The following is a 139468-nucleotide window of genomic DNA, read 5'->3' on the forward strand; positions in this document are numbered from 1 at the left end:
ATGTTACACACTTTGGAGAGAAAGTAAGAAATAAAAGGAGGAAGAAAGAATGACACGAACAAACTGAGGAGAGATATAAATAATAGTCAACAATTCCTAGAGTGATTTCTAAAGTGGGCTTCCCTCAATAGTAGATGCGTATTTAATATGGTAAATATTTTGACTAGGAGGAATCGTTCGTCAGGGCGGAGTTTCTAACTTAGACTATTTAAAGCTACGCGATTTGACATTTTTATAAAAATATATACATATTTACTTTGCTGCAAAAGATTAGAAATCTCGATTCGTAATGTTTAGATTAGATTTTTGGAAAACATCCGTAATTTTCCTGTCGTAAAATCAAACACCTTGATGTCAATACATACAATTCAGCGCCATTCTTTTCCTTCAAAAATTAATACCAGATCACCAATTTCGATTCAGAAACAAACACTTCACGATAGAGCAAATGCATAGGCTCATTAACGAAATAATACTAGTATTAGAAAACAACCAATACTGTGCAGCCTTTTTTATGGGCATAGAGAAAGCATTTGACAAAATAAACCACTACAAAAAATCCTACTACAAAAAATTAGGAAACAATTCCCGCAGCAAATATACCAATTAATAAAATCTTACTTAAGCAGCAGAACCTCCGTAATAAAAATCAAGGACACATACTCTGAAGTTAAAGACATCAAGGCAGAGGTTCCACAAGGAAGCGTCTTAGGACCAACACTATACACACTATACACGACTAACATACCAACAACTACCAATAGCAAAATACTGACATTCGCGGACGACACAGCTGTACTAGTCAGGCACACTAACCCTGTAACAGCAGTCACATTACTACAAGAACATATCACAAAAATAGAAAAGTGGCTACAAGTTAAACAAATAAAAGCAAACCCCGATAAATGCAACCACATTACATTCACACTGCGAAAACAGATACCACCAAGCATCCCACTGAACGGCACGCACATAACACAAACAAGGCAAGTCAAATACCCAGGACTAGACCACCTAGGAACACAACTCACATGGAAACAGCATACTAAATCAATAATAGACAAAATACAGACAACAAGGAGACAAATGCATTGGCTAACAAGTCGAAAATCCAAATTAAGCATAGAAAATAAATTAAAAATATACAAAACGATCATAAAACCAATCTGGACGTACGGAATACCACTATGGGGGGTAGCGGCAATGAGCCATATAAACAAAATAGAGACAATACAAGCAAAAATTCTTACAACAATAGTAAACGTCCCATGGTACGTTAGAAACGAGGACATACGGAAGGATCTGGGAATACCAACGGTCAAAGAGGATATTAGCAGATATGCAGAAAAATACAAAGAAAGATTAGGAACACACCCAAACCGGCTAGCTGCGGAAACGATCAACACCTCAAGCATGGAAAGAAGACTGAAAAGGAGACACCCAGCAGACCTCACAAAGGACACAACCTAACAAACACGAAGATGGTATCCTACTGGGGGTAGTCACCCACATGATAATCAAACAGTTAAAAAATTCTACCAAATGTCCAAATTGGACAAGTTGTGAATGAAAAGAATTAATTAAAAAAAAAAAAAAGAAAATTCTTTTCCTTCAAGACATCATGTGTGAAATTTCATCCTATCATATAGGATGCTTTTCAAATAGCTGACCAAAGTTTAGTGTCGTGTTCTATCATTTCTGAGGATGAAAAAGTGTCAAATAGGCCGGAAAACTTCTTCTTACGGAAATAAAAATATTTTTTTTTGTGACAGGCTGTTACGTCGGGCGACCGTCTATCTAGACCAGGTCATACACCGCGGGCCAGCCGGACACCAGATGTCCGCTCATCCTTACGACGTACCCTCAATAGCCTTAAGGACCCGTCATAAATCCCAGTAATTTGCTAGCTAAGGTCCTTCAGACCCAACAAACACCTGTTTTCCGAATCATTTCTAAAGACTATTGTCTACTACGGCTTGATAAAGGGAAAGTTAGTGTTTCTCACGTACGATGCATCCTAATAGCAACTTTCTATCGAGAGCGACTACGACCCTTCCTAGTCCACCAACCTTCGTTTATCCAATCCGAAGCAATGTATACTGCCCTCACTTTCCTGACCAAAACTGTCATGAACAAATCCGATGGTCCAGTGCGCTAGACACACCCATCACTAGCTTTCCTACGACACAGCATCGTCACTGTACCTTATTTCTCCTACGATATCAGGAGGGCCAAGTCAACTACTAAGTTTAAATCTAACGCCTAACGGTTAAGTCTAAGCACAACGCTAGAGGAGCGTAATTCACGTAAACTATCTAAGTCGGTTCTCGGTATTGTCGAACATCCATCTCCTCTACTAAGTATACTATAGTGCTACGTCCACTAATACACTAAATTCAATTATAAGAGCCTTGCTCTACTGTGCATCTCTATCTTATCTTCGTGCGACAAGTTGTTATCTACGATTTATACCTACTCAACAGTGTAACTTAAGTGTTGGAAATATATAATTTATAATTCTGTGGATCACAGTGTTATACTAACTGAATCACCCCTATTATCTCAACGGAAATCAGGGGATCCATCAATTCGTGGTGCCGATTGCTATAATCGCAACGGGAATTTACGATTCCCGTTGACGTCTCTCCTCGCGATTGCGTCTCCCCGCGATTGGTCGAAACTACACAGGCTATTTTAAGAATGCTTAAAACTTATTTAAAGAAATTGTTAAAAGTGAATTCCTTTTGCAACATACAGGCACTTGTTCATACACGAAGTGAAATCTGTCCATACGAAATTACAATACGCTATCTTGCTATCTATATTAATTATCAAACGTTTCATTCTTATCAAAAGAATCTTTACGGGTTGCCAATCAGTCACGGGCGACCACTAGATTGAAGAAAGCATAAAAAGATTTCTTTATTTCAGAGATGACAAAATCAAATGTAATTTCTATATTCAATAAATGACATTGCAATAGTTACTGCAATTATTTGTTATTTTATTTTATTTCTTATTCTCTACTCTCGGAGAAAATTAGCATTTACACTATCCTGATGTCGATGTAGATGATAATGGTGTGGTGTATTCAGCATTTGCAACAATCACTTATAAAATTGTTTGTTATAATTTATATCACACAGCTGACTCCAACTACTCACTATGGAAGGCCTCCAGGAAACTCACGCGCTCCCCACAAATAATCCCTCCAATCCGCTTAAATACTTGTCTAAAGTATTCAAACTCCATTCCCCCAAAGTTGCCGCGGACGTTACTGAATACTTGCACACCCCCTTCCAAATGTCCCCTCCTATCGAACCCTTCATTTCTGCAGAGACTATAGAAACAATCAGTCGCCTAAACCCCAAGAAAGCAGCAGGGCACGACCTAATAGGCAATAAAGCAATCAAGGAACTTCCCATAAAAGGGATCGCACTCATCACATCGATTTTTAATGCTATCCTTCGCCTTGAACACTATCCTAAGGCCTGGAAAATCTCATTGATTACCCTCATCCCTAAACCCGGAAAACCGATATATGAAACCTATTGCCCAATCAGTATTTACCTACCCTGTCTAAAGTATTCGAGAAGGTGCTCACGAATCGACTCCTTCCACTCCTAGAGAATTTGAAAACACTCCCAGATCACCAATTCGGCTTCCGAAAACAACATTCAACAGTAGAGCAAATCCACCGCATAACCCATACGATCAGCCAAACACTCGAAAAGAAAAAATATTGCTCAGCGGTTTTCCTAGACATCCAACAGGCATTCGACAAAGTATGGCATGAAGGGCTACTATACAAGCTTAAAAAGATCCTACCTGACCTCTACTACTCCATCCTAAAATCCTACCTAACCAATAGACAATTCATGGTTAAATGCCTAGACGCCACTTCCGCAACATTCCCAATAGAATCCGGCATACCTCAAGGTAGTGTCCTCGGACCCCTACTGTACTCCATCTACACTGCCGACTTACCTATATCAAACGAGATAACAATAGCGACATCTGCAGACGACACAGTGCTATTAGCTACCCACGCAGACCCGGTAATTGCCTCATCCACTCTCCAGCGATGTCTCAACTCCATGGAAAAGTGGTTTCATAAATGGGGCTTCAAAATCAACGAAAAAAATCCACACGTGTAACCTTCACGCTGCGAAAACAAACCTGCCCCGAGGTCACCATTAACAACACAATAATTCCTAGCAAGGACTCAGTCAAATACCTGGGCATGACCCTCACATCGCAGACAAAACAAAGCAACTCAAGGACAAACTCTAGAAATTCTATTGGCTCAGTAGCCGACGCTCCAACCTAAGCACACAGAACAAAATTAGCCTCTACAAGACCATAATAAAACCTGTCTGGACCTACGGAATCCAACTATGGGGAACAGCAAGTAACTCCAACATTGAAATACTTCAACGCTTCCAATCGAAAATGCTAAGATCCCTAATTGATGCAGCTTGGTATGTAACCAATGAAACAATACACCGCAACCTCAAGATATCCACAGTCAAAGAGGAAATAGCAAAATATAGCGACAGATATAGCAAAAGAGTCAACAAACACCGAAACCCCCTAATCACTGGACTGGAATCAAGCGACGGACCAGATTCGCAGGCTGAAAAGGCACTACCTACTAGACCTAAACGCTAGATTCAATTAGTTATCTAAATTAACTAATTTTTACTTATTTATAATACTTACTTATAAATTATACTTATCTATAATAAGTATTAACTTATCATAAACAATCAGCCATGTCACTGCGCCACGCCAGAAAAATTTTAATAAATAAATAAAAAAAAATAATTTATATCACAAATTTGCTTTTTATAATCGTTCTTCTAAAAACGGTTTTATTAAGGAAAATTCTAATATATCTTCTTGATCGTCATTTGCACTATATTCATCGTCACTTCGTTCATTCCTAACATCATATTTTTTCTATATTTTCTCTATTTAGATTCTCCATATTGCCAAAGCATTTCTGATAAGCAAAAGGAGTAAACAAAAGCAGTGGATAAAAGTAACAAAAATAATAAATGTATTTTCTTATCTCCTAAATGTACTTCTACGGTACTTCAACTCTAAGTTTCAAAAATGTATTAAAACTTTGTTATGCCTAAGCTTCAGAAAAGTTTACACATAAAGCATTATAAATCAAATATCATGACAAGCTAAATGGTTATGTAATCATTACATTATATAGATGGTTGCGTATACAAGGTGAATCTACTAACTTGGCCAAACATAACTCTGTTTCTATAGCAGGTAAGAACCAATTGTATAGGGAAATTTTGTACTGTTTATCAATCTCTATTACTGTTCAGTACAATTTTTTTCAGAAAAATCGATGCAATTGCAGAGTACAATTACACCTCCCTTTTAAACGGGATCCTAAAACTTTTTTGCGTCGATTGACTCCTTGTGTTATTCTAAACGAAAAAAATATTAACATGCAATTTCAAAAATATTAATATTTATATATATATATTAATATTTCGAGATATTTGAGAAATTAAAGTTCTTCTGGCTATAAACATAACCCAAGTCGTATATGGCAACGATATATATAAAAACATAAACTCAAGAATGGCTGCGAAATCGTGCCCATATCAGAAACCTTGCTTAAACTAATTGCTAACGATTTAACAATGATGATAAAGATTGATAAGTAATGAAAAATTTTTCTCTATTGCTTCAGTCATTTCGATATTGACTTTAGGAACTCCATGATAAAAAAGAAATTATTTTGTAGCTAAAATTTCAAAGGATATGATCGCATATTGTTAAAAAAACATCTATCTAAAAAATTGATAAAATAATAATTTGTTTATATTTTCAGCTCAAAATTAATTTTTCAATTTTAAAGAAAAATTATTGAAACATGTAAAACTCTAATTAAAATCTATAGAAAAAGTGAACTCAATTCGATAAGTTTTTGGAATAACAATTCATACGTAGTTGCAGTTATGACTCGTTTTCGAGAAACTCGCAGAATAATATGTAACAAGATTCTGTTTTCGCAGTGTGTATAGTTATCTACTGTTCGAGTCTGTCTGTTTAAATAAAACAGTTCGTAGACCGTATAGGCATTCAGTGTATTGTTAGAGTAAAGGTTTTATGGATGAAATAACTGAAGTGACTTAGGATTCGAACCCGAGATAACGTTGAACCTTATACGTCGTGCCCATCAATAAGATGCTCATGCGATCTGATTAATCTTCTATCCGATTAATTCCGCAAAGTATTGTTCATTTATTTTCCTATTAGTAATACCTTGTCTATGAAACATGATTTTTAACGAAAACTGTTTTAGGAAAATAGATGAAATCAGCTCCATGCATTCAGATTATATACAAAAGAGCTACTATAAAAAAAAGAAAGTAAATAGGAAGTATTCGGCTCGTCCAATTAATAGTATCCAAGAAAAAAGGGATAATCATTCCAAATACTATCTGAACAATGCGATTTTAGTAAATTCTTTATTGTCAAATTATTACTCTACATACTGAATAATTTTGTGCGGTACTGTGATGAGTAGATTGCGGAAATTTGATGATACAAACATTCGCAAAATTCATAGAATATGCAAAAGTACAGAAAATAACCAAAGTAAAGTATTTATTCCAATATTTGTTAGATGAAACCAATTTTTACTTAAATTCCATTTCTTTAATCATGTTCAAAAAATATAAAAATGCATAAAAATCCGCCATCGAACGAACTAAACGACACTGCAGTTGCCGCGTGAATACTAATATGGGTGTAAAAATATCATCGACAGCTGACCAACCGAGAATGCCGAAGACCAATATCGCGATACTGTATTTTATAACAATCGTAGTCTGAACGTTTCCATAGATGAAAATGATCAATCGATGTCTATGATACTCTTATTGCGATATATATCGCCACATGAAGCAAAACATGTATGAATTACAAGAAATAAAACAGACAACAAGGACGTATTATCGTAGCTACTATACAATAATTCTGCATAGTTACAGAATTATGGTGAAAATATTTTCAATAATTAGCTATATTACGTCTTTCATGCTTAATTTAAAAAAGAGGAAGTTGACATCTGCAAGCTTCAAAAGAAACGATTTACTAATGAAGACTTATATCAATTAATATTTATCCTGTTACAGGTGGAAAAATTGCAACATGGGGTGTAATAATAGATAATTATAATATATTTTTGGTGATTCAGAACAGCAATGTTACAGATTAAGTCAATAACAATGGTCTTGATCTAAATAATTTATTACGACTAGAATTAACCGAAGCACTAAGACCGATATTCTGTACTACTAGAACCGATAAACTGAGCGAGTAGATGTCTACTTTCGCAATTGATACAAATAGTGGGGTACTGACGTATTTATTGTTAATGTATTACGTTAATCAGTATACGCGACTTTGTCTCCGGATACGGTGACCTTATTTCTTTTCTAGTGAGCACGCATATAGATCTCCATGTATAGGTTGCACATAATATTTCATTTATTACAACGAAAACCATGCTATGTATGGTCTTATATTAGGAAAGAGTTTCTTGAAACACGTCACAGCCTCGAAACGCTGCAAAGCTTAAAGTTTTGAGTTTCGAGAATTCAAAATTCTCAAACCCTAAGTAAGAAAAAGTACAAAATAAATAAAAAATCGTTCGCAGCGTGAACAGATGATTTACTCCTTCTGCTCGCTACTAACATCTTTAAGTTCTGGGATGATAATGCATAGTATCCAAATTTTTAAAACGTATCAAAAAAATGTCTTTTTTCAAACACTTTTCAAATGTTAATGTTCTTGAACTAAAATATGTATTAGATATTTTAGTATACTGTTATGTTTTTGTCTGTGTTTTGTTTAATAAAGATTTATGCAAAAAGATTGACCTCAGTTCTTAAAGCAAAATAATCTCCTTACAAAACAAAATCATTTCGAATTTTAAATTTCGTAAGTTTCGTAAGTTTCGAGAATTGAAAACTTAGGTTCTAATCCACCTCTAGTTTATATCATAATTCCATTGGATGATTAACATTTCCTTCATATTTACATACATATATCATTGAAATATTAACATACATTAGCATTATTCATGCAGAAGTGCCTTTCAAAGTACGACATCAAGCGACATTGATACCATTGATGTTATGTAACATAAGAAACGCTTTCTTCTGACCTGTAATATTCATTACGCGATTCTCATAGTGTCTCGTCCCAAACACTATTCGGAACACTATTTCGGAAAAGAATTGTAATATCATATTAAATTTTTGAAACACCCGTTTTTCAGATTTCGTGATAAATGTATTAAGTTAGCTAACAATCAATTTATCATTTTAGTTCAGATTAATAGAATTTTCTGAGCAACTTTCAAGCAACTTGATATCATATTACTTCTGTAAATTTACTACATATTTACGTAATTCAACCACTTATTTGCCAAATCGGTTATCTCTACGAAAGAAGAAGCAGAGAAAATTGATGAAACTATATAACATAAAAAGTATATCCACTTCAATATGCACTACGATTAACAGATGTCATAATAATCAAAGTTCAAGAATCAATTGCATAAGTAATCTAGATATAGCGAACATGTATTTACATGGACACGGCAACGCCGATTGATACCGCTACCTCACTGTCCTAAAGATAAGTAAAGTAGCCGTCCTGTCGAAACATTTGTAGTTTTCTGCCCAACTGTTATGACTTCGCTATATCGTGATCCATACTATTCTTTGGTCTGGCATGTAGAACTGTTTAATACTTTTTGTGTTAAGAATGAATATGCAATAGCGACGACTTTGCGTATAAAGTCGAAATATAATTATTTATTTACGTGATACACTTTTCCCGACAAGAAATTCATCTGTTTCTTTATCACTTTGATTTAGAATTTACCGATATTTATCATATACGAAAAAGTATTCAGTCAATAATCATATCGCGCTGATAACGCAAATAATTAGGATATCGTTATAGTAGACGCAAATTTACGCAATGGCGCTAACAATGTGCGAAATTATCTTCAGAAAAAAGTGTCCATCCTTGTAAGCAAATATTAAGGTAGCTGCTATGAAACGTTATTTTTTTTTTATTTATTTTACAATTTTACAATTTGTCCAGTAGGACATTTGGTAAAATATTATAGCGGTGTGCTAATATAACATGTGGGTGGCTACCCCCAGCGGGTACCATCATCGTGTTTGTTAGGTTATGTCCTTTGTGAGATCTGTTGGGTGTTTCCTTTTTAGTCTTCTTTTTATGCTTGATGTGTCGACCGTTTCCGCTGCCAGCCGGTTTGGGTGCGTTGCTATTCTTTCTCCGTGCCTTCTTGCACTTTTGTTAATCTCCTCCTTGACCGTTTGTATTCCCAGGTCTTTCCGAACGTCCTCGTTCCTAACGTACCATGGCGCGTTTACTATTGTTCTGAGTATTTTCGATTGCGTTGCCTCTATTTTGATTATATGGCTCATTGCTGCTGTTCCCCATAGTGCTATTCCGTACGTCCAGATTGGTTTTATGACCATTTTATATATTTTTAGTTTGTTTTCTATGCTTAGTTTGGATTTTCGACTTGTTAGCCAGTACGATTTGTCTCCTTGCCATCTGTATTTTGTCTATTGTTGCTTTAATATGCTGTTTCTATGTGAGTCGTGTATCTAAGTGGAGTCCTAGGTATTTGACTTGCCTTGTTTGTATTATGTCTGTGCCGTTAAGAAAGATGTTTGGTGGTATCTGTTTTCGCAGTGTGAATGTAATGTGTTTGCATTTTTCGGGGTTTGCTTTAATTTGTTTTGCTTGGAGCCACTTTTCTATTTTTGTGATATGTTCTTGTAGTAATGTAACTGCTGCTGCAGGGTTAGTGTGCCTGACTAGTACAACTGTGACGTCCGCGAATGTCAGTATTTTGCTGTTGTTAGTTGTTGGTATGTTGGCCGTGTATAATGTGTATAAAATTGGTCCTAGGACGCTTCCTTGCGGAACTCCTGCCTTGATTTCTTTAGCTTCCGAGTGTGTGTTTTTGTTTTTTACTATGAAGCTTCTGCTGCTTAGGTATGATTTGATTAGTTGGTATATCTGCCCCGGGAACTGTTTCCTGATTGATTGTAGTAGGCTTACGTGGTTTATTTTGTCAAATGCTTTCTCTATGTCCATAAAGAGGGCTGTACAGTATTGTTTTGTTTCCAGCGCCTGTAGGATTTCGTTGACGAGTCTGTGCGTTTGTTCTATTGTGGAGTGTTTGTTTCTGAATCCGAATTGGTGATCCGGTATTAACTGGTTCTTCTCTATTATTGGTTTTATCCGGTCGTAGATTATTTTCTCTAGTATCTTGGAGAACACCGGAAGTAGTGAGATTGGTTGGTAGGACTTGGTTTCGTGTGGGTCCTTGCCTGGTTTGGGTATCATTGTGATTTGTGCCAGTTTCCAAGCTTTTGGAAAGTATTGTATTCTTAGTATTGCGTTTACTATTATTGTGATTTGTCTTATCGCTTTTGGCGGAAGGTTTTTCAGGATTTTGCCGTTAATTAGGTCGATTCCTGGTGTTTTATTGTTTTTTGTTTTCTCAATTATGTTTCTGATTTCTTGTGCTGTTGCTTTGGGTATGGTGTAGTGTTTGTCAGTTGGTGTACTAGGAGTTAGCGCGTCCTCGTCCGTATGACTATTGTGGTTGCTGTTGTTGATGTTGTGTGGGGTGAATGTGTTACATAGGTGGTTGGAAAATTCTTCAGCTTGCTCTTCGTTGCTTCTTGCCCATGTGTTGTCTGCTCTTCTGATTGCTGGTACCGTTTTTGTTGTCTTCTTTATTCTTTTTGTGGCTTTCCATACGGAGTAGTTGTAGTACTCGTGAGCAGATAGTGACTCGATGAACTTTGTGAACTCGTTGTAGTTGAGCTCTTTTATTTTGTTTTTTGTTTCTTTTGTGAGTTTGTTTAGGTGCTTTTTGTTTTCTTTTGTTCTGTGTTTTTGCCATTTTGCTTTCGCTTTTCTTTTTTTTCTAATTTTTTCGAGGATGTCTAGTGGAACTGTTTTTGTTTGTCTGTTGGTTGTTTCAGGTATAGTGGTTGCCCTTGCTGCTTCTTGGATAGTTTCTGTGAGTGTTGTTACTGCTTGATCGATATGTTCAGGTGTTTTCAGTGGGATGTTGCAGCTGATTTTGCTCTCTATTATTTCTTTGAATGTTTGCCATTTGGTGGCTTTATTGCATAGCTTCTCTGTGCTGCTGTAAAGTATTGATTTGTTTCTGTATGTAATTATTATGGGCGTATGGTCGGAGCTAATCTCGAGGCTGGGTGCTATGTTTAGTTTATTTACGTTTAGTCCCTTTGTAACTACAAAGTCTAGCAGGTCAAGTATTTTGCTCAGGTCTGTCGGCCAGTATGTCGGTCTTCCTGTGGATAATATGTTGAGGTTATAATTTCTGACGTATTTTTCCAAGGTTCTGCCTCGAGGTGTGGTGATTCTTGATCCCCATAGTGTGTGCTTTAAGTTATAGTCTCCCGCTGCAATATACTTGTCGGGTTTACATTCGAATTAGGGTTAGGGACGTGAAACGAATCTTCGTTTGGGTTACACGTTGTCGTTATGCAATAGAGAAGACATTGACTAGTGCAAATACGATTATTATAGAACCGGACAAGTAACCGTGGTAGTTAGGTACTCGAGAAACTAATGACAATGATCCTAGGTCCAATAACGAATCCGCGGTCGACGGGATGATAGATGAACGTACTCACAAAATCTAAGTCGGACGCGTAATATTCACTGGTCGTAAAGAGTTACTCCTTTCATCAATGAGATCGCGAGCGAGAATGCCTTTCCCGTCCCGATGATGCCACAGAGAAAAACTATAATGGGGTGTGTCTAAGGATACGAGATCATCGGATTCGTCGAGAAAAGCCTTCGTTCAGAAAGTAAGGGAAATTGACGTTGTTGCTAATTGGTCAATCTCCATATCGGTGGTTAGAAAAAGATGCTAGCCGCCCTCGAGGGAAAGTTGCTAGTGGGAGACGCCGCTCGTTGAAAAATAGGTCTCCCCTATTTTCCCGTAGTTGGGACAAAGACTGTTTGTCTGTTTGAAGGACTTTAGTTGACTAAATGTTAAGATTTATAACGGGCCCTCGAGCTAGCCGAACAGGTACTGCGGAGACGCATCGACATCTGGCAATCATTTTACTCGAAGAATAGGGTCTGCGTGTGGCGAGCCACGGGACAGAAACCGTTGGAATGTTTACTGTCGCGTGTCGCCACGAATATTTCTTTTAAGGAGAGCTATAGAATTACTCCATACCTTTGTTAGACTAAGCGTTCATCCCGTAACCGCGGCTACGTTCGGCGACTGACTGTCACCTCGAGCCCAAGCTCATTATCACAACTCTCGAACAATTACAATCGGATTGAATAACTACAATTGTTCAATTACAGCTATAGTAGACTCTAGGTTACAATGTTGCGGGATTATCCGAAATTCCAAAAACTCCGGTGTTCTTTCATCTCCGACATACTTGTCACCTAAGTGTCGGAAGTAGCCTTCCCACATTTGCGTCGTGATTTTGTGTCGCGGCGGTGCGTATACTGCTGACAACTGCAGTTTGTTGGTGTTAGTCTGTACGGTAACGGTGGTTGCTTGTATATGTTCCGTACTGACCTGGCTGTGTAGGTGATGTTTAATGTCGTTTTTTATTACTACTGCCGTCCCTCCGTGTGCTTTCCCTGAGGGATGCTTGGTGTCGTACATGGTGTAGTGTGGTATTTTTATGTAGCTTTTTATTGTGAGGTGTGTTTCTGAGACGAGTAGTATATCGATGTTATTGCTGTGCAGGAATGTTTTAGTTTCTAGGGCCCTTTGTTGTAGGCCGTTAGAGTTCCAGGCTGCTATTTTAAGCGTGTCCATTTTTATTTTTTGCTCATCATGTTAGTAACTAATTGTAACATGACTGTTATCTGCTGTGTTTGCTGTCTGAGGAGTTCGTGTTGGTCGCTTATCATTTTTGTGAGTATTTCGGTGTTTTTTATGGAATGTTTTATTAGCTCTTTGATTTCTGTAGCGTCGTTGCTGTGGTTGTTCTGTTCTTGATTATCTGAGGATGACGACCGGTTGACTACTTGCGCGTAGCTTCGGTTTCTAACGGTGTTGGTGTTGGTGTGGTTATTGTTCATTACGTACTGTGTATTTGGTGTTGGCATAGATTTCGCGTTGTCCTCTTGCGTGTGGAGATTGTTGTGTGTCCTGTTTCGAATCGGCGGGAAAAGTTTGCTTTGTAGTTGTTTTTTGACTACGCAGCCTTTCTAGCTGGCTGGGTGATTTCCATCGCAATTGTGACATTTTACGTCGTTTATTTTTCCCGAGTGTGGGCAGTTCACTGTTAGGTGCTTCCCTGCGCATTTGACGCACACCGGGTTTCTGTTGCAGTAGTTTTTTGTGTGTCCGTATTGTTGACACCGCATGCATTGTGGTATGTCTTTTTTGTGTCTAGGTGGCTCGACTGTGATTATTGTGTTTGAGATTTTTTTAATTTCAAATATCTCTTTGTTGTTGCTTTTCGGTTCTAGATCTATTATGAATAGGGGTAGTGGTTGCTTAGTGTCAAATCTGGTTATGTTGTTGTTCGTTCTTACCTGGTGTCCGATCTTGGCCAATTCCTCGCATATTTTGTTTGTATTTGTTTTAGGGTGTAGACCTCTGATTACTGCTTTGTAGCTCTTGTGCTATGAAACGTGACGATTAAGTTAAATGATGGAAAAGGCGAGTAATGAATCGGTTTTCTATATTCATGTAAAATTAATCTCATATATGTACGTGCATCCCGCTGTTTAGGGTGATCTACTTTCGTTCGTGTAAAGTGGTTCACTCGCGTTTCATCTTATTTTGGCTCCAAGAATCAGCTCTTAAATACTTTTTACATCTGCAGCCAACCTGTATAGCATTAATAAAACTGTAACACTCTGTCCTAAGAGAATGGTTGCGTTACGATCTATAGTTGCTTTAAAACTTTTGTTCCCTATGATGGGTACTATACGATGCGATAGAAAAATTTGATCTTGAATTTTAAGATGCAAACAAACTTTCCACGGACTTGTTTTTACAAATCGCCATCGGTCCAATGATGGTATTGCATTATAATGGTTTTTACACTTACTTTTTTTCTATCCTTTACATATAAGAAAAATTATTAAAACTATTCGCAAGAATTGCAGTGGTGTATCTAAAATGGCATGAACAAATCCGATGGTCCCGTGCGCTAGACACACCCATCGCTAGCTTTCCTCCGACATAGCATCGTCACCGTACCTTACTTCTCCTAAGGCCTCAGGAGGGTTAAGTCAGCTACTTCTTCTACAGACGCTGGTGTCACGTAAACTTAGGGGTTGGTTGATGAAATAAAAATAGCTGAGTCGTACCACAACTATTGTCTTTATTTCACAGCACAAGTTTACACAGATTGGAGAGATGCTCACTGTCCGATGGTTTTGTCTATTTCTCCCCTAGGTGTTCTCGTCTCATTACGGAGAAAAGCTCGGTGTGGGTGTGCCCTTTTTAATTAACAACGCGGATTCGCTGTTCGCACCTTCCGTTAGGAAAAGTGAGGGTAACGATCCACGATGCCAATTGGTTATAGGTCATGTTAATAATATTGTTTATGGGAAAAATCAGCTTTTTCGTTAGTCAAGTATTGGGGTTTTCCCATTAGGTAACTACCTGCTTTCCCCGTAATTAGTAAGGACGTATAACAACCTAAGGGCTGTCTCAAGGACCATCCATAAACAAATAACACAAAAATACTAAACTAAAAGTTTAAGTTTATGGTGGATCCCTGGGGTAATTGAGGGTACGCTGCGGCCTTTGATATAAATTGACGTTACACTCGCTACGCATCTTGCACAGATCTTGGACCCGGCCACGGTCGAGGTCGCGGCTCCAGTCAAGATGGCGGAGCTGCGTGAGGTCAGGTTTGACGTGTCCGTAGATAAGGAAGAGCTGCGGGTCGCCCTGGCGCTGGCCGCGGGATGTGGTATTGTGGAGGTCAAGTCGGGGAGATCAGCACCTGCAGAAGCGGCCTTAGCTTGGCCTGGGTGCGTTGCCTATTGGCCGGAGCGTGCAAGCTTTCCCAGGCAAGAATGATCGCCCTGGGCTGGTCCACTGGAAGAGACGAAGCCATCGGGATGAGGCCCTTGCAGTGCTTCAAATGCTTGGAGCTTGGACATGTCAGGGCGACGTGCGTGCCCACGGTGAATCGGTCACACCTGTGTTACAAGTGTGGCGAATCCTACCACCGTGCCAGAGGCTGCTCTTCCTCGACACACAAGTGCCCCTTGTGTGAATCTCTAGGTGCACCTGCTGCCCACCGTATGGGCGGGGCGGCGTGCAGACCCCCAAGACAAGGAAGAACGGCCGAGAACTCGCCGGGGCTGTAAGGCAGGGCGACAACGCGGCTAGCCAGCATCTAGTCGGAGGAAGCACTGCCAAAGCGGTAGATGGCTGGGAGGAGGCTATGGATTCAGTACAATAAGTTCTACCGCATCCTCCAGACAAATTTAGGCCGATCGAGGCGGTCCGCGAGGATTTCCCTTAAAAAAAAAAGGAAAGATAATTGCAATTAGTTGCAAAATTTTGATTTATTTTTCATTTCTCATGGCTGATTTCTATTAATGCTTAATATTCTTGTTACAATATAATAATGTATTATATTATGTTAATTATTATTTATTATTTTATCGTTAGTTCATCAACCATGAATAGTTAATGATTTAATAGTTAATTGTAACTAGTTGCAAAGTTTTAATTTATGGTTTGTTTCTCCTGGTTAATTTCTATTAATTTCTAATATTCCTGTTACCATATAATAATGATGTATTATATTGTACTAATTATTATTTATTTTTTCCTCGTTACTATCTTCCATTTGTAATATCATCTTATTAAATATTTATTTCTTCATCGAAAATATAACTTATTTTGCAACGTATAAAAGTTACTACATGCACGTGTTGATCAGCATTACTTTCAAAATGGCCGCTAGAAAATGTCCTTAGTATATAGTGACTTTTATTATTACCGAATTAATTATTTATCTGTTAATTAATTGTAACTTTATTTTAGTAGATGACGTATAATTGAAGTGGGAATAATATTATTTTGTATTTATTTTAGTGTATATAATTATTGTATGTATTTATTGTAAGTATGTATTGTATGTAAAAGTTACTTCGCGCTCGTGTCACGACCGGCATACTTCAAATCCGATGGACTGACGATAGAGATAAAGATGTGGCGGCACTCGGCGACAATGTATATCGCTGAAGTGCCTAATGAACCATCAACATCCCAACGGTCCTTCCACCGAAGGGTCTAGAAGAAAGAGCACGTGGCAACGATCGCGGACGCCTAGCAAATGCATGGACGGCGGGGATGTTGAGGGATGACAAAAGAAAGTAATCGGATCCGATCAAAAGTAAAATCATAAGAGTCAGTCTTAGAAAGTCACGCGTAGATTGAAGAACTACAATTGTTCAATTACAGCTATAGTAGACCCTAGGTTACAATGTTGCGGGATTATCCAAAATTCCAAAGGCTCCGGTGTTCTTACCGGAGTCTGTAATTGAACAATTGTAGTTATTCAATCCGATTGTAATTGTTCGAGAGTTGTGATAATGAGCTTGGGCTCGAGGTGACAGTCAGTCGCCGAACGTAGCCGCGGTTACGGGATGAACGCTTAGTCTAACAAAGGTATGGAGTAATTCTATAGCTCTCCTTAAAAGAAATATTCGTGGCGACACGCGACAGTAAACATTCCAACGGTTTCTGTCCCGTAGCTCGCCACACGCAGACCCTATTCTTCGAGTAAAATGATTGCCAGATGTCGATGCGTCTCCGCAGTACATGTTCGGCTAGCTCGAGGGCCCGTTATAAATCTTAAGATTTAGTCAACTAAAGTCCTTCAAACAGACAAACAGCCTTTGTCCCAACTACGGGAAAATAGGGGAGACCTATTTTTCAACGAGCGGCGTCTCCCACTAGCAACTTTCCCTCGAGGGCGGCTAGCATCTTTTTCTAACCACCGATATGGAGATTGACCAATTAGCAGCAACGCCAATTTCCCTTACTTTCTGGACGAAGGCTTTTCTCGACGAATCCGATGATCTCGTGTCCTTAGACACACCCCATTATAGTTTTCCTCTGTGGCATCATCGGGACGGGAAAGGCATTCTCGCTCGCGATCTCACTGATGAAAGGATTAACTCCCTACGGTCAGCGAATATTAACACAGAATCCGACTTAGATTTTTGCGAGTGCGTACGACTACCGTCCCGTTGTCCGCGAATTCGTTATTGAACCTAGGATCATTGTCATTAGTTTCTCGAGTACCTAACTACCACGGTTACTTGTCCGGTTCTATAATAATCGTATTTGCACTAGTCAATGTCTTCTCTATTGCATAACGACAACGTGTAACCCAAACGAAGATTCGTTTCACGTCCCTAACCCTAATTCGAATGTAAACCCGACATCAGAAGTGGGATCAGTGCCGGTTATAACAGTGCAAGAGCTTACGACAATCGTGCGCGAGTTAATTCCGTCGCTAGTGCAAAAATCGAGTGTGGAACTTAACAATTTTTCGACTCCGCTGCATGGCGCGCAGCTACCAGTCTGATTATGGAGGAAAATCCTTTACAAAGCAGTGCCCTGAATATAATTTCAATACCGAGTGTCGAATCGACTTCTACGTAGTGGAGGCGCCAACTGGTACATCAAGCCATCTGGGTGAGTCGTTTCCATTTTACCCCGATTTCGGAGCCGAGTGTTCGCTAATTAAAGAATCCGTAGTCTTGAGAATTGCTGGCAAAAGAACGATTGATATTGTAGTAATGCAAGGAATAAGAAATATTGGTACTAAACGTATCGCTCAAATCTTGTCCGTTGCAGGTGTCGGCGGGTAGAGATAAACTTTTCATGTTCTCGCTGATAGTTATTTAACAATACGATGTCGCGATTGCTCGTTCAATTTTAAGCCAAGATTTTGACGTAATATTACACAAAATAGCCTCGCTATGTGCAAAACAAAAATAATTAATACCTGTAATAAAACCGCTGAAAACGAGATCGATGTTAATGAAGTTGACAATGAGGTACGTGGTAGCGATAGAAGTCGATTAATCTTTCTTTTCGAAAATTCAGAGATTCATCCGTTACGGGTTCCCTACGTACTCGTACAAAAAAAAAAATACAGGCCAGTTAGAAGTACAATTAACTGATCCTAACATCGCCGTACAAGGAGTCCTAATAGACTTCGCGAGCGTAGGATAGTACGTGAGAGAACAAGCGATTTAATTACAGCCAAAAATCATAAAGCCTAGTAATTCACCGTTCGCGAGCCCTCGTTACTCGTGAAGACGAACAATGGTTCAGATAGATGATAGGTAGATTTTCGAGAACTAAATAAATATACGGTCGCGGATCGGTATCCTTTACCCCTCATTGCGGATCAAGTCGCGAGATTGCAAAAGCGAGATATTTTATTATTCTGGACATGGCCGGTGGGTTTCTCCAAACCCCTATTCATCCTAATTCTAGGAAGTATACAGCCTTGATTACCCTCGATGAACAATTTGGATAATAAGTTGTCGTTTTCTTCGAATTCTTTTGTGCCTTTGTTCGATCCATTCGATGTCCTTTATTTGCATAACATAAATGCGTGCGCGTTTAATGTTTCTTCCGGAAGTCATTTTCGGGACGGCGATACTATGCTGACTCCGTCGAAAATGATGATTCTTATATTTTCGGACAACCCTAATAATTTTTGCAACTCATACTTGTCTAAATATTCTAATATTTATGTTCTTCCTTGCTACCATTTTGTAAACCATCAAAGCGTTTACTACGGAAATCCTCAGGAGTAGTGGCATGCCAAGTCTTCTGTAGCATTTGACCCTTTTTAATTGTGGTGACATAAGAAATCATTTGGTCGAAGTGATCTGTACTACACTTTCCTTCATTGTATTCAGCAGCGGCTGCTGACTTCGATGTTGCGAACAAACAAAACGAGAGATCATTCTTGAGATTCCTTTGAAAACACGTATAACAGCCGACGTGCCATTCGTACGTTGTCGTCTATTTGGACGATGTCCTAATTATTGCCGACGCGATAGATCAAGCCCTAACAGGATTGCACACCGTACTAGATACCCTTGTAAAAGCCGGATTCTCCTTTAACTTTGCAATATGTTCTTTTCTAAAGGCATCGGTACTCTATTTGGAATATGTAATTTACGACCTAGAAGTTTGTCCCAACCCGGGTATAATGCACGCCTTGAGTTCTTTACCTGCGTCAACGGCCGTCACACAGCTCAGACAGTTCATAGGTTTAGCCTTTTATTTCCGAAAATTCGTCCCTAAATTTTCACGGGTAATGAAACCCTTGTATGCGCTTACTTCCGATAATAAAAACATGACTTGAACAGATAGGCATGAAAAAATAAGGCAAAAGGTAATTTCCTCCCTGACCGACGCGCCGGTGTTAATGGTATTTGACCCGAACCATCCGATAGAACTTCATATCGACGCTAGTTCGGATGGATATGAGGTTATTTTAATGCACAAGGTTGAAGGTAAAAATAGAGTAATAGAATATTACAGTATAAGAAGTAGCCCTGCGGAATCTAGGTATCATTCCTACGAACTAGAAACGTTAGCAGTTGTGAACGCCGTCAAGCATTTCAAGCACCTCCACGGACGAGAATTTCTTGTTGTCACTGATTGCAACTCCTTGAAAGCATCCAGTAATAAGGTACACTTGAATGACAGGGTTTACAGGTGGTAGGCTTACCTGCAAATTTTTACCTTTGACATTATGTACCGGGAAGGTAAACGAATGGCCCACGTAGATTTCTTTTCGCGAAATCCCGTAGACTTGGATCGCAGTACGTTCAGCAAAATTGTAGAGAAAGAAATTAACCTAACCGAAATCTCCGACGATTGGCTACTAGCGGAACAATGTCGCGGCCAACAAATTTCTGAGATCGTCAATAAATTACAGAACGAAGAGCTCGCGGAAGACGTCGCGAATACGTATGAGTTACGGTCCGGCACCCTCCATCGTAAAATACAAAGAAAAGGTAGAACTCTCTGCTTGCCCATCGTTCCAAGAGGGCTTTGGTGGTCCGTTATTAACCATGTGCAACAGTCAATTATGCACTTAGGTTGGGATAAAACGCTTGAGAAACTGTGCGAGTGTCACTGGTTCGAAGGAATGGCGGAGTATGTTCGCGAATTCGTAGAGAACTGTCACGCTTGTCAAGTTTCAAAGGCCAGTTCAGGTAAAATACGAGCTGAATTACATCCTATACCTAAGACCAGCATACCTTGGCATACAGTTCGCGTGGACATAACGGGCAAACTAAGCGGTAAAAGTGGTTCGAAAGAATATGTCATTGTTTTGGTCGACGTCTTCACTAAATTCGCATATCTGCATTATACTCGTAAAGTAGATTTCCTTAGTACCGTGAAAGCACTTAAGTACTATATTTTTATTCGGCAGTCCTTGCCGGATAATAGCGGACCAAGAGAGGTGTCCTAACGGGTAAAGAATTCCAAGATTTCTGGCAAGGTGAACACTAAAACTCCACTTAATCTCAACCGGTGCGAGTAGGGCCAACGGTCAGGTAGAGCGTATTACGGGTACGTTGAAAATTATGTTCACGATCATAGAAACGACCGGGCGATCGTGGCTAGACGCGGTTGGCAAAATACAGCTGGCTTCGAATTGCACGACCAACCGCGTGACTAAATCGAGCCCATTGGAACTATTAATTGGTGGAACAGCAAAGACCTTACGACTCGTTGATACCCGATAATATCGAAGAAAAAGAAGTAGATATCTCTTATGTAAGACAGCGGGCAATAGAGGATATAGAAATTAGTGCTAGGTACGATAAAGGTGGAGTTGACAAAACTAAAGCTAAGGTAGTTAGGTTTAACCTTGGTGATTTTGTATTATGCAAAAACGAGGAAAGAAACCAGACGAAGTTAGATCCGAAATTCAGGGGTCCATTCGAGATAGCAAAGATTTTGGAAGGAGATAGATATACTGTAAAAACCTTAGACGGCAAACAATCATATAAAGACGGACATGACAGACTGAGAAAAATGCTAGAAAGTTGCGCCCCTGCTGAGATGGACGTCTGCGGTGATGACAACGATGGTGATAATAACGATGCAAGTGCACTGACCTCAGAGGATCATTAACACCACGTTGTGGTCGTAGTGTATAACCACAGTGACGTTTTGCGTATCTGCAATATATCCACTGTGATGTCTCATACATCTGTAATATACCCACAGTGACGTTTGCGTATCGGCAATATATCCACTGTGATGTTTCATGTATCTGTAATATACCCACAGTGACGTTTTGCGTATCTGCAATATATCCACTGTGATGTCTCATACATCTGTAATATACCCACAGTGACGTTTGCGTATCGGCAATATATCCACTGTGATGTTTCATGTATCTGTAATATACCCACAGTGACGTTTTGCGTGTCTGCAATATATCCACTGTGATGTTTCATGCATCTGCAATATACCCACAGTGATACACCCAACGTAGCAATATGATCCAACCAACTGAGATTCATCAGTGTACGAAATCGAACCTGATCTGTCGTGTCATTACGGTCTGGCGACTCACAGAACGCAACTAGCACTTTGAATACAAATTATAACGCTACAAATTCTTGTTCTCTTTTAGTTTTGTGTTGTCAAGCCTCCAAACGAAATTTTGTTATTGCACTGGGCCCTTCACTTACTTGGACATTTAGTTAAATCGTAAATAATGTCAGTTGCATCGAATCTAATGTAAGAAAGCACGATATTTTAGTTACACACGAGGACGTGTGATAGTCAGGATGGCCGTGTCGGAGATGAAAGAACACCGGAGTCTGTAATTGAACAATTGTAGTTATTCAATCCGATTGTAATTGTTCGAGAGTTGTGATAATGAGCTTGGGCTCGAGGCGACAGTCAGTCGCCGAACGTAGCCGCCGTTACGGGATGAACGCTTTGTCTAACAAAGGTATGGAGTAATTCTATAGCTCTCCTTAAAAGAAATATTCGTGGCGACACGCGACAGTAAACATTCCAACGGTTTCTGTCCCGTGGCTCGCCACACGCAGACCCTATTCTTCGAGTAAGATGATTGCCAGATGTCGATGCGTCTCCGCAGTACATGTTCGGCTAGCCCGAGGGCCCGTTATAAATCTTAAGGTTTAGTTAACTAAAGTCCTTCAAACAGACAAACAGTCTTTGTCCCAACTACGGGAAGATAGGGGAGACCTATTTTTCAACGAGCGGCGTCTCCCACTAGCAACTTTCCCTCGAAGGCGGCTAGCATCTTTTTCTAACCACCGATATGGAGATTGACCAATTAGCAGCAACGCAAATTTCCCTTACTTTCTGAACGAAGGCTTTTCTCGACGAATCCGATGATCTCGTGTCCTTAGACACACCCCAATATAGTTTTCCTCTGTGGCATCATCGGGACGGGAAATTCATTCTCGCTCGCGATCTCATCGATGAAAAGAGTAACCCCTTACGACCGGTGAATATTACGCGTCCGACTTAGATTCTTGCGAATGCGTACGACTACTGTCCCGTTGTCCGCGGATTCGTTATTGAACCTAGAAACATTATCATTAGTTTCTCGAGTACCTAACTACCACGGTTACTTGTCCAGGCCTATAACAATCGTATTTGCACTAGTCAATGTCTTCTCTATTGCATAACGACAACGTGTAACCCAAACGAAGATTCGTTTCACGCCCCTAACCCTAATTCTAATGTAAACCCGACATATATACTATGGAACATATAAAATATACGAAATTTACAACTATGGAGTATAAAATATATGAAAATTGCATTACTAACTAACAAATTAACAAATATGGATACACCCAAGTGCATTAACACACATATGCACATGTAGATATATAGATAAACAAAATATTATTGTCAAACAAAATCAAAATCAACACATGGAACGTCAGGATACATTTCGCGAAACTTGTCCATACACCAAGAACGTACAACAGGGGAAATTCTTCCCTGACTAGAAGAATGATGACGCAAATGATCATCCAGGACTTCTCTTCAGGAAGGCGAATCTTCGCACAGTCATCTGTATCGTCTTCGTGAACCATTCACGTATCTCTTACGTAATTTTCTCTCCCTCTCCTTCTTCTTGCGCTAGAAGAGGACACAAATAAATATCTACCAAAAAGCGAGCAAAAGACAAATTCAGAATGTAAAATTACATACTTCTACAACTGGATCAGATGCCAAAGACATAGTCGCCTCAGTGTTCATAATTCAAGAAAACCGGAATGCGTATAAAACGAACGTACGCGAAACTTATCCACTTCACACCACCCTCAACAATAGTAAACGAAGCTCACACAAAAATACTCAGAGGAGGAAGACTTTATTGAAGAGCACGAACAACGCGTGCTGCACGATAAAGAAATCGGCGGATCAATGGGACAACCGCAGGCGCGCACTGCGCTGCATGCGCGATCGCCCACCACGACATTCTGCGCGACGGTCAGGGGACATTTGCTCACGTAGTGTCGGTCGGAAACTACGAGATTAAGACATGGCATCATTAAGATAGCCGGACAGACGAAACAGCGGCCAAGATAAGACGTCGCACGTGCCGCAGGTATCTTGGACGCTCCCACTAACATCAGCATGGAAGGTTCCAGAAGCATCTTCAGCAAGGACAAGTCGTTACACGTGCCGGAGGTATCTTGAACGTTCCCACCAGCATCAGCATAGAAGGTTCTAGAAGCATCGCAGACGAAACTTCAGCAAAAGATAAATAATAGCAGCAGCAACATCCTCTCACATAGGATCGGTGGGAAGCTTAGACTGTAGCGTTGCGATTCCCATAGGAGCAATCTGTCACGTGACAATTATCCCATGGTAGACTTAGATATAAATAAGCGTAGTGACATAAGGCGAGTTGGTTACTATCTTTATCGTCACCGTCACGCTGTCAGTATATCGTCGTGTTTCTTTACAATCAAATCACGTGTTTAACATTGTACAATTAAAAGTTTATCAAGTGTCTAATCTTCAAAGTTACTATCTTTACCATCACCGTCACGCTGTCAGTCTATTGCCGTGTTTCTTTACAATCAAATCAAGTTTTACATTTGTATAATTAAAGTCATTGTATAATTGAAGAAGTTCATTCAGAGTCGAGTTTAGAGTTGTCATTTTGTCAATCGAAGAGTTATACCATCAACCCGTCGATCAATTGCCAATTACTAATCAACCAGTTGGTCTTAGTCGAAATCGAGTTTGTAAAAATTTTATAAGTGTTAATCGCGGCGACCGTTGTGCCGAAATAAGTTGTCAAGATACCAGCAACCAACGAATTAAATATCCAAGAGCGATCCACCATACACCTACAGTCGTGGTAGGAGCTTTAATTTTATATCCTTCCCTCCGATAAATCTGCGGTTGTACCACACTCGCCATAGAAATAAAGTCTGTATTCAGATAATATTCGAACAAATCTTTAGCATATTATTAATATAAGTCATTCGAATCAAATAAACCTTGTATATCGAAAACGATTATTTATTTCAACAACTTTAATCCTCTCCGTGCCGGTACTCCTGCACATAGCAGGTTAGCCGAAACGTGGAACTTATTTGCCAGTTACGTCAACGCTAGTTAACGCTATCCATATGCATATAAGTTATTGAATAAAGATCAAGAGAATACAACGATTTGGAATCCTTCAGGCAGGACTGCGCTTCGAGTAGGCGAAACATGTCTGAGATTTCATTCGAATTGTTACAGATTGCGACGCTTAGATTAACTCGAGATTGCGCTGCGCTTCTGGCGAGCCAATTCCGTTAACTCCTACTAGCCGCAAGTTACATCAGCACCCTTAATAATAACAATACAAAAGAAAAGAAAAAAATATTTTGAAATAGTCCTTAGACTATTTCTGGTGGCAGCAACTACCGTATCAATCGGAAATTTCGAATCTAGATTTCAAATCATTGAGAACGTAACAATATAAAATTTTTTGGTGCCAGCGGTGGGATACGCTCCATATTTTTAAAGTTCTTACGGTTATCGACAAAATATAAATAGAAAATATGGCGACCGCACGAGACTCAGTGAATGAGAATACGCTCTTGACATTGTCAGAAAAATTGAAAACATAGGATGAAAATTTTCGCGTGTTAACCGACATAAACCTAAGACTTGCTAAATTAGAAGAAGACGTGCGTACAAGTAGGGCAACAAACGAAACCGAGATACCTGCATTATCGCCGATAACACCGCGAGAGACGAGATTGACCGATTAAGTTAAAGGCGCGATCGAGTCGGTACCAGTGTTCGACGGACACCGACCGTCTGTATTCAAATTTTTAAGGGAGTGCGAGTGAGCGCGAAATATGGTTCCAAGGCATCAAGAGCCTCAGTTGGTAGAATTATTAATGAATAAGCTTCGCGGACACGCGTTTCTCGCCGTAGAAGACAGCGAGGTAGGAAGTCTAAACGATTTCGGGAATAAATTAAAAGATATGATCGGTCCAGGAAAAACTGTTAACAAATATATAGGTAAATTAGCAACAGTGTTTCAACGACTGGGGAAAAGATATATTAGATTATATGGACCGCGTCAGAGATCTCAGGCTGGCGATAATGGATGGGGAAAGATGCGAGATATCCCAAGATGTCCAAGATACGATAGATTGGGACACAAGGTAGGATTTTGTTAAGGGGTTCCCAAATGAGATGTGTTTGCGAGTAAAAGTAGCAGGATACCAATCCCTAGACGGCGCGTACCGCCAAGCCGTGAAAGCAACACAAGAATTTAAACGAGAAAACAACAGAACGCGATACCAACGTCCGACACCCCCGAACAGTTACAACCGTAACAACGCTCGTCTCCTGAACAATAATAACAACATCGGGAACAACCACCAGGATCGAAGATTTGTACCGCCATCGCAGAATCACCCAAACGCTCCGAGACAAAATACGATAACCTATAACTATTGCAAAAAACCTGGGCATTTAGTAAAAGATTGTTACAAATTCAAAGCCCAAGTAGACGCTGGGGATAATCGTACCCTATGCATCGGGACAATCGGGAAACGTCCTTCGGGAGAACGGGGCGAGCCTCAAAGGAACCATGCTCCGAATCGCCCAAGAGTGCAGGCGGCGACAAGAAGACCAGTACCTACAGCGAGGAACAGAATGAATGCAATGCTGGCTGTAGAACCAAAGAAACAACCATCAAATACTATGGGAAACCCATCCTGCAGCCACGCGAAGAAACAAGCAGAGGATAAAAAATTTCAAGACCAAAAAGAAAAGAAAATACAAGGAGTATCGACCAAGAATCACCAAGAGTCGGACTAATATCCAGATTTTTCCAAACCCTTCAAGCTCACGACAAACGCATCAGGATACGCAATAGGCGGAGTATTGAGTCAGGAACCGATTGGGAAGGACTAGCCATTCGCGTATGCCTCTAGACTACTAAACCCCGCAAAACAAAACTATTCTACCATAGAAAAAGAATGTCTAGCAATCGTCTACTGCGCGATGCATTTCAGACCATACCTGTATGGTACGAAATTTACTATAGTAACAGACCACAAATCGTTAGTATGGATGAATTCTATTAAGGATCCCACGTCGAGAATTTGGAAATGGAAACTGAAATTATCAGACTTCGAGTTCGATATCCAATACAAAGAAGGACGAAGAAATGCAAACGCAGATGCATCGTCTAGAAACCCAGGGGTGTGCCTGCCAATCAGGAAGCGAGAAGAAGACTCGCCAGATCGATATCCACATTTAAATAGATTTTAATTGGATACCTCAACCGAGGACTCTCCCATATTTGAAGCTAAACCACGCGTCTTGCCTCAGTTCTATGATCCGAGAAAACAAGGAAAAGCCTTTACTCGAAAGCATCTCACCATAGAAGAAACATCCGTAAAATATTTTGACCAAGCATTATCGAAATCGATGTAAACACAGGCAAGGAAGTAGCCGATCAAGAAATAGAGTACATAGGAACAACAAGTGAAGAAGAGCCTTCTACGGCAGACTCTGAACCAACACGGCAACGAGGAGAAGACGCGAGATCTATGATACTTGCAGAACTAAAAATTTCGGAAACACGAGATTCAGTTACGAGAGTGAATGATCATAAAGTGATATTCGTCGATATACAGGGCGCTCCGATAGATAAAGGAGCTTTAAAAATGAAGGAAGCAGGGAAACTGCCGCATTATGAAGATCTAATGTTGGGAAGAGCAAGATTGAATCAAGAATCCGGAAAATACATCGTACCCCTACTCGTAAAGGAAGACCGAAATATTCCTATAATGCCAGAAAATTTATTAAATTCATTGAGATCCTTACTGGACGTAGTAAACGAAAAACAATTAATGTCCTTTAGCATTAGCAAAGGAAATATGGAAGAAATACCCTGGCAACACACAATCAGGAAATTGAAGGAAGTATTTATGGAAAAAAACCATAACTATCATCATCTGCACTGGGGAAGTAATCACCCCACCAGTGGAAGCGCGAAGCAACATAATACGAGAGAAACACGAATCATACGTAGCGGGACACTATTACTGGGAAAACATGAAGAAAGAGATTCAAGAATATGTAAGAACCTGTAGAGAATGCCAGTTAAAGAAACTAACAAGAATAAAGACGAAGCAACCGATGGTGCTCACAGACACACCAGGTAAAGCTTTCGACAAAATTAGTACGGATATCATCGGTTCATTGCCAAAGACACAAAAGGGAAATGAATATATATTAACTATTCAAAATTTATTGACAAAGTATTCGATCGGGATTCCGATGGAAGGGATCTCTTCAGCTGAGATAGCGGACGTTTTCGTAAAACGATTCATTTGCCAATTCGGATCACCGAGAGCCATTCTTACCGACCAGGGACCGAACTTTACATCTTCGCTAATGAAGAAAGTAGCAAAGAGATTTCGCATCAAACAATTACACCACGTCGGCATACCATTCACAAAGCAACGGTTCAATTGAAAGATCTCACCACGTGTTAACCGAATATCTCAAGTTATACATCGAAAATTCAAGAAACTGAGACAAATGGGTGGAATTAGCCATGTTTTCTTATAATACCTCTGTACACGAAGGAACGAAATTCTCCCCGCACGAATTAGTTTTTGAGCACTTGACCAGAGAACCCACTGGTGAAATGATAATCGAAGAGGATATAGAACCAACAAATGCGGAATATCTCAGAGACCTGTTCAATAAAATCAACACCGTGCCAAGGGCCAATGCCAAGAGAAAATTTGATGAAATCCAAGTTAAAATCAAAGGAATATTACGACAGACGAATCAACCCGCAAAATTTCAAAATAGGAGATCTGGTATATCTACTAAAGGAACCTAGCAAAGGAAAATTTTCTGATCAATATACAGGACCGCATAAAGTGTTAGAAATTTTGCAGAATCAAAACGTCAAGATTGAAGTGAAGGGGATTCCGCGTGCAATACACTTGAACAATTTAAAACTAGCACATAACTGAGACAATAGCCAGAACGATTTCAGGAAGCAACGTAGTATGGTAGTATATAGTATAACGCTGCTTGTCGAATAATGAAGATAGCGGAAACCTAAAAGAAAAAATGGAAATTACTATGTATTCTGGCCGCTATTTCAATATAAAATGCGTTAATTCAATAAAATAAACAAAGATATTGGAAGAGATTAAAAAGAGAAAAGTACCTTATAAATCAAAGAGGCTTGTACACAATTAATTATTGTAGAAAGAAATGTATATGCAAGAATTCCACAGGGGTTGGTTATGGGTCCATTTTTGTAGAACATAGTATACGACGCTCAGCTGAAACAAATGGATAGATTAACCTCAATTGCCTTAATATAAAAAAAAGAGAAAAAATGTTAAATATTGATAACACTTTTAAAGTTAAACTAAAAGAAGCAATGATAACAGTCAATAATTGATGTTCGACAACAGACTTACAGTTGGCCAATGAAAAAAGACTGAAACCACTTTACTTACAGGTACGAGAATACCGAAGGTAATAAATATTAAGATTGACAGTTATAACCTGAGAAAATAAATGAAAAAAAAATAAATAAAAAAGAGAATGTTATAAAATACTTTGGAATAGAAATTGATATTAGTAGGAAATTCACTACTCACATCGAAAAGGTATACACAAAAGCCGACACAGTTATGAGAAGCATACTACCAAGTTTAAGTGAATACGTACGGAGTATTGAAGTAGATACTATTGGAACAGTAAAGAAGGCAATAGGAAACTGAAAAACCAAGAAGAAATTAGTGACATTATAACAAAATAACTCAACGTCGACGCAATAGTCTTTGCAAACAAGAAAAAGGACAGACTATTTTACTATGCGGATACTTACGAAATATGGCATTTTTTTTTATACTTACAGATCTAACATAAATAAAAGTAGTCATAATAAGTGTTGACAATGTAACGAAGAACCAGATGATGCCAAACATGCACTGTGTAAATATCCTATGTGAGCGACACAGCGTATAGACTTGAAGAATAAAGTTGGAAAACCTATAAGCAGTAATAATGTAGTGAACAAAGTTTTAACTAATAAGATATGGACTAGCTTCAAACTGTATTATGTAGTAACAACCAATTAATAAGAAAACAAAATTGGCCAATAAGTATAGAAAGAGGTTAGAAATAAATCAAGATAGGTTAACCTAATATCAACAGCATAAACGACTGAAATAAGAGGATAATATATTACATTAACCTATATAATATTATTATACTAAATTTGATATATAGAATATTATAATACACAATAGTAGTCGTTGACACAATACACTGTAAACATATTAAATTAAACAAATTAAATGGCAATTTTAATACTTACAGCTGTAGGATAAATAAATGTACTTATAATAAGTGTTGAGAGTGTAACGAAGAACCAGACAATGCAAAACACGTACCGTATAGATGTTCCAAGCAAGTGACGCAGTGTTCAGAAAAAAAAATAGAATTGGAGAACCTATAAATAACAATAATTCAATTAACAAGCTCTATCTAATAATATATGGATTAGCTCCAAAAATTATACCATACAATTATGAAATAACAGCAAATCACAAGTACGAAGTAACGACAAACTAATAAGAAGGAAATAGAAACAGCCAATAAATATAGAAATAGGTTAGAAATTAATCGAGACAGGTTAACAGAATATCAACGACAACAAGATTAAAATAAGGGATTATTATATTGTATTGACCTATTATAATATAATATTAAATCTGGTGTAAAGAAATAAGGTTATACTACACAATAGTGATTGGTGACACAATACACTATGCACATATTGAATTAAACCAATTAAACAAAAGCTATATAAATATAAAACACTCATAACCAAGCAGTGAAGCAGTGCTAATAATAATTTATAGATGTCAACAGCAATACAATCCACATGCTATTACATTAAAATAACACACAGTATATACACATATTATAATGAACACAAAAACAATATTATTGTCATTTCAATTTTCAATTCCACTAAAATAGAGTTAAAAATATGTAACAGATAAATAATCATTCCTGCATTGAATGAAAAACTACAACACACTGGAAATATTCAAAGCGGCCATTTTGGAAGTAATGCTGATCGTCACGAGTGTCACGTAAAATAACAAAATAGAAAAAAGAAATTTGAGGTGAAAAATAAAAAAAGAAAACTTTATTTTTTTCTAACAACAATACACTTTACAATCAACTTCCGAACTCTAGGCGTGACTTTCTAAGACTGACTCTTATGATTTTACTTTCGATCGGATCCCTCCTCAACATCCCCGCCGTCCATGCATTTGCTAGGCGTCCGCGATCGTTGCCACGTGCTCTTTCTTCTAGACCCTTCGGTGGAAGGACCGTTGGGATGTTGATGGTTCATTAGGCACTTCAGCGATATACATTGTCGCCGAGTGCCGCCACATCTTTATCTCTATCGTCAGTCCATCGGATTTGAAGTATGCCGGTCGTGACACGAGCGCGAAGTAACTTTTACATACAATACATACATACAATAAATACATACAATGATTATATACACTAAAATAAATACAAAATAATATTATTCCCACTTCAATTATACGTCATCTACTAAAATAAAGTTACAATTAATTAACAGATAAATAATTAATTCGGTAATAATAAAAGTCACTATATACTAAGGACATTTTCTAGCGGCCATTTTGAAAGTAATGCTGATCAACACGTGCATGTAGTAACTTTTATACGTTGCAAAATAAGTTATATTTTCGATGAAGAAATAAATATTTAATAAGATGATATTACAAATGGAAGATAGTAACGAGGAAAAAATAAATAATAATTAGTACAATATAATACATCATTATTATATGGTAACAGGGATATTAGAAATTAATAGAAATTAACCAGGAGAAACAAACCATAAATTAAAACTTTGCAACTAGTTACAATTAACTATTAAATCATTAACTATTCATGGTTGATGAACTAACGATAAAATAATAAATAATAATTAACATAATATAATACATTATTATATTGTAACAAGAATATTAAGCATTAATAGAAATCAGCCATGAGAAATGAAAAATAAATCAAAATTTTGCAACTAATTGCAATTATCTTTCCTTTTTTTTTTTAAGGGAAATCCTCGCGGACCGCCTCGATCGGCCTAAATTTGTCTGGAGGATGCGGTAGAACTTATTGTACTAAATCCATAGCCTCCTCCCAGCCATCTACCGCTTTGGCAGTGCTTCCTCCGACTAGATGCTGGCTAGCCGCGTTGTCACCCTGCCTTACAGCCCCGGCGAGTTCTCGCCCGTTCTTCCTTGTCTTGGGGGGTCTGCACGCCGCCCCGCCCATACGGTGGGCAGCAGGTGCACCTAGAGATTCACACAAGGGGCACTTGTGTGTCGAGGAAGAGCAGCCTCTGGCACGGTGGCCGGATTCGCCACACTTGTAACACAGGTGTGACCGATTCACCGTGGGCACGCACGTCGCCCTAACATGTCCAAGCTCCAAACATTTGAAGCACTGCAAGGGCCTCATCCCGATGGCTTCGTCTCTTCCAGTGGACCAGCCCAGGGCGATCATTCTTGCCTGGGAAAGCTTGCACGCTCCGGCCAATGGGCAACGCACCCAGCCCAAGCTAAGGCCGCTTCTGGAGGTGCTGATCTCCCCGACTTGACCTCCACAATACCACATCCCGCGGCCAGCGCCAGGGCGACCCGCAGCTCTTCCTTATCTACGGACACGTCAAACCCGACCACACGCAGCTCCGCCATCCTGACTGGAGCCGCGACCTCGACCGTGGCCGGGTCCAAGATCTGTGCAAGATGCGTAGCGAGTGTAACGTCAATTTATATCAAAGGCCACAGCGTACCCTCAATTACCCCAGGGATCCACCATAAACTTAAACTTTTAGTTTATTATTTTTGTGTTATCTGTTTATGGATGGTCCTTGAAACAGCCCTTAGGTTGTTATACGTCCTTACTAATTACGGGGAAAGCAGGTAGTTACCTAATGGGAAAACCCCAATACTTGACTAACGAAAAAGCTGATTTTTCCCATAAACAATATTATTAACATGACCTATAACCAATTGGCATCGTGGATCGTTACCCTCACTTTTCCTAACGGAAGGTGCGAACAGCGAATCCGCATTGTTAATTAAAAAGGGCACACCCACACCGAGCTTTTCTCTGTAATGAGACGAGAACACCTACGAGAGATAGACAAAACCCTCGACCTGTAAACACCTCTCCGAGCAATGTGCTAGAAAATAAACACAGTAGTTGACCTACCCTTAAGTTTACGTGACACGAGCGTGGACGCCTTTTTCCGGACACTGTCGCAGGGGATCACTACAATAATAGCACCAGTCATGGCCTTACCATGCCATGGATTTTTCCTCTAACCGCCTTTATCACTACCGCGTACGATGTCTTAGCCCCCCCTCTCAGGGTCAAAGTAACCCCTGATGATGACGGTAAGCGAGGGAGCACGGCCTTTCTTGGTGTTGGAACTTATTAGGGGGCTTTCGTTGAAGTCCCTGTCGATGCGGCGGCCTTCGGTTTCGAGGTGTAATTTGCCCTTCTCCCAGGCTGTGCACCTTTTGTAGGCGGAACCATGTAGACCTGGCTTTCCGCCGCAATTCTAGTGCCTTTCTTCTTCCTTCTCTTCTTTTTCTTCGACTGCACCACCCACCACTCACCACCCTGCTGCTCCCGAAGGAGCGATGGGAACTGCGTGGTGATGGGTGAAGGTGGTGCGTGCCGACGCCACCGACTCCTGTCTGACCCGTGCCTCAGGTATGGGTCGTCTACGCTGATCCATTCGGCGTGTAAAATGGAGAAAAAGGAGCGTTTGAACGTCGAAATATCTCAAATAGGAACGAAATAACACTTTGTTTTCTTCAAAATCGAGTAAAAGATTGAGATTTGCGAGCTGCGGGGCTTGTTTTGACGCTGAAACGAGCGTGCATTACATTCGGTGCGTAAAATGGAGTGAAAAGCGCGCTTTAACGTCGAAATATCTCAAACGGGAAGGAAATGACGATTAGTTTCCGTCAAAATCAGCGATATCATCTGTCACGTCCCGCGCTCCGCACGTGCCGTAACGAAAAAACAGAAAACCGCAATATATATGTGAGAGATGGAAGAACACCGGAGCCTTTGGAATTTTGGATAATCCCGCAACATTGTAATCTAGAGTCTACTATAGCTGTAATTAAATAATTGTAGTTATTCAATCCGGTTGTGAAATTGTTCGAGAGTTGTGATAATGAGCTTGGGCTAGAGGCGACAGCTAGTAGCCTAACGTAGCCGCGGTCAACGGGACGAACTCTCCATCTAACAAAGGCATTGAGTAATCCTATAGCTCTCCTTAAAAGAAAGATTTGTAGCGGCACGTGGCAGTAAACATTCCAACGGTTTCTGTCCCGTAGCTTGCCGCACGCAGATCCTATTCTCCGGGCAGGATGTTTACCAGATGTCGACGCGTCTCCACAGTACGTGATCGGCTAGCCCGAGGACCGACATAAACACGAATATCTAGTTACCTAAAATCCTTCAACAGATACACAGTCTTTGTCCCAGTTACGGGATGACAGGAGAGACCTATTTTCCACGAACGACGTCTCCCACTAGCAACCCTCCCTCAAGGGCAGCTAGCATCCTTTTCTAACTACCGATATGGAGATTGGCCAATTAGCAGCAACGTTAACTTCCCTTACTTTCCGAACGTAGGATGTCCCCGACGAATCCGATGATCTCGTGTCCTTAGACACACCCCGTCATAGTTTTCCTCTGGGGTATCACCGGGACGGAAAGTCATTCTCTCTTGCGGTCTCATCGACAAAAAAAGGATTAACTCCTTACGGTCAGCGAATATTAACACAGAATCCGACTTAGATTTTTGCGAGTGCGTACGACTACCGTCCCGTTGTCCGCGGATTCGTTATTGAACCTAGGATCATTGTCATTAGTTTCTCGAGTATCTAATTACCACGGTTACTTGTCCGGTTCTATGGTAATCGTATTTGCACTAGCCAATGTCTTCTCTATTGCATAACGACGACGTGTAATCCAAACGAAGATTCGCTTTACGCCCCTAACCCTAATTCTAATGTAAACCCGACATCAGAAGTGGGATCAGTGCCGGTTATAACAGTGCAAGAGCTTACGACAATCGTGCGCGAGTTAATTCCGTCGCTAGTGCAAAAATCGAGTGTGGAACTTAACAATTTTTCGACTCCGCTGCTTGGTGCGCAGCTACCAATCTGATTATGGAGGAAAATCCTTTACAAAGCAGTGCCCTGAATATAATTTCAATACCGAGTGTCGAATCGACTTCTACGTAGTGGAGGCGCCAAGTGGTAGATCAAGCCTTCCGGGTGAGTCCTTTCCATTTTACCCCGATCTCGGAGCCGAGTGTTCGCTAATTAAAGAATCCGTAGTCTTGAGAATTTCTGGCAAAAGAACGATTGATATAGTAGTAATGCAAGGAATAAGAAATATTGGTACTAAACGTATCGCTCAAATCTTATCCGTTGCAGGTGTCGGCGGGTAGAGATGAACTTTTCACGTTCTCGCTGATAGTTATTTAACAATACAATATCGCGATTGCTCGTTCAATTTTAAGCCAAGATTTTGACGTAATATTACACAAAATAGCCTCGCTATGTGCAAAACAAAATAATTAATGCCTGTAATAAAACTGCCGAAAACGAGATCGATGTTAATGAAGTTGACAATGAGGTACGTGGTAGTGATAAAGGTAGATTAATCTTTCTTTTCGAAAATTCAGAGATTCATCCGTTACGGGTTCCCTACGTACTCGTACAAAAAAAAAATACAGGCCAGTTAGAAGTACAATTAACTGATCCTAACATCGCCGTACAAGGAGTCCTAATAAACTTCGCGAGCGCGGAATAGTACGTGAGAGAACAAGCGATTTAATTACAGCCAAAAATCATAAAGCCTAGTAATTCACCGTTCGCGAGCCCTGCGTTACTCGTGAAGACGAACAATGGTTCAGATAGATGATAGGTAGATTTTCGAGAACTAAATAAATACACGGTCGCGGGTCGGTATCCTTTACCCCTCATTGCGGATCAAGTCGCGAGATTGCAAAAGCGAGATATTTTATTATTCTGGACATGGCCGGTGGGTTTCTCCAAACCCCTATTCATCCTAATTCTAGGAAGTATACAGCCTTGATTACCCTCGATGAACAATTTGGATAATAAGTTGTCGTTTTCTTCGAATTCTTTTGTGCCTTTGTTCGATCCATTCGATGTCCTTTATTTGCATAACATAAATGCGTGCGCGTTTAATGTTTCTTCCGGAAGTCATTTTCGGGACGGCGATACTATGCTGACTCCGTCGAAAATGAGGATTCTTATATTTTCGGACAACCCTAATAATTTTTGCAACTCATATTTGTCTAAATATTCTAATATTTATGTTCTTCCTTGCTACCATTTTGTAAACCATCAAAGCGTTTGCTACGGAAATCCTCAGGAGTAGTGGCATGCCAAGTCTTCTGTAGCATTTGACCCTTTTTAATTGTGGTGACATAAGAAATCATTTGGTCGAAGTGATCTGTACTACACTTTCCTTCATTGTATTCAGCAGCGGCTGCTGACTTCGATGTTGCGAACAAACAAAACGAGAGATCATTCTTGAGATTCCTTTGAAAACACGTATAACAGCCGACGTGCCATTCGTACGTTGTCGTCTATTTGGACGATGTCCTAATTATTGCCGACGCGATAGATCAAGCCCTAACAGGATTGCACACCGTACTAGATACCCTTGTAAAAGCCGGATTCTCCTTTAACTTTGCATAATGTTCTTTTCTAAAGGCATCGGTACTCTATTTGGAATATGTAATTTACGACCTAGAAGTTTGTCCCAACCCGGGTATAATGCACGCCTTGAGTTCTTTACCTGCGTCAACGACCGTCACACAGCTTAGGCAGTTCATAGGTTTAGCCTTTTATTTCCGAAAATTCGTCCCTAAATTTTCACGGGTAATGAAACCCTTGTATGCGCTTACTTCCGATAGAACTTTATATAGACGCTAGTTCGGATGAATATGAGGTTATTTTAATGCACAAGATTGAAGGTAAAAATAGAGTAATAGAATATTACAGTATACGAAGTAGCCCTGCGGAATCTACGTATCATTCTTACGAACTAGAAAGGTTAGCAGTTGTGAACGCCGTCAAGCATTTCCATCATTATCTCCACGGACGAGAATTTCTTGTCGTCTCCGATTGTAACCCTTTGAAGGCATCCAGTAGTAAGGTAAATTTAAATGACAGGGTTTACAGGTGGTGGGCTTACTTACAAACTTTTACTTTTGACATTCTGTACCGGGAGGGTAAACGAATGGCCCACGTAAATTTTGTCTCGCGAAATCCCGTAGACTTGGATCACCTTACGATCAACGAAGTCGTAGAGAAGGAAATCAATCTGACCGAAATCTCCGAAGACTGGCTATTAGTGGAATAACGTCGCGACTTCCAAATTTCTGGGATCGTCAATAAATTGCAGAACGAGGAGCTCACGGGAGATATCGCGAATACGTATGTAGTATCGTGGACGAAAAGCCTAAGAGATATCGGGCGAATCATGAACAATGTCGTGAGAGCCGAGGCGCCGTCGGGTCCATCAATGTGTCATCGGTCTTTTCAAGTGCATAGTTTCGTAGAAAAGACCTACGTGACCCTGGCTACGAGCGTCTGCAGAACACGTGTGCCTAGAAAAGACAATAGAATGCGACAACGGCCAGAGAGTTAGTCGAGGAGCAGAGTGCGAGTCGAGAAACAGAGTTTGCGAGTGGCGTTGCCGAGAGAGTGTTGATTGCATTTTTGTGAAAGTCGGGTCGTTATTTAGTTGTGCTGTTTTATGTACGTTTGGTATGAATAGTTCAGGTTGAACAACAATCGTCTTTTTCTGTCCGATTAACATCTGTATCATCCATTCCTTGTAAATACATTATATCACGATATTACATTTTTGGGGGCTCGTCCGGGATTGGACAAGACAGAAAACGAAACGGTTTAACAGAGCTATTCGAGCTAGTTGTGAATTTACCGGTACGCGGTGCGATAAAAGACGATATCGTTGACTGTTTAAGTTTGTGTAGTGTGAAAAATGGCAAACGTTGGGGACGAACGATTGTCGGGTGAAGAGGGTTCGACGCTGGAGGAGCTGAGGAGTAAGCTCGCGCGAATGAACCTCCCTATATCTGGTGCGAGGTCAGTGTTGATTGCAAGGCTGAATCGGGCATGTAGGGCTGGACAATCGTATCCTAAGGGATCGACGGGCGGTGAAGAGCTACTTTCCGAACGTAGGATGTCCCCGACGAATCCGATGATCTCGTGTCCTTAGACACACCCCGTCATAGTTTTCCTCTGGGGTATCACCGGGACGGAAAGTCATTCTCTCTTGCGGTCTCATCGACAAAAAAAGGATTAACTCCTTACGGTCAGCGAATATTAACACAGAATCCGACTTAGATTTTTACGAGTGCGTACGGCTACCGCCCCGCTGTCCGCGAATTCGTTATTGAACCTAGGATCATTGTCATTAGTTTCTCGAGTATCTAATTACCACGGTTACTTGTCCGGTTCTATAATAATCGTATTTGCACTAGCCAATGTCTTCTCTATTGCATAACGACGACGTGTAATCTAAACGAAGATTCGCTTTACGCCCGTAACCCTAATTCTAATGTAAACCCGACATATATATATATATTGAACACAAAACAAAATACATCTAAAAATTAATAATAATAAGGAACATCAAGCAGCGAACCAACGAAATTGAAGCAGCTATACTAAATCAAAATCGTAGCAAGGAGCTCCGGGACAAAGTTCGCTGAACTCACGCATACACCAATAACGCACAACAGGGGAAATTCCCTTTCTCCCAGAAGCATGGTGACGAAGATGTGCCTCCAAAACCTCTTCGGGAATTTCATTTGCAAAACGAACTTTCACACAACGATCGGTATCAACGATTTCAACCAGAGGGGGTTCCCACTCCAATACGACGGTCTCTGCATCGAAGAAACTCTCATCAAAAGTAACCAAATCGTCAAAGCTCAATTTTGACACGGCCTCAGCACCAATGTTGAATAGTTCCTCCAACCACTCTGATACTTGTGGTTTATCACAGGGCCGCATGCGTTTGTTGGGTCTTCCCGAGTCGCCCATGGGTTCTTCGGAATCCCTCTTTCGCTTGCGCTGAAAACAACACAGTATATTTTAAATAAAACGAAACAGGACGAATCAAGCGGACTAAAAACAATACTAAATACGTACCAGGGAAGTCTGGATAGGAACCTCTGATGAAAATGACTCCGCAAACATTGTTCGAACGTCGATCACCGAAGCCTAGGGAAATAACAAAAAGGAAAAACGATCAAAATCACAAAAACAACCATAATATGCAAATATCTAAACTTACGCAAAACAACTCGAAGGAGGAGGTCCTTGTTATGGGAGAGCAGCGGAGTTGCGCGTGTTGCCCGAGCAAACACTGAAATGATAATGATGCTGCAGCCACCAGCCCTTCCACGCGCCGAAGAAACACCGGTAATTCCCACGGTACAGCACGTGGAAGTCTCTCGCGGAAAGGACTAGATCAGCGTGGAATGCTTCAAATCTTCTAGACGCTAGCTCAGCAGAAACACAGGACCGAAAAAAACTAAGTCGAAATACGGAATTTACATTTTGTCACGTACGATTCCAAGAAACCCAAACTGCAACATCCCGATTCCCACGGAAGCGTACCCCCAGCGGACCACCACCCCGTGGGGGATGGCATTATAAATAAGCGAAGCAACTTAGAGCAGTGTCCATTCTTCTTGTGTTCATTATAATTTGCGTTCATTCGTATTTTTGCTCATTAATATTCTGGTGAACATTCTTATTACGGCTCATTATTTTCGTTCATTCTTCTTGCGTTCATTTTATAATTTGTGTTCATTGTTATTACGGATCATTCGTATTACGTTCTTCATTGCGCTCATCATTGCGTTTAGAAATTTTGTATAATATTTTGCGTTTCGGGGTCTTTAGTTTTTCGGTAAAGAAAAGAGAGTCGCGATTAAGTAAAAGAAAATTTTATCTTTGAAGTCCTCATTTCATCGCTTAGACAAAACGCGCATTGTAATTGCGGTATTAATCCAGTTAGTAAATTGTTCAGTCTGTATTAAAATAGATAAATAAAGTAAGAGTTGATAGTAAACTATATTCGAGTTCAAATAATAAACCCAACAAAAACTTCGACGACCACCGGAGCAGCTGAGGTAATGGCACCAGACAGCACCTACTCCTCAAGGTAAGAAAATTAATTTTGAAAATTTCCTTCTTCTCTGAAAATCTCGTTGCCTACGAGAATCGAATTAGAATTTCCTATCATCGATCTCGTTTTATTCTCGTGAACGGTTTTGAAGATAGAATCATTGTTTAAACTTTAAACAAAGGAGTTGTCCGCTGTGTCGGCTTGTGCGAACGGTGTTTTCAGCTACTCAAACATCCACTGATCTTCGCATTCCTCCTCCCATTGTTGGTAAAATATTACCCGTCTTTGGGCAAGGCTTGCGAAATCACACAAGTCCCGCACAGAAAGGACTATTAAATACATCGTCAATCGAAAATTAAGAACAATACCGGCATTGCTATTAACCGGATATTCTTGCCATCATTGCATGCGATTGTAAGAGAGAAATAACAGAACAATTTCCCTTCGAAAATTTAATCAAAGGATCGTTCGCTGCGTTGGCTTGTGCAAACGGTGTTTTCGATTATCGAAAACACCCATCGATCTTCGCATTCCTCCTCCCACTGTTGGTAAAATATTACCCGTCTTTGGGCAAGGCTTGCGAAATCACACGAGTCCCACACAGAGAGGATCGTTAGAATCATCCTCGATTATTAAACTCAAAAGGCAAGAAAATCGTGGTAACAGAATCCATCGTAGTAAATGAATTGAGTTTCGGTTCTAACGGCAAATTACTACAGCGAAATTAAAAGAGAAGAAGAAGTCAAACGTAAAAATAAATTTATATAAAACAACGAAAATCTCACATTCCTATCCAATCCAGCAACGCTAAAATATATATATCCAGTTAATAAAATATATATATGTATATATATATGTATATATATATATATTAGGTTATATATATATATATATATATATATATATATATATATATATATATATATATCCGTCCAAATAAAAATCCGTTCAACGAGGAAAAATATTTATTGTACCCAGCTTTAATCCTCTCCCGTGCCAGTATCCCTGCGCATAGCAGGTTAGCCGAAAAGTGGAATTCGTTTATCAGTTGCATCAAGCGTCAGTCAACGCTACCCATTAAACGTAAAAGAAAATAATCAAAATAAAATATTTTGAAATAGTCCTTAGACTATTTCTGGTGGCAGCAACTACCGTATTAATTAGAAATCTAAATCAGTATTAAATACACAATAACATCATTTCAATTTATTTCCCTTCCGATTAAATTCAAACTCAAACACAAAAAAAAAAAAATTTTTTCAGTAAAATTTAAACTTAAGATTTGATCGATTTAAACAAATAGATACGTAACATTAGAGTAGTTAAATTTCTGGTGGCAGCGGTGGGATCCGCTTCACGGAGGATTAAAGTTGGTTTAAACAGTTCGATACGCTCCATAGAAGATTAAAGTTGTCACGCTTGTCAATAAAATATATATTTAAGAAACAATGGCGACTGTAGTGGAATCGTTGGACGAAGAAATGGTTTTGACATTGTCAGAAAAGCTTAAAGCATGGGATGCGAACTTTCGCGATGTGAGTGCAAAACTCGCCGAACTAAAAAGCGGCTTATTCGAACTTAAAACAGGAACCTAAAACACCCGTATCGCCGCCGACAACGCAACAAGAAACGGTCCAGACGAGTGGACATACCCAGCCAATTAAGCTAAAAGACGCGATCGAATCGGTGCCAGTGTTTGACGGATATCGACCATCGGTATTCCACTTTTTAAGAGCTTGTGAAATATGATTCCCAGATATCAAGAACCTCAATTAGTAAAATTGTTAGTAAATAAGCTTCGTGGAAACGCGTTCCTCGCCATCGAAGACACGGAATTAATGAGTTTAAACGATTTCGGAAGCAAATTAAAGGATCTATTCGGCCCAAAGAAATCTCTTAACGAATATAAAGGGGAATTAGGAACGATATTTCAACGACCCGGGGAAGACATATTAGATTATATGGATCGCGTTAGAAATCTTAGATTGGCAATAATGGATGGAGAAAGAGGCGACTACGGCATCATATCCCCCGATATCCAAGATACTATAGATTGGGAAACGAGAGAAGCTTTCGTTAAAGGACTTCCGAACGAGGTATATGTACGAGTAAAAATAGCAGGGTACCATACTTTAGAAGATGCATATCGTCAAGCCGTCAAAGCAACGCACGAATTGAGACAAATAACCGACGGAACGCGACCCCATCGACCGACACCCTCGAACTATTACAGACGCGACAACGCACGTCCTTCGAACACTAACAACAATATCAGAAACAACCGCCAAGATCGAAGATCGGTACCTCCATCGCAGAATTTTTCGAATACTACTGTAATATCGTGATGTAATATGTTCACAAAGAGTGGACAATAGAGATGTTAATCAGACAGAAAAGACGATTGTGGCTTAACTTGAACTATTCATACCAAACGTACAGAAAACAGCGCAATCCACACTCTATCGGCAACGCCACTCGCAACCTCCGTCTCCGCTCGACTCGCACTCGGCTCCTCCGCTCGCACTCTGTTTCTCAACTCGCACTCTGTTTCTCGACTGACTGTTGTCGCATTCTATTGCCCTTTTCCTAGGCCCACCGCACACGTGTTCTGCAGACGCTCGTGGCCAGGGTCACGTAGGTCTTTTCCACGAAACTATGCACTTGAAAAGACCGATGACACATTGATGGGCCCGACGGCGCCTCGGCTCTCGCGACACTGTTCATAGTTCGTCCGATATTTCCCAGGCCTTTCGTCCACGATACTACACTACTAGACAAAATATCACGTGTAATTATTGTAAAAAACCCGGGCATTTAGTGAAGGACTGTTACAAATTTAAAGCCCGAGTAGATGCCGGATTAATCGTACCCTATGCTTCGAGACCATCGGGAAACGAAACACGTCCTTCGGGAGAATGGGGCGAGCCACGAAGGAACGATACGCCGAATCGCCCAAGAGTACAGGCGGCAACCAGGCGACCGGCGCCGACGGCAACAAACAGAACAAGAGCAGCCACCCCCGCGAGATCAACTCCACCACCCATAACAAGAGACAGAGCGAACGCAACGCCGACCATAAGATCGAACGAACAACCACTAAATACTGTGGGGGAGTCATCCCACAACCAAACAAGGTCACAGACAGAGAATCCAGAATCTCAAGACAAAAGGGAAAGAGTGAAGCACAAGCAACCGGCGAAGGAAAATCATCAGGAGTTGAATTCAGATTCGGAAGGCGACCTCTCCGAATTATTTCAGTAAAATTTAACGATTCCCCAACGACCCCAACTGCACGAATAGTTTCCCCAAATCTAAAAACTAAGACGAGTTTATTATTAGACTCTGGATCGGAAATCAATATTATCAAGAAACCTGCTTTACCCGACTCAGCCATCATCGACGAAAAGGAATCAATCGAAGTGCGAGGAATTACGGCAACGAGCCTGGTCTCCCTAGGGCAGACGGTAATACAGGTTGCGGGCCATCCGGTTATTTTTCATGTAGTCGATGATTCATTGCTAATCGATCAAGACGGAATCCTAGGATCCGAATTTTTTGCAGGTTGTAAAGCTCGTTTAGATTATGAGGAAAAACACATCAAATGGGGAAATATTTATATTCCCTTCGATACTAAAGAAAAAATAATTATACCGAAGCGAAGTTCAGTAACGTGTTCAATTAATATCGCTAATCCAGAGATAAAAGAGGGATTTATTCCAAGAATCGAGCCGAGCAAAGGAATCTATTTTGGAAATGCAGTTGTGAGGAATCATAAAGGAAAAGGCTATATAAGAGTAATAAATACTACTTCAAGAGATTACGAATTTACAACACCGACGATGGTAATTAAAGAATTTGAAAATCCCTCCTCGCTTCCTAGGACAGCGTGTAATACAGTTCTAAAATCGAAGGAAAGTAGATACGAAAAAATAAATGAGTTACTACGACTCGAACACTTGAACGAAGAAGAAAAGGAAAATGTTAAAAGGTTGATTCGTAATAATCAAGATAGATTTCATATTCCAGGAGATACATTGGAAGCAACTGAAGTTCTAGAACATAGAATAATTACAACGGATAATATACCAATTAATACTAAACAGTATCGATATCCACCAATACATCGAGAAGAGATAAATCGACAGATTCAAGAATTACTAGATACGGACGTAGTGGAACCATCAATATCTCCATATAACTCCCCGTTATGGATTGTGCCCAAAAAACCCAATTCGCAAGGAAATAAACGCTGGAGATTAGTTATCGATTATAGAAAATTGAACGATAAAACGATTGGCGATGCCTTCCCACTACCCAACATTACAGAAATATTGGATCAATTAGGAAGTGCAAAATATTTTTCCACGTTTGACTTAGCATCAGGCTTTCACCAGATCCGTATGTCACAGGAGGATGCCCACAAAACGGCATTTTCGACACCCTTTGGATTAAAAAATGCCCCAGCAACATTTCAACGTTTGATGAACTCAGTATTATCTGGTCTGCAAGGAATAGAACTATTCGTCTATCTGGATGACATAGTGATTTATTCCAGGTCTCTCCAAGAACACGAAATTAAATTTAATAAATTAATGGAAAGACTGAGGAAAGCTAAATTACGATTACAACCTGATAAGTGCGAATTTTTACGACACGAGGTGAGTTATTTAGGACATATAATTAGTGAGGATGTCGTGAAACCCGACCCAAAGAAAGTCGAAGCCGTATCAAAATTTCCACGACCAAAGAAGGCGAAAAATATCAAACAATTTCTGGGACTAGCAGGATATTACAGAAGATTTATACCCGATTTCTCCGAGGTCGCGAAACCATTGACACAACTATTAAAGAAAGACACTCCCTTTAAATGGACAGAAAATCAAGAAAATGCATTTAATAATTTAAAGACAGCGTTAATGACGAAACCCATTCTACAATATCCAGACTTTTCTAAACCCTTTAACCTTACCACAGACGCATCAGGATATGCAATAAGCGGTGTACTGAGTCAAGGGCCAATCGGAAAGGATTTGCCGATTGCGTATGCCTCAAGACTATTAAATTCCGCCGAACAAAACTACTCTACCATAGAAAAGGAGTGTCTGGCAATTGTTTACAGCGCAATGCACTTCCGACCGTATCTTTACGGAAGAAAGTTTACCATCGTAACCGATCATAAACCTTTAGTGTGGATGCATTCTATCAAAGATCCTACTTCCAGAATTTGGAAATGGAATTTAAAATTATCGGACTTTGAATTTGATATTGTATACAAAGAAGGCAGGGCGAACGCAAACGCAGACGCATTATCTAGGAACCCTCCGGAAGTTTGTTTACCAATCAGAAAGAGAGAGGAAGTCTCACCGATTCGCTATCCTGTCTCAAAAAGATTCGAAATAGATACGTCAATGGAAGACTCTCCCCCATATTCGAAGCTAAACCACGCGTCTTGCCTCAATCCACTGATCTTACAAAACAAGGAAAAATTTCTACTCGAAAGCATCTTACACTGGAAGAAACACCCGTAAAATATTTTGACGAAGCGCTAACCGAGTTCGATGTAAACACAAATAGAGAAATAACTGATCAAGGAAAAAGGCGCATGGACACAACAAGCGAAGAAGAACCCTCCGCCGTAATTCCAGAACTAACTCCACAACGAGAAAAGGATACGCATGTCTCAAAAAGATTTAAGCTGGATACGTCAACCGAAGATTCTCCCATATTCGAAGCTAAACCACACGTCTTGCCTCAATCCAGTGATTCTAAAAATCAAGGAAAGGGTTTTACCCGAAAACATTTTACAATAGAAGAAACCCCTATAAAATATTTAGACCAAGCATTAGCAGAAACCGATGTAAGTACAGATAGAGAAATAACCAATCGAGAAAAAGAAGACACGGATACAACAAGCGAAAAAGAGACCTCCACTGTAATTCCAGAACTAATTCAACAACGAGAAAAGGACACGAGACCTACGATAATTGCGGAACTAAAAATTTCAGAAACCCGAGACTCAATTGCAAGAGTAAATGACCATAAAGTAGTATTTATAGATATACATGGCAATCCGATAGATAAAGGAGCCTTAGAAATGAAGGAAACGGGAAAATTGCCTCGTTATGAAGATTTAATGTTAGAAAAAGCAAGATTGAATTACGATTCTGGAAAATACATTGTATCCCTGCCGATAAAGGAAAATAGAAATATTCCAATAACACCAGAAAATTTATTAAACTCGCTAAGATCTCTATTAGACGTAGTAAATGAAAAACAGTTAACTTCGTTTAGCATTAGCAAAGGAAACTTGGAGGAAATACCCTGGCGATATACAATCAGGAAATTAAAGGAAATGTTTATGGAAAAAACCTTAACCATCACCATTTGCACTGGGGAAGTAATTACACCACCTGTGGAAGCGCGGAACAACATAATACGAGAAAAACATGAATCAAGCGTAGCAGGACACAAAGGAATAACAAAAACTTATCAAAGAATACGACAACATTACTATTGGGAAAATATGAAAAAGGAAATTCAAGATTACATAAGAACATGTAAGGAATGTCAATTGAAGAAACTCACAAGAATAAAAGCAAAGCAACCAATGGTACTTACAGACACACCAGGTAAAGCGTTCGACAAGGTTAGTATGGATATTGTAGGTCCATTACCAAAAACGCAAAAGGGAAATGAATATATATTAACTATCCAAGACTTATTAACAAAATGCTCAATCGGGATTCCACTAGGAGGAATCTCTTCAGCCGAGATAGCGGACGCTTTTGTAAAGCGATTTATATGTCGTTTCGGGTCACCGAGAGCTATTCTCACTGATCAAGGAACGAACTTTACATCCTCACTAATGAAGAAAGTAGCAAAGAGATTCCGCATCAAACAATATACCACGACGGCATATCATCCACAAAGTAACGGTTCAATCGAAAGATCTCACCACGTGCTGATAGAATATCTCAAATCATACATTGAAAATTCCAAAAATTGGGACGAATGGGTAGAATTAGCTATGTTTTCCGATAATACCTCTGTACACGAAGGAATGAAATTCTCCCCGCACGAATTAGTTTTTGGACATCTAGCCAGAGAACCTACTGGTGAAGTAATAATCGAAGAGAACATGGAACCAACTTACGCAGAATATCTCGAAGATCTGTTCGATAAAATTAACACCGTACAACGAATGGCAAGAGAAAATTTGATAAAATCCAAACTAAGATCAAAAGAATATTACGACCGACGAATCAACCCCCAAGATTTTAAAATAGGAGATTCGATATATTTACTAAAAGAACCCAGTAAAGGAAAATTCTCCGATCAATATACTGGACCATACAAAGTGCTAGAAATCTTGCAGAACCAAAACGTCAAGATCGAAGTAAAAGGGATTCCGCGAACGGTGCATTTAAACAAGTTAAAACTAGCGTATAATCGAAATAAGCAATGAATAAAGCGATTTCAGTGGGCAACGTAGTGCGGTAGTATATGTTATAGTGCTGTTCGTCGAATAATACAGATATCGAACACCTAAAAGGAAAAAGGAAAATTATTATACGTGTTTCAATTATTGCTTAAATATAAAACGTGTTAACTCAATGAACAATTAACTAGTGAAAGTGAAAGTTACCTTGTGAACAAGTGATCAACATACAAGAAAGTGTACGTGCAAGTATAGGTTATGGATCGTTGTTCGTGGAGCATAATGTATGACAGCTACCTAAAATAAGTGAATAAATTAGTTTCAACTGTCTCAGTGCAAAATACAAGGTTACTAAGTGTTATAACTATATTGTGGATGAATGAAAAGGGGGTGTGACACTGTTCGTCGAATAATACAGATAGCGAAAACCTAAAAGAAAAAGAAAAAGGAAAATTATCATGTGTACTCCAATTATTGTTTGAATATACAACGTGTTGATTCAATAAAAATTAAAAGAGTGAAAGTGAAAGTTACCTTGTGAACAAATAATCATCATACAAGAAGGTTTACGTGCAAAATAGGTTATGGATCTCTGTTTGCGGAACATCATGTACCAGCTGAAAATAAATGAACAAATTAACTTCAATTGCCTTAATGCAAAATACAACAGTACTAAATGTTATAACAATACTGTGGAAGCATGGCACTGTTCGTCGAACAACACAGATAGTGGAAACCTGAAAACAAAAGAAGTTTATTACGAGTGCTCCAATTACTGTTTGAATGTGAAACGTGTTAGTTCGACGAATAACTAAAACAGTGAAAGTGCAACTTACCCCGTGAACAATTAATCACCATACAAGGAAGCGTACATGCATGAATTTCGCAGATTAACAAGAAGAAATAAAATAGCTGATAAGTGTAGAAAGTGGTTAGAAAATAATTAAGATAGATTAATTGAAAGTAAAAGGATATTTTATTATGTATTAATCTACGTAGTATTAAATCAAATAAATTAAACAGTACCTTTATAGCCACAGATATAAGACGATTGAAGGCAACCGTAGTAAGTATCCAAGGCATATCGAAGAATTGGACGACGTTGTGGGAATGATCCAGGTAAGTGACGCAGCATCAAATAAGTAGAATCTAAAGAATTACAGACAATGTTAATCTAACAAATAAATTTTAATCACTAATAAGGAACTGTTCCATTACATAAAATAATAACAAATAGCAAGTACATGCAATAATAAATTAATAGGGAAAATAAGGAAAGGTCAATAAACACATAAATGGGTTAGAAATTAACCAAGATGGACTAACTGAATATTGGCGACAAGACATGATTGAACTCAGTGCAAAGGAATAAAGTTATGCCACACGAAATAACTGTGTTATAATAATATAATAACGCAATACACAAAACAATATTACAGAACACTACCAAATAAAATTATAGTGATTAACAATTAATTAGTTATTTCAACAACACGTCACTGTTAACATTAAACCAACGCCATACCAAAGAGACACGCGAGCGACCATGTTGAAAAATTTGTCGCGCGCACATACAAATAACAGCTAATGCAATGTAATACGGCATCGTAATAGCAATGTTAGGTACTAATAAAAAAAAAGAAAAAAAACACAAGAAAAAGGGAGAGAGTTAAGGAATAAATAACAACTAATATAATTATAACATATTATATATATTATATTATATACAAAGATACAGTATTCATACAAGGGAACAGATCCAAAAGAAAATTATATAAATGATATATATATATATATATATTAACTATTTTTATATGTGTGTACAGAACTGATGGCGAACTCATCAACCATTCTCTGAACGACGGACGGAAGAACATGAATAGCAATCCGCACGGAGGAACTGTAAAGTATTGGTACGCCACCCACGAAACCAAGTACTGATGCTATCCACCTGTAAACAAACAACATTCATAACTATGCATATAATTTTCACTTATGTTCACCAATATATATATACACGTATGTTGTAAAATAGGTGATATTTATGACATTCACTTTCATTGATAATGCAAGTGACTCATAAAATTGAGTCGTCGTATTTACCATTGCACGCACATATATATATATTCAAAGACAAGCTATATTTGTAATATCTATTCCTATTGATAATATATACTTATATATTCATAACAATAAAACAAATCTCATCTATACTACTTACCAATACGTATGCATATATGTATATAATTATAACTCAAGTAGCATTCATGATATTTATTTTTACCGATAACACGTACATAAAACCTAAAATAAAACAAGGTTTTAACAATAAACAAAAATAATAATAATACATATAAATATAAACATTTTCTTTCTATATATATATGTCGGGTTTACATTAGAATTAGGGTTAGGGGTGTGAAACAAATCTTCGTTTGGGTTACACGTTGTCGTTATGCAATAGAGAAGACATTGACTAGTGCAAATACGATTATTATAGAACCGGACAAGTAACCGTGGTAGTTAGGTACTCGAGAAACTAATGACAATGATCCTAGGTTCAATAACGAATCCGCGGTCGACGGGATGATAGATGAACGTACTCACAAAATCTAAGTCGGACGCGTAATATTCACTGGTCGTAAAGAGTTACTCCTTTCATCAATGAGATCGCGAGCGAGAATGCCTTTCCCGTCCCGATGATGCCACAGAGGAAAACTATAATGGGGTGTGTCTAAGGATACGAGATCATCGGATTCGTCGAGAAAAGCCTTCGTTCAGAAAGTAAGGGAAATTGACGTTGCTGCTAATTGGTCAATCTCCATATCGGTGGTTAGAAAAAGATGCTAGCCGCCCTCGAGGGAAAGTTGCTAGTGGGAGACGCCGCTCGTTGAAAAATATGTCTCCCCTATCGTCCCGTAGTTGGGACAAAGACTGTTTGTCTGTTTGAAGGACTTTAGTTAACTAAACCTTAAGATTTATAACGGGCCCTCGGGCTAGCCGAACATGTACTGCGGAGACGCATCGACATCTGGCAATCATCTTACTCGAAGAATAGGGTCTGCGTGTGGCGAGCCACGGGACATAAACCGTTGGAATGTTTACTGTCGCGTGTCGCCACGAATATTTCTTTTAAGGAGAGCCATAGAATTACTCCATACCTTTGTTAGACTAAGCGTTCATCCCGTAACCGCGGCTACGTTCGGCGACTGACTGTCACTTCGAGTCCAAGCTCATTATCACAACTCTCGAACAATTACAATCGGATTGAATAACTACAATTGTTCAATTACAGCTATAGTAGACTCTAGGTTACAATGTTGCGGGATTATCCGAAATTCCAAAAACTCCGGTGTTCTTTCATCTCCGACATACTTGTCACCTAAGTGTCGGAAGTAGTCTTCCCACATTTGCGTCGTGATTTTGTGTCGCGGCGGTGCGTATACTGCTGGCAACTGCAGTTTGTTGGTGTTAGTCTGTACGGTAACGGTGGTTGCTTGTATATGTTCCGTACTGACCTGGCTGTGTAGGTGATGTTTAATGTCGTTTTTTATTACTACTGCCGTCCCTCCGTGTGCTTTCCCTGAGGGATGCTTGGTGTCGTACATGGTGTAGTGTGGTATTTTTATGTAGCTTTTTATTGTGAGGTGTGTTTCTGAGACGAGTAGTATATCGATGTTATTGCTGTGCAGGAATGTTTTAGTTTCTAGGGCCCTTTGTTGTAGGCCGTTAGAGTTCCAGGCTGCTATTTTAAGCGTGTCCATTTTTATTTTTTGCTCACCATGTTAGTAACTAATTGTAACATGACTGTTATCTGCTGTGTTTGCTGTCTGAGGAGTTCGTTTTGGTCGTTTATCATTTTTGTGAGTATTTCGGTGTTTTTTATGGAATGTTTTATTAGCTCTTTGATTTCTGTAGCGTCGTTGCTGTGGTTGTTCTGTTCTTGATTATCTGAGGATGACGACCGGTTGACTACTTGCGCGTAGCTTCGGTTTCTAACGGTGTTGGTGTTGGTGTGGTTATTGTTCATTACGTACTGTGTATTTGGTGTTGGCATAGATTTCGCGTTGTCCTCTTGCGTGTGGAGATTGTTGTGTGTCCTGTTTCGAATCGGCGGGAAAAGCTTGCTTTGTAGTTGTTTTCTGACTACGCAGCCTTTGTAGCTGGCTGGGTGATTTCCATCGCAATTGTGACATTTTACGTCGTTTATTTTTCCCGAGTGTGGGCAGTTCACTGTTAGGTGCTTCCCTGCGCATTGGACGCACACCGGGTTTCTGTTGCAGTAGTTTTTTGTGTGTCCGTATTGTTGACACCGCATGCATTGTGGTATGTCTTTTTTGTGTCTAGGTGGCTCGACTGTGAATATTGTGTTTGAGATTTTTTTAATTTCAAATATCTCTTTGTTGTTGCTTTTCGGTTCTAGATCTATTATGAATAGGGGTAGTGGTTGCTTAGTGTCAAATCTGGTTATGTTGTTGTTCGTTCTTACCTGGTGTCCGATCTTGGCCAATTCCTCGCATATTTTGTTTGTATTTGTTTTAGGGTGTAGACCTCTGATTACTGCTTTGTAGCTCTTGTGCTATGAAACGTGACGATTAAGTTAAATGATGGAAAAGGCGAGTAATGAATCGGTTTTCTATATTCATGTAAAATTAATCTCATATATGTACGTGCATTCCGCTGTTTAGGGTGATCTACTTTCGTTCGTGTAAAGTGGTTCACTCGCGTTTCATCTTATTTTGGCTCCAAGAATCAGCTCTCAAAAACTTTTTACATCTGCAGCCAACCTGTATAGCATTAATAAAACTGTAACACTCTGTCCTAAGAGAATGGTTGCGTTACGATCTATAGTTGCTTTAAAACTTTTGTTCCCTATGATGGGTACTATACGATGCGATAGAAAAATTTGATCTTGAATTTTAAGATGCAAACAAACTTTCCACGGACTTGTTTTTACAAATCGCCATCGGTCCAATGATGGTATTGCATTATAATGGTTTTTACACTTACTTTTTTTCTATCCTTTACATATAAGAAAAATTATTAAAACTATTCGCAAGAATTGCAGTGGTGTATCTAAAATGGCATGAACAAATCCGATGGTCCCGTGCGCTAGACACACCCATCGCTAGCTTTCCTCCGACATAGCATCGTCACCGTACCTTACTTCTCCTAAGGCCTCAGGAGGGTCAAGTCAGCAACTTCTTCTACAGACGCTGGTGTCACGTAAACTTAGGGGTTGGTTGATGAAATAAAAATAGCTGAGTCGTACCACAACTATTGTCTTTATTTCACAGCACAAGGTTACACAGATTGGAGAGATGCTCACTGTCCGATGGTTTTGTCTATTTCTCCCCTAGGTGTTCTCGTCTCATTACGGAGAAAAGCTCGGTGTGGGTGTGCCCTTTTTAATTAACAACGCGGATTCGCTGTTCGCACCTTCCGTTAGGAAAAGTGAGGGTAACGATCCACGATGCCAATTGGTTATAGGTCATGTTAATAATATTGTTTATGGGAAAAATCAGCTTTTTCGTTAGTCAAGTATTGGGGTTTTCCCATTAGGTAACTACCTGCTTTCCCCGTAATTAGTAAGGACGTATAACAACCTAAGGGCTGTTTCAAGGACCATCCATAAACAGATAACACAAAAATAATAAACTAAAAGTTTAAGTTTATGGTGGATCCCTGGGGTAATTGAGGGTACGCTGTGGCCTTTGATATAAATTGACGTTACACTCGCTACGCATCTTGCACAGATCTTGGACCCGGCCACGGTCGAGGTCGCGGCTCCAGTCAGGATGGCGGAGCTGCGTGTGGTCGGGTTTGACGTGTCCGTAGATAAGGAAGAGCTGCGGGTCGCCCTGGCGCTGGCCGCGGGATGTGGTATTGTGGAGGTCAAGTCGGGGAGATCAGCACCTCCAGAAGCGGCCTTAGCTTGGCCTGGGTGCGTTGCCCATTGGCCGGAGCGTGCAAGCTTTCCCAGGCAAGAATGATCGCCCTGGGCTGGTCCACTGGAAGAGACGAAGCCATCGGGATGAGGCCCTTGCAGTGCTTCAAATGTTTGGAGCTTGGACATGTCAGGGCGACGTGCGTGCCCACGGTGAATCGGTCACACCTGTGTTACAAGTGTGGCGAATCCGGCCACCGTGCCAGAGGCTGCTCTTCCTCGACACACAAGTGCCCCTTGTGTGAATCTCTAGGTGCACCTGCTGCCCACCGTATGGGCGGGGCGGCGTGCAGACCCCCCAAGACAAGGAAGAACGGGCGAGAACTCGCCGGGGCTGTAAGGCAGGGTGACAACGCGGCTAGCCAGCATCTAGTCGGAGGAAGCACTGCCAAAGCGGTAGATGGCTGGGAGGAGGCTATGGATTTAGTACAATAAGTTCTACCGCATCCTCCAGACAAATTTAGGCCGATCGAGGCGGTCCGCGAGGATTTCCCTTAAAAAAAAAAAGGAAAGATAATTGCAATTAGTTGCAAAATTTTGATTTATTTTTCATTTCTCATGGCTGATTTCTATTAATGCTTAATATTCTTGTTACAATATAATAATGTATTATATTATGTTAATTATTATTTATTATTTTATCGTTAGTTCATCAACCATGAATAGTTAATGATTTAATAGTTAATTGTAACTAGTTGCAAAGTTTTAATTTATGGTTTGTTTCTCCTGGTTAATTTCTATTAATTTCTAATATCCCTGTTACCATATAATAATGATGTATTATATTGTACTAATTATTATTTATTTTTTCCTCGTTACTATCTTCCATTTGTAATATCATCTTATTAAATATTTATTTCTTCATCGAAAATATAACTTATTTTGCAACGTATAAAAGTTACTACATGCACGTGTTGATCAGCATTACTTTCAAAATGGCCGCTAGAAAATGTCCTTAGTATATAGTGACTTTTATTATTACCGAATTAATTATTTATCTGTTAATTAATTGTAACTTTATTTTAGTAGATGACGTATAATTGAAGTGGGAATAATATTATTTTGTATTTATTTTAGTGTATATAATTATTGTATGTATTTATTGTATGTATGTATTGTATGTAAAAGTTACTTCGCGCTCGTGTCACGACCGGCATACTTCAAATCCGATGGACTGACGATAGAGATAAAGATGTGACGGCACTCGGCGACAATGTATATCGCTGAAGTGCCTAATGAACCATCAACATCCCAACGGTCCTTCCACCGAAGGTTCTAGAAGAAAGAGCACGTGGCAACGATCGCGGACGCCTAGCAAATGCATGGACGGCGGGGATGTTGAGGGATGACAAAAGAAAGTAATCGGATCCGATCAAAAGTAAAATCATAAGAGTCAGTCTTAGAAAGTCACGCGTAGATTGAAGAACTACAATTGTTCAATTACAGCTATAGTAGACTCTAGGTTACAATGTTGCGGGATTATCCAAAATTCCAAAGGCTCCGGTGTTCTTACCGGAGTCTGTAATTGAACAATTGTAGTTATTCAATCCGATTGTAATTGTTCGAGAGTTGTGATAATGAGCTTGGGCTCGAGGTGACAGTCAGTCGCCGAACGTAGCCGCGGTTACGGGATGAACGCTTAGTCTAACAAAGGTATGGAGTAATTCTATAGCTCTCCTTAAAAGAAATATTCCTGGCGACACGCGACAGTAAACATTCCAACGGTTTCTGTCCCGTAGCTCGCCACACGCAGACCCTATTCTTCGAGTAAAATGATTGCCAGATGTCGATGCGTCTCCGCAGTACATGTTCGGCTAGCTCGAGGGCCCGTTATAAATCTTAAGATTTAGTCAACTAAAGTCCTTCAAACAGACAAACAGCCTTTGTCCCAACTACGGGAAAATAGGGGAGACCTATTTTTCAACGAGCGGCGTCTCCCACTAGCAACTTTCCCTCGAGGGCGGCTAGTATCTTTTTCTAACCACCGATATGGAGATTGACCAATTAGCAGCAACGCCAATTTCCCTTACTTTCTGGACGAAGGCTTTTCTCGACGAATCCGATGATCTCGTGTCCTTAGACACACCCCATTATAGTTTTCCTCTGTGGCATCATCGGGACGGGAAAGGCATTCTCGCTCGCGATCTCACTGATGAAAGGATTAACTCCCTACGGTCAGCGAATATTAACACAGAATCCGACTTAGATTTTTGCGAGTGCGTACGACTACCGTCCCGTTGTCCGCGAATTCGTTATTGAACCTAGGATCATTGTCATTAGTTTCTCGAGTACCTAACTACCACGGTTACTTGTCCGGTTCTATAATAATCGTATTTGCACTAGTCAATGTCTTCTCTATTGCATAACGACAACGTGTAACCCAAACGAAGATTCGTTTCACGTCCCTAACCCTAATTCGAATGTAAACCCGACATCAGAAGTGGGATCAGTGCCGGTTATAACAGTGCAAGAGCTTACGACAATCGTGCGCGAGTTAATTCCGTCGCTAGTGCAAAAATCGAGTGTGGAACTTAACAATTTTTCGACTCCGCTGCATGGCGCGCAGCTACCAGTCTGATTATGGAGGAAAATCCTTTACAAAGCAGTGCCCTGAATATAATTTCAATACCGAGTGTCGAATCGACTTCTACGTAGTGGAGGCGCCAACTGGTACATCAAGCCATCTGGGTGAGTCGTTTCCATTTTACCCCGATTTCGGAGCCGAGTGTTCGCTAATTAAAGAATCCGTAGTCTTGAGAATTGCTGGCAAAAGAACGATTGATATTGTAGTAATGCAAGGAATAAGAAATATTGGTACTAAACGTATCGCTCAAATCTTGTCCGTTGCAGGTGTCGGCGGGTAGAGATAAACTTTTCATGTTCTCGCTGATAGTTATTTAACAATACGATGTCGCGATTGCTCGTTCAATTTTAAGCCAAGATTTTGACGTAATATTACACAAAATAGCCTCGCTATGTGCAAAACAAAAATAATTAATACCTGTAATAAAACCGCTGAAAACGAGATCGATGTTAATGAAGTTGACAATGAGGTACGTGGTAGCGATAGAAGTCGATTAATCTTTCTTTTCGAAAATTCAGAGATTCATCCGTTACGGGTTCCCTACGTACTCGTACAAAAAAAAAAATACAGGCCAGTTAGAAGTACAATTAACTGATCCTAACATCGCCGTACAAGGAGTCCTAATAGACTTCGCGAGCGTAGGATAGTACGTGAGAGAACAAGCGATTTAATTACAGCCAAAAATCATAAAGCCTAGTAATTCACCGTTCGCGAGCCCTCGTTACTCGTGAAGACGAACAATGGTTCAGATAGATGATAGGTAGATTTTCGAGAACTAAATAAATATACGGTCGCGGATCGGTATCCTTTACCCCTCATTGCGGATCAAGTCGCGAGATTGCAAAAGCGAGATATTTTATTATTCTGGACATGGCCGGTGGGTTTCTCCAAACCCCTATTCATCCTAATTCTAGGAAGTATACAGCCTTGATTACCCTCGATGAACAATTTGGATAATAAGTTGTCGTTTTCTTCGAATTCTTTTGTGCCTTTGTTCGATCCATTCGATGTCCTTTATTTGCATAACATAAATGCGTGCGCGTTTAATGTTTCTTCCGGAAGTCATTTTCGGGACGGCGATACTATGCTGACTCCGTCGAAAATGATGATTCTTATATTTTCGGACAACCCTAATAATTTTTGCAACTCATACTTGTCTAAATATTCTAATATTTATGTTCTTCCTTGCTACCATTTTGTAAACCATCAAAGCGTTTACTACGGAAATCCTCAGGAGTAGTGGCATGCCAAGTCTTCTGTAGCATTTGACCCTTTTTAATTGTGGTGACATAAGAAATCATTTGGTCGAAGTGATCTGTACTACACTTTCCTTCATTGTATTCAGCAGCGGCTGCTGACTTCGATGTTGCGAACAAACAAAACGAGAGATCATTCTTGAGATTCCTTTGAAAACACGTATAACAGCCGACGTGCCATTCGTACGTTGTCGTCTATTTGGACGATGTCCTAATTATTGCCGACGCGATAGATCAAGCCCTAACAGGATTGCACACCGTACTAGATACCCTTGTAAAAGCCGGATTCTCCTTTAACTTTGCAATATGTTCTTTTCTAAAGGCATCGGTACTCTATTTGGAATATGTAATTTACGACCTAGAAGTTTGTCCCAACCCGGGTATAATGCACGCCTTGAGTTCTTTACCTGCGTCAACGGCCGTCACACAGCTCAGACAGTTCATAGGTTTAGCCTTTTATTTCCGAAAATTCGTCCCTAAATTTTCACGGGTAATGAAACCCTTGTATGCGCTTACTTCCGATAATAAAAACATGACTTGAACAGATAGGCATGAAAAAATAAGGCAAAAGGTAATTTCCTCCCTGACCGACGCGCCGGTGTTAATGGTATTTGACCCGAACCATCCGATAGAACTTCATATCGACGCTAGTTCGGATGGATATGAGGTTATTTTAATGCACAAGGTTGAAGGTAAAAATAGAGTAATAGAATATTACAGTATAAGAAGTAGCCCTGCGGAATCTAGGTATCATTCCTACGAACTAGAAACGTTAGCAGTTGTGAACGCCGTCAAGCATTTCAAGCACCTCCACGGACGAGAATTTCTTGTTGTCACTGATTGCAACTCCTTGAAAGCATCCAGTAATAAGGTACACTTGAATGACAGGGTTTACAGGTGGTAGGCTTACCTGCAAATTTTTACCTTTGACATTATGTACCGGGAAGGTAAACGAATGGCCCACGTAGATTTCTTTTCGCGAAATCCCGTAGACTTGGATCGCAGTACGTTCAGCAAAATTGTAGAGAAAGAAATTAACCTAACCGAAATCTCCGACGATTGGCTACTAGCGGAACAATGTCGCGGCCAACAAATTTCTGAGATCGTCAATAAATTACAGAACGAAGAGCTCGCGGAAGACGTCGCGAATACGTATGAGTTACGGTCCGGCACCCTCCATCGTAAAATACAAAGAAAAGGTAGAACTCTCTGCTTGCCCATCGTTCCAAGAGGGCTTTGGTGGTCCGTTATTAACCATGTGCAACAGTCAATTATGCACTTAGGTTGGGATAAAACGCTTGAGAAACTGTGCGAGTGTCACTGGTTCGAAGGAATGGCGGAGTATGTTCGCGAATTCGTAGAGAACTGTCACGCTTGTCAAGTTTCAAAGGCCAGTTCAGGTAAAATACGAGCTGAATTACATCCTATACCTAAGACCAGCATACCTTGGCATACAGTTCGCGTGGACATAACGGGCAAACTAAGCGGTAAAAGTGGTTCGAAAGAATATGTCATTGTTTTGGTCGACGTCTTCACTAAATTCGCATATCTGCATTATACTCGTAAAGTAGATTTCCTTAGTACCGTGAAAGCACTTAAGTACTATATTTTTATTCGGCAGTCCTTGCCGGATAATAGCGGACCAAGAGAGGTGTCCTAACGGGTAAAGAATTCCAAGATTTCTGGCAAGGTGAACACTAAAACTCCACTTAATCTCAACCGGTGCGAGTAGGGCCAACGGTCAGGTAGAGCGTATTACGGGTACGTTGAAAATTATGTTCACGATCATAGAAACGACCGGGCGATCGTGGCTAGACGCGGTTGGCAAAATACAGCTGGCTTCGAATTGCACGACCAACCGCGTGACTAAATCGAGCCCATTGGAACTATTAATTGGTGGAACAGCAAAGACCTTACGACTCGTTGATACCCGATAATATCGAAGAAAAAGAAGTAGATATCTCTTATGTAAGACAGCGGGCAATAGAGGATATAGAAATTAGTGCTAGGTACGATAAAGGTGGAGTTGACAAAACTAAAGCTAAGGTAGTTAGGTTTAACCTTGGTGATTTTGTATTATGCAAAAACGAGGAAAGAAACCAGACGAAGTTAGATCCGAAATTCAGGGGTCCATTCGAGATAGCAAAGATTTTGGAAGGAGATAGATATACTGTAAAAACCTTAGACGGCAAACAATCATATAAAGACGGACATGACAGACTGAGAAAAATGCTAGAAAGTTGCGCCCCTGCTGAGATGGACGTCTGCGGTGATGACAACGATGGTGATAATAACGATGCAAGTGCACTGACCTCAGAGGATCATTAACACCACGTTGTGGTCGTAGTGTATAACCACAGTGACGTTTTGCGTATCTGCAATATATCCACTGTGATGTCTCATACATCTGTAATATACCCACAGTGACGTTTGCGTATCGGCAATATATCCACTGTGATGTTTCATGTATCTGTAATATACCCACAGTGACGTTTTGCGTATCTGCAATATATCCACTGTGATGTCTCATACATCTGTAATATACCCACAGTGACGTTTGCGTATCGGCAATATATCCACTGTGATGTTTCATGTATCTGTAATATACCCACAGTGACGTTTTGCGTGTCTGCAATATATCCACTGTGATGTTTCATGCATCTGCAATATACCCACAGTGATACACCCAACGTAGCAATATGATCCAACCAACTGAGATTCATCAGTGTACGAAATCGAACCTGATCTGTCGTGTCATTACGGTCTGGCGACTCACAGAACGCAACTAGCACTTTGAATACAAATTATAACGCTACAAATTCTTGTTCTCTTTTAGTTTTGTGTTGTCAAGCCTCCAAACGAAATTTTGTTATTGCACTGGGCCCTTCACTTACTTGGACATTTAGTTAAATCGTAAATAATGTCAGTTGCATCGAATCTAATGTAAGAAAGCACGATATTTTAGTTACACACGAGGACGTGTGATAGTCAGGATGGCCGTGTCGGAGATGAAAGAACACCGGAGTCTGTAATTGAACAATTGTAGTTATTCAATCCGATTGTAATTGTTCGAGAGTTGTGATAATGAGCTTGGGCTCGAGGCGACAGTCAGTCGCCGAACGTAGCCGCCGTTACGGGATGAACGCTTTGTCTAACAAAGGTATGGAGTAATTCTATAGCTCTCCTTAAAAGAAATATTCGTGGCGACACGCGACAGTAAACATTCCAACGGTTTCTGTCCCGTGGCTCGCCACACGCAGACCCTATTCTTCGAGTAAGATGATTGCCAGATGTCGATGCGTCTCCGCAGTACATGTTCGGCTAGCCCGAGGGCCCGTTATAAATCTTAAGGTTTAGTTAACTAAAGTCCTTCAAACAGACAAACAGTCTTTGTCCCAACTACGGGAAGATAGGGGAGACCTATTTTTCAACGAGCGGCGTCTCCCACTAGCAACTTTCCCTCGAAGGCGGCTAGCATCTTTTTCTAACCACCGATATGGAGATTGACCAATTAGCAGCAACGCAAATTTCCCTTACTTTCTGAACGAAGGCTTTTCTCGACGAATCCGATGATCTCGTGTCCTTAGACACACCCCAATATAGTTTTCCTCTGTGGCATCATCGGGACGGGAAATTCATTCTCGCTCGCGATCTCATCGATGAAAAGAGTAACCCCTTACGACCGGTGAATATTACGCGTCCGACTTAGATTCTTGCGAATGCGTACGACTACTGTCCCGTTGTCCGCGGATTCGTTATTGAACCTAGAAACATTATCATTAGTTTCTCGAGTACCTAACTACCACGGTTACTTGTCCAGGCCTATAACAATCGTATTTGCACTAGTCAATGTCTTCTCTATTGCATAACGACAACGTGTAACCCAAACGAAGATTCGTTTCACGCCCCTAACCCTAATTCTAATGTAAACCCGACATATATACTATGGAACATATAAAATATACGAAATTTACAACTATGGAGTATAAAATATATGAAAATTGCATTACTAACTAACAAATTAACAAATATGGATACACCCAAGTGCATTAACACACATATGCACATGTAGATATATAGATAAACAAAATATTATTGTCAAACAAAATCAAAATCAACACATGGAACGTCAGGATACATTTCGCGAAACTTGTCCATACACCAAGAACGTACAACAGGGGAAATTCTTCCCTGACTAGAAGAATGATGACGCAAATGATCATCCAGGACTTCTCTTCAGGAAGGCGAATCTTCGCACAGTCATCTGTATCGTCTTCGTGAACCATTCACGTATCTCTTACGTAATTTTCTCTCCCTCTCCTTCTTCTTGCGCTAGAAGAGGACACAAATAAATATCTACCAAAAAGCGAGCAAAAGACAAATTCAGAATGTAAAATTACATACTTCTACAACTGGATCAGATGCCAAAGACATAGTCGCCTCAGTGTTCATAATTCAAGAAAACCGGAATGCGTATAAAACGAACGTACGCGAAACTTATCCACTTCACACCACCCTCAACAATAGTAAACGAAGCTCACACAAAAATACTCAGAGGAGGAAGACTTTATTGAAGAGCACGAACAACGCGTGCTGCACGATAAAGAAATCGGCGGATCAATGGGACAACCGCAGGCGCGCACTGCGCTGCATGCGCGATCGCCCACCACGACATTCTGCGCGACGGTCAGGGGACATTTGCTCACGTAGTGTCGGTCGGAAACTACGAGATTAAGACATGGCATCATTAAGATAGCCGGACAGACGAAACAGCGGCCAAGATAAGACGTCGCACGTGCCGCAGGTATCTTGGACGCTCCCACTAACATCAGCATGGAAGGTTCCAGAAGCATCTTCAGCAAGGACAAGTCGTTACACGTGCCGGAGGTATCTTGAACGTTCCCACCAGCATCAGCATAGAAGGTTCTAGAAGCATCGCAGACGAAACTTCAGCAAAAGATAAATAATAGCAGCAGCAACATCTTCTCACATAGGATCGGTGGGAAGCTTAGACTGTAGCGTTGCGATTCCCATAGGAGCAATCTGTCACGTGACAATTATCCCATGGTAGACTTAGATATAAATAAGCGTAGTGACATAAGGCGAGTTGGTTACTATCTTTATCGTCACCGTCACGCTGTCAGTATATCGTCGTGTTTCTTTACAATCAAATCACGTGTTTAACATTGTACAATTAAAAGTTTATCAAGTGTCTAATCTTCAAAGTTACTATCTTTACCATCACCGTCACGCTGTCAGTCTATTGCCGTGTTTCTTTACAATCAAATCAAGTTTTACATTTGTATAATTAAAGTCATTGTATAATTGAAGAAGTTCATTCAGAGTCGAGTTTAGAGTTGTCATTTTGTCAATCGAAGAGTTATACCATCAACCCGTCGATCAATTGCCAATTACTAATCAACCAGTTGGTCTTAGTCGAAATCGAGTTTGTAAAAATTTTATAAGTGTTAATCGCGGCGACCGTTGTGCCGAAATAAGTTGTCAAGATACCAGCAACCAACGAATTAAATATCCAAGAGCGATCCACCATACACCTACAGTCGTGGTAGGAGCTTTAATTTTATATCCTTCCCTCCGATAAATCTGCGGTTGTACCACACTCGCCATAGAAATAAAGTCTGTATTCAGATAATATTCGAACAAATCTTTAGCATATTATTAATATAAGTCATTCGAATCAAATAAACCTTGTATATCGAAAACGATTATTTATTTCAACAACTTTAATCCTCTCCGTGCCGGTACTCCTGCACATAGCAGGTTAGCCGAAACGTGGAACTTATTTGCCAGTTACGTCAACGCTAGTTAACGCTATCCATATGCATATAAGTTATTGAATAAAGATCAAGAGAATACAACGATTTGGAATCCTTCAGGCAGGACTGCGCTTCGAGTAGGCGAAACATGTCTGAGATTTCATTCGAATTGTTACAGATTGCGACGCTTAGATTAACTCGAGATTGCGCTGCGCTTCTGGCGAGCCAATTCCGTTAACTCCTACTAGCCGCAAGTTACATCAGCACCCTTAATAATAACAATACAAAAGAAAAGAAAAAAATATTTTGAAATAGTCCTTAGACTATTTCTGGTGGCAGCAACTACCGTATCAATCGGAAATTTCGAATCTAGATTTCAAATCATTGAGAACGTAACAATATAAAATTTTTTGGTGCCAGCGGTGGGATACGCTCCATATTTTTAAAGTTCTTACGGTTATCGACAAAATATAAATAGAAAATATGGCGACCGCACGAGACTCAGTGAATGAGAATACGCTCTTGACATTGTCAGAAAAATTGAAAACATAGGATGAAAATTTTCGCGTGTTAACCGACATAAACCTAAGACTTGCTAAATTAGAAGAAGACGTGCGTACAAGTAGGGCAACAAACGAAACCGAGATACCTGCATTATCGCCGATAACACCGCGAGAGACGAGATTGACCGATTAAGTTAAAGGCGCGATCGAGTCGGTACCAGTGTTCGACGGACACCGACCGTCTGTATTCAAATTTTTAAGGGAGTGCGAGTGAGCGCGAAATATGGTTCCAAGGCATCAAGAGCCTCAGTTGGTAGAATTATTAATGAATAAGCTTCGCGGACACGCGTTTCTCGCCGTAGAAGACAGCGAGGTAGGAAGTCTAAACGATTTCGGGAATAAATTAAAAGATATGATCGGTCCAGGAAAAACTGTTAACAAATATATAGGTAAATTAGCAACAGTGTTTCAACGACTGGGGAAAAGATATATTAGATTATATGGACCGCGTCAGAGATCTCAGGCTGGCGATAATGGATGGGGAAAGATGCGAGATATCCCAAGATGTCCAAGATACGATAGATTGGGACACAAGGTAGGATTTTGTTAAGGGGTTCCCAAATGAGATGTGTTTGCGAGTAAAAGTAGCAGGATACCAATCCCTAGACGGCGCGTACCGCCAAGCCGTGAAAGCAACACAAGAATTTAAACGAGAAAACAACAGAACGCGATACCAACGTCCGACACCCCCGAACAGTTACAACCGTAACAACGCTCGTCTCCTGAACAATAATAACAACATCGGGAACAACCACCAGGATCGAAGATTTGTACCGCCATCGCAGAATCACCCAAACGCTCCGAGACAAAATACGATAACCTATAACTATTGCAAAAAACCTGGGCATTTAGTAAAAGATTGTTACAAATTCAAAGCCCAAGTAGACGCTGGGGATAATCGTACCCTATGCATCGGGACAATCGGGAAACGTCCTTCGGGAGAACGGGGCGAGCCTCAAAGGAACCATGCTCCGAATCGCCCAAGAGTGCAGGCGGCGACAAGAAGACCAGTACCTACAGCGAGGAACAGAATGAATGCAATGCTGGCTGTAGAACCAAAGAAACAACCATCAAATACTATGGGAAACCCATCCTGCAGCCACGCGAAGAAACAAGCAGAGGATAAAAAATTTCAAGACCAAAAAGAAAAGAAAATACAAGGAGTATCGACCAAGAATCACCAAGAGTCGGACTAATATCCAGATTTTTCCAAACCCTTCAAGCTCACGACAAACGCATCAGGATACGCAATAGGCGGAGTATTGAGTCAGGAACCGATTGGGAAGGACTAGCCATTCGCGTATGCCTCTAGACTACTAAACCCCGCAAAACAAAACTATTCTACCATAGAAAAAGAATGTCTAGCAATCGTCTACTGCGCGATGCATTTCAGACCATACCTGTATGGTACGAAATTTACTATAGTAACAGACCACAAATCGTTAGTATGGATGAATTCTATTAAGGATCCCACGTCGAGAATTTGGAAATGGAAACTGAAATTATCAGACTTCGAGTTCGATATCCAATACAAAGAAGGACGAAGAAATGCAAACGCAGATGCATCGTCTAGAAACCCAGGGGTGTGCCTGCCAATCAGGAAGCGAGAAGAAGACTCGCCAGATCGATATCCACATTTAAATAGATTTTAATTGGATACCTCAACCGAGGACTCTCCCATATTTGAAGCTAAACCACGCGTCTTGCCTCAGTTCTATGATCCGAGAAAACAAGGAAAAGCCTTTACTCGAAAGCATCTCACCATAGAAGAAACATCCGTAAAATATTTTGACCAAGCATTATCGAAATCGATGTAAACACAGGCAAGGAAGTAGCCGATCAAGAAATAGAGTACATAGGAACAACAAGTGAAGAAGAGCCTTCTACGGCAGACTCTGAACCAACACGGCAACGAGGAGAAGACGCGAGATCTATGATACTTGCAGAACTAAAAATTTCGGAAACACGAGATTCAGTTACGAGAGTGAATGATCATAAAGTGATATTCGTCGATATACAGGGCGCTCCGATAGATAAAGGAGCTTTAAAAATGAAGGAAGCAGGGAAACTGCCGCATTATGAAGATCTAATGTTGGGAAGAGCAAGATTGAATCAAGAATCCGGAAAATACATCGTACCCCTACTCGTAAAGGAAGACCGAAATATTCCTATAATGCCAGAAAATTTATTAAATTCATTGAGATCCTTACTGGACGTAGTAAACGAAAAACAATTAATGTCCTTTAGCATTAGCAAAGGAAATATGGAAGAAATACCCTGGCAACACACAATCAGGAAATTGAAGGAAGTATTTATGGAAAAAAACCATAACTATCATCATCTGCACTGGGGAAGTAATCACCCCACCAGTGGAAGCGCGAAGCAACATAATACGAGAGAAACACGAATCATACGTAGCGGGACACTATTACTGGGAAAACATGAAGAAAGAGATTCAAGAATATGTAAGAACCTGTAGAGAATGCCAGTTAAAGAAACTAACAAGAATAAAGACGAAGCAACCGATGGTGCTCACAGACACACCAGGTAAAGCTTTCGACAAAATTAGTACGGATATCATCGGTTCATTGCCAAAGACACAAAAGGGAAATGAATATATATTAACTATTCAAAATTTATTGACAAAGTATTCGATCGGGATTCCGATGGAAGGGATCTCTTCAGCTGAGATAGCGGACGTTTTCGTAAAACGATTCATTTGCCAATTCGGATCACCGAGAGCCATTCTTACCGACCAGGGACCGAACTTTACATCTTCGCTAATGAAGAAAGTAGCAAAGAGATTTCGCATCAAACAATTACACCACGTCGGCATACCATTCACAAAGCAACGGTTCAATTGAAAGATCTCACCACGTGTTAACCGAATATCTCAAGTTATACATCGAAAATTCAAGAAACTGAGACAAATGGGTGGAATTAGCCATGTTTTCTTATAATACCTCTGTACACGAAGGAACGAAATTCTCCCCGCACGAATTAGTTTTTGAGCACTTGACCAGAGAACCCACTGGTGAAATGATAATCGAAGAGGATATAGAACCAACAAATGCGGAATATCTCAGAGACCTGTTCAATAAAATCAACACCGTGCCAAGGGCCAATGCCAAGAGAAAATTTGATGAAATCCAAGTTAAAATCAAAGGAATATTACGACAGACGAATCAACCCGCAAAATTTCAAAATAGGAGATCTGGTATATCTACTAAAGGAACCTAGCAAAGGAAAATTTTCTGATCAATATACAGGACCGCATAAAGTGTTAGAAATTTTGCAGAATCAAAACGTCAAGATTGAAGTGAAGGGGATTCCGCGTGCAATACACTTGAACAATTTAAAACTAGAACATAACTGAGACAATAGCCAGAACGATTTCAGGAAGCAACGTAGTATGGTAGTATATAGTATAACGCTGCTTGTCGAATAATGAAGATAGCGGAAACCTAAAAGAAAAAATGGAAATTACTATGTATTCTGGCCGCTATTTCAATATAAAATGCGTTAATTCAATAAAATAAACAAAGATATTGGAAGAGATTAAAAAGAGAAAAGTACCTTATAAATCAAAGAGGCTTGTACACAATTAATTATTGTAGAAAGAAATGTATATGCAAGAATTCCACAGGGGTTGGTTATGGGTCCATTTTTGTAGAACATAGTATACGACGCTCAGCTGAAACAAATGGATAGATTAACCTCAATTGCCTTAATATAAAAAAAAGAGAAAAAATGTTAAATATTGATAACACTTTTAAAGTTAAACTAAAAGAAGCAATGATAACAGTCAATAATTGATGTTCGACAACAGACTTACAGTTGGCCAATGAAAAAAGACTGAAACCACTTTACTTACAGGTACGAGAATACCGAAGGTAATAAATATTAAGATTGACAGTTATAACCTGAGAAAATAAATGAAAAAAAAATAAATAAAAAAGAGAATGTTATAAAATACTTTGGAATAGAAATTGATATTAGTAGGAAATTCACTACTCACATCGAAAAGGTATACACAAAAGCCGACACAGTTATGAGAAGCATACTACCAAGTTTAAGTGAATACGTACGGAGTATTGAAGTAGATACTATTGGAACAGTAAAGAAGGCAATAGGAAACTGAAAAACCAAGAAGAAATTAGTGACATTATAACAAAATAACTCAACGTCGACGCAATAGTCTTTGCAAACAAGAAAAAGGACAAACTATTTTACTATGCGGATACTTACGAAATATGGCATTTTTTTTTTATACTTACAGATCTAACATAAATAAAAGTAGTCATAATAAGTGTTGACAATGTAACGAAGAACCAGATGATGCCAAACATGCACTGTGTAAATATCCTATGTGAGCGACACAGCGTATAGACTTGAAGAATAAAGTTGGAAAACCTATAAGCAGTAATAATGTAGTGAACAAAGTTTTAACTAATAAGATATGGACTAGCTTCAAACTGTATTATGTAGTAACAACCAATTAATAAGAAAACAAAATTGGCCAATAAGTATAGAAAGAGGTTAGAAATAAATCAAGATAGGTTAACCTAATATCAACAGCATAAACGACTGAAATAAGAGGATAATATATTACATTAACCTATATAATATTATTATACTAAATTTGATATATAGAATATTATAATACACAATAGTAGTCGTTGACACAATACACTGTAAACATATTAAATTAAACAAATTAAATGGCAATTTTAATACTTACAGCTGTAGGATAAATAAATGTACTTATAATAAGTGTTGAGAGTGTAACGAAGAACCAGACAATGCAAAACACGTACCGTATAGATGTTCCAAGCAAGTGACGCAGTGTTCAGAAAAAAAAATAGAATTGGAGAACCTATAAATAACAATAATTCAATTAACAAGCTCTATCTAATAATATATGGATTAGCTCCAAAAATTATACCATACAATTATGAAATAACAGCAAATCACAAGTACGAAGTAACGACAAACTAATAAGAAGGAAATAGAAACAGCCAATAAATATAGAAATAGGTTAGAAATTAATCGAGACAGGTTAACAGAATATCAACGACAACAAGATTAAAATAAGGGATTATTATATTGTATTGACCTATTATAATATAATATTAAATCTGGTGTAAAGAAATAAGGTTATACTACACAATAGTGATTGGTGACACAATACACTATGCACATATTGAATTAAACCAATTAAACAAAAGCTATATAAATATAAAACACTCATAACCAAGCAGTGAAGCAGTGCTAATAATAATTTATAGATGTCAACAGCAATACAATCCACATGCTATTACATTAAAATAACACACAGTATATACACATATTATAATGAACACAAAAACAATATTATTGTCATTTCAATTTTCAATTCCACTAAAATAGAGTTAAAAATATGTAACAGATAAATAATCATTCCTGCATTGAATGAAAAACTACAACACACTGGAAATATTCAAAGCGGCCATTTTGGAAGTAATGCTGATCGTCACGAGTGTCACGTAAAATAACAAAATAGAAAAAAGAAATTTGAGGTGAAAAATAAAAAAAGAAAACTTTATTTTTTTCTAACAACAATACACTTTACAATCAACTTCCGAACTCTAGGCGTGACTTTCTAAGACTGACTCTTATGATTTTACTTTCGATCGGATCCCTCCTCAACATCCCCGCCGTCCATGCATTTGCTAGGCGTCCGCGATCGTTGCCACGTGCTCTTTCTTCTAGACCCTTCGGTGGAAGGACCGTTGGGATGTTGATGGTTCATTAGGCACTTCAGCGATATACATTGTCGCCGAGTGCCGCCACATCTTTATCTCTATCGTCAGTCCATCGGATTTGAAGTATGCCGGTCGTGACACGAGCGCGAAGTAACTTTTACATACAATACATACATACAATAAATACATACAATGATTATATACACTAAAATAAATACAAAATAATATTATTCCCACTTCAATTATACGTCATCTACTAAAATAAAGTTACAATTAATTAACAGATAAATAATTAATTCGGTAATAATAAAAGTCACTATATACTAAGGACATTTTCTAGCGGCCATTTTGAAAGTAATGCTGATCAACACGTGCATGTAGTAACTTTTATACGTTGCAAAATAAGTTATATTTTCGATGAAGAAATAAATATTTAATAAGATGATATTACAAATGGAAGATAGTAACGAGGAAAAAATAAATAATAATTAGTACAATATAATACATCATTATTATATGGTAACAGGGATATTAGAAATTAATAGAAATTAACCAGGAGAAACAAACCATAAATTAAAACTTTGCAACTAGTTACAATTAACTATTAAATCATTAACTATTCATGGTTGATGAACTAACGATAAAATAATAAATAATAATTAACATAATATAATACATTATTATATTGTAACAAGAATATTAAGCATTAATAGAAATCAGCCATGAGAAATGAAAAATAAATCAAAATTTTGCAACTAATTGCAATTATCTTTCCTTTTTTTTTTTAAGGGAAATCCTCGCGGACCGCCTCGATCGGCCTAAATTTGTCTGGAGGATGCGGTAGAACTTATTGTACTAAATCCATAGCCTCCTCCCAGCCATCTACCGCTTTGGCAGTGCTTCCTCCGACTAGATGCTGGCTAGCCGCGTTGTCACCCTGCCTTACAGCCCCGGCGAGTTCTCGCCCGTTCTTCCTTGTCTTGGGGGGTCTGCACGCCGCCCCGCCCATACGGTGGGCAGCAGGTGCACCTAGAGATTCACACAAGGGGCACTTGTGTGTCGAGGAAGAGCAGCCTCTGGCACGGTGGCCGGATTCGCCACACTTGTAACACAGGTGTGACCGATTCACCGTGGGCACGCACGTCGCCCTGACATGTCCAAGCTCCAAACATTTGAAGCACTGCAAGGGCCTCATCCCGATGGCTTCGTCTCTTCCAGTGGACCAGCCCAGGGCGATCATTCTTGCCTGGGAAAGCTTGCACGCTCCGGCCAATGGGCAACGCACCCAGGCCAAGCTAAGGCCGCTTCTGGAGGTGCTGATCTCCCCGACTTGACCTCCACAATACCACATCCCGCGGCCAGCGCCAGGGCGACCCGCAGCTCTTCCTTATCTACGGACACGTCAAACCCGACCACACGCAGCTCCGCCATCCTGACTGGAGCCGCGACCTCGACCGTGGCCGGGTCCAAGATCTGTGCAAGATGCGTAGCGAGTGTAACGTCAATTTATATCAAAGGCCACAGCGTACCCTCAATTACCCCAGGGATCCACCATAAACTTAAACTTTTAGTTTATTATTTTTGTGTTATCTGTTTATGGATGGTCCTTGAAACAGCCCTTAGGTTGTTATACGTCCTTACTAATTACGGGGAAAGCAGGTAGTTACCTAATGGGAAAACCCCAATACTTGACTAACGAAAAAGCTGATTTTTCCCATAAACAATATTATTAACATGACCTATAACCAATTGGCATCGTGGATCGTTACCCTCACTTTTCCTAACGGAAGGTGCGAACAGCGAATCCGCGTTGTTAATTAAAAAGGGCACACCCACACCGAGCTTTTCTCCGTAATGAGACGAGAACACCTAGGGGAGAAATAGACAAAACCATCGGACAGTGAGCATCTCTCCAATCTGTGTAACCTTGTGCTGTGAAATAAAGACAATAGTTGTGGTACGACTCAGCTATTTTTATTTCATCAACCAACCCCTAAGTTTACGTGACACCAGCGTCTGTAGAAGAAGTTGCTGACTTGACCCTCCTGAGGCCTTAGGAGAAGTAAGGTACGGTGACGATGCTATGTCGGAGGAAAGCTAGCGATGGGTGTGTCTAGCGCACGGGACCATCGGATTTGTTCATGCCATTTTAGATACACCACTGCAATTCTTGCGAATAGTTTTAATAATTTTTCTTATATGTAAAGGATAGAAAAAAAGTAAGTGTAAAAACCATTATAATGCAATACCATCATTGGACCGATGGCGATTTGTAAAAACAAGTCCGTGGAAAGTTTGTTTGCATCTTAAAATTCAAGATCAAATTTTTCTATCGCATCGTATAGTACCCATCATAGGGAACAAAAGTTTTAAAGCAACTATAGATCGTAACGCAACCATTCTCTTAGGACAGAGTGTTACAGTTTTATTAATGCTATACAGGTTGGCTGCAGATGTAAAAAGTTTTTGAGAGCTGATTCTTGGAGCCAAAATAAGATGAAACGCGAGTGAACCACTTTACACGAACGAAAGTAGATCACCCTAAACAGCGGAATGCACGTACATATATGAGATTAATTTTACATGAATATAGAAAACCGATTCATTACTCGCCTTTTCCATCATTTAACTTAATCGTCACGTTTCATAGCACAAGAGCTACAAAGCAGTAATCAGAGGTCTACACCCTAAAACAAATACAAACAAAATATGCGAGGAATTGGCCAAGATCGGACACCAGGTAAGAACGAACAACAACATAACCAGATTTGACACTAAGCAACCACTACCCCTATTCATAATAGATCTAGAACCGAAAAGCAACAACAAAGAGATATTTGAAATTAAAAAAATCTCAAACACAATATTCACAGTCGAGCCACCTAGACACAAAAAAGACATACCACAATGCATGCGGTGTCAACAATACGGACACACAAAAAACTACTGCAACAGAAACCCGGTGTGCGTCCAATGCGCAGGGAAGCACCTAACAGTGAACTGCCCACACTCGGGAAAAATAAACGACGTAAAATGTCACAATTGCGATGGAAATCACCCAGCCAGCTACAAAGGCTGCGTAGTCAGAAAACAACTACAAAGCAAGCTTTTCCCGCCGATTCGAAACAGGACACACAACAATCTCCACACGCAAGAGGACAACGCGAAATCTATGCCAACACCAAATACACAGTACGTAATGAACAATAACCACACCAACACCAACACCGTTAGAAACCGAAGCTACGCGCAAGTAGTCAACCGGTCGTCATCCTCAGATAATCAAGAACAGAACAACCACAGCAACGACGCTACAGAAATCAAAGAGCTAATAAAACATTCCATAAAAAACACCGAAATACTCACAAAAATGATAAACGACCAAAACGAACTCCTCAGACAGCAAACACAGCAGATAACAGTCATGTTACAATTAGTTACTAACATGGTGAGCAAAAAATAAAAATGGACACGCTTAAAATAGCAGCCTGGAACTCTAACGGCCTACAACAAAGGGCCCTAGAAACTAAAACATTCCTGCACAGCAATAACATCGATATACTACTCGTCTCAGAAACACACCTCACAATAAAAAGCTACATAAAAATACCACACTACACCATGTACGACACCAAGCATCCCTCAGGGAAAGCACACGGAGGGACGGCAGTAGTAATAAAAAACGACATTAAACATCACCTACACAGCCAGGTCAGTACGGAACATATACAAGCAACCACCGTTACCGTACAGACTAACACCAACAAACTGCAGTTGCCAGCAGTATACGCACCGCCGCGACACAAAATCACGACGCAAATGTGGGAAGACTACTTCCGACACTTAGGTGACAAGTATGTCGGAGATGAAAGAACACCGGAGTTTTTGGAATTTCGGATAATCCCGCAACATTGTAACCTAGAGTCTACTATAGCTGTAATTGAACAATTGTAGTTATTCAATCCGATTGTAATTGTTCGAGAGTTGTGATAATGAGCTTGGACTCGAAGTGACAGTCAGTCGCCGAACGTAGCCGCGGTTACGGGATGAACGCTTAGTCTAACAAAGGTATGGAGTAATTCTATGGCTCTCCTTAAAAGAAATATTCGTGGCGACACGCGACAGTAAACATTCCAACGGTTTATGTCCCGTGGCTCGCCACACGCAGACCCTATTCTTCGAGTAAGATGATTGCCAGATGTCGATGCGTCTCCGCAGTACATGTTCGGCTAGCCCGAGGGCCCGTTATAAATCTTAAGGTTTAGTTAACTAAAGTCCTTCAAACAGACAAACAGTCTTTGTCCCAACTACGGGACGATAGGGGAGACATATTTTTCAACGAGCGGCGTCTCCCACTAGCAACTTTCCCTCGAGGGCGGCTAGCATCTTTTTCTAACCACCGATATGGAGATTGACCAATTAGCAGCAACGTCAATTTCCCTTACTTTCTGAACGAAGGCTTTTCTCGACGAATCCGATGATCTCGTATCCTTAGACACACCCCATTATAGTTTTCCTCTGTGGCATCATCGGGACGGGAAAGGCATTCTCGCTCGCGATCTCATTGATGAAAGGAGTAACTCTTTACGACCAGTGAATATTACGCGTCCGACTTAGATTTTGTGAGTACGTTCATCTATCATCCCGTCGACCGCGGATTCGTTATTGAACCTAGGATCATTGTCATTAGTTTCTCGAGTACCTAACTACCACGGTTACTTGTCCGGTTCTATAATAATCGTATTTGCACTAGTCAATGTCTTCTCTATTGCATAACGACAACGTGTAACCCAAACGAAGATTTGTTTCACACCCCTAACCCTAATTCTAATGTAAACCCGACATATATATATATAGAAAGAAAATGTTTATATTTATATGTATTATTATTATTTTTTTTTATTGTTAAAACCTTGTTTTATTTTAGGTTTTATGTACGTGTTATCGGTAAAAATAAATATCATGAATGCTACTTGAGTTATAATTATATACATATATGCATACGTATTGGTAAGTAGTATAGATGAGATTTGTTTTATTGTTATGAATATATAAGTATATATTATCAATAGGAATAGATATTACAAATATAGCTTGTCTTTGAATATATATATATGTGCGTGCAATGGTAAATACGACGACTCAATTTTATGAGTCACTTGCATTATCAATGAAAGTGAATGTCATAAATATCACCTATTTTACAACATACGTGTATATATATATTGGTGAACATAAGTGAAAATTATATGCATAGTTATGAATGTTGTTTGTTTACAGGTGGATAGCATCAGTACTTGGTTTCGTGGGTGGCGTACCAATACTTTACAGTTCCTCCGTGCGGATTGCTATTCATGTTCTTCCGTCCGTCGTTCAGAGAATGGTTGATGAGTTCGCCATCAGTTCTGTACACACATATAAAAATAGTTAATATATATATATATATATATCATTTATATAATTTTCTTTTGGATCTGTTCCCTTGTATGAATACTGTATCTTTGTATATAATATAATATATATAATATGTTATAATTATATTAGTTGTTATTTATTCCTTAACTCTCTCCCTTTTTCTTGTGTTTTTTTTCTTTTTTTTTATTAGTACCTAACATTGCTATTACGATGCCGTATTACATTGCATTAGCTGTTATTTGTATGTGCGCGCGACAAATTTTTCAACATGGTCGCTCGCGTGTCTCTTTGGTATGGCGTTGGTTTAATGTTAACAGTGACGTGTTGTTGAAATAACTAATTAATTGTTAATCACTATAATTTTATTTGGTAGTGTTCTGTAATATTGTTTTGTGTATTGCGTTATTATATTATTATAACACAGTTATTTCGTGTGGCATAACTTTATTCCTTTGCACTGAGTTCAATCATGTCTTGTCGCCAATATTCAGTTAGTCCATCTTGGTTAATTTCTAACCCATTTATGTGTTTATTGACCTTTCCTTATTTTCCCTATTAATTTATTATTGCATGTACTTGCTATTTGTTATTATTTTATGTAATGGAACAGTTCCTTATTAGTGATTAAAATTTATTTGTTAGATTAACATTGTCTGTAATTCTTTAGATTCTACTTATTTGATGCTGCGTCACTTACCTGGATCATTCCCACAACGTCGTCCAATTCTTCGATATGCCTTGGATACTTACTACGGTTGCCTTCAATCGTCTTATATCTGTGGCTATAAAGGTACTGTTTAATTTATTTGATTTAATACTACGTAGATTAATACATAATAAAATATCCTTTTACTTTCAATTAATCTATCTTAATTATTTTCTAACCACTTTCTACACTTATCAGCTATTTTATTTCTTCTTGTTAATCTGCGAAATTCATGCATGTACGCTTCCTTGTATGGTGATTAATTGTTCACGGGGTAAGTTGCACTTTCACTGTTTTAGTTATTCGTCGAACTAACACGTTTCACATTCAAACAGTAATTGGAGCACTCGTAATAAACTTCTTTTGTTTTCAGGTTTCCACTATCTGTGTTGTTCGACGAACAGTGCCATGCTTCCACAGTATTGTTATAACATTTAGTACTGTTGTATTTTGCATTAAGGCAATTGAAGTTAATTTGTTCATTTATTTTCAGCTGGTACATGATGTTCCGCAAACAGAGATCCATAACCTATTTTGCACGTAAACCTTCTTGTATGATGATTATTTGTTCACAAGGTAACTTTCACTTTCACTCTTTTAATTTTTATTGAATCAACACGTTGTATATTCAAACAATAATTGGAGTACACATGATAATTTTCCTTTTTCTTTTTCTTTTAGGTTTTCGCTATCTGTATTATTCGACGAACAGTGTCACACCCCCTTTTCATTCATCCACAATATAGTTATAACACTTAGTAACCTTGTATTTTGCACTGAGACAGTTGAAACTAATTTATTCACTTATTTTAGGTAGCTGTCATACATTATGCTCCACGAACAACGATCCATAACCTATACTTGCACGTACACTTTCTTGTATGTTGATCACTTGTTCACAAGGTAACTTTCACTTTCACTAGTTAATTGTTCATTGAGTTAACACGTTTTATATTTAAGCAATAATTGAAACACGTATAATAATTTTCCTTTTTCCTTTTAGGTGTTCGATATCTGTATTATTCGACGAACAGCACTATAACATATACTACCGCACTACGTTGCCCACTGAAATCGCTTTATTCATTGCTTATTTCGATTATACGCTAGTTTTAACTTGTTTAAATGCACCGTTCGCGGAATCCCTTTTACTTCGATCTTGACGTTTTGGTTCTGCAAGATTTCTAGCACTTTGTATGGTCCAGTATATTGATCGGAGAATTTTCCTTTACTGGGTTCTTTTAGTAAATATATCGAATCTCCTATTTTAAAATCTTGGGGGTTGATTCGTCGGTCGTAATATTCTTTTGATCTTAGTTTGGATTTTATCAAATTTTCTCTTGCCATTCGTTGTACGGTGTTAATTTTATCGAACAGATCTTCGAGATATTCTGCGTAAGTTGGTTCCATGTTCTCTTCGATTATTACTTCACCAGTAGGTTCTCTGGCTAGATGTCCAAAAACTAATTCGTGCGGGGAGAATTTCATTCCTTCGTGTACAGAGGTATTATCGGAAAACATAGCTAATTCTACCCATTCGTCCCAATTTTTGGAATTTTCAATGTATGATTTGAGATATTCTATCAGCACGTGGTGAGATCTTTCGATTGAACCGTTACTTTGTGGATGATATGCCGTCGTGGTATATTGTTTGATGCGGAATCTCTTTGCTACTTTCTTCATTAGTGAGGATGTAAAGTTCGTTCCTTGATCAGTGAGAATAGCTCTCGGTGACCCGAAACGACATATAAATCGCTTTACAAAAGCGTCCGCTATCTCGGCTGAAGAGATTCCTCCTAGTGGAATCCCGATTGAGCATTTTGTTAATAAGTCTTGGATAGTTAATATATATTCATTTCCCTTTTGCGTTTTTGGTAATGGACCTACAATATCCATACTAACCTTGTCGAACGCTTTACCTGGTGTGTCTGTAAGTACCATTGGTTGCTTTGCTTTTATTCTTGTGAGTTTCTTCAATTGACATTCCTTACATGTTCTTATGTAATCTTGAATTTCCTTTTTCATATTTTCCCAATAGTAATGTTGTCGTATTCTTTGATAAGTTTTTGTTATTCCTTTGTGTCCTGCTACGCTTGATTCATGTTTTTCTCGTATTATGTTGTTCCGCGCTTCCACAGGTGGTGTAATTACTTCCCCAGTGCAAATGGTGATGGTTAAGGTTTTTTCCATAAACATTTCCTTTAAGTTCCTGATTGTATATCGCCAGGGTATTTCCTCCAAGTTTCCTTTGCTAATGCTAAACGAAGTTAACTGTTTTTCATTTACTACGTCTAATAGAGATCTTAGCGAGTTTAATAAATTTTCTGGTGTTATTGGAATATTTCTATTTTCCTTTATCGGCAGGGATACAATGTATTTTCCAGAATCGTAATTCAATCTTGCTTTTTCTAACATTAAATCTTCATAACGAGGCAATTTTCCCGTTTCCTTCATTTCTAAGGCTCCTTTATCTATCGGATTGCCATGTATATCTATAAATACTACTTTATGGTCATTTACTCTTGCAATTGAGTCTCGGGTTTCTGAAATTTTTAGTTCCGCAATTATCGTAGGTCTCGTGTCCTTTTCTCGTTGTTGAATTAGTTCTGGAATTACAGTGGAGGTCTCTTTTTCGCTTGTTGTATCCGTGTCTTCTTTTTCTCGATTGGTTATTTCTCTATCTGTACTTACATCGGTTTCTGCTAATGCTTGGTCTAAATATTTTATAGGGGTTTCTTCTATTGTAAAATGTTTTCGGGTAAAACCCTTTCCTTGATTTTTAGAATCACTGGATTGAGGCAAGACGTGTGGTTTAGCTTCGAATATGGGAGAATCTTCGGTTGACGTATCCAGCTTAAATCTTTTTGAGACATGCGTATCCTTTTCTCGTTGTGGAGTTAGTTCTGGAATTACGGCGGAGGGTTCTTCTTCGCTTGTTGTGTCCATGCGCCTTTTTCCTTGATCAGTTATTTCTCTATTTGTGTTTACATCGAACTCGGTTAGCGCTTCGTCAAAATATTTTACGGGTGTTTCTTCCAGTGTAAGATGCTTTCGAGTAGAAATTTTTCCTTGTTTTGTAAGATCAGTGGATTGAGGCAAGACGCGTGGTTTAGCTTCGAATATGGGGGAGAGTCTTCCATTGACGTATCTATTTCGAATCTTTTTGAGACAGGATAGCGAATCGGTGAGACTTCCTCTCTCTTTCTGATTGGTAAACAAACTTCCGGAGGGTTCCTAGATAATGCGTCTGCGTTTGCGTTCGCCCTGCCTTCTTTGTATACAATATCAAATTCAAAGTCCGATAATTTTAAATTCCATTTCCAAATTCTGGAAGTAGGATCTTTGATAGAATGCATCCACACTAAAGGTTTATGATCGGTTACGATGGTAAACTTTCTTCCGTAAAGATACGGTCGGAAGTGCATTGCGCTGTAAACAATTGCCAGACACTCCTTTTCTATGGTAGAGTAGTTTTGTTCGGCGGAATTTAATAATCTTGAGGCATACGCAATCGGCAAATCCTTTCCGATTGGCCCTTGACTCAGTACACCGCTTATTGCATATCCTGATGCGTCTGTGGTAAGGTTAAAGGGTTTAGAAAAGTCTGGATATTGTAGAATGGGTTTCGTCATTAACGCTGTCTTTAAATTATTAAATGCATTTTCTTGATTTTCTGTCCATTTAAAGGGAGTGTCTTTCTTTAATAGTTGTGTCAATGGTTTCGCGACCTCGGAGAAATCGGGTATAAATCTTCTGTAATATCCTGCTAGTCCCAGAAATTGTTTGATATTTTTCGCCTTCTTTGGTCGTGGAAATTTTGATACGGCTTCGACTTTCTTTGGGTCGGGTTTCACGACATCCTCACTAATTATATGTCCTAAATAACTCACCTCGTGTCGTAAAAATTCGCACTTATCAGGTTGTAATCGTAATTTAGCTTTCCTCAGTCTTTCCATTAATTTATTAAATTTAATTTCGTGTTCTTGGAGAGACCTGGAATAAATCACTATGTCATCCAGATAGACGAATAGTTCTATTCCTTGCAGACCAGATAATACTGAGTTCATCAAACGTTGAAATGTTGCTGGGGCATTTTTTAATCCAAAGGGTGTCGAAAATGCCGTTTTGTGGGCATCCTCCTGTGACATACGGATCTGGTGAAAGCCTGATGCTAAGTCAAACGTGGAAAAATATTTTGCACTTCCTAATTGATCCAATATTTCTGTAATGTTGGGTAGTGGGAAGGCATCGCCAATCGTTTTATCGTTCAATTTTCTATAATCGATAACTAATCTCCAGCGTTTATTTCCTTGCGAATTGGGTTTTTTGGGCACAATCCATAACGGGGAGTTATATGGAGATATTGATGGTTCCACTACGTCCGTATCTAGTAATTCTTGAATCTGTCGATTTATCTCTTCTCGATGTATTGGTGGATATCGATACTGTTTAGTATTAATTGGTATATTATCCGTTGTAATTATTCTATGTTCTAGAACTTCAGTTGCTTCCAATGTATCTCCTGGAATATGAAATCTATCTTGATTATTACGAATCAACCTTTTAACATTTTCCTTTTCTTCTTCGTTCAAGTGTTCGAGTCGTAGTAACTCATTTATTTTTTCGTATCTACTTTCCTTCGATTTTAGAACTGTATTACACGCTGTCCTAGGAAGCGAGGAGGGATTTTCAAATTCTTTAATTACCATCGTCGGTGTTGTAAATTCGTAATCTCTTGAAGTAGTATTTATTACTCTTATATAGCCTTTTCCTTTATGATTCCTCACAACTGCATTTCCAAAATAGATTCCTTTGCTCGGCTCGATTCTTGGAATAAATCCCTCTTTTATCTCTGGATTAGCGATATTAATTGAACACGTTACTGAACTTCGCTTCGGTATAATTATTTTTTCTTTAGTATCGAAGGGAATATAAATATTTCCCCATTTGATGTGTTTTTCCTCATAATCTAAACGAGCTTTACAACCTGCAAAAAATTCGGATCCTAGGATTCCGTCTTGATCGATTAGCAATGAATCATCGACTACATGAAAAATAACCGGATGGCCCGCAACCTGTATTACCGTCTGCCCTAGGGAGACCAGGCTCGTTGCCGTAATTCCTCGCACTTCGATTGATTCCTTTTCGTCGATGATGGCTGAGTCGGGTAAAGCAGGTTTCTTGATAATATTGATTTCCGATCCAGAGTCTAATAATAAACTCGTCTTAGTTTTTAGATTTGGGGAAACTATTCGTGCAGTTGGGGTCGTTGGGGAATCGTTAAATTTTACTGAAATAATTCGGAGAGGTCGCCTTCCGAATCTGAATTCAACTCCTGATGATTTTCCTTCGCCGGTTGCTTGTGCTTCACTCTTTCCCTTTTGTCTTGAGATTCTGGATTCTCTGTCTGTGACCTTGTTTGGTTGTGGGATGACTCCCCCACAGTATTTAGTGGTTGTTCGTTCGATCTTATGGTCGGCGTTGCGTTCGCTCTGTCTCTTGTTATGGGTGGTGGAGTTGATCTCGCGGGGGTGGCTGCTCTTGTTCTGTTTGTTGCCGTCGGCGCCGGTCGCCTGGTTGCCGCCTGTACTCTTGGGCGATTCGGCGTATCGTTCCTTCGTGGCTCGCCCCATTCTCCCGAAGGACGTGTTTCGTTTCCCGATGGTCTCGAAGCATAGGGTACGATTAATCCGGCATCTACTCGGGCTTTAAATTTGTAACAGTCCTTCACTAAATGCCCGGGTTTTTTACAATAATTACACGTGATATTTTGTCTAGTAGTGTAGTATCGTGGACGAAAGGCCTGGGAAATATCGGACGAACTATGAACAGTGTCGCGAGAGCCGAGGCGCCGTCGGGCCCATCAATGTGTCATCGGTCTTTTCAAGTGCATAGTTTCGTGGAAAAGACCTACGTGACCCTGGCCACGAGCGTCTGCAGAACACGTGTGCGGTGGGCCTAGGAAAAGGGCAATAGAATGCGACAACAGTCAGTCGAGAAACAGAGTGCGAGTTGAGAAACAGAGTGCGAGCGGAGGAGCCGAGTGCGAGTCGAGCGGAGACGGAGGTTGCGAGTGGCGTTGCCGATAGAGTGTGGATTGCGCTGTTTTCTGTACGTTTGGTATGAATAGTTCAAGTTAAGCCACAATCGTCTTTTCTGTCTGATTAACATCTCTATTGTCCACTCTTTGTGAACATATTACATCACGATATTACAGTAGTATTCGAAAAATTCTGCGATGGAGGTACCGATCTTCGATCTTGGCGGTTGTTTCTGATATTGTTGTTAGTGTTCGAAGGACGTGCGTTGTCGCGTCTGTAATAGTTCGAGGGTGTCGGTCGATGGGGTCGCGTTCCGTCGGTTATTTGTCTCAATTCGTGCGTTGCTTTGACGGCTTGACGATATGCATCTTCTAAAGTATGGTACCCTGCTATTTTTACTCGTACATATACCTCGTTCGGAAGTCCTTTAACGAAAGCTTCTCTCGTTTCCCAATCTATAGTATCTTGGATATCGGGGGATATGATGCCGTAGTCGCCTCTTTCTCCATCCATTATTGCCAATCTAAGATTTCTAACGCGATCCATATAATCTAATATGTCTTCCCCGGGTCGTTGAAATATCGTTCCTAATTCCCCTTTATATTCGTTAAGAGATTTCTTTGGGCCGAATAGATCCTTTAATTTGCTTCCGAAATCGTTTAAACTCATTAATTCCGTGTCTTCGATGGCGAGGAACGCGTTTCCACGAAGCTTATTTACTAACAATTTTACTAATTGAGGTTCTTGATATCTGGGAATCATATTTCACAAGCTCTTAAAAAGTGGAATACCGATGGTCGATATCCGTCAAACACTGGCACCGATTCGATCGCGTCTTTTAGCTTAATTGGCTGGGTATGTCCACTCGTCTGGACCGTTTCTTGTTGCGTTGTCGGCGGCGATACGGGTGTTTTAGGTTCCTGTTTTAAGTTCGAATAAGCCGCTTTTTAGTTCGGCGAGTTTTGCACTCACATCGCGAAAGTTCGCATCCCATGCTTTAAGCTTTTCTGACAATGTCAAAACCATTTCTTCGTCCAACGATTCCACTACAGTCGCCATTGTTTCTTAAATATATATTTTATTGACAAGCGTGACAACTTTAATCTTCTATGGAGCGTATCGAACTGTTTAAACCAACTTTAATCCTCCGTGAAGCGGATCCCACCGCTGCCACCAGAAATTTAACTACTCTAATGTTACGTATCTATTTGTTTAAATCGATCAAATCTTAAGTTTAAATTTTACTGAAAAAATTTTTTTTTTTTTGTGTTTGAGTTTGAATTTAATCGGAAGGGAAATAAATTGAAATGATGTTATTGTGTATTTAATACTGATTTAGATTTCTAATTAATACGGTAGTTGCTGCCACCAGAAATAGTCTAAGGACTATTTCAAAATATTTTATTTTGATTATTTTCTTTTACGTTTAATGGGTAGCGTTGACTGACGCTTGATGCAACTGATAAACGAATTCCACTTTTCGGCTAACCTGCTATGCGCAGGGATACTGGCACGGGAGAGGATTAAAGCTGGGTACAATAAATATTTTTCCTCGTTGAACGGATTTTTATTTGGACGTAGGTATATATATATATATATATATATATATATATATATATATATATCTACTAATATATATATATATACATATATATATACATATATATATTTTATTAACTGGATATATATATTTTAGCGTTGCTGGATTGGATAGGAATGTGAGATTTTCGTTGTTTTATATAAATTTATTTTTACGTTTGACTTCTTCTTCTCTTTTAATTTCGCTGTAGTAATTTGCCGTTAGAACCGAAACTCAATTCATTTACTACGATGGATTCTGTTACCACGATTTTCTTGCCTTTTGAGTTTAATAATCGAGGATGATTCTAACGATCCTCTCTGTGTGGGACTCGTGTGATTTCGCAAGCCTTGCCCAAAGACGGGTAATATTTTACCAACAGTGGGAGGAGGAATGCGAAGATCGATGGGTGTTTTCGATAATCGAATTTGCACAAGCCAACGCAGCGAACGATCCTTTGATTAAATTTTCGAAGGGAAATTGTTCTGTTATTTCTCTCTTACAATCGCATGCAATGATGGCAAGAATATCCGGTTAATAGCAATGCCGGTATTGTTCTTAATTTTCGATTGACGATGTATTTAATAGTCCTTTCTGTGCGGGACTTGTGTGATTTCGCAAGCCTTGCCCAAAGACGGGTAATATTTTACCAACAATGGGAGGAGGAATGCGAAGATCAGTGGATGTTTGAGTAGCTGAAAACACCGTTCGCACAAGCCGACACAGCGGACAACTCCTTTGTTTAAAGTTTAAACAATGATTCTATCTTCAAAACCGTTCACGAGAATAAAACGAGATCGATGATAGGAAATTCTAATTCGATTCTCGTAGGCAACGAGATTTTCAGAGAAGAAGGAAATTTTCAAAATTAATTTTCTTACCTTGAGGAGTAGGTGCTGTCTGGTGCCATTACCTCAGCTGCTCCGGTGGTCGTCGAAGTTTTTGTTGGGTTTATTATTTGAACTCGAATATAGTTTACTATCAACTCTTACTTTATTTATCTATTTTAATACAGACTGAACAATTTACTAACTGGATTAATACCGCAATTACAATGCGCGTTTTGTCTAAGCGATGAAATGAGGACTTCAAAGATAAAATTTTCTTTTACTTAATCGCGACTCTCTTTTCTTTACCGAAAAACTAAAGACCCCGAAACGCAAAATATTATACAAAATTTCTAAACGCAATGATGAGCGCAATGAAGAACGTAATACGAATGATCCGTAATAACAATGAACACAAATTATAAAATGAACGCAAGAAGAATGAACGAAAATAATGAGCCGTAATAAGAATGTTCACCAGAATATTAATGAGCAAAAATACGAATGAACGCAAATTATAATGAACACAAGAAGAATGGACACTGCTCTAAGTTGCTTCGCTTATTTATAATGCCATCCCCCACGGGGTGGTGGTCCGCTGGGGGTACGCTTCCGTGGGAATCGGGATGTTGCAGTTTGGGTTTCTTGGAATCGTACGTGACAAAATGTAAATTCCGTATTTCGACTTAGTTTTTTTCGGTCCTGTGTTTCTGCTGAGCTAGCGTCTAGAAGATTTGAAGCATTCCACGCTGATCTAGTCCTTTCCGCGAGAGACTTCCACGTGCTGTACCGTGGGAATTACCGGTGTTTCTTCGGCGCGTGGAAGGGCTGGTGGCTGCAGCATCATTATCATTTCAGTGTTTGCTCGGGCAACACGCGCAACTCCGCTGCTCTCCCATAACAAGGACCTCCTCCTTCGAGTTGTTTTGCGTAAGTTTAGATATTTGCATATTATGGTTGTTTTTGTGATTTTGATCGTTTTTCCTTTTTGTTATTTCCCTAGGCTTCGGTGATCGACGTTCGAACAATGTTTGCGGAGTCATTTTCATCAGAGGTTCCTATCCAGACTTCCCTGGTACGTATTTAGTATTGTTTTTAGTCCGCTTGATTCGTCCTGTTTCGTTTTATTTAAAATATACTGTGTTGTTTTCAGCGCAAGCGAAAGAGGGATTCCGAAGAACCCATGGGCGACTCGGGAAGACCCAACAAACGCATGCGGCCCTGTGATAAACCACAAGTATCAGAGTGGTTGGAGGAACTATTCAACATTGGTGCTGAGGCCGTGTCGAAATTGAGCTTTGACGATTTGGTTACTTTTGATGAGAGTTTCTTCGATGCAGAGACCGTCGTATTGGAGTGGGAACCCCCTCTGGTTGAAATCGTTGATACCGATCGTTGTGTGAAAGTTCGTTTTGCAAATGAAATTCCCGAAGAGGTTTTGGAGGCACATCTTCGTCACCATGCTTCTGGGAGAAAGGGAATTTCCCCTGTTGTGCGTTATTGGTGTATGCGTGAGTTCAGCGAACTTTGTCCCGGAGCTCCTTGCTACGATTTTGATTTAGTATAGCTGCTTCAATTTCGTTGGTTCGCTGCTTGATGTTCCTTATTATTATTAATTTTTAGATGTATTTTGTTTTGTGTTCAATATATATATATATATATATATATATATATATATATATATATATATATGTCGGATCATCACTGGGAATGGGGTTGTGGGCGTCAAATGAATCTTCTCGAGGATTAGCCATTGATACAGTACACACAGGCGTAGTTTATTGCAATGATAGAATTATTACAGTCTTAACAGTTGATCACAGCGGTTCGGCACTCGCGACGCTAGTGACGATGTTCTCGGGCTCAATAACGAATCCGCGGCCAACGGGATGACGACAGAACGTTCACACAAAGTCTAAGTCTGAAAATAATCACTGATCGCGAAGGCGTTACTCCTTGATCGATGAGATCGCGAGCGAGAATGCCTTTCCTGTCCCGATGATGCCACAGAGGAAAACTATAATGGGGTGTGTCTAAGGACACGAGATCATCGGATTCGTCGAGAAAAGCCTTCGTTCAGAAAGTAAGGGAAATTGGCGTTGCTGCTAATTGGTCAATCTCTATATCGGTGGTTAGAAAAGGATGTTAGCCGCCCTCGAGGGAAAGTTGCTAGTGGGAGACGCCGTTCGTTAAAAAATATGTCTCCCCTATCTTCCCGTAGCTGGGACAAAGACTGTTTGTCTGTTTGAAGGACTTTAGTTAACTAAACCTTAAGATTTATTACGGGCCCTCGGGCTAGCCGAACATGTACTGCGGAGACGCATCGACATCTGGCAATCATCTTACTCGAAGAATAGGGTCTGCGTGTGGCGAGCCACGGGACAGAAACCGTTGGAATGTTTACTGTCGCGTGTCGCCACGAATATTTCTTTTAAGGAGAGCTATAGAATTACTCCGTACCTTGTTAGGCAAAACGTTCATCCCGTGACCGCGGCTACGTTCGGCGACTGACTGTCGCCTCGAGCCCAAGCTCATTATCACAATTCTCGAATAATTACAATCGGGTTGAATAACTACAATTGTTTGATTACAGCTATAGTAGACTCTAGGTTACAATGTTGCGGGGTTATCCAAAATTCCAAAGGCTCCGGTGTTCTTTTCATCTCCGACACGGCCATCCTGACTATCACACGTCCTCGTGTGTAACTAAAATATCGTATTTCTTACATTAGATTCGCTACAACCGACATTGTTTACGATTTAACTAAATGTCTAAGTAAGTCAAGGGTCCAGTGCAATAACAAAGTTTCGTTCGGAGGTTTGACAACAGAAAAATAAAAGAGAATAGGAATTTGTAATGTTATAACTTGTACTCAAAGTGTCAGGTGCGTTCTGTGAGTCGCCAGTCAGACCGTAATGACACAACAGATCATTTTCGATTTCGTACACTGGTGAACCTCAGTTTGTTGGATCATATTGCCACGTTGGGTGCATTACACCCAGAAAGTACGTAAGCCCACTCAACGGGTTACAACAAAAGCACGTAACCCCACTCAACGGATTACAACAAAAAGCATATCAACCCACTCAACGGGTTACAACAAAAGCACATCAACCCACTCAACGGGCTACAACAGAAACACATCAACCCACTCAACGGGTTACAACAAAAGCACATCAACCCACTCAACGGGTTACAACAAAAGCACATCAACCCACTCACCGGGTTACAACAAAAGCACATCAACCCACTCACCGGGTTACAACAAAAGCACATAAACCCACTCGGTGTATTACTATGACCACAACGCAGTGTTAATGATCCTCTGAGGTCAGTGTACTTGCATCGTTATTATCACCGCCGTCGTCATCACCGCAGACGTCTAACTCAGCAGGGACGCAACCTTCTGGCATCTTTCTCAGTCTGTCGTGTCTGTCCTTATATGATCGTTTGCCGTCTAAGGTCTTTAGGGTATATCTATCTCCTTCCAAAATCTCTGCTATTACGAACGGACCCCTGAATTTCGGATCTAACTTCGTCTGGTTCCGTTCCTCGTTCTTGCGTAATACGAAATCGCCAAGGTTGAACCTAACTATTTTAGCTTTGTTTTCGTCGAACCTATCCTTATCGTATTTGGCGCTTGCTTCTATATTCTTTATCGCCTGCTGTCTTACATGGGAGATATTTACCTCTCTTTCTTCGATACTGTCGGGTAGGGATAAGCCGTAGGGTCTCGCTGTTTTACCGATTAGTAGTTCCAACGGGCTTGACTTAGTCACGCGGTTGGTGGTACAATTCAAGGCTAGTTGTATTTCCCCGATCGCGTCTTGCCAGGACCGCCCGGTGGTTTCTATTGTTGTGAACATGTTTTTTAGCGTACTCATAATACGCTCTACCTGCCCGTTGGCCCTACTAGCTCCGGTCGCAATTAAATGGAGTTTTATGTGTTTACTTTGACAAAAGTCGCGAAATTCTTTGCCCGTAAAACATCTTCCCTGATCCGCTATTATCCGGCAGGGACTGCCGAACAAAAATATAGCGGACTTAAGCGCTTTAATGGTGTTAACGGAGTCTAACTTACGGGTATGGTGCAAATATACGAACTTGGTGAAGGCGTCGACCAACACAACGACGTATTCCTTCGAATCGTTTTTACCGCTTAGTTTGCCCGTTATGTCCATATGAACCGTATGCCAAGGTATACTGGTCTTAGGTATGGGGTGTAGTTCGGCTTGTACTCTACCCGAACTCGCCTTTGAAACTCGACAAGCATGACAGTTCTCTACGAATTTGCGAACATACTTCGCCATTCCTTCGAACCAGTAATACTCGTACAGTTTCTCAAGCGTTTTATCCCAACCTAAGTGCATAATGGACTGGTGCACATGGTTAATAACAGACCACCTAAACCCTCTCGGAACGATGGGCAGGCAGAGAGTTCTACCTTTTCTCTGTATTTTACGGTGAAGGGTGCCGGACCGTAACTCATACGTATTCGCGACATCTTCCGCGAGCTCTTCGTTCTGCAATTTATCGACGATCTCGGCAATTTGTGGGTCGCGACGTTGTTCCGCTAGTAGCCAATCGTCGGAGATTTCGGTTAGGTTAATTTCTTTCTCTACGATTTTGCTAAACGTACTGCGATCCAAGTCTACGGGATTTCGCGAAAAGAAATCTACGTGGGCCATTCGTTTACCTTCCCGGTACATAATGTCGAAGGTAAAAGTTTGCAGGTAAGCCCACCATCTGTAAACCCTGTCGTTCAAGTGTACCTTACTACTGGATGCTTTCAGGGAGTTGCAATCGGTGACGACGAGAAATTCTCGTCCGTGTAAGTAATGACGGAAGTGTTTGACGGCGTTTACAACCGCTAACGTTTCCAATTCGTAGGAATGATACCTAGATTCCGCAGGGCTAGTCCTTTTGCTATAATACTCCACTACTCGATTTTTGCCTTCGACCCTGTGCATTAGAATGGCTCCATATCCTTCCGAGCTAGCGTCCGTATGTAGTTCTATGGGGTAATTGGGGTCAAATATCATCAGAACCGGCGCGTCAGTCAGGACGGAAATTACCTTTTGTCTTATCTGTTCGTGCCTATCCGTCCAAGGTATATTCTTGTTACTCGAGGTAAGTGCGTACAGGGTTTTCATTACTTGTGAAAATTTGGGAATGAAGCTTCGGAAATAAGAGGCCAAACCTATGAATTGTCTAAGTTGTGTGACGGTCGACGGTGCAGGTAAAGAACTCAAGGCTTGTATTTTACCCGGGTTTGGACGGACTTCTCCGTTACGGATTACGTATCCCAAGTAGAGTACCGATGTCTTTAAAAAGGAGCATTTCGAAAAGTTAAAGGAGAATCCGGCTTTCACGAGGGTATCTAATACGGTGCTCAACCTTTCTAGAGCCTGATCTATTGAGTCGGCGATAATTAGGACGTCGTCCAAGTAAACAACAACGAACGAATACGCGAGGTCGCCTAAGGCGTTGAGAATGGCCCTTTGGAAAACGGATGGTGCGTTTTTCAAACCGAACGGCATAGTCACGTATTCGTATTGCCCGTCGGGTGTAACGAACGCCGTATATTCCGTCGAATTAGGATGAATGGGAATTTGATGGAATCCGCTTGCCATGTCCAGGCTAATGAAGTATCTCGCCTTCTGCAATCTCGCGATTTGATCCGCGATGAGGGGTAGGGGATACCGGTCCGCGACCGTATTTTTATTTAGTGCCCGAAAATCTACGCACAGTCTATCTGAGCCGTCTTTCTTCTTTACAAGTAAGACAGGGCTCGCGAACGGCGAGCTGCTCGGCCTCACGATTTTTGCTCTAATTAACTCGTCTATTCTCTCACGCACTATCCTACGCTCTTCTTCGCTAAGTCGGTAGGGGCTTCTTTGCACGGTAACATTAGGATCGATTAACCGTATTTCTAACTGGCCCGTGCTTACGCGAGTACGTGGGAAGCCCGTAATGAATGAATCTTTGAATTTCTCGAGGACAGAAATTAACCGACTTTTATCGTTGCCAACTACGTCAGTGTCAACCGCATTGATATTGATCTCGTCCTCGGAGGTTTTACTACAGGCATTAATAGTCTTCGTTTTACAAATATCGACGCTATTCCGTGTAATAGTTACATCAAAACCCTGGCTTAAGATCTCGCGGCCAATCATGATATCATAATGTAAGTGACTATCGGCCAGAACGTGGAAGGTTATCTCCAATGTAAAACAGTTAATGCGCACCGTAGATAAGATCTGGGAGGTACTCTTAACGCAGGTGTTTCCTATTCCTCGCATAACTACTATATCTGTCGTTCTCCTTCCGGAGAATTTCGGAGCGACAGATTCTCTAATTAATGAGCACTCGGCTCCGGAATCGAAGTAAAATGGGAACGACTCACCCAGATGACTTAGACTACCGGCTGGGGACTCCACCACGCAGGAGTTGACTTTACGCTCATCCTTGAGGCCTGGTCTACCGTCCCGTCGTGCCGGGCAGTTAGGTGCGATATGGCCTTCCGCATGACACCTGTAGCAGACCACCTTGGACGGTGCGGCCGGTCGGTTTCCTTCCTGGCGTCGTGCATCCCTCTGTTGTTCGCCCTGCATTCTCTTGCGGCAGTCCTTGATTCTGTGTCCGAGAGTACCACAGTAATGACACCTCGTCTGGTGGCCCGATAACTTGCGTCGCTTAGCTTCGGGTTCCGCCGGTGCATATCTCGGCGAAGATGTCGACTCTTCTTCGTAACAAAAGGGTCGCATTTCGCTCAGGAATTGGTCCTCCGTTCTGATATCGCTCGTGAGGGCCAGTCGTTTAAGACGTTGGTCGTGTGGAATTAATATGTAGAGAGTGACAGCGTTAAGTATTTCGTCTAGCGTAGAATGTTGCCACCGCATCTGCAGGAGAGAGCGGACACGGCCGGCAAACGCCCCCGTGGATTCGCCCGCTCCCCGCGGTTCCCTGGATACCTTGATTAACGATGAGGACGTCGTCTCTCGGCCACCGAACTGTGTAAGGAATCGTTCCTTAACTTTAGGCCAAGTAATTTCTCCGTTTCCCGTTGTTCGCGCCAGCCAATGTGCTGCAGAACCCTGTAGAGAGTCACATAAGGCAGAGTATAGCGCGCCACCTCGCAGGGGGTTGTCCTCCATGGCCATACTAACAGCCGCGCACCATGCGGCTGGGTCGGCGCCTGCGACTTCTGGGTTAAAATGTGGGAATTTGGTGATTCCCGTATTTGGTCGTTGCATTAGCGTATGCATCAGGTTGCTCATGGCAGCGACCTGCCCTTCCAGCGTTCGCAACCGTTCGAATCCCACTTCTGATGTCGGATCATCACTGGGAATGGGGTTGTGGGCGTCAAATGAATCTTCTCGAGGATTAGCCATTGATACAGTACACACAGGCGTAGTTTATTGCAATGATAGAATTATTACAGTCTTAACAGTTGATCACAGCGGTTCGGCACTCGCGACGCTAGTGACGATGTTCTCGGGCTCAATAACGAATCCGCGGCCAACGGGATGACGACAGAACGTTCACACAAAGTCTAAGTCTGAAAATAATCACTGATCGCGAAGGCGTTACTCCTTGATCGATGAGATCGCGAGCGAGAATGCCTTTCCTGTCCCGATGATGCCACAGAGGAAAACTATAATGGGGTGTGTCTAAGGACACGAGATCATCGGATTCGTCGAGAAAAGCCTTCGTTCAGAAAGTAAGGGAAATTGGCGTTGCTGCTAATTGGTCAATCTCTATATCGGTGGTTAGAAAAGGATGTTAGCCGCCCTCGAGGGAAAGTTGCTAGTGGGAGACGCCGTTCGTTAAAAAATATGTCTCCCCTATCTTCCCGTAGCTGGGACAAAGACTGTTTGTCTGTTTGAAGGACTTTAGTTAACTAAACCTTAAGATTTATTACGGGCCCTCGGGCTAGCCGAACATGTACTGCGGAGACGCATCGACATCTGGCAATCATCTTACTCGAAGAATAGGGTCTGCGTGTGGCGAGCCACGGGACAGAAACCGTTGGAATGTTTACTGTCGCGTGTCGCCACGAATATTTCTTTTAAGGAGAGCTATAGAATTACTCCGTACCTTGTTAGGCAAAACGTTCATCCCGTGACCGCGGCTACGTTCGGCGACTGACTGTCGCCTCGAGCCCAAGCTCATTATCACAATTCTCGAATAATTACAATCGGGTTGAATAACTACAATTGTTTGATTACAGCTATAGTAGACTCTAGGTTACAATGTTGCGGGGTTATCCAAAATTCCAAAGGCTCCGGTGTTCTTTTCATCTCCGACATATATATGTCGGGTTTACATTAGAATTAGGGTTAGGGGCGTAAAGCGAATCTTCGTTTGGATTACACGTCGTCGTTATGCAATAGAGAAGACATTGGCTAGTGCAAATACGATTATTATAGAACCGGACAAGTAACCGTGGTAATTAGATACTCGAGAAACTAATGACAATGATCCTAGGTTCAATAACGAATTCGCGGACAGCGGGGCGGTAGTCGTACGCACTCGTAAAAATCTAAGTCGGATTCTGTGTTAATATTCGCTGACCGTAAGGAGTTAATCCTTTTTTTGTCGATGAGACCGCAAGAGAGAATGACTTTCCGTCCCGGTGATACCCCAGAGGAAAACTATGACGGGGTGTGTCTAAGGACACGAGATCATCGGATTCGTCGGGGACATCCTACGTTCGGAAAGTAAGGGAAATTAACGTTGCTGCTAATTGGCCAATCTCCATATCGGTAGTTAGAAAAGGATGCTAGCTGCCCTTGAGGGAGGGTTGCTAGTGGGAGACGTCGTTCGTGGAAAATAGGTCTCTCCTGTCTTCCCGTAACTGGGACAAAGACAGTGTATCTGTTGAAGGATTTTAGGTAACTAGATATTAGTGTTTATGACGGTCCTCGGGCTAGCCGATCACGTACTATGGAGACGCGTCGACATCTGGTAAACATCCTGCCCGGAGAATAGGATCTGCGGATGGCAAGCTACGGGACAGAAACCGTTGGAATGTTTACTGCTACGTGCCGCTACAAATCTTTCTTTTAAGGAGAGCTATAGGATTACTCAATGCCTTTGTTAGATGGAGAGTTCGTCCCGTTGACCGCGGCCACGTTCGGCGACTAATTGTCGCCTTGAGCCCAAGCTCATTGTCACAAGTCTCAAACAAATACAATTGGTTAGAATGACGGCAAATCGTTTAGTTACAACTGTAGATTTTAATTACAACGTTTTTATGGATTTTCCCGAGGTTTCAGAGGGAAGGCACCGGTGTCCTCTTATCTCCGACATGGCCATCCTGACTATCACACGTCCTCGGGTGTAGTTAAAATATTGGGTATTCCTTACATTAAATTTGGTACAATCAACATTAGTTACAACTTAATCAAATGTCAAATAAACCAAGGGTCCAGTTCGACAACAGGATTTTGCTCGAAGTTTCGGTAACAAAAATAAAGGGACAGAATTATTAACATTATGATTCGTATTCGAAATATTAGTTGCATCCTGTGGTTTATCAGTCGGGTCGTAGTGGCGTGACGGACTATTTGCGATTTGCACCCAGATGAATCTTGATTTTGTAGATCGCACGACCGCACAGAGTTACACTGGTGTTGCGTGCGAACATACGACCGATTGAGGTTCGTAACATTGCAGCTGGCTGTGCGTGCGAGTACACGACCGCTTCAGCTTCATGGCGTTGCCGCTGGTGGTGCATGTGAATACACGACCGCTTCAGCTTCCTGGCGTTGCCGCTGGTGGTGCATGTGAATACACGACCGCTTCAGCTTCCTGGCGTTGCCGCTGGTGGTGCATGTGAATACACGACCGCTTCAGCTTCCTGGCGTTGCGCTAATGACCCTCGGGGGTCGGGGTACTCATATCGCTCGGGTCACTGTTCTCGCCACCACTAACAACGTCCAAATCCGCAGGAATGCGACTATCTGGCATCCTCCTCAACCTGTCGTGACTATACTTGTAAGAGCGTTTGCCGTCTAACGGTTTTAGAATATATTGGTCCCCCTCCAAAATCTCTGCTATCCTAAATGGACCCTTAAATTTCGGATCTAGTTTACATTGGTTTCTCTCTTCAATTTTCCGTAGCACAAAATCACCGAGGTTGAACCTAACCACTTTCGCCTTGGTTTTATCAAATCTAACCTTGTCGTACTTGACACTAGCCTCTATATTTTTTTTTTTTTTTTTTTTTTTATGGCTTGGCGCCTTACATCGGAGATATCTTTTGTCTTTTCCTCTATATTATCGGGTAGCATCAAGCCGTATGGCCTTGCTGCTTTACCGATCAGCAGTTCTAACGGGCTTGATTTCGTTACACGGTTGGTGGTGCAATTTAAAGCCAATTGTATTTCCCCGATCGCGTCTTGTCAAGACCGCCCGGTCGTTTCTACCGTTGTGAACATATTTTTTAGCGTACTCATAGTATGCTCTACCTGTCCATTGGCCCTACTAGCACCGGTTGCTATTAGGTGGAGTTTAATGTTCCTATCTTGGCAAAAATCTCGGAACTATTTACCCGTTAAGACACCTCTCTTGACCCGTTATCATGCGGCAAGGACTGCCGAATAAAAATATAGTACTTAAGTGCTTTAGCGGTACTAAGGGAAATCTACTTTACGAGTATGATGCAGATATGCGAATTTAGTGAAGACGTCGGCCAAAACAATGACATATCCTTTCGAACCACTTTTAGGGCTTAGTTTGCCCGTTATGTCCACGTGAACTGTATGCCAAGGTATGCTGGTCTTAGGTATAGGATGTAATTCAGCTTGTATTTTACCTGAACTGGCCTTCGAAACTTGACAAGCGTGACAGTTCTCTACGAATTTGCGAACATACTCCGCCATTCCTTTGAACCAGTAACCCTCGCACAGTTTCTCAAGCGTTTTATCCCAACCTAAGTGCATAATTGACTGTTGCACATGGTCAATAGCAGACCATCTAAAACCTCCGGGGACAATGGACAAGCAGAGAGTTCTGCCTTTTCTCTGTATATTGCGATGAGGGGTACCGGACCGTAATTCATACGTGTAATATCGTGATATAATGTATTTACAAGGAATGGATGATACAGATGTTAATCGGACAGAAAAAGACGATTGTTGTTCAACCTGAACTATTCATACCAAACGTACAGAAAACAGCACAACTAAATAACGACCCGACTTTCACAAAAATGCAATCAACACTCTCTCGGCAACGCCACTCGCAAACTCTGTTTCTCGACTCGCACTCTGCTCCTCGACTGACTCTCTGGCCGTTGTCGCATTCTATTGTCTTTTCTAGGCACACGTGTTCTGCAGACGCTCGTAGCCAGGGTCACGTAGGTCTTTTCTACGAAACTATGCACTTGAAAAGACCGATGACACATTGATGGACCCGACGGCGCCTCGGCTCTCACGACATTGTTCATGGTTCGCCCGATATCTCTTAGGCTTTTCGTCCACGATACTATACTCGGCCATCCTGCAATAACATCTGCCCTCAGATGTTGCCTTCTATCTCGCTGTCATCAGATGCGTCACTTTCGGCGTTTATGACCCAAGGTTTCATGAAATCGAGGTGTGCGCGGGTCCTTCCTTCGCTACTGCTTCGCACGCTTTCTTCTTTTCTTGTAATTCCGCAGGTTCCCTTCTAGCTTACCTATGTTTCGTTCGGTTAGGATGCAGTCAAGGCAGTTAGATACCACGTGTTCGACCTTTTCGCGTAACCCCTTGAACCAGAAGTCCTTCTTGACCATAGCTTCTGTTTTGGTAACCCCGAAATGCCCCCGCTCGTGCGCTTGCCTGACTACTTGAGCCCGCATCGCCTTCGGTACTACTATTAGCACATCGTCCTTACACTCCTTATACAAAATATTGTCTCTTATTACATACCCATCGGCCTGACTGCACGTTGCGGCGTCCAAAATCCTACGGACTTCAATGTCCTTGTTCTGTGCCCCTCTCAACCGTGCAATCAGCCCGTCTTCACTCTCCGTTACATACATAGTGCTCGGCAGGGGGTTCCTACTCGGAGCATCTACATGCTGCATACTTTTCCCCGGCCGATGACACACCTGATACTTAAACTCGCCTAGTAACAAGGACCATCTAGCCACACGTACACACAAATCTTTCTTTCCAACTACAACTATGGGACTTGCATATTCTGAGTTTGACGGTTTTATTATGCCTTCATTTGTCCATAATTCCATCAACTCGTCCACCTCTTTTTTCTCCGAAGGCGCCAATCTTCGCGGCCTTCGAACCACAGGTTTGTCACTCTTTAAAACGATTTTTGCCGTTATCCCAACGTCCCGCTTTTTCTCCGGCCTATACCCCCTAATGATATCGCGAATCGCTTCACGATAATGCGGTTCCTGTACGTGTGTTAGGTCTGTTTCGTCAGTCTGTTCTACCACGTTAATTCTAAACACATCTGGCACGTCTTTGTTAGTCTGTTCGTCAAGCCGCAAGAAAGTCACTTCGCCTCGTTTAACCCGTAACTCTACCTAATCCAGAAAATCAGTTCCTAACAACAGGCCGTGCATCGTCAATATTTTGTTTGAAACAACGTGTAAAGTGATTGGCAGTTTATACCCATCAACCATCATTACCTTGGTGAATTCACCCCAGGTCTCATTGCCAGCGGAACTAAGACCGTCGAACTTAAGCTTGCATTTACCTAGCGGTGGTGACCCTAACCTCGCATACTCGTCTGATCGAATGAACGTGAGGTCACTACCCGTATCCACTAATGCCACAAACCTACAATCATCTATCGCCACTTCCTTCATATACTTCCCCTTTTCGGATCTTGACACTACGCAAGTCTCTTTCGGTCGTGCCGTACACCTCGCTGCAATATGTCTAAATCCGCTGCACTCGAAACACCTAACACCTTCTCCCCTCTCCGGACACTTAACCCTTAGATGATCCTCACTACCGCAAATGAAGCATCTTCTTTTCTTCATTGCATCTACAGATTGACTGGGCTTCCCGTCCTTCTGGGTTTTAGCCGGCTTCGCAATCGACTTTACTCTGCGATTCTTCTGCTCTTCGTACATCACTAACCTCTTCCTCAACTCTTTGATTAACGTAGCGCCGTACAATATAGCCTTATTGTTCTCGTCGTCTATTATTCCATCCACTATGTATTCCACCTTTGCTTCCTCCTCTATGTCCACATGGCTGGCTATTTCGAGCATGCGGTACATGTAAGCCAAACATGCTTCATCACTCTCCTTTTTTGTTTCTTCAAGTTTCTGATGTACTTGCCCACTGTTGACTTTCCTCGAAAATTCTTTCACTAGCCCCCTCTTCAACTCATGCCAAGTCCTGGCATGACACTCGAAGCTCGCAAATATTTTCGCTGATCCCTTCAGCAGCTTCCTCGCGTAGACTGCCTTCTGCCCATCCGACCACATGCACGTATCAGCGACTTCCTCGAACGACTCGAACCATCGTTCGACATTTTCATCTCTGTTGCCACTAAACGACTCTAATGCATCTTCGACGTCTCTAAAACTCAGTGTCGAACCAACACATGCCCTTCGACAATATTCATCACGGTCCTGATACACCCTTCGCGTACCTCTCTTGTATCCTCTTGCGTTTTTTTTTGTCATCTTCATCCTCACTTTCGTCGTCGCTTTCTTCTTCCGACGATATGTCATTACCATCCATGGCCGCTTGTAGCCATGCGCGTAATTCTACTTTTCTTCCCGTCGTTTTTAAACCCAAACTAGCGAGGCGCTCCTTCAACTCCTTCGTATTCATTTTCTCAAAATTTTCATCTTCGTTACAATCACGCTCAGCTCTCTGTACGTTTCCTAAATCTCGTTGACCGGTTAGCTCTTCACCGCCCGTCGATCCCTTAGGATACGATTGTCCAGCCCTACATGCCCGATTCAGCCTTGCAATCAACACTGACCTCGCACCAGATATAGGGAGGTTCATTCGCGCGAGCTTACTCCTCAGCTCCTCCAGCGTCGAACCCTCTTCACCCGACAATCGTTCGTCCCCAACGTTTGCCATTTTTCACACTACACAAACTTAAACAGTCAACGATATCGTCTTTTATCGCACCGCGTACCGGTAAATTCACAACTAGCTCGAATAGCTCTGTTAAACCGTTTCGTTTTCTGTCTTGTCCAATCCCGGACGAGCCCCCAAAAATGTAATATCGTGATATAATGTATTTACAAGGAATGGATGATACAGATGTTAATCGGACAGAAAAAGACGATTGTTGTTCAACCTGAACTATTCATACCAAACGTACATAAAACAGCACAACTAAATAACGACCCGACTTTCACAAAAATGCAATCAACACTCTCTCGGCAACGCCACTCGCAAACTCTGTTTCTCGACTCGCACTCTGCTCCTCGACTAACTCTCTGGCCGTTGTCGCATTCTATTGTCTTTTCTAGGCACACGTGTTCTGCAGACGCTCGTAGCCAGGGTCACGTAGGTCTTTTCTACGAAACTATGCACTTGAAAAGACCGATGACACATTGATGGACCCGACGGCGCCTCGGCTCTCACGACATTGTTCATGATTCGCCCGATATCTCTTAGGCTTTTCGTCCACGATACTACATACGTATTCGCGATATCTCCCGTGAGCTCCTCGTTCTGCAATTTATTGACGATCCCAGAAATTTGGAAGTCGCGACGTTATTCCACTAATAGCCAGTCTTCGGAGATTTCGGTCAGATTGATTTCCTTCTCTACGACTTCGTTGATCGTAAGGTGATCCAAGTCTACGGGATTTCGCGAGACAAAATTTACGTGGGCCATTCGTTTACCCTCCCGGTACAGAATGTCAAAAGTAAAAGTTTGTAAGTAAGCCCACCACCTGTAAACCCTGTCATTTAAATTTACCTTACTACTGGATGCCTTCAAAGGGTTACAATCGGAGACGACAAGAAATTCTCGTCCGTGGAGATAATGATGGAAATGCTTGACGGCGTTCACAACTGCTAACCTTTCTAGTTCGTAAGAATGATACGTAGATTCCGCAGGGCTACTTCGTATACTGTAATATTCTATTACTCTATTTTTACCTTCAATCTTGTGCATTAAAATAACCTCATATTCATCCGAACTAGCGTCTATATAAAGTTCTATCGGAAGTAAGCGCATACAAGGGTTTCATTACCCGTGAAAATTTAGGGACGAATTTTCGGAAATAAAAGGCTAAACCTATGAACTGCCTAAGCTGTGTGACGGTCGTTGACGCAGGTAAAGAACTCAAGGCGTGCATTATACCCGGGTTGGGACAAACTTCTAGGTCGTAAATTACATATTCCAAATAGAGTACCGATGCCTTTAGAAAAGAACATTATGCAAAGTTAAAGGAGAATCCGGCTTTTACAAGGGTATCTAGTACGGTGTGCAATCCTGTTAGGGCTTGATCTATCGCGTCGGCAATAATTAGGACATCGTCCAAATAGACGTCAACGTACGAATGGCACGTCGGCTGTTATACGTGTTTTCAAAGGAATCTCAAGAATGATCTCTCGTTTTGTTTGTTCGCAACATCGAAGTCAGCAGCCGCTGCTGAATACAATGAAGGAAAGTGTAGTACAGATCACTTCGACCAAATGATTTCTTATGTCACCACAATTAAAAAGGGTCAAATGCTACAGAAGACTTGGCATGCCACTACTCCTGAGGATTTCCGTAGCAAACGCTTTGATGGTTTACAAAATGGTAGCAAGGAAGAACATAAATATTAGAATATTTAGACAAATATGAGTTGCAAAAATTATTAGGGTTGTCCGAAAATATAAGAATCCTCATTTTCGACGGAGTCAGCATAGTATCGCCGTCCCGAAAATGACTTCCGGAAGAAACATTAAACGCGCACGCACTTATGTTATGCAAATAAAGGACATCGAATGGATCGAACAAAGGCACAAAAGAATTCGAAGAAAACAACAACTTATTATCCAAATTGATCATCGAGGGTAATCAAGGCTGTATACTTCCTAGAATTAGGATGAATAGGGGTTTGGAGAAACCCACCGGCCATGTCCAGAATAATAAAATATCTCGCTTTTGCAATCTCGCGACTTGATCCGCAATGAGGGGTAAAGGATACCGATCCGCGACCGTATATTTATTTAGTTCTCGAAAATCTACCTATCATCTATCTGAACCATTGTTCGTCTTCACGAGTAACGAGGGCTCGCGAACGGTGAATTACTAGGCTTTATGATTTTTGGCTGTAATTAAATCGCTTGTTCTCTCACGTACTATCCTACGCTCGCGAAGTCTATTAGGACTCCTTGTACGGCGATGTTAGGATCAGTTAATTGTACTTCTAACTGGCCTGTATTTTTTTTTTGTACGAGTACGTAGGGAACCCGTAACGGATGAATCTCTGAATTTTCGAAAAGAAAGATTAATCTACCTTTATCACTACCACGTACCTCATTGTCAACTTCATTAACATCGATCTCGTTTTCGGCAGTTTTATTACAGGCATTAATTATTTTGTTTTGCACATAGCGAGGCTATTTTGTGTAATATTACGTCAAAATCTTGGCTTAAAATTGAACGAGCAATCGCGATATTGTATTGTTAAATAACTATCAGCGAGAACGTGAAAAGTTCATCTCTACCCGCCGACACCTGCAACGGATAAGATTTGAGCGATACGTTTAGTACCAATATTTCTTATTCCTTGCATTACTACTATATCAATCGTTCTTTTGCCAGAAATTCTCAAGACTACGGATTCTTTAATTAGCGAACACTCGGCTCCGAGATCGGGGTAAAATGGAAAGGACTCACCCGGAAGGCTTGATCTACCACTTGGCGCCTCCACTACGTAGAAGTCGATTCGACACTCGGTATTGAAATTATATTCAGGGCACTGCTTTGTAAAGGATTTTCCTCCATAATCAGATTGGTAGCTGCGCACCATGCAGCGGAGTCGAAAAATTGTTAGGTTCCACACTCGATTTTTGCACTAGCGACGGAATTAACTCACGCACGATGGTCGTAAGGTCTTGCACTGTTACAACCGGCACTGATCCCACTTCTGATGTCGGGTTTACATTAGAATTAGGGTTAGGGTCGTAAAGCGAATCTTCGTTTGGATTACACGTCGTCGTTATGCAATAGAGAAGACATTGGCTAGTGCAAATACGATTACCATAGAACCGGACAAGTAACCGTGGTAATTAGATACTCGAGAAACTAATGACAATGATCCTAGGTTCAATAACGAATCCGCGGACAACGGGACGGTAGTCGTACGCACTCGCAAAAATCTAAGTCGGATTCTGTGTTAATATTCGCTGACCGTAAGGAGTTAATCCTTTTTTTGTCGATGAGACCGCAAGAGAGAATGACTTTCCGTCCCGGTGATACCCCAGAGGAAAACTATGACGGGGTGTGTCTAAGGACACGAGATCATCGGATTCGTCGGGGACATCCTACGTTCGGAAAGTAAGGGAAGTTAACGTTGCTGCTAATTGGCCAATCTCCATATCGGTAGTTAGAAAAGGATGCTAGCTGCCCTTGAGGGAGGGTTGCTAGTGGGAGACGTCGTTCGTGGAAAATAGGTCTCTCCTGTCATCCCGTAACTGGGACAAAGACTGTGTATCTGTTGAAGGATTTTAGGTAACTAGATATTCGTGTTTATGTCGGTCCTCGGGCTAGCCGATCACGTACTGTGGAGACGCGTCGACATCTGGTAAACATCCTGCCCGGAGAATAGGATCTGCGTGCGGCAAGCTACGGGACAGAAACCGTTGGAATGTTTACTGCCACGTGCCGCTACAAATCTTTCTTTTAAGGAGAGCTATAGGATTACTCAATGCCTTTGTTAGATGGAGAGTTCGTCCCGTTGACCGCGGCTACGTTAGGCTACTAGCTGTCGCCTCTAGCCCAAGCTCATTATCACAACTCTCGAACAATTTCACAACCGGATTGAATAACTACAATTATTTAATTACAGCTATAGTAGACTCTAGATTACAATGTTGCGGGATTATCCAAAATTCCAAAGGCTCCGGTGTTCTTCCATCTCTCACATATATATTGCGGTTTTCTGTTTTTTCGTTACGGCACGTGCGGAGCGCGGGACGTGACAGATGATATCGCTCATTTTGACGGAAACTAATCGTCATTTCCTTCCCGTTTGAGATATTTCGACGTTAAAGCGCGCTTTTCACTCCATTTTACGCACCGAATGTAATGCACGCCCGTTTCGGCGTCAAAACAAGCCCCGCAGCTCGCAAATCTCAATCTTTTACTCGATTTTGAAGAAAACAAAGTGTTATTTCGTTCCTATTTGAGATATTTCGACGTTCAAACGCTCCTTTTTCTCCATTTTACACGCCGAATGGATCAGCGTAGACGACCCATACCTGAGGCACGGGTCAGACAGGAGTCGGTGGCGTCGGCACGCACCACCTTCACCCATCACCACGCAGTTCCCATCGCTCCTTCGGGAGCAGCAGGGTGGTGAGTGGTGGGTGGTGCAGTCGAAGAAAAAGAAGAGAAGGAAGAAGAAAGCCACTAGAATTGCGGCGGAAAGCCAGGTCTACATGGTTCCGCCTACAAAAGGTGCACAGCCTGGGAGAAGGGCAAATTACACCTCGAAACCGAAGGCCGCCGCATCGACAGGGACTTCAACGAAAGCCCCCTAATAAGTTCCAACACCAAGAAAGGCCGTGCTCCCTCGCTTACCGTCATCATCAGGGGTTACTTTGACCCTGAGAGGGGGGGCTAAGACATCGTACGCGGTAGTGATAAAGGCGGTTAGAGGAAAAATCCATGGCATGGTAAGGCCATGACTGGTGCTATTATTGTAGTGATCCCCTGCGACAGTGTCCGGAAAAAGGCGTCCACGCTCGTGTCACGTAAACTTAAGGGTAGGTCAACTACTGTGTTTATTTTCTAGCACATTGCTCGGAGAGGTGTTTACAGGTCGAGGGTTTTGTCTATCTCTCCTAGGTGTTCTCGTCTCATTACGGAGAAAAGCTCGGTGTGGGTGTGCCCTTTTTAATTAACAACGCGGATTCGCTGTTCGCACCTTCCGTTAGGAAAAGTGAGGGTAACGATCCACGATGCCAATTGGTTATAGGTCATGTTAATAATATTGTTTATGGGAAAAATCAGCTTTTTCGTTAGTCAAGTATTGGGGTTTTCCCATTAGGTAACTACCTGCTTTCCCCGTAATTAGTAAGGACGTATAACAACCTAAGGGCTGTTTCAAGGACCATCCATAAACAGATAACACAAAAATAATAAACTAAAAGTTTAAGTTTATGGTGGATCCCTGGGGCAATTGAGGGTACGCTGTGGCCTTTGATATAAATTGACGTTACACTCGGTACGCATCTTGCACAGATCTTGGACCCGGCCACGGTCGAGGTCGCGGCTCCAGTCAGGATGGCGGAGCTGCGTGTGGTCGGGTTTGACGTGTCCGTAGATAAGGAAGAGCTGCGGGTCGCCCTGGCGCTGGCCGCGGGATGTGGTATTGTGGAGGTCAAGTCGGGGAGATCAGCACCTGCAGAAGCGGCCTTAGCTTGGCCTGGGTGCGTTGCCCATTGGCCGGGGCGTGCAAGCTTTCCCAGGCAAGAATGATCGCCCTGGGCTGGTCCACTGGAAGAGACGAAGCCATCGGGATGAGGCCCTTGCAGTGCTTCAAATGTTTGGAGCTTGGACATGTCAGGGCGACGTGCGTGCCCACGGTGAATCGGTCACACCCGTGTTACAAGTGTGGCGAATCCGGCCACCGTGCCAGAGGCTGCTCTTCCTCGACACACAAGTGCCCCTTGTGTGAATCTCTAGGTGCACCTGCTGCCCACCGTATGGGCGGGGCGGCGTGCAGACCCCCCAAGACAAGGAAGAACGGGCGAGAACTCGCCGGGGCTGTAAGGCAGGGTGACAACGCGGCTAGCCAGCATCTAGTCGGAGGAAGCACTGCCAAAGCGGTAGATGGCTGGGAGGAGGCTATGGATTTAGTACAATAAGTTCTACCGCATCCTCCAGACAAATTTAGGCCGATCGAGGCGGTCCGCGAGGATTTCCCTTAAAAAAAAAAAGGAAAGATAATTGCAATTAGTTGCAAAATTTTGATTTATTTTTCATTTCTCATGGCTGATTTCTATTAATGCTTAATATTCTTGTTACAATACAATAATGTATTATATTATGTTAATTATTATTTATTATTTTATCGTTAGTTCATCAACCATGAATAGATAATGATTTAATAGTTAATTGTAACTAGTTGCAAAGTTTTAATTTATGGTTTGTTTCTCCTGGTTAATTTCTATTAATTTCTAATATCCCTGTTACCATATAATAATGATGTATTATATTGTACTAATTATTATTTATTTTTTCCTCGTTACTATCTTCCATTTGTAATATCATCTTATTAAATATTTATTTCTTCATCGAAAATATAACTTATTTTGCAACGTATAAAAGTTACTACATGCACGTGTTGATCAGCATTACTTTCAAAATGGCCGCTAGAAAATGTCCTTAGTATATAGTGACTTTTATTATTACCGAATTAATTATTTATCTGTTAATTAATTGTAACTTTATTTTAGTAGATGACGTATAATTGAAGTGGGAATAATATTATTTTGTATTTATTTTAGTGTATATAATCATTGTATGTATTTATTGTATGTATGTATTGTATGTAAAAGTTACTTCGCGCTCGTGTCACGACCGGCATACTTCAAATCCGATGGACTGACGATAGAGATAAAGATGTGGCGGCACTCGGCGACAATGTATATCGCTGAAGTGCCTAATGAACCATCAACATCCCAACGGTCCTTCCACCGAAGGGTCTAGAAGAAAGAGCACGTGGCAACGATCGCGGACGCCTAGCAAATGCATGGACGGCGGGGATGTTGAGGAGGGATCCGATCGAAAGTAAAAACATAAGAGTCAGTTTTAGAAAGTCACGCCTAGAGTTCGGAAGTTGATTGTAAAGTGTATTGTTGTTAGAAAAAAATAAAGTTTTCTTTTTTTATTTTTCACCTCAAATTTCTTTTTTCTATTTTGTTATTTTACGTGACACTCGTGACGATCAGCATTACTTCCAAAATGGCCGCTTTGAATATTTCCAGTGTGTTGTAGTTTTTCATTCAATGCAGGAATGATTATTTATCTGTTACATATTTTTAACTCTATTTTAGTGGAATTGAAAATTGAAATGACAATAATATTGTTTTTGTGTTCATTATAATATGTGTATATACTGTGTGTTATTTTAATGTAATAGCATGTGGATTGTATTGCTGTTGACATCTATAAATTATTATTAGCACTGCTTCACTGCTTGGTTATGAGTGTTTTATATTTATATAGCTTTTGTTTAATTGGTTTAATTTAATATGTGCATAGTGTATTGTGTCACCAATCACTATTGTGTAGTATAACCTTATTTCTTTACACCAGATTTAATATTATATTATAATAGGTCAATACAATATAATAATCCCTTATTTTAATCTTGTTGTCGTTGATATTCTGTTAACCTGTCTCGATTAATTTCTAACCTATTTCTATATTTATTGGCTGTTTCTATTTCCTTCTTATTAGTTTGTCGTTACTTCGTACTTGTGATTTGCTGTTATTTCATAATTGTATGGTATAATTTTTGGAGCTAATCCATATATTATTAGATAGAGCTTGTTAATTGAATTATTGTTATTTATAGGTTCTCCAATTCTATTTTTTTTTCTGAACACTGCGTCACTTGCTTGGAACATCTATACGGTACGTGTTTTGCATTGTCTGGTTCTTCGTTACACTCTCAACACTTATTATAAGTACATTTATTTATCCTACAGCTGTAAGTATTAAAATTGCCATTTAATTTGTTTAATTTAATATGTTTACAGTGTATTGTGTCAACGACTACTATTGTGTATTATAATATTCTATATATCAAATTTAGTATAATAATATTATATAGGTTAATGTAATATATTATCCTCTTATTTCAGTCGTTTATGCTGTTGATATTAGGTTAACCTATCTTGATTTATTTCTAACCTCTTTCTATACTTATTGGCCAATTTTGTTTTCTTATTAATTGGTTGTTACTACATAATACAGTTTGAAGCTAGTCCATATCTTATTAGTTAAAACTTTGTTCACTACATTATTACTGCTTATAGGTTTTCCAACTTTATTCTTCAAGTCTATACGCTGTGTCGCTCACATAGGATATTTACACAGTGCATGTTTGGCATCATCTGGTTCTTCGTTACATTGTCAACACTTATTATGACTACTTTTATTTATGTTAGATCTGTAAGTATAAAAAAAAAATGCCATATTTCGTAAGTATCCGCATAGTAAAATAGTTTGTCCTTTTTCTTGTTTGCAAAGACTATTGCGTCGACGTTGAGTTATTTTGTTATAATGTCACTAATTTCTTCTTGGTCTTTCAGTTTCCTATTGCCTTCTTTACTGTTCCAATAGTATCTACTTCAATACTCCGTACGTATTCACTTAAACTTGGTAGTATGCTTCTCATAACTGTGTCGGCTTTTGTGTATACCTTTTCGATGTGAGTAGTGAATTTCCTACTAATATCAATTTCTATTCCAAAGTATTTTATAACATTCTCTTTTTTATTTATTTTTTTTTCATTTATTTTCTCAGGTTATAACTGTCAATCTTAATATTTATTACCTTCGGTATTCTCGTACCTGTAAGTAAAGTGGTTTCAGTCTTTTTTCATTGGCCAACTGTAAGTCTGTTGTCGAACATCAATTATTGACTGTTATCATTGCTTCTTTTAGTTTAACTTTAAAAGTGTTATCAATATTTAACATTTTTTCTCTTTTTTTTATATTAAGGCAATTGAGGTTAATCTATCCATTTGTTTCAGCTGAGCGTCGTATACTATGTTCTACAAAAATGGACCCATAACCAACCCCTGTGGAATTCTTGCATATACATTTCTTTCTACAATAATTAATTGTGTACAAGCCTCTTTGATTTATAAGGTACTTTTCTCTTTTTAATCTCTTCCAATATCTTTGTTTATTTTATTGAATTAACGCATTTTATATTGAAATAGCGGCCAGAATACATAGTAATTTCCATTTTTTCTTTTAGGTTTCCGCTATCTTCATTATTCGACAAGCAGCGTTATACTATATACTACCATACTACGTTGCTTCCTGAAATCGTTCTGGCTATTGTCTCAGTTATGTTCTAGTTTTAAATTGTTCAAGTGTATTGCACGCGGAATCCCCTTCACTTCAATCTTGACGTTTTGATTCTGCAAAATTTCTAACACTTTATGCGGTCCTGTATATTGATCAGAAAATTTTCCTTTGCTAGGTTCCTTTAGTAGATATACCAGATCTCCTATTTTGAAATTTTGCGGGTTGATTCGTCTGTCGTAATATTCCTTTGATTTTAACTTGGATTTCATCAAATTTTCTCTTGGCATTGGCCCTTGGCACGGTGTTGATTTTATTGAACAGGTCTCTGAGATATTCCGCATTTGTTGGTTCTATATCCTCTTCGATTATCATTTCACCAGTGGGTTCTCTGGTCAAGTGCTCAAAAACTAATTCGTGCGGGGAGAATTTCGTTCCTTCGTGTACAGAGGTATTATAAGAAAACATGGCTAATTCCACCCATTTGTCTCAGTTTCTTGAATTTTCGATGTATAACTTGAGATATTCGGTTAACACGTGGTGAGATCTTTCAATTGAACCGTTGCTTTGTGAATGGTATGCCGACGTGGTGTAATTGTTTGATGCGAAATCTCTTTGCTACTTTCTTCATTAGCGAAGATGTAAAGTTCGGTCCCTGGTCGGTAAGAATGGCTCTCGGTGATCCGAATTGGCAAATGAATCGTTTTACGAAAACGTCCGCTATCTCAGCTGAAGAGATCCCTTCCATCGGAATCCCGATCGAATACTTTGTCAATAAATTTTGAATAGTTAATATATATTCATTTCCCTTTTGTGTCTTTGGCAATGAACCGATGATATCCGTACTAATTTTGTCGAAAGCTTTACCTGGTGTGTCTGTGAGCACCATCGGTTGCTTCGTCTTTATTTTTGTTAGTTTCTTTAACTGGCATTCTCTACAGGTTCTTACATATTCTTGAATCTCTTTCTTCATGTTTTCCCAGTAATAGTGTCCCGCTACGTATGATTCGTGTTTCTCTCGTATTATGTTGCTTCGCGCTTCCACTGGTGGGGTGATTACTTCCCCAGTGCAGATGATGATAGTTATGGTTTTTTCCATAAATACTTCCTTCAATTTCCTGATTGTGTGTTGCCAGGGTATTTCTTCCATATTTCCTTTGCTAATGCTAAAGGACATTAATTGTTTTTCGTTTACTACGTCCAGTAAGGATCTCAATGAATTTAATAAATTTTCTGGCATTATAGGAATATTTCGGTCTTCCTTTACGAGTAGGGGTACGATGTATTTTCCGGATTCTTGATTCAATCTTGCTCTTCCCAACATTAGATCTTCATAATGCGGCAGTTTCCCTGCTTCCTTCATTTTTAAAGCTCCTTTATCTATCGGAGCGCCCTGTATATCGACGAATATCACTTTATGATCATTCACTCTCGTAACTGAATCTCGTGTTTCCGAAATTTTTAGTTCTGCAAGTATCATAGATCTCGCGTCTTCTCCTCGTTGCCGTGTTGGTTCAGAGTCTGCCGTAGAAGGCTCTTCTTCACTTGTTGTTCCTATGTACTCTATTTCTTGATCGGCTACTTCCTTGCCTGTGTTTACATCGATTTCGATAATGCTTGGTCAAAATATTTTACGGATGTTTCTTCTATGGTGAGATGCTTTCGAGTAAAGGCTTTTCCTTGTTTTCTCGGATCATAGAACTGAGGCAAGACGCGTGGTTTAGCTTCAAATATGGGAGAGTCCTCGGTTGAGGTATCCAATTAAAATCTATTTAAATGTGGATATCGATCTGGCGAGTCTTCTTCTCGCTTCCTGATTGGCAGGCACACCCCTGGGTTTCTAGACGATGCATCTGCGTTTGCATTTCTTCGTCCTTCTTTGTATTGGATATCGAACTCGAAGTCTGATAATTTCAGTTTCCATTTCCAAATTCTCGACGTGGGATCCTTAATAGAATTCATCCATACTAACGATTTGTGGTCTGTTACTATAGTAAATTTCGTACCATACAGGTATGGTCTGAAATGCATCGCGCAGTAGACGATTGCTAGACATTCTTTTTCTATGGTAGAATAGTTTTGTTTTGCGGGGTTTAGTAGTCTAGAGGCATACGCGAATGGCTAGTCCTTCCCAATCGGTTCCTGACTCAATACTCCGCCTATTGCGTATCCTGATGCGTTTGTCGTGAGCTTGAAGGGTTTGGAAAAATCTGGATATTAGTCCGACTCTTGGTGATTCTTGGTCGATACTCCTTGTATTTTCTTTTCTTTTTGGTCTTGAAATTTTTTATCCTCTGCTTGTTTCTTCGCGTGGCTGCAGGATGGGTTTCCCATAGTATTTGATGGTTGTTTCTTTGGTTCTACAGCCAGCATTGCATTCATTCTGTTCCTCGCTGTAGGTACTGGTCTTCTTGTCGCCGCCTGCACTCTTGGGCGATTCGGAGCATGGTTCCTTTGAGGCTCGCCCCGTTCTCCCGAAGGACGTTTCCCGATTGTCCCGATGCATAGGGTACGATTATCCCCAGCGTCTACTTGGGCTTTGAATTTGTAACAATCTTTTACTAAATGCCCAGGTTTTTTGCAATAGTTATAGGTTATCGTATTTTGTCTCGGAGCGTTTGGGTGATTCTGCGATGGCGGTACAAATCTTCGATCCTGGTGGTTGTTCCCGATGTTGTTATTATTGTTCAGGAGACGAGCGTTGTTACGGTTGTAACTGTTCGGGGGTGTCGGACGTTGGTATCGCGTTCTGTTGTTTTCTCGTTTAAATTCTTGTGTTGCTTTCACGGCTTGGCGGTACGCGCCGTCTAGGGATTGGTATCCTGCTACTTTTACTCGCAAACACATCTCATTTGGGAACCCCTTAACAAAATCCTACCTTGTGTCCCAATCTATCGTATCTTGGACATCTTGGGATATCTCGCATCTTTCCCCATCCATTATCGCCAGCCTGAGATCTCTGACGCGGTCCATATAATCTAATATATCTTTTCCCCAGTCGTTGAAACACTGTTGCTAATTTACCTATATATTTGTTAACAGTTTTTCCTGGGCCGATCATATCTTTTAATTTATTCCCGAAATCGTTTAGACTTCCTACCTCGCTGTCTTCTACGGCGAGAAACGCGTGTCCGCGAAGCTTATTCATTAATAATTCTACCAACTGAGGCTCTTGATGCCTTGGAACCATATTTCGCGCTCACTCGCACTCCCTTAAAAATTTGAATACAGACGGTCGGTGTCCGTCGAACACTGGTACCGACTCGATCGCGCCTTTAACTTAATCGGTCAATCTCGTCTCTCGCGGTGTTATCGGCGATAATGCAGGTATCTCGGTTTCGTTTGTTGCCCTACTTGTACGCACGTCTTCTTCTAATTTAGCAAGTCTTAGGTTTATGTCGGTTAACACGCGAAAATTTTCATCCTATGTTTTCAATTTTTCTGACAATGTCAAGAGCGTATTCTCATTCACTGAGTCTCGTGCGGTCGCCATATTTTCTATTTATATTTTGTCGATAACCGTAAGAACTTTAAAAATATGGAGCGTATCCCACCGCTGGCACCAAAAAATTTTATATTGTTACGTTCTCAATGATTTGAAATCTAGATTCGAAATTTCCGATTGATACGGTAGTTGCTGTCACCAGAAATAGTCTAAGGACTATTTCAAAATATTTTTTTCTTTTCTTTTGTATTGTTATTATTAAGGGTGCTGATGTAACTTGCGGCTAGTAGGAGTTAACGGAATTGGCTCGCCAGAAGCGCAGCGCAATCTCGAGTTAATCTAAGCGTCGCAATCTGTAACAATTCGAATGAAATCTCAGACATGTTTCGCCTACTCGAAGCGCAGTCCTGCCTGAAGGATTCCAAATCGTTGTATTCTCTTGATCTTTATTCAATAACTTATATGCATATGGATAGCGTTAACTAGCGTTGACGTAACTGGCAAATAAGTTCCACGTTTCGGCTAACCTGCTATGTGCAGGAGTACCGGCACGGAGAGGATTAAAGTTGTTGAAATAAATAATCGTTTTCGATATACAAGGTTTATTTGATTCGAATGACTTATATTAATAATATGCTAAAGATTTGTTCGAATATTATCTGAATACAGACTTTATTTCTATGGCGAGTGTGGTACAACCGCAGATTTATCGGAGGGAAGGATATAAAATTAAAGCTCCTACCACGACTGTAGGTGTATGGTGGATCGCTCTTGGATATTTAATTCGTTGGTTGCTGGTATCTTGACAACTTATTTCGGCACAACGGTCGCCGCGATTAACACTTATAAAATTTTTACAAACTCGATTTCGACTAAGACCAACTGGTTGATTAGTAATTGGCAATTGATCGACGGGTTGATGGTATAACTCTTCGATTGACAAAATGACAACTCTAAACTCGACTCTGAATGAACTTCTTCAATTATACAATGACTTTAATTATACAAATGTAAAACTTGATTTGATTGTAAAGAAACACGGCAATAGACTGACAGCGTGACGGTGATGGTAAAGATAGTAACTTTGAAGATTAGACACTTGATAAACTTTTAATTGTACAATGTTAAACACGTGATTTGATTGTAAAGAAACACGACGATATACTGACAGCGTGACGGTGACGATAAAGATAGTAACCAACTCGCCTTATGTCACTACGCTTATTTATATCTAAGTCTACCATGGGATAATTGTCACGTGACAGATTGCTCCTATGGGAATCGCAACGCTACAGTCTAAGCTTCCCACCGATCCTATGTGAGAGGATGTTGCTGCTGCTATTATTTATCTTTTGCTGAAGTTTCGTCTGCGATGCTTCTAGAACCTTCTATGCTGATGCTGGTGGGAACGTTCAAGATACCTCCGGCACGTGTAACGACTTGTCCTTGCTGAAGATGCTTCTGGAACCTTCCATGCTGATGTTAGTGGGAGCGTCCAAGATACCTGCGGCGCGTGCGACGTCTTATCTTGGCCGCTGTTTCGTCTGTCCGGCTATCTTAATGATGCCATGTCTTAATCTCGTAGTTTCCGACCGACACTACGTGAGCAAATGTCCCCTGACCGTCGCGCAGAATGTCGTGGTGGGCGATCGCGCATGCAGCGCAGTGCGCGCCTGCGGTTGTCCCATTGATCCGCCGATTTCTTTATCGTGCAGCACGCGTTGTTCGTGCTCTTCAATAAAGTCTTCCTCCTCTGAGTATTTGTGTGTGAGCTTCGTTTACTATTGTTGAGGGTGGTGTGAAGTGGATAAGTTTCGCGTACGTTCGTTTTATACGCATTCCGGTTTTCTTGAATTATGAACACTGAGGCGACTATGTCTTTGGCATCTGATCCAGTTGTAGAAGTATGTAATTTTACATTCTGAATTTGTCTTTTGCTCGCTTTTTGGTAGATATTTATTTGTGTCCTCTTCTAGCGCAAGAAGAAGGAGAGGGAGAGAAAATTACGTAAGAGATACGTGAATGGTTCACGAAGACGATACAGATGACTGTGCGAAGATTCGCCTTCCTGAAGAGAAGTCCTGGATGATCATTTGCGTCATCATTCTTCTAGTCAGGGAAGAATTTCCCCTGTTGTACGTTCTTGGTGTATGGACAAGTTTCGCGAAATGTATCCTGACGTTCCATGTGTTGATTTTGATTTTGTTTGACAATAATATTTTGTTTATCTATATATCTACATGTGCATATGTGTGTTAATGCACTTGGGTGTATCCATATTTGTTAATTTGTTAGTTAGTAATGCAATTTTCATATATTTTATACTCCATAGTTGTAAATTTCGTATATTTTATATGTTCCATAGTATATATGTCGGGTTTACATTAGAATTAGGGTTAGGGGCGTGAAACGAATCTTCGTTTGGGTTACACGTTGTCGTTATGCAATAGAGAAGACATTGACTAGTGCAAATACGATTGTTATAGGCCTGGACAAGTAACCGTGGTAGTTAGGTACTCGAGAAACTAATGATAATGTTTCTAGGTTCAATAACGAATCCGCGGACAACGGGACAGTAGTCGTACGCATTCGCAAGAATCTAAGTCGGACGCGTAATATTCACCGGTCGTAAGGGGTTACTCTTTTCATCGATGAGATCGCGAGCGAGAATGAATTTCCCGTCCCGATGATGCCACAGAGGAAAACTATATTGGGGTGTGTCTAAGGACACGAGATCATCGGATTCGTCGAGAAAAGCCTTCGTTCAGAAAGTAAGGGAAATTTGCGTTGCTGCTAATTGGTCAATCTCCATATCGGTGGTTAGAAAAAGATGCTAGCCGCCTTCGAGGGAAAGTTGCTAGTGGGAGACGCCGCTCGTTGAAAAATAGGTCTCCCCTATCTTCCCGTAGTTGGGACAAAGACTGTTTGTCTGTTTGAAGGACTTTAGTTAACTAAACCTTAAGATTTATAACGGGCCCTCGGGCTAGCCGAACATGTACTGCGGAGACGCATCGACATCTGGCAATCATCTTACTCGAAGAATAGGGTCTGCGTGTGGCGAGCCACGGGACAGAAACCGTTGGAATGTTTACTGTCGCGTGTCGCCACGAATATTTCTTTTAAGGAGAGCTATAGAATTACTCCATACCTTTGTTAGACAAAGCGTTCATCCCGTAACGGCGGCTACGTTCGGCGACTGACTGTCGCCTCGAGCCCAAGCTCATTATCACAACTCTCGAACAATTACAATCGGATTGAATAACTACAATTGTTCAATTACAGACTCCGGTGTTCTTTCATCTCCGACACGGCCATCCTGACTATCACACGTCCTCGTGTGTAACTAAAATATCGTGCTTTCTTACATTAGATTCGATGCAACTGACATTATTTACGATTTAACTAAATGTCCAAGTAAGTGAAGGGCCCAGTGCAATAACAAAATTTCGTTTGGAGGCTTGACAACACAAAACTAAAAGAGAACAAGAATTTGTAGCGTTATAATTTGTATTCAAAGTGCTAGTTGCGTTCTGTGAGTCGCCAGACCGTAATGACACGACAGATCAGGTTCGATTTCGTACACTGATGAATCTCAGTTGGTTGGATCATATTGCTACGTTGGGTGTATCACTGTGGGTATATTGCAGATGCATGAAACATCACAGTGGATATATTGCAGACACGCAAAACGTCACTGTGGGTATATTACAGATACATGAAACATCACAGTGGATATATTGCCGATACGCAAACGTCACTGTGGGTATATTACAGATGTATGAGACATCACAGTGGATATATTGCAGATACGCAAAACGTCACTGTGGGTATATTACAGATACATGAAACATCACAGTGGATATATTGCCGATACGCAAACGTCACTGTGGGTATATTACAGATGTATGAGACATCACAGTGGATATATTGCAGATACGCAAAACGTCACTGTGGGTATATTACAGATACATGAAACATCACAGTGGATATATTGCCGATACGCAAACGTCACTGTGGGTATATTACAGATGTATGAGACATCACAGTGGATATATTGCAGATACGCAAAACGTCACTGTGGTTATACACTACGACCACAACGTGGTGTTAATGATCCTCTGAGGTCAGTGCACTTGCATCGTTATTATCACCATCGTTGTCATCACCGCAGACGTCCATCTCAGCAGGGGCGCAACTTTCTAGCATTTTTCTCAGTCTGTCATGTCCGTCTTTATATGATTGTTTGCCGTCTAAGGTTTTTACAGTATATCTATCTCCTTCCAAAATCTTTGCTATCTCGAATGGACCCCTGAATTTCGGATCTAACTTCGTCTGGTTTCTTTCCTCGTTTTTGCATAATACAAAATCACCAAGGTTAAACCTAACTACCTTAGCTTTAGTTTTGTCAACTCCACCTTTATCGTACCTAGCACTAATTTCTATATCCTCTATTGCCCGCTGTCTTACATAAGAGATATCTACTTCTTTTTCTTCGATATTATCGGGTATCAACGAGTCGTAAGGTCTTTGCTGTTCCACCAATTAATAGTTCCAATGGGCTCGATTTAGTCACGCGGTTGGTCGTGCAATTCGAAGCCAGCTGTATTTTGCCAACCGCGTCTAGCCACGATCGCCCGGTCGTTTCTATGATCGTGAACATAATTTTCAACGTACCCGTAATACGCTCTACCTGACCGTTGGCCCTACTCGCACCGGTTGAGATTAAGTGGAGTTTTAGTGTTCACCTTGCCAGAAATCTTGGAATTCTTTACCCGTTAGGACACCTCTCTTGGTCCGCTATTATCCGGCAAGGACTGCCGAATAAAAATATAGTACTTAAGTGCTTTCACGGTACTAAGGAAATCTACTTTACGAGTATAATGCAGATATGCGAATTTAGTGAAGACGTCGACCAAAACAATGACATATTCTTTCGAACCACTTTTACCGCTTAGTTTGCCCGTTATGTCCACGCGAACTGTATGCCAAGGTATGCTGGTCTTAGGTATAGGATGTAATTCAGCTCGTATTTTACCTGAACTGGCCTTTGAAACTTGACAAGCGTGACAGTTCTCTACGAATTCGCGAACATACTCCGCCATTCCTTCGAACCAGTGACACTCGCACAGTTTCTCAAGCGTTTTATCCCAACCTAAGTGCATAATTGACTGTTGCACATGGTTAATAACGGACCACCAAAGCCCTCTTGGAACGATGGGCAAGCAGAGAGTTCTACCTTTTCTTTGTATTTTACGATGGAGGGTGCCGGACCGTAACTCATACGTATTCGCGACGTCTTCCGCGAGCTCTTCGTTCTGTAATTTATTGACGATCTCAGAAATTTGTTGGCCGCGACATTGTTCCGCTAGTAGCCAATCGTCGGAGATTTCGGTTAGGTTAATTTCTTTCTCTACAATTTTGCTGAACGTACTGCGATCCAAGTCTACGGGATTTCGCGAAAAGAAATCTACGTGGGCCATTCGTTTACCTTCCCGGTACATAATGTCAAAGGTAAAAATTTGCAGGTAAGCCTACCACCTGTAAACCCTGTCATTCAAGTGTACCTTATTACTGGATGCTTTCAAGGAGTTGCAATCAGTGACAACAAGAAATTCTCGTCCGTGGAGGTGCTTGAAATGCTTGACGGCGTTCACAACTGCTAACGTTTCTAGTTCGTAGGAATGATACCTAGATTCCGCAGGGCTACTTCTTATACTGTAATATTCTATTACTCTATTTTTACCTTCAACCTTGTGCATTAAAATAACCTCATATCCATCCGAACTAGCGTCGATATGAAGTTCTATCGGATGGTTCGGGTCAAATACCATTAACACCGGCGCGTCGGTCAGGGAGGAAATTACCTTTTGCCTTATTTTTTCATGCCTATCTGTTCAAGTCATGTTTTTATTATCGGAAGTAAGCGCATACAAGGGTTTCATTACCCGTGAAAATTTAGGGACGAATTTTCGGAAATAAAAGGCTAAACCTATGAACTGTCTGAGCTGTGTGACGGCCGTTGACGCAGGTAAAGAACTCAAGGCGTGCATTATACCCGGGTTGGGACAAACTTCTAGGTCGTAAATTACATATTCCAAATAGAGTACCGATGCCTTTAGAAAAGAACATATTGCAAAGTTAAAGGAGAATCCGGCTTTTACAAGGGTATCTAGTACGGTGTGCAATCCTGTTAGGGCTTGATCTATCGCGTCGGCAATAATTAGGACATCGTCCAAATAGACGACAACGTACGAATGGCACGTCGGCTGTTATACGTGTTTTCAAAGGAATCTCAAGAATGATCTCTCGTTTTGTTTGTTCGCAACATCGAAGTCAGCAGCCGCTGCTGAATACAATGAAGGAAAGTGTAGTACAGATCACTTCGACCAAATGATTTCTTATGTCACCACAATTAAAAAGGGTCAAATGCTACAGAAGACTTGGCATGCGACTACTCCTGAGGATTTCCGTAGTAAACGCTTTGATGGTTTACAAAATGGTAGCAAGGAAGAACATAAATATTAGAATATTTAGACAAGTATGAGTTGCAAAAATTATTAGGGTTGTCCGAAAATATAAGAATCATCATTTTCGACGGAGTCAGCATAGTATCGCCGTCCCGAAAATGACTTCCGGAAGAAACATTAAACGCGCACGCATTTATGTTATGCAAATAAAGGACATCGAATGGATCGAACAAAGGCACAAAAGAATTCGAAGAAAACAACAACTTATTATCCAAATTGTTCATCGAGGGTAATCAAGGCTGTATACTTCCTAGAATTAGGATGAATAGGGGTTTGGAGAAACCCACCGGCCATGTCCAGAATAATAAAATATCTCGCTTTTGCAATCTCGCGACTTGATCCGCAATGAGGGGTAAAGGATACCGATCCGCGACCGTATATTTATTTAGTTCTCGAAAATCTACCTATCATCTATCTGAACCATTGTTCGTCTTCACGAGTAACGAGGGCTCGCGAACGGTGAATTACTAGGCTTTATGATTTTTGGCTGTAATTAAATCGCTTGTTCTCTCACGTACTATCCTACGCTCGCGAAGTCTATTAGGACTCCTTGTACGGCGATGTTAGGATCAGTTAATTGTACTTCTAACTGGCCTGTATTTTTTTTTTTGTACGAGTACGTAGGGAACCCGTAACGGATGAATCTCTGAATTTTCGAAAAGAAAGATTAATCGACTTCTATCGCTACCACGTACCTCATTGTCAACTTCATTAACATCGATCTCGTTTTCAGCGGTTTTATTACAGGTATTAATTATTTTTGTTTTGCACATAGCGAGGCTATTTTGTGTAATATTACGTCAAAATCTTGGCTTAAAATTGAACGAGCAATCGCGACATCGTATTGTTAAATAACTATCAGCGAGAACATGAAAAGTTTATCTCTACCCGCCGACACCTGCAACGGACAAGATTTGAGCGATACGTTTAGTACCAATATTTCTTATTCCTTGCATTACTACAATATCAATCGTTCTTTTGCCAGCAATTCTCAAGACTACGGATTCTTTAATTAGCGAACACTCGGCTCCGAAATCGGGGTAAAATGGAAACGACTAACCCAGATGGCTTGATGTACCAGTTGGCGCCTCCACTACGTAGAAGTCGATTCGACACTCGGTATTGAAATTATATTCAGGGCACTGCTTTGTAAAGGATTTTCCTCCATAATCAGACTGGTAGCTGCGCGCCATGCAGCGGAGTCGAAAAATTGTTAAGTTCCACACTCGATTTTTGCACTAGCGACGGAATTAACTCGCGCACGATTGTCGTAAGCTCTTGCACTGTTATAACCGGCACTGATCCCACTTCTGATGTCGGGTTTACATTCGAATTAGGGTTAGGGACGTGAAACGAATCTTCGTTTGGGTTACACGTTGTCGTTATGCAATAGAGAAGACATTGACTAGTGCAAATACGATTATTATAGAACCGGACAAGTAACCGTGGTAGTTAGGTACTCGAGAAACTAATGACAATGATCCTAGGTTCAATAACGAATTCGCGGACAACGGGACGGTAGTCGTACGCACTCGCAAAAATCTAAGTCGGATTCTGTGTTAATATTCGCTGACCGTAGGGAGTTAATCCTTTCATCAGTGAGATCGCGAGCGAGAATGCCTTTCCCGTCCCGATGATGCCACAGAGGAAAACTATAATGGGGTGTGTCTAAGGACACGAGATCATCGGATTCGTCGAGAAAAGCCTTCGTCCAGAAAGTAAGGGAAATTGGCGTTGCTGCTAATTGGTCAATCTCCATATCGGTGGTTAGAAAAAGATGCTAGCCGCCCTCGAGGGAAAGTTGCTAGTGGGAGACGCCGCTCGTTGAAAAATAGGTCTCCCCTATCTTCCCGTAGTTGGGACAAAGGCTGTTTGTCTGTTTGAAGGACTTTAGTTGACTAAATCTTAAGATTTATAACGGGCCCTCGAGCTAGCCGAACATGTACTGCGGAGACGCATCGACATCTGGCAATCATTTTACTCGAAGAATAGGGTCTGCGTGTGGCGAGCTACGGGACAGAAACCGTTGGAATGTTTACTGTCGCGTGTCGCCACGAATATTTCTTTTAAGGAGAGCTATAGAATTACTCCATACCTTTGTTAGACTAAGCGTTCATCCCGTAACCGCGGCTACGTTCGGCGACTGACTGTCACCTCGAGCCCAAGCTCATTATCACAACTCTCGAACAATTACAATCGGATTGAATAACTACAATTGTTCAATTACAGACTCCGGTAAGAACACCGGAGCCTTTGGAATTTTGGATAATCCCGCAACATTGTAACCTAGAGTCTACTATAGCTGTAATTGAACAATTGTAGTTCTTCAATCTACGCGTGACTTTCTAAGACTGACTCTTATGATTTTACTTTTGATCGGATCCGATTACTTTCTTTTGTCATCCCTCAACATCCCAGCCGTCCATGCATTTGCTAGGCGTCCGCGATCGTTGCCACGTGCTCTTTCTTCTAGAACCTTCGGTGGAAGGACCGTTGGGATGTTGATGGTTCATTAGGCACTTCAGCGATATACATTGTCGCCGAGTGCCGTCACATCTTTATCTCTATCGTCAGTCCATCGGATTTGAAGTATGCCGGTCGTGACACGAGCGCGAAGTAACTTTTACATACAATACATACATACAATAAATACATACAATAATTATATACACTAAAATAAATACAAAATAATATTATTCCCACTTCAATTATACGTCATCTACTAAAATAAAGTTACAATTAATTAACAGATAAATAATTAATTCGGTAATAATAAAAGTCACTATATACTAAGGACACAGGAAGTTACGGCCATTTATCGTCCAAAAAATCGAAGTTTTCGCGATTTGCGAGATATTTTGCTTGTTTCGACGCTTAAATGGCTGTGCATTGCATTAGCACTGTGAAATGGAGTTCAACGAGCGCTTAAACGTCGAAATATCTCCAACGGGAAGGAAGTTACGGCCATTTATCGTCCAAAAAATCGAAATTTTCGCGATTTGCGAGATATTTTGCTTGTTTCGACGCTTAAATGGTTGTGCATTGCAATAGCACTGTGAAATGGAGTTCAACGAGCGCTTAAACGTCGAAATATCTCCAACGGGAAGGAAGTTACGGCCATTTATCGTCCAAAAAATCGAAATTTTCGCGATTAGCGAGATATTTTGCTTGTTTCGACGCTTAAATGGTTGTGCATTGCATTAGCACTGTGAAATGGAGTTCAGCGAGCGCTTAAACGTCGAAATATCTCCAACGGGAAGGACGTTACGGCCATTTATCGTCCAAAAAATCGAAATTTTCGCGATTTGCGAGATATTTTGCTTGTTTCGACGCTTAAATGGTTGTGCATTGGATTAGCACTGTGAAATGGAGTTCAACGAGCGCTTAAACGTCGAAATATCTCCAACGGGAAGGAAGTTACGGCCATTTATCGTCCAAAAAATCGAAATTTTCGCGATTTGCGAGATATTTTGCTTGTTTCGACGCTTAAATGGTTGTGCATTGCATTAGCACTGTGAAATGGAGTTCAACGAGCGCTTAAACGTCGAAATATCTCCAACGGGAAGGAAGTTACGGCCATTTATCGTCCAAAAAATCGAAATTTTCGCGATTTGCGAGATATTTTTGCTAGTTTCGACGCTTAAATGGTTGTGCATTGGATTAGCACTGTGAAATGGAGTTCAACGAGCGCTTAAACGTCGAAATATATCCAACGGGAAGGAAGTTACGGCCATTCATCGTCCAAAAAATCGAAATTTTCGCGATTTGCGAGATATTTTGCTTGTTTCGACGCTCAAATGGTTGTGCATTGCATTAGCACTGTGAAATGGAGTTCAACGAGCGCTTAAACGTCGAAATATCTCCAACGGGAAGGAAGTTACGGCCATTTATCGTCCAAAAAATCGAAGTTTTCGCGATTTGCGAGATATTTTGCTTGTTTCGACGCTTAAATGGCTGTGCATTGCATTAGCACTGTGAAATGGAGTTCAACGAGCGCTTAAACGTCGAAATATCTCCAATGTGAAGGAAGGTACGGCCAGTTATCGTCCAAAAAATCGAAATTTTCGCGATTTGCGAGATATTTTGCTTGTTTCGCCTCTTAAATGGTTGTGCATTGCATTAGCACTGTGAAATGGTGTTCAACGAGCGCTTAAACGTCGAAATATCTCCAACGGGAAGGAAGTTACGGCCATTTATCGTCCAAAAAATCGAAGTTTTCGCGATTTGCGAGATATTTTGCTTGTTTCGACGCTTAAATGGCTGTGCATTGCATTAGCACTGTGAAATGGAGTTCAACGAGCGCTTAAACGTCGAAATATCTCCAACGGGAAGGAAGTTACGGCCATTTATCGTCCAAAAAATCGAAATTTTCGCGATTTGCGAGATATTTTGCTTGTTTCGATGCTTAAATGGTTGTGCATTGCATTAGCACTGTGAAATGGAGTTCAACGAGCGCTTAAACGTCGAAATATCTCCAACGGGAAGGAAGTTACGGCCATTTATCGTCCAAAAAATCGAAATTTTCGCGATTTGCGAGATATTTTGCTTGTTTCGACGCTTAAATGGTTGTGCATTGCATTAGCACTGTGAAATGGAGTTCAACGAGCGCTTAAACGTCGAAATATCTCCAACGGGAAGGAAGTTACGGCCATTTATCGTCCAAAAAATCGAAATTTTCGCGATTTGCGAGATATTTTGCTTGTTTCGACGCTTAAATGGTTGTGCATTGCATTAGCACTGTGAAATGGAGTTCAACGAGCGCTTAAACGTCGAAATATCTCCAACGGGAAGGAAGTTACGGCCATTTATCGTCCAAAAAATCGAAATTTTCGCGATTTGCGAGATATTTTGCTTGTTTCGACGCTTAAATGGTTGTGCATTGCATTAGCACTGTGAAATGGAGTTCAACGAGCGCTTAAACGTCGAAATATCTCCAACGGGAAGGAAGTTACGGCCATTTATCGTCCAAAAAATCGAAATTTTCGCGATTTGCGAGATATTTTACTTGTTTCGACGCTTAAATGGTTGTGCATTGGATTAGCACTGTGAAATGGAGTTCAACGAGCGCTTAAACGTCGAAATATCTCCAACGGGAAGGAAGTTACGGCCATTTATCGTCCAAAAAATCGAAATTTTCGCGATTTGCGAGATATTTTGCTTGTTTCGACGCTTACATGGCTGTGCATTGCATTAGCACTCTGAAATGGAGTTCAACGAGCGCTTAAACGTCGAAATATCTCCAACGGGAAGGAAGTTACGGCCATTTATCGTCCAAAAAATCGAAGTTTTCGCGATTTGCGAGATATTTTGCTTGTTTCGACGCTTAAATGGCTGTGTATTGCATTAGCACGGTGAAATGGAGTTCAACGAGCGCTTAAACGCCGAAATATCTCCAATGGGAAGGAAGTTACGGCCATTTATCGTCCAAAAAATCGAAACTTTCGCGATTTGCGAGATATTTTGCTTGTTTCGACGCCTAAATGGCTGTGCATTGCATTATCACTGTGAAATGGAGTTCAACGAGCGCTTAAACGTCGAAATATCTCCAACGGGAAGGAAGTTACGGCCATTTATCGTCCAAAAAATCGAAATTTTCGCGATTTGCGAGATATTTTGCTTGTTTCGACGCTTAAATGGTTGTGCATTGCATTAGCACTGTGAAATGGAGTTCAACGAGCGCTTAAACGTCGAAATATCTCCAACGGGAAGGAAGTTACTGCCATTTATCGTCCAAAAAATCGAAATTTTCGCGATTTGCGAGATATTTTGCTTGTTTCGACGCTTAAATGGTTGTGCATTGCATTAGCACTGTGAAATGGAGTTCAACGAGCGCTTAAACGTCGAAATATCTCCAACGGGAAGGAAGTTACAGCCATTTATCGTCCAAAAAATCGAAATTTTCGCGATTTGCGAGATATTTTGCTTGTTTCGACGCTTAAATGGTTGTGCATTGCATTAGCACTGTGAAATGGAGTTCAACGAGCGCTTAAACGTCGAAATATCTCCAACGGGAAGGAAGTTACGTCCATTTATCGTCCAAAAAATCGAAATTTTCGCGATTTGCGAGATATCTTGCTTGTTTCGACGCTTAAATCGTTGTGCATTGCATTAGCACTGTGAAATGGAGTTCAACGAGCGCTTAAACGTCGAAATATCTCCAACGGGAAGGAAGTTACTGCCATTTATCGTCCAAAAAATCGAAATTTTCGCGATTTGCGAGATATTTTGCTTGTTTCGACGCTTAAATGGTTGTGCATTGCATTAGCACTGTGAAATGGAGTTCAACGAGCGCTTAAACGTCGAAATATCTCCAACGGGAAGGAAGTTACAGCCATTTATCGTCCAAAAAATCGAAATTTTCGCGATTTGCGAGATATTTTGCTTGTTTCGACGCTTAAATTGTTGTGCATTGCATTAGCACTGTGAAATGGAGTTCAACGAGCGCTCAAACGTCGAAATATCTCCAACGGGAAGGAAGTTACGGCCATTTATCGTCCAAAAAATCGAAATTTTCGCGATTTGCGAGATATCTTGCTTGTTTCGACGCTTAAATGGTTGTGCATTGCATTAGCACTGTGAAATGGAGTTCAACGAGCGCTTAAACGTCGAAATATCTCCAACGGGAAGGAAGTTACGGCCATTTATCGTCCAAAAATCGAAATTTTCGCGATTTGCGAGATATCTTGCTTGTTTCGACGCTTAAATGGTTGTGCATTGCATTAGCACTGTGAAATGGAGTTCAACGAGCGCTTAAACGTCGAAATATCTCCAACGGGAAGGATGTTACGGCCATTTATCGTCCAAAAAATCGAAGTTTTCGCGATTTGCGAGATATTTTGCTTGTTTCGACGCTTAAATGGCTGTGCATTGCATTAGCACTGTGAAATGGAGTTCAACGAGCGCTTAAACGTCGAAATATCTCCAACGGGAAGAAAGTTACGGCCATTTATCGTCCAAAAAATCGAAATTTTCGCGATTTGCGAGATATTTTGCTTGTTTCGACGCTTAAATGGTTGTGCATTGCATTAGCACTGTGAAATGGAGATCAACGAGCGCTTAAACGTCGAAATATCTCCAACGGGAAGAAAGTTACGGCCATTTATCGTCCAAAAAATCGAAATTTTCGCGATTTGCGAGATATTTTGCTTGTTTCGACGCTTAAATGGTTGTGCATTGCATTAGCACTGTGAAATGGAGTTCAATGAGCGCTTAAACGTCGAAATATCTCCAACGGGAAGGAAGTTACGGCCATTTATCGTCCAAAAAATCGAAATTTTCGCGATTTGCGAGATATTTTGCTTGTTTCGACGCTTAAATGGTTGTGCATTGCATTAGCACTGTGAAATGGAGTTCAACGAGCGCTTAAACGTCGAAATATCTCCAACGGGAAGGAAGTTACGGCCATTTATCGTCCAAAAAATCGAAATTTTCGCGATTTGCGAGATATTTTGCTTGTTTCGACGCTTAAATGGTTGTGCATTGGATTAGCACTGTGAAATGGAGTTCAACGAGCGCTTAAACGTCGAAATATCTCCAACGGGAAGGAAGTTACGGCCATTTATCGTCCAAAAAAATCGAAATTTTCGCGATTTGCGAGATATTTTGCTTGTTTCGACGCTTAAATGGTTGTGCATTGCATTAGCACTGTGAAATGGAGTTCAACGAGCGCTTAAACGTCGAAATATCTCCAACGGGAAGGAAGTTACGGCCATTTATCGTCCAAAAAATCGAAATTTTCGCGATTTGCGAGATATTTTGCTTGTTTCGACGCTTAAATGGTTGTGCATTGGATTAGCACTGTGAAATGGAGTTCAACGAGCGCTTAAACGTCGAAATATCTCCAACGGGAAGGAAGTTACGGCCATTTATCGTCCAAAAAATCGAAATTTTCGCGATTTGCGAGATATTTTGCTTGTTTCGACGCTTAAATGGTTGTGCATTGGATTAGCACTGTGAAATGGAGTTCAACGAGCGCTTAAACGTCGAAATATCTCCAACGGGAAGGAAGTTACGGCCATTTATCGTCCAAAAAATCGAAATTTTCGCGATTTGCGAGATATTTTGCCTGTTTCGACGCTTAAATGGTTGTGCATTGGATTAGCACTGTGAAATGGAGTTCAACGAGCGCTTAAACGTCGAAATATCTCCAACGGGAAGGAAGTTACGGCCATTTATCGTCCAAAAAATCGAAATTTTCGCGATTTGCGAGATATTTTGCCTGTTTCGACGCTTAAATGGTTGTGCATTGGATTAGCACTGTGAAATGGAGTTCAACGAGCGCTTAAACGTCGAAATATCTCCAACGGGAAGGAAGTTACGGCCATTTATCGTCCAAAAAATCGAAATTTTCGCGATTTGCGAGATATTTTGCTTGTTTCGACGCTTAAATGGTTGTGCATTGGATTAGCACTGTGAAATGGAGTTCAACGAGCGCTTAAACGTCGAAATATCTCCAACGGGAAGGAAGTTACGGCCATTTATCGTCCAAAAAATCGAAATTTTCGCGATTTGCGAGATATTTTGCATGTTTCGACGCTTAAATGGTTGTGCATTGCATTAGCACTGTGAAATGGAGTTCAACGAGCGCTTAAACGTCGAAATATCTCCAACGGGAAGGAAGTTACGGCCATTTATCGTCCAAAAAATCGAAATTTTCGCGATTTGCGAGATATTTTGCTTGTTTCGACGCTTAAATGGTTGTGCATTGCATTAGCACTGTGAAATGGAGTTCAACGAGCGCTTAAACGTCGAAATATCTCCAACGGGAAGGAAGTTACGGCCATTTATCGTCCAAAAAATCGAAATTTTCGCGATTTGCGAGATATTTTGCTTGTTTCGACGCTTAAATGGTTGTGCATTGGATTAGCACTGTGAAATGGAGTTCAACGAGCGCTTAAACGTCGAAATATCTCCAACGGGAAGGAAGTTACGGCCATTTGTCGTCCAAAAAATCGAAATTTTCGCGATTTGCGAGATATTTTGCCTGTTTCGACGCTTAAATGGTTGTGCATTGGATTAGCACTGTGAAATGGAGTTCAACGAGCGCTTAAACGTCGAAATATCTCCAACGGGAAGGAAGTTACGGCCATTTATCGTCCAAAAAATCGAAATTTTCGCGATTTGCGAGATATTTTGCTTGTTTCGACGCTTAAATAGTTTTGCATTGGATTAGCACTGTGAAATGGAGTTCAACGAGCGCTTAAACGTCGAAATATCTCCAACGGGAAGGAAGTTACGGCCATTTATCGTCCAAAAAATCGAAATTTTCGAGATTTGCGAGATATTTTGCATGTTTCGACGCTTAAATGGTTGTGCATTGGATTAGCACTGTGAAATGGAGTTCAACGAGCGCTTAAACGTCGAAACATCTCCAACGGGAAGGAAGTTACGGCCATTTATCGTCCAAAAAATCGAAATTTTCGCGATTTGCGAGATATTTTGCTTGTTTCGACGCTTAAATGGTTGTGCATTGGATTAGCACTGTGAAATGGAGTTCAACGAGCGCTTAAACGTCGAAATATCTCCAACGGGAAGGAAGTTACGGCCATTTATCGTCCAAAAAATCGAAATTTTCGCGATTTGCGAGATATTTTGCTTGTTTCGACGCTTAAATGGTTGTGCATTGCATTAGCACTGTGAAATGGAGTTCAACGAGCGCTTAAACGTCGAAATATCTCCAACGGGAAGGAAGTTACGGCCATTTATCGTCCAAAAAATCGAAATTTTCGCGATTTGCGAGATATTTTGCTTGTTTCGACGCTTAAATGGTTGTGCATTGGATTAGCACTGTGAAATGGAGTTCAACGAGCGCTTAAACGTCGAAATATCTCCAACGGGAAGGAAGTTACGGCCATTTATCGTCCAAAAAATCGAAATTTTCGCGATTTGCGAGATATTTTGCTTGTTTCGACGCTTAAATGGTTGTGCATTGGATTAGCACTGTGAAATGGAGTTCAACGAGCGCTTAAACGTCGAAATATCTCCAACGGGAAGGAAGTTACGGCCATTTATCGTCCAAAAAATCGAAATTTTCGCGATTTGCGAGATATTTTGCTTGTTTCGACGCTTAAATGGTTGTGCAATGGATTAGCACTGTGAAATGGAGTTCAACGAGCGCTTAAACGTCGAAATATCTCCAACGGGAAGGAAGTTACGGCCATTTATCGTCCAAAAAATCGAAATTTTCGCGATTTGCGAGATATTTTGCCTGTTTCGACGCTTAAATGGTTGTGCATTGGATTAGCACTGTGAAATGGAGTTCAACGAGCGCTTAAACGTCGAAATATCTCCAACGGGAAGGAAGTTACGGCCATTTATCGTCCAAAAAATCGAAATTTTCGCGATTTGCGAGATATTTTGCCTGTTTCGACGCTTAAATGGTTGTGCATTGGATTAGCACTGTGAAATGGAGTTCAACGAGCGCTTAAACGTCGAAATATCTCCAACGGGAAGGAAGTTACGGCCATTTATCGTCCAAAAAATCGAAATTTTCGCGATTTGCGAGATATTTTGCTTGTTTCGACGCTTAAATGGTTGTGCATTGGATTAGCACTGTGAAATGGAGTTCAACGAGCGCTTAAACGTCGAAATATCTCCAACGGGAAGGAAGTTACGGCCATTTATCGTCCAAAAAATCGAAATTTTCGCGATTTGCGAGATATTTTGCATGTTTCGACGCTTAAATGGTTGTGCATTGCATTAGCACTGTGAAATGGAGTTCAACGAGCGCTTAAACGTCGAAATATCTCCAACGGGAAGGAAGTTACGGCCATTTATCGTCCAAAAAATCGAAATTTTCGCGATTTGCGAGATATTTTGCTTGTTTCGACGCTTAAATGGTTGTGCATTGCATTAGCACTGTGAAATGGAGTTCAACGAGCGCTTAAACGTCGAAATATCTCCAACGGGAAGGAAGTTACGGCCATTTATCGTCCAAAAAATCGAAATTTTCGCGATTTGCGAGATATTTTGCTTGTTTCGACGCTTAAATGGTTGTGCATTGGATTAGCACTGTGAAATGGAGTTCAACGAGCGCTTAAACGTCGAAATATCTCCAACGGGAAGGAAGTTACGGCCATTTGTCGTCCAAAAAATCGAAATTTTCGCGATTTGCGAGATATTTTGCCTGTTTCGACGCTTAAATGGTTGTGCATTGGATTAGCACTGTGAAATGGAGTTCAACGAGCGCTTAAACGTCGAAATATCTCCAACGGGAAGGAAGTTACGGCCATTTATCGTCCAAAAAATCGAAATTTTCGCGATTTGCGAGATATTTTGCTTGTTTCGACGCTTAAATAGTTTTGCATTGGATTAGCACTGTGAAATGGAGTTCAACGAGCGCTTAAACGTCGAAATATCTCCAACGGGAAGGAAGTTACGGCCATTTATCGTCCAAAAAATCGAAATTTTCGAGATTTGCGAGATATTTTGCATGTTTCGACGCTTAAATGGTTGTGCATTGGATTAGCACTGTGAAATGGAGTTCAACGAGCGCTTAAACGTCGAAACATCTCCAACGGGAAGGAAGTTACGGCCATTTATCGTCCAAAAAATCGAAATTTTCGCGATTTGCGAGATATTTTGCTTGTTTCGACGCTTAAATGGTTGTGCATTGGATTAGCACTGTGAAATGGAGTTCAACGAGCGCTTAAACGTCGAAATATCTCCAACGGGAAGGAAGTTACGGCCATTTATCGTCCAAAAAATCGAAATTTTCGCGATTTGCGAGATATTTTGCTTGTTTCGACGCTTAAATGGTTGTGCATTGCATTAGCACTGTGAAATGGAGTTCAACGAGCGCTTAAACGTCGAAATATCTCCAACGGGAAGGAAGTTACGGCCATTTATCGTCCAAAAAATCGAAATTTTCGCGATTTGCGAGATATTTTGCTTGTTTCGACGCTTAAATGGTTGTGCATTGGATTAGCACTGTGAAATGGAGTTCAACGAGCGCTTAAACGTCGAAATATCTCCAACGGGAAGGAAGTTACGGCCATTTATCGTCCAAAAAATCGAAATTTTCGCGATTTGCGAGATATTTTGCTTGTTTCGACGCTTAAATGGTTGTGCATTGGATTAGCACTGTGAAATGGAGTTCAACGAGCGCTTAAACGTCGAAATATCTCCAACGGGAAGGAAGTTACGGCCATTTATCGTCCAAAAAATCGAAATTTTCGCGATTTGCGAGATATTTTGCTTGTTTCGACGCTTAAATGGTTGTGCAATGGATTAGCACTGTGAAATGGAGTTCAACGAGCGCTTAAACGTCGAAATATCTCCAACGGGAAGGAAGTTACGGCCATTTATCGTCCAAAAAATCGAAATTTTCGCGATTTGCGAGATATTTTGCATGTTTCGACGCTTAAATGGTTCTGCATTGGATTAGCACTGTGAAATGGAGTTCAACGAGCGCTTAAACGTCGAAATATCTCCAACGGGAAGGAAGTTACGGCCATTTATCGTCCAAAAAATCGAAATTTTCGCGATTTGCGAGATATTTTGCTTGTTTCGACGCCTAAATGGTTGTGCATTGGATTAGCACTGTGAAATGGAGTTCAACGAGCGCTTAAACGTCGAAATATCTCCAACGGGAAGGAAGTTACGGCCATTTATCGTCCAAAAAATCGAAATTTTCGCGATTTGCGAGATATTTTGCTTGTTTCGACGCTTAAATGGTTGTGCATTGGATTAGCACTGTGAAATGGAGTTCAACGAGCGCTTAAACGTCGAAATATCTCCAACGGGAAGGAAGTTACGGCCATTTGTCGTCCAAAAAATCGAAATTTTCGCGATTTGCGAGATATTTTGCCTGTTTCGACGCTTAAATGGTTGTGCATTGGATTAGCACTGTGAAATGGAGTTCAACGAGCGCTTAAACGTCGAAATATCTCCAACGGGAAGGAAGTTACGGCCATTTATCGTCCAAAAAATCGAAATTTTCGCGATTTGCGAGATATTTTGCTTGTTTCGACGCTTAAATAGTTTTGCATTGGATTAGCACTGTGAAATGGAGTTCAACGAGCGCTTAAACGTCGAAATATCTCCAACGGGAAGGAAGTTACGGCCATTTATCGTCCAAAAAATCGAAATTTTCGAGATTTGCGAGATATTTTGCATGTTTCGACGCTTAAATGGTTGTGCATTGGATTAGCACTGTGAAATGGAGTTCAACGAGCGCTTAAACGTCGAAACATCTCCAACGGGAAGGAAGTTACGGCCATTTATCGTCCAAAAAATCGAAATTTTCGCGATTTGCGAGATATTTTGCTTGTTTCGACGCTTAAATGGTTGTGCATTGGATTAGCACTGTGAAATGGAGTTCAACGAGCGCTTAAACGTCGAAATATCTCCAACGGGAAGGAAGTTACGGCCATTTATCGTCCAAAAAATCGAAATTTTCGCGATTTGCGAGATATTTTGCTTGTTTCGACGCTTAAATGGTTGTGCATTGCATTAGCACTGTGAAATGGAGTTCAACGAGCGCTTAAACGTCGAAATATCTCCAACGGGAAGGAAGTTACGGCCATTTATCGTCCAAAAAATCGAAATTTTCGCGATTTGCGAGATATTTTGCTTGTTTCGACGCTTAAATGGTTGTGCATTGGATTAGCACTGTGAAATGGAGTTCAACGAGCGCTTAAACGTCGAAATATCTCCAACGGGAAGGAAGTTACGGCCATTTATCGTCCAAAAAATCGAAATTTTCGCGATTTGCGAGATATTTTGCTTGTTTCGACGCTTAAATGGTTGTGCATTGGATTAGCACTGTGAAATGGAGTTCAACGAGCGCTTAAACGTCGAAATATCTCCAACGGGAAGGAAGTTACGGCCATTTATCGTCCAAAAAATCGAAATTTTCGCGATTTGCGAGATATTTTGCTTGTTTCGACGCTTAAATGGTTGTGCAATGGATTAGCACTGTGAAATGGAGTTCAACGAGCGCTTAAACGTCGAAATATCTCCAACGGGAAGGAAGTTACGGCCATTTATCGTCCAAAAAATCGAAATTTTCGCGATTTGCGAGATATTTTGCATGTTTCGACGCTTAAATGGTTCTGCATTGGATTAGCACTGTGAAATGGAGTTCAACGAGCGCTTAAACGTCGAAATATCTCCAACGGGAAGGAAGTTACGGCCATTTATCGTCCAAAAAATCGAAATTTTCGCGATTTGCGAGATATTTTGCTTGTTTCGACGCCTAAATGGTTGTGCATTGGATTAGCACTGTGAAATGGAGTTCAACGAGCGCTTAAACGTCGAAATATCTCCAACGGGAAGGAAGTTACGGCCATTTATCGTCCAAAAAATCGAAATTTTCGCGATTTGCGAGATATTTTGCTTGTTTCGACGCTTAAATGGTTGTGCATTGGATTAGCACTGTGAAATGGAGTTCAACGAGCGCTTAAACGTCGAAATATCTCCAACGGGAAGGAAGTTACGGCCATTTATCGTCCAAAAAATCGAAATTTTCGCGATTTGCGAGATATTTTGCATGTTTCGACGCTTAAATGGTTGTGCATTGGATTAGCACTGTGAAATGGAGTTCAACGAGCGCTTAAACGTCGAAATATCTCCAACGGGAAGGAAGTTACGGCCATTTATCGTCCAAAAAATCGAAATTTTCGCGATTTGCGAGATATTTTGCTTGTTTCGACGCTTAAATGGTTGTGCATTGGATTAGCACTGTGAAATGGAGTTCAACGAGCGCTTAAACGTCGAAATATCTCCAACGGGAAGGAAGTTACGACCATTTATCGTCCAAAAAATCGAAATTTTCGCGATTTGCGAGATATTTTGCTTGTTTCGACGCTTAAATGGTTGTGCATTGGATTAGCACTGTGAAATGGAGTTCAACGAGCGCTTAAACGTCGAAATATCTCCAACGGGAAGGAAGTTACGACCATTTATCGTCCAAAAAATCGAAATTTTCGCGATTTGCGAGATATTTTGCTTGTTTCGACGCTTAAATGGTTGTGCATTGCATTAGCACTGTGAAATGGAGTTCAACGAGCGCTTAAACGTCGAAATATCTCCAACGGGAAGGAAGTTACGGCCATTTATCGTCCAAAAAATCGAAATTTTCGCGATTTGCGAGATATTTTGCCTGTTTCGACGCTTAAATGGTTGTGCATTGGATTAGCACTGTGAAATGGAGTTCAACGAGCGCTTAAACGTCGAAATATCTCCAACGGGAAGGAAGTTACGGCCATTTATCGTCCAAAAAATCGAAATTTTCGCGATTTGCGAGATATTTTGCTTGTTTCGACGCTTAAATGGTTGTGCATTGGATTAGCACTGTGAAATGGAGTTCAACGAGCGCTTAAACGTCGAAATATCTCCAACGGGAAGGAAGTTACGGCCATTTATCGTCCAAAAAATCGAAATTTTCGCGATTTGCGAGATATTTTGCATGTTTCGACGCTTAAATGGTTGTGCATTGGATTAGCACTGTGAAATGGAGTTCAACGAGCGCTTAAACGTCGAAATATCTCCAACGGGAAGGAAGTTACGGCCATTTATCGTCCAAAAAATCGAAATTTTCGCGATTTGCGAGATATTTTGCTTGTTTCGACGCTTAAATGGTTGTGCATTGCATTAGCACTGTGAAATGGAGTTCAACGAGCGCTTAAACGTCGAAATATCTCCAACGGGAAGGAAGTTACGGCCATTTATCGTCCAAAAAATCGAAATTTTCGCGATTTGCGAGATATTTTGCTTGTTTCGACGCTTAAATGGTTGTGCATTGCATTAGCACTGTGAAATGGAGTTCAACGAGCGCTTAAACGTCGAAATATCTCCAACGGGAAGGAAGTTACGGCCATTTATCGTCCAAAAAATCGAAATTTTCGCGATTTGCGAGATATTTTGCTTGTTTCGACGCTTAAATGGTTGTGCATTGCATTAGCACTGTGAAATGGAGTTCAACGAGCGCTTAAACGTCGAAATATCTCCAACGGGAAGGAAGTTACGGCCATTTATCGTCCAAAAAATCGAAATTTTCGCGATTTGCGAGATATTTTGCTTGTTTCGACGCTTAAATGGTTGTGCATTGGATTAGCACTCTGAAATGGAGTTCAACGAGCGCTTAAACGTCGAAATATCTCCAACGGGAAGGAAGTTACGGCCATTTATCGTCCAAAAAATCGAAGTTTTCGCGATTTGCGAGATATTTTGCTTGTTTCGACGCTTAAATGGCTGTGTATTGCATTAGCACGGTGAAATGGAGTTCAACGAGCGCTTAAACGCCGAAATATCTCCAATGGGAAGGAAGTTACGGCCATTTATCGTCCAAAAAATCGAAACTTTCGCGATTTGCGAGATATTTTGCTTGTTTCGACGCCTAAATGTCTGTGCATTGCATTATCACTGTGAAATGGAGTTCAACGAGCGCTTAAACGTCGAAATATCTCCAACGGGAAGGAAGTTACGGCCATTTATCGTCCAAAAAATCGAAATTTTCGCGATTTGCGAGATATTTTGCTTGTTTCGACGCTTAAATGGTTGTGCATTGCATTAGCACTGTGAAATGGAGTTCAACGAGCGCTTAAACGTCGAAATATCTCCAACGGGAAGGAAGTTACTGCCATTTATCGTCCAAAAAATCGAAATTTTCGCGATTTGCGAGATATTTTGCTTGTTTCGACGCTTAAATGGTTGTGCATTGCATTAGCACTGTGAAATGGAGTTCAACGAGCGCTTAAACGTCGAAATATCTCCAACGGGAAGGAAGTTACAGCCATTTATCGTCCAAAAAATCGAAATTTTCGCGATTTGCGAGATATTTTGCTTGTTTCGACGCTTAAATGGTTGTGCATTGCATTAGCACTGTGAAATGGAGTTCAACGAGCGCTTAAACGTCGAAATATCTCCAACGGGAAGGAAGTTACGTCCATTTATCGTCCAAAAAATCGAAATTTTCGCGATTTGCGAGATATCTTGCTTGTTTCGACGCTTAAATCGTTGTGCATTGCATTAGCACTGTGAAATGGAGTTCAACGAGCGCTTAAACGTCGAAATATCTCCAACGGGAAGGAAGTTACTGCCATTTATCGTCCAAAAAATCGAAATTTTCGCGATTTGCGAGATATTTTGCTTGTTTCGACGCTTAAATGGTTGTGCATTGCATTAGCACTGTGAAATGGAGTTCAACGAGCGCTTAAACGTCGAAATATCTCCAACGGGAAGGAAGTTACAGCCATTTATCGTCCAAAAAATCGAAATTTTCGCGATTTGCGAGATATTTTGCTTGTTTCGACGCTTAAATTGTTGTGCATTGCATTAGCACTGTGAAATGGAGTTCAACGAGCGCTCAAACGTCGAAATATCTCCAACGGGAAGGAAGTTACGGCCATTTATCGTCCAAAAAATCGAAATTTTCGCGATTTGCGAGATATCTTGCTTGTTTCGACGCTTAAATGGTTGTGCATTGCATTAGCACTGTGAAATGGAGTTCAACGAGCGCTTAAACGTCGAAATATCTCCAACGGGAAGGAAGTTACGGCCATTTATCGTCCAAAAATCGAAATTTTCGCGATTTGCGAGATATCTTGCTTGTTTCGACGCTTAAATGGTTGTGCATTGCATTAGCACTGTGAAATGGAGTTCAACGAGCGCTTAAACGTCGAAATATCTCCAACGGGAAGGATGTTACGGCCATTTATCGTCCAAAAAATCGAAGTTTTCGCGATTTGCGAGATATTTTGCTTGTTTCGACGCTTAAATGGCTGTGCATTGCATTAGCACTGTGAAATGGAGTTCAACGAGCGCTTAAACGTCGAAATATCTCCAACGGGAAGAAAGTTACGGCCATTTATCGTCCAAAAAATCGAAATTTTCGCGATTTGCGAGATATTTTGCTTGTTTCGACGCTTAAATGGTTGTGCATTGCATTAGCACTGTGAAATGGAGTTCAACGAGCGCTTAAACGTCGAAATATCTCCAACGGGAAGAAAGTTGCGGCCATTTATCGTCCAAAAAATCGAAATTTTCGCGATTTGCGAGATATTTTGCTTGTTTCGACGCTTAAATGGTTGTGCATTGCATTAGCACTGTGAAATGGAGTTGAATGAGCGCTTAAACGTCGAAATATCTCCAACGGGAAGGAAGTTACGGCCATTTATCGTCCAAAAAATCGAAATTTTCGCGATTTGCGAGATATTTTGCTTGTTTCGACGCTTAAATGGTTGTGCATTGCATTAGCACTGTGAAATGGAGTTCAACGAGCGCTTAAACGTCGAAATATCTCCAACGGGAAGGAAGTTACGGCCATTTATCGTCCAAAAAATCGAAATTTTCGCGATTTGCGAGATATTTTGCTTGTTTCGACGCTTAAATGGTTGTGCATTGGATTAGCACTGTGAAATGGAGTTCAACGAGCGCTTAAACGTCGAAATATCTCCAACGGGAAGGAAGTTACGGCCATTTATCGTCCAAAAAATCGAAATTTTCGCGATTTGCGAGATATTTTGCTTGTTTCGACGCTTAAATGGTTGTGCATTGCATTAGCACTGTGAAATGGAGTTCAACGAGCGCTTAAACGTCGAAATATCTCCAACGGGAAGGAAGTTACAGCCATTTATCGTCCAAAAAATCGAAATTTTCGCGATTTGCGAGATATTTTGCTTGTTTCGACGCTTAAATTGTTGTGCATTGCATTAGCACTGTGAAATGGAGTTCAACGAGCGCTCAAACGTCGAAATATCTCCAACGGGAAGGAAGTTACGGCCATTTATCGTCCAAAAAATCGAAATTTTCGCGATTTGCGAGATATCTTGCTTGTTTCGACGCTTAAATGGTTGTGCATTGCATTAGCACTGTGAAATGGAGTTCAACGAGCGCTTAAACGTCGAAATATCTCCAACGGGAAGGAAGTTACGGCCATTTATCGTCCAAAAATCGAAATTTTCGCGATTTGCGAGATATCTTGCTTGTTTCGACGCTTAAATGGTTGTGCATTGCATTAGCACTGTGAAATGGAGTTCAACGAGCGCTTAAACGTCGAAATATCTCCAACGGGAAGGATGTTACGGCCATTTATCGTCCAAAAAATCGAAGTTTTCGCGATTTGCGAGATATTTTGCTTGTTTCGACGCTTAAATGGCTGTGCATTGCATTAGCACTGTGAAATGGAGTTCAACGAGCGCTTAAACGTCGAAATATCTCCAACGGGAAGAAAGTTACGGCCATTTATCGTCCAAAAAATCGAAATTTTCGCGATTTGCGAGATATTTTGCTTGTTTCGACGCTTAAATGGTTGTGCATTGCATTAGCACTGTGAAATGGAGTTCAACGAGCGCTTAAACGTCGAAATATCTCCAACGGGAAGAAAGTTACGGCCATTTATCGTCCAAAAAATCGAAATTTTCGCGATTTGCGAGATATTTTGCTTGTTTCGACGCTTAAATGGTTGTGCATTGCATTAGCACTGTGAAATGGAGTTGAATGAGCGCTTAAACGTCGAAATATCTCCAACGGGAAGGAAGTTACGGCCATTTATCGTCCAAAAAATCGAAATTTTCGCGATTTGCGAGATATTTTGCTTGTTTCGACGCTTAAATGGTTGTGCATTGCATTAGCACTGTGAAATGGAGTTCAACGAGCGCTTAAACGTCGAAATATCTCCAACGGGAAGGAAGTTACGGCCATTTATCGTCCAAAAAATCGAAATTTTCGCGATTTGCGAGATATTTTGCTTGTTTCGACGCTTAAATGGTTGTGCATTGGATTAGCACTGTGAAATGGAGTTCAACGAGCGCTTAAACGTCGAAATATCTCCAACGGGAAGGAAGTTACGGCCATTTATCGTCCAAAAAAATCGAAATTTTCGCGATTTGCGAGATATTTTGCTTGTTTCGACGCTTAAATGGTTGTGCATTGCATTAGCACTGTGAAATGGAGTTCAACGAGCGCTTAAACGTCGAAATATCTCCAACGGGAAGGAAGTTACGGCCATTTATCGTCCAAAAAATCGACATTTTCGCGATTTGCGAGATATTTTGCTTGTTTCGACGCTTAAATGGTTGTGCATTGGATTAGCACTGTGAAATGGAGTTCAACGAGCGCTTAAACGTCGAAATATCTCCAACGGGAAGGAAGTTACGGCCATTTATCGTCCAAAAAATCGAAATTTTCGCGATTTGCGAGATATTTTGCTTGTTTCGACGCTTAAATGGTTGTGCATTGGATTAGCACTGTGAAATGGAGTTCAACGAGCGCTTAAACGTCGAAATATCTCCAACGGGAAGGAAGTTACGGCCATTTATCGTCCAAAAAATCGAAATTTTCGCGATTTGCGAGATATTTTGCCTGTTTCGACGCTTAAATGGTTGTGCATTGGATTAGCACTGTGAAATGGAGTTCAACGAGCGCTTAAACGTCGAAATATCTCCAACGGGAAGGAAGTTACGGCCATTTATCGTCCAAAAAATCGAAATTTTCGCGATTTGCGAGATATTTTGCCTGTTTCGACGCTTAAATGGTTGTGCATTGGATTAGCACTGTGAAATGGAGTTCAACGAGCGCTTAAACGTCGAAATATCTCCAACGGGAAGGAAGTTACGGCCATTTATCGTCCAAAAAATCGAAATTTTCGCGATTTGCGAGATATTTTGCTTGTTTCGACGCTTAAATGGTTGTGCATTGGATTAGCACTGTGAAATGGAGTTCAACGAGCGCTTAAACGTCGAAATATCTCCAACGGGAAGGAAGTTACGGCCATTTATCGTCCAAAAAATCGAAATTTTCGCGATTTGCGAGATATTTTGCATGTTTCGACGCTTAAATGGTTGTGCATTGCATTAGCACTGTGAAATGGAGTTCAACGAGCGCTTAAACGTCGAAATATCTCCAACGGGAAGGAAGTTACGGCCATTTATCGTCCAAAAAATCGAAATTTTCGCGATTTGCGAGATATTTTGCTTGTTTCGACGCTTAAATGGTTGTGCATTGCATTAGCACTGTGAAATGGAGTTCAACGAGCGCTTAAACGTCGAAATATCTCCAACGGGAAGGAAGTTACGGCCATTTATCGTCCAAAAAATCGAAATTTTCGCGATTTGCGAGATATTTTGCTTGTTTCGACGCTTAAATGGTTGTGCATTGGATTAGCACTGTGAAATGGAGTTCAACGAGCGCTTAAACGTCGAAATATCTCCAACGGGAAGGAAGTTACGGCCATTTATCGTCCAAAAAATCGAAATTTTCGCGATTTGCGAGATATTTTGCCTGTTTCGACGCTTAAATGGTTGTGCATTGGATTAGCACTGTGAAATGGAGTTCAACGAGCGCTTAAACGTCGAAATATCTCCAACGGGAAGGAAGTTACGGCCATTTATCGTCCAAAAAATCGAAATTTTCGCGATTTGCGAGATATTTTGCTTGTTTCGACGCTTAAATGGTTGTGCATTGGATTAGCACTGTGAAATGGAGTTCAACGAGCGCTTAAACGTCGAAATATCTCCAACGGGAAGGAAGTTACGGCCATTTATCGTCCAAAAAATCGAAATTTTCGCGATTTGCGAGATATTTTGCATGTTTCGACGCTTAAATGGTTGTGCATTGGATTAGCACTGTGAAATGGAGTTCAACGAGCGCTTAAACGTCGAAATATCTCCAACGGGAAGGAAGTTACGGCCATTTATCGTCCAAAAAATCGAAATTTTCGCGATTTGCGAGATATTTTGCTTGTTTCGACGCTTAAATGGTTGTGCATTGGATTAGCACTGTGAAATGGAGTTCAACGAGCGCTTAAACGTCGAAATATCTCCAACGGGAAGGAAGTTACGGCCATTTATCGTCCAAAAAATCGAAATTTTCGCGATTTGCGAGATATTTTGCTTGTTTCGACGCTTAAATGGTTGTGCATTGCATTAGCACTGTGAAATGGAGTTCAACGAGCGCTTAAACGTCGAAATATCTCCAACGGGAAGGAAGTTACGGCCATTTATCGTCCAAAAAATCGAAATTTTCGCGATTTGCGAGATATTTTGCTTGTTTCGACGCTTAAATGGTTGTGCATTGGATTAGCACTGTGAAATGGAGTTCAACGAGCGCTTAAACGTCGAAATATCTCCAACGGGAAGGAAGTTACGGCCATTTATCGTCCAAAAAATCGAAATTTTCGCGATTTGCGAGATATTTTGCTTGTTTCGACGCTTAAATGGTTGTGCATTGGATTAGCACTGTGAAATGGAGTTCAACGAGCGCTTAAACGTCGAAATATCTCCAACGGGAAGGAAGTTACGGCCATTTATCGTCCAAAAAATCGAAATTTTCGCGATTTGCGAGATATTTTGCTTGTTTCGACGCTTAAATGGTTGTGCATTGGATTAGCACTGTGAAATGGAGTTCAACGAGCGCTTAAACGTCGAAATATCTCCAACGGGAAGGAAGTTACGGCCATTTATCGTCCAAAAAATCGA

The 139468-nt window shown here is 40.6% G+C and overlaps 6 protein-coding genes, 3 long non-coding RNA genes and 3 pseudogenes across 24 annotated transcripts; 4 read left to right on the forward strand and 8 right to left on the reverse strand.

Moving 5' to 3' along the window:
- Positions 1-14427: 14427 nt before the first annotated feature.
- LOC117162308 (uncharacterized) lies at positions 14428-38020 on the reverse strand. 8 transcript variants are annotated; one of them, XM_076627615.1, is made up of 6 exons: positions 30952-38020; positions 30103-30161; positions 29563-29698; positions 28863-29423; positions 23351-28750; positions 22933-23278 (listed from the first exon to the last, which is right to left on the reverse strand). In XM_076627615.1, the coding sequence occupies exon 1, from the start codon at positions 32378-32380 to the stop codon at positions 31877-31879; it is 504 nt and encodes a 167-aa protein (XP_076483730.1). In that variant the 5' UTR covers positions 32381-38020; the 3' UTR covers positions 22933-23278; positions 23351-28750; positions 28863-29423; positions 29563-29698; positions 30103-30161; positions 30952-31876. The 8 variants fall into 7 exon arrangements, with proteins under 8 accessions (XP_033200069.2, XP_076483730.1, XP_076483732.1 ...); XM_076627618.1 differs by having other exon boundaries at positions 30027-30161; XM_076627614.1 differs by having other exon boundaries at positions 30756-38020.
- On the forward strand, positions 25503-26482 carry LOC143305028 (uncharacterized; annotated as a pseudogene).
- Positions 38021-38414: 394 nt separating the features above from the next.
- LOC143305039 (uncharacterized) lies at positions 38415-40905 on the reverse strand. Its single transcript, XM_076627620.1, has 3 exons — positions 39161-40905; positions 39016-39087; positions 38415-38937 (listed from the first exon to the last, which is right to left on the reverse strand). The coding sequence occupies exons 2-3, from the start codon at positions 39061-39063 to the stop codon at positions 38524-38526; spliced, it is 462 nt and encodes a 153-aa protein (XP_076483735.1). The 5' UTR covers positions 39064-39087; positions 39161-40905; the 3' UTR covers positions 38415-38523.
- Positions 40906-40929: 24 nt separating this feature from the next.
- LOC143305040 (uncharacterized) lies at positions 40930-48876 on the reverse strand. Its single transcript, XR_013061719.1, has 6 exons — positions 48765-48876; positions 48465-48587; positions 48130-48175; positions 47973-48055; positions 47646-47735; positions 40930-47545 (listed from the first exon to the last, which is right to left on the reverse strand). It is a non-coding gene; the product is annotated as an uncharacterized LOC143305040 (long non-coding RNA).
- Positions 48877-52707: 3831 nt separating this feature from the next.
- LOC143305034 (uncharacterized) lies at positions 52708-62202 on the reverse strand. Its single transcript, XM_076627594.1, has 3 exons — positions 61630-62202; positions 60763-61557; positions 52708-53878 (listed from the first exon to the last, which is right to left on the reverse strand). The coding sequence occupies exon 3, from the start codon at positions 53512-53514 to the stop codon at positions 53005-53007; it is 510 nt and encodes a 169-aa protein (XP_076483709.1). The 5' UTR covers positions 53515-53878; positions 60763-61557; positions 61630-62202; the 3' UTR covers positions 52708-53004.
- A 732-nt stretch (positions 62203-62934) lies between these two features.
- On the reverse strand, positions 62935-69370 carry LOC143305035 (uncharacterized). Of its 5 annotated transcripts, XR_013061710.1 has the most exons (6): positions 69232-69364; positions 68383-68441; positions 67843-67978; positions 67654-67702; positions 67142-67259; positions 62935-67029 (listed from the first exon to the last, which is right to left on the reverse strand). It is a non-coding gene; the product is annotated as an uncharacterized LOC143305035 (long non-coding RNA). The 5 variants fall into 5 exon arrangements; XR_013061712.1 differs by having other exon boundaries at positions 67142-67702; positions 68307-68441; positions 69232-69370; XR_013061711.1 differs by lacking the exon at positions 67654-67702.
- LOC143305029 (uncharacterized) lies at positions 63782-64761 on the forward strand (annotated as a pseudogene).
- Positions 69371-70156: 786 nt separating the features above from the next.
- LOC143305030 (uncharacterized) lies at positions 70157-70660 on the reverse strand. Its single transcript, XM_076627582.1, has one exon. The coding sequence runs from the start codon at positions 70658-70660 to the stop codon at positions 70157-70159; it is 504 nt and encodes a 167-aa protein (XP_076483697.1).
- A 12826-nt stretch (positions 70661-83486) lies between these two features.
- On the forward strand, positions 83487-85546 carry LOC143305037 (uncharacterized). Its single transcript, XM_076627611.1, has 3 exons — positions 83487-84807; positions 84881-84952; positions 85031-85546. The coding sequence occupies exons 2-3, from the start codon at positions 84905-84907 to the stop codon at positions 85442-85444; spliced, it is 462 nt and encodes a 153-aa protein (XP_076483726.1). The 5' UTR covers positions 83487-84807; positions 84881-84904; the 3' UTR covers positions 85445-85546.
- Positions 85547-85623: 77 nt separating this feature from the next.
- On the reverse strand, positions 85624-90485 carry LOC143305038 (uncharacterized). The gene is made up of 2 exons (XR_013061718.1): positions 90285-90485; positions 85624-86583 (listed from the first exon to the last, which is right to left on the reverse strand). It is a non-coding gene; the product is annotated as an uncharacterized LOC143305038 (long non-coding RNA).
- A 6864-nt stretch (positions 90486-97349) lies between these two features.
- On the forward strand, positions 97350-112845 carry LOC143302419 (uncharacterized). 5 transcript variants are annotated; one of them, XM_076627606.1, is made up of 6 exons: positions 97350-104826; positions 105617-105675; positions 106080-106215; positions 106356-106916; positions 107029-112427; positions 112500-112845. In XM_076627606.1, the coding sequence occupies exon 1, from the start codon at positions 103398-103400 to the stop codon at positions 103899-103901; it is 504 nt and encodes a 167-aa protein (XP_076483721.1). In that variant the 5' UTR covers positions 97350-103397; the 3' UTR covers positions 103902-104826; positions 105617-105675; positions 106080-106215; positions 106356-106916; positions 107029-112427; positions 112500-112845. The 5 variants fall into 4 exon arrangements, with proteins under 5 accessions (XP_076483723.1, XP_076483721.1, XP_076483722.1 ...); XM_076627608.1 differs by having other exon boundaries at positions 105617-105751; XM_076627609.1 differs by lacking the exon at positions 97350-104826 and adding an exon at positions 104834-105022 and having other exon boundaries at positions 105617-105751.
- Positions 109296-110275, reverse strand: LOC143305031 (uncharacterized; annotated as a pseudogene).
- Positions 112846-139468: the final 26623 nt, after the last annotated feature.

Source organism: Bombus vancouverensis, unplaced genomic scaffold (genome assembly GCF_051014615.1).
Source record: "Bombus vancouverensis nearcticus unplaced genomic scaffold, iyBomVanc1_principal scaffold0076, whole genome shotgun sequence".
Classification (NCBI taxonomy): domain Eukaryota; kingdom Metazoa; phylum Arthropoda; class Insecta; order Hymenoptera; family Apidae; genus Bombus; species Bombus vancouverensis.

Coding starts and splice junctions, on each gene's coding strand:
- LOC117162308 (XM_033344178.2), bottom strand. CDS start 32,380: ATGTGGTATTGTGGAGGTCAAGTCGGGGAGATCAGCACCTCCAGAAGC.
- LOC143305039 (XM_076627620.1), bottom strand. CDS start 39,063: ATGTTTGCGGAGTCATTTTCATCAGAGGTTCCTATCCAGACTTCCCTG. Junction 38,938..39,015: donor TTCCTATCCAGACTTCCCTG/GTACGTATTTAG, acceptor TGTTGTTTTCAG/CGCAAGCGAAAGAGGGATTC.
- LOC143305034 (XM_076627594.1), bottom strand. CDS start 53,514: ATGTCCAAGCTCCAAACATTTGAAGCACTGCAAGGGCCTCATCCCGAT.
- LOC143305030 (XM_076627582.1), bottom strand. CDS start 70,660: ATGTGGTATTGTGGAGGTCAAGTCGGGGAGATCAGCACCTCCAGAAGC.
- LOC143305037 (XM_076627611.1), top strand. CDS start 84,905: ATGTTTGCGGAGTCATTTTCATCAGAGGTTCCTATCCAGACTTCCCTG. Junction 84,953..85,030: donor TTCCTATCCAGACTTCCCTG/GTACGTATTTAG, acceptor TGTTGTTTTCAG/CGCAAGCGAAAGAGGGATTC.
- LOC143302419 (XM_076627605.1), top strand. CDS start 103,398: ATGTGGTATTGTGGAGGTCAAGTCGGGGAGATCAGCACCTGCAGAAGC.